Source organism: Centruroides vittatus, unplaced genomic scaffold (genome assembly GCF_030686945.1).
Source record: "Centruroides vittatus isolate TY-2023 unplaced genomic scaffold, ASM3068694v2 scaffold_386, whole genome shotgun sequence".
Taxonomy (NCBI): Eukaryota; Metazoa; Arthropoda; class Arachnida; order Scorpiones; family Buthidae; genus Centruroides; species Centruroides vittatus.
The window spans coordinates 123,435-244,858 of NW_027122706.1; the positions used below are offsets into that span (position 1 = coordinate 123,435).

General features: G+C 28.8%; 3 protein-coding genes across 9 annotated transcripts; 1 reads left to right on the forward strand and 2 right to left on the reverse strand.

Annotated features, from left to right (window-relative positions):
• Positions 1-4,266: 4,266 nt before the first annotated feature.
• On the reverse strand, positions 4,267-41,864 carry LOC136988925 (N-acetyl-D-glucosamine kinase-like). Of its 6 annotated transcripts, none has more exons than XM_067286945.1 (11): positions 41,777-41,864; positions 37,161-37,289; positions 30,403-30,487; positions 28,678-28,776; positions 27,050-27,191; positions 17,509-17,619; positions 10,838-10,950; positions 9,590-9,677; positions 9,410-9,510; positions 4,895-4,973; positions 4,267-4,826 (listed from the first exon to the last, which is right to left on the reverse strand). In XM_067286945.1, exons 2-11 carry the CDS (start codon positions 37,190-37,192, stop codon positions 4,663-4,665), a joined length of 1,014 nt encoding a protein of 337 aa, XP_067143046.1. In that variant the 5' UTR covers positions 37,193-37,289; positions 41,777-41,864; the 3' UTR covers positions 4,267-4,662. The 6 variants fall into 6 exon arrangements, with proteins under 6 accessions (XP_067143046.1, XP_067143047.1, XP_067143044.1 ...); XM_067286946.1 differs by lacking the exon at positions 41,777-41,864 and adding an exon at positions 39,349-39,418 and having other exon boundaries at positions 28,678-28,769; XM_067286943.1 differs by lacking the exon at positions 41,777-41,864 and adding an exon at positions 39,349-39,416.
• Positions 41,865-41,960: 96 nt separating this feature from the next.
• Zip99C (Zinc transporter Zip99C) lies at positions 41,961-92,812 on the forward strand. Of its 2 annotated transcripts, none has more exons than XM_067286941.1 (9): positions 41,961-42,207; positions 77,191-77,292; positions 77,556-77,674; positions 77,749-77,937; positions 78,013-78,102; positions 81,505-81,618; positions 85,581-85,650; positions 92,330-92,429; positions 92,509-92,812. In XM_067286941.1, exons 1-9 carry the CDS (start codon positions 41,961-41,963, stop codon positions 92,582-92,584), a joined length of 1,107 nt encoding a protein of 368 aa, XP_067143042.1. In that variant the 3' UTR covers positions 92,585-92,812. The 2 variants fall into 2 exon arrangements, with proteins under 2 accessions (XP_067143042.1, XP_067143043.1); XM_067286942.1 differs by having other exon boundaries at positions 77,559-77,674.
• Positions 92,813-95,874: 3,062 nt separating this feature from the next.
• Positions 95,875-114,294, reverse strand: LOC136988923 (heme A synthase COX15). The gene is made up of 10 exons (XM_067286940.1): positions 114,114-114,294; positions 112,187-112,273; positions 111,957-112,105; positions 111,746-111,865; positions 109,145-109,331; positions 106,631-106,798; positions 104,765-104,846; positions 99,491-99,645; positions 99,290-99,403; positions 95,875-96,293 (listed from the first exon to the last, which is right to left on the reverse strand). Exons 1-10 carry the CDS (start codon positions 114,168-114,170, stop codon positions 96,153-96,155), a joined length of 1,260 nt encoding a protein of 419 aa, XP_067143041.1. The 5' UTR covers positions 114,171-114,294; the 3' UTR covers positions 95,875-96,152.
• Positions 114,295-121,424: the final 7,130 nt, after the last annotated feature.

Consider the following 121,424-nt stretch of genomic DNA (forward strand, 5'->3'; position numbering starts at 1 on the left):
TTTATTCTAACATTTTTCCTATAAGATATTTTTGTTTCAAATGAACATTTCTTACACAATGGAAGTAATATGCTTCATTCACATAATTATATTCTTTTCTGCCTTTTGGAAACTTGTTTTATCCCTATCTTCAATTGATAAATAATTTCACAACTTTTAAACAAATAACAGACTTCTAAGTAGCACTACATCTTGTCATGTACAAATTATAAGAAAATTATGTTTCAATGGAATTAATTTTCTTCAATAATTAAAATTCAAGCATTTCTGACTTTTATTAATTCATCATCATCTGACAAATTATTTCTAAAATTAAAAATAAAATCCATTTTCTAATATTTATTTAAATAATTCATTCCAACAAAGAATAATTTTCTTATAATTTGAATTTCAATTGGAGTTTTGTCATAAATATTCCAAACACATTTTTATAAATTTATAAAAATAACAATTTTTGTTTTTTTTTACAGAGTTTAAAGAATTAATTTTAGTAAACATTTATTTAAAAAAAATTTAATTAACAAAATATATTAATCAGTTAATATTATATATAGATCAACAAGTGTATTCAATCAGGATAATTCAGGTATAGTAAATAATTAATAAAAAAAAATATATCTAATTGAACTATAAATAAAAAATAAAATGAAATTAATACTGTACTACATAATTTTCAAATACGTAAAAGGATGGCATATCAAAGTTCTACAAAGTAGAAAAATTATTACTTTGTCTTCAGATTTTTTGATAAAATTCCTCATTCTTCTTTAGAGATTTATTTAATAACTATATATAAAGCTTTTTGGAGTATAATTAGTATTCTTCCTAATTTTATTAAATCTTTGCTTTATAAAGATTATTGCACTTAATTTTATCCTGAAATTTTTTTTTTGTTATTTTTCAATTTAATAATTTAGTATATAAACTCTTTAATATACTTAAGAGTAAAGTGAATCATTTGTATGATTATGAGATTTTTTTTAGAAAATTCTATATTATTAATGGCAAAAAATTTAATTATGAGGGTAGAGATGAGTTTTATATAGTTTGGTTATTACAATACTTCATTTTTTATATCTTAATAATTTAATAAACCACATTTTACAGCACATAAGATGCAATTAAAAACTAAAAAAGAATGACCTCCATCTTATATGTGAAATTGCAATCTCCTTATAGGCTTATGAATTTTCCAAACAGCCTTCAATAGGCAACAAATAACCTCTACCTAACCCAAGTGTTGAATAGAAATGTTATTGTTTAATTAAACATATAATAGTAATAATTATTTATTATTATTATTATATTTTGGTAAGTAACATCTTTTAAACTCCTGTTTTTCCCTGATAAATAAAAGTGTGCATTCTAATTTTATATTTTTAAACCAGAATACAGTAAAAACAAAACAGAAAAAAAAATTTGGTGCCAAATGCCAAAAGCACAGAATAGCATAAATAGATTAAATAAATTTTGTGTTAAAATGGAGGTGTCGTAAAATAGTAATTTAATCTTAATAATTTAAATCAAGTAACTAAATATTGAATTTGTTTTGGATTATATATTATTTGAAGAATTCTGCTTGTTTATCCACATCAATTCATGATGATTTGGTGTCTGTTCTGAATTCATTAAATTATATATAGTATTTAATGTATTCAATGATTACTTTAATAGTTTGTTATCAATAGTATAACTAGTATCAATATTAGGGAGGGCCAAAATTAAAATACAATATAAATAACTATATATGTTGATATTTTTTTTATTATGTGTGTAATAAATTATAGAAAAATATATATATTTGCAATAAAGTATTTAACTCCTCATTAAGAAAAATTTAAACAAAACATAATAAATAAAAATAATTAAAATTTGACAAACTAAAAGAAAAGAAAAAAAAAGAAAGAATCATATAGGAACATTTTTACAATTTATTGTTTAAAAGTAAGTCTATTCATCTTGTTCTTCTTACTGATAAATATATTAATCACTTCATTTCCATCTACTGGTGTAAGTACTAATCTGTGAATATGTACAGTACAACAGCCAAACTATTGTATATATTGTGTAATAACCAAACTATTTAATCTCATCTCTGATGTATATCTAACCAGGTTTTAAGTCTATGTAGGCTTGAGAAGTTCCATTCTGTTTCAGCTGGTATTATAGATAGTACACACAAAAGCTGAAAAATTATTTTTTAATTTAACATAAGTTGGTAAAAATACCATTGCCATTCTATTTGGTTTTAATATTTTTGCATGCCAATTTTTCTTTATTTATAAAGGAAAAGAGGTTCTGGTCTCATCTCTGGTTACACTACTTTTGTTAAAGTCTAAATTTGAAATTAAGTAAGGAGAAATATTAGCATTTATTTCTACTCCAAATTCAGCATAACATTCATTAAACAATAAAACTGAAAAATAAAAATATAACCAACAAGATAGAGCCTAAATTGCATTTGGTAGAAAGAATAAGTTGAAAAGTAAGTTTTAAAGTAACTTTTAAAGTAAGTTAATAGTACTGAAAACAGTGTTAGTAGAGACATTAAAAAGGGTAAAAATCTTTTTTTACTATTAATGTTTGAAGTTTCTCAAAACAAAAAAGAAAGTAATATTAATACATAAAGTACTTACATATTGAATTTTATTAATATGTGAATAAATAATAATAATAATAATAATAATTGTTCAATATGGAAATAAAATTCAGAGTATGCTTCTGATCACATCTTTATCTGATATTAAATTCTCATTTTTGGAATATGTAGAGTTCAAGAGTGAAAGATGTTTCATATTTATAACATTGATTATTTTATGATATTAGCTACTAGACATCAAAGGATGTTGTCATCACATCAACTTTTTACAATAAGAATAACTTGATTTTATCAGATATGTTAATGATATATTTTTATAACTTTATAAACTTTGTATTATTTTTAATTGTTGTTTATTGCTTACAGATCAACTACTTTATATAATTCATCATATTCTATAACTTATGATTGCAATTATAAATTATTACCTACTTATAATTGCAATATCTAAAACAAAATTTTTTTTATAGGTGGAAGGTCAAAAATATTTCTGTTTTTGGCTTTAAAAATTTAAAATTTATATGATAATTCTCTGAAACCTGTAGAAACTGCAAGACATATTGTTTCAAGATTAACTGTAGTTCAAAGATTTCATTACAGAGAATGATGTCTATGATGTATTTATTAATGTTTTCTTACAGAATAATTCATTGAAAATAGAGTTGTCAACATTATGAATGATGTATAACAATGCAAAATTAATAAAAATACAATACATAGTATACAAAAATCAGAATCCTTGTTAAATGTATAAACTTGATCTATTGTCCCATATATAAAATTTATCTAAATGAATCCTGTTTACTTATGAATGATAACAGAATTCGATTTGAAAACTGTATTGACTCCTAATTATAAATTTTATACTGTTTCCTGGATATATTTCTATTTAAATACATTTAATTTAACATAAATTTGATATACTGTTTCCAAATAATAAACATTGAACTTACAATATAATCTAGTTCATCTTATTTTGCAATATTTTGTTTTATAACATGTTAATGTTTAAAGGTATTTCAAATTGTCTTTATGAAAATGTGAAAAAATGTTACAAGAATGTAATATGTAGTCTATGGAAAAATTGCAGACTATGCTAGAATTACTTTTATAGTAATGAAAATAATCAATCACTTTTTTCAACAGTTCCTATTTGTAAGTCCAAGGCTATTCATGTTTGAGACAATTGTTGTTTCAGACTGTGCTTTGAAAGGAAAAATTTTAATAACAACAATTAATAAAATAATTACTTGAATTATGAAAATTAGATCTATGTTATTTATATGATTATTATTAGACTCAGCTTTATCAATTCAATACATTAAAAAAACTAAATAAAATGACACACTTCAACAGTTTCATTAAACATGAAAATAATGTAGGACAAACTTTTAAAATTTTTTTAGGTTCTTTTATCATGACTTTTATTTTAAGGTTCTATTCAATTAAATTTTTGTAATCTAGTATTATTTAGATTTTTTGTAATTTAAACTTAAATGATATTTTAAAAATAGGATCATGGTGATCAAGAGATATCTTACATATTTATTACTTTGGTATTTTATTATGCATAATACTTTTATTATATATTAGTTTTCTATAATGCAAGAACATTGTTTTTTATATCAATTTAGTAAACCTTTAGAATAAATTTAATAACAATCAAAAGAATTTATTGATTATTTATTTTTTAAAAATTTGGTTATGAAACATGGTAATCAACAACAGTTTTATATAAATATGAAAGTTTTAATCAATTTTTTTCAGAAAATGTGATTATAAATTGTATAACATTAAACAGTGACATTTTGAATTCACATTAATAATATAAATATCAAAGCATAAATATTTGAGTGCATCATGACTTAAAGAAAGACGCAATAAAACAGTGGATTATATTTTTATAGATTTAACAGTTATTAAAAATTTAAAACTTGATCCTTTTTTTTTGCTTTACAATTTATTTGTACTTTATATATAAATATAAATTTATGTAAAATCTTTAATTTTTTAAAATGCAGATTTCATTTTTTGGCACTTAGTATATTATGTCATTTCAAATTTTATGCTTTAAAATGATGCATAATTTCTGCATTTTTAGTAAAATTAATAGGCAATTTAAAACCTGCTTTTTTAGCACCAATATAGGCGGAACCTACAGCTGTAGACTGAACTGATCTCAAAAGTGTATACTCTTGTAATTTACAATTTACTTTTGAAAAAAATCCTATAAATAAATAAAATTAAATTAATCTTAAAAGATAGTGTTTATATATCAAAGTTTGATATACTAACCATCTTTCAAAAGGTTCCAACTTTTAAAGACAGAACCTACACAAATAATTGGCAGTCCTCCTTCCTGATGCAATAATTTCTTAAAAATAAAAAACAAAAATTATACAATTGCACAAACACAATAGTAAACATTTAATATAATTTAATTTAACTTTATATAAAAATATGATTAAGTTATATGTTAAAATTAATATCATTTGTAAATAATTAATTCTTTTAGAATTCCTAGGATTCATTTTTCATTTTGCCAAAATGAAAAATGAACAAAAGTTATTAAGGTTTTTTTTAAAACATGACCAAATTTATTGTTATGGTCTAAATTTACTATCTGTTGTTTTATTAAAAATGTTTTATCAAAAAAATGGTAATTATCTAATATCAAATCAAGAAATAACTCTACATATGTAATGTTACTGGAAAATTTTAACTGGAATATAGTCATAAAATTTATAATGTTTTTTTTTAAAGATGTTAATAAAATCAATCAATTTATATAATAAATTTGAATAATTTCAATTCTTCTAAAGAAAAATGAATTTTAAATTAAACTACACATTTCAGGTATATCATATTGAATTTTATAGCATTGATTTTTATGGAAATTTGATTCAAATTAAGTGGATGTGAAATATTCTTGTAAAGTATTGGCTTACTCATATTGCTATAATTAGTAAAACAGGCAAGCTGTAAATAAATAGGCTAACATGGGCCTCCATTTGTGATCTCTAGGTTTTGGGTCTTAAGGTAAAAAAAAAACAAAAAAAGTTCAACTTTACATTTAATTTTGACCCCCATATTTTTCTCAACCAGCTTACTTTTTACCTGAGCAGATACTGCTAAATTGCTTGACCTCAGAAATGTCTTAGTGCAATCAAAATGTATATCACAATTTTATTTTTTAAGCTAGGTTAAAAGTGTCAATAGTGAAGTTGTCCATTAGGTTTCTTCTATCAATCCTTGAAATTTTAATTTCAAATATGTTATTTTATAAATTTTTATAAAAACAAGAAATTATTGTGAACCAAAATCAAACTTTTAAATTGTTTATTACTTCATACATATTAAATCTATGAAATTTTTGTTTGTTAATTATAAACTTTACATCTGTTGTGATAATTTTTTAAAATCTTATCATCATCTTTTATCTTTATTGACATATTAATAATTGATGAACAAAATGTCTAAATTGGAGACAGAAATTTTGACAAACTTTTGGCGCATACTCCAAAGTTTTCAATAGGTAAAGCAAAGCTGAATAAAGTAAAGTTACAGATTTATCTATCCTTTTAAATGGTGCCCATCATTCCAAACTAGTGTGAGATTTAAGGGAGAGACAAATTCAAAAATTAATGATAATAAGCTGAATCTACTTTCCCAAACATTGACATAGTCTTGTGAATTTATCTAGGCATGATGGTCACCAATTACACCGGTAAGTTATCCTTTTCTAGGATGATGTTAATAAAAAGTGAATTGAGAAGACAATATAATGCAACAGTCTACAGTGAATGCCTTATTGCTGATTTCCTCAAAGCTATAGATTTCACAAATATTATTAGAGAGTTTGTCATACTTAAAAGCAAAAAGTGTAACATTAATCAACACAGTAGAATCTTGTTTTAATGGACCACTTTGGCTGCTGAAAATCATCCATTGTTCGGAGAATCTATTATATCACAAACAACAGATTTCCTGCACATATGGGAAAATATCCGTTATTCGAAAAATTTCTGTTTTTTAACCCCCTACATATAAGAAATACCTGTATTTGAAATTATTTAGTCTCTTGAGATCTCTATCCTTTATTCTATGGAAACACATACATTACAAGATCATACATTATGTAATAGCCTATTTGTATATGATAAAACTGATGGAAGCTGTATAGCACAAAAAGAGGCAAAGTACAGTAAGTACACTCATTAGCACTTCACTTGACTTGGCAATTTGTTAAAAAATGCATCCATTTTGGTTTATTTTCATCCACTTTTCTGCCCATTGAGTACAACCACCAAAAGTAGCTTCCTACTATTAATGAATGTGCACAGGAGGATGCTGCAAAGTTAGCTATGTAAACCATACAATGTATTTTTTTAAAATTCAGTACCTGAAAACCCCAAATATTAATTAAATGTTAAAAAAAGTGATGTTTACAGTTGTTATAATAATAGATTTTTTTCTAGTTCTAAGTTACAGATCTGCGAAAAGGAAGTAAAATTATATTGATTTGGCAGGACCTGAGGAAAAATCTATTATTCCACAATCCATTAAAACAAGATTCTATTGTATTATATTTTGACTGGAATCTCAGTTAGTATCAATCAAACTCAAATAATTACAATATATCAAATAAATATTATGATGTAATATGACATTTAAATTAGAGTTTTAAGTTTTAATTGTAATTAAATTATTGTAACAAATGTAAACTGAGGCCTCATTATTTTACTAGGCCTCTAGGGCCATATGATTCTTTAGATGGGACTACTATAACCAAAAACAAATTTTTAATATGTTTTATCAGCATGAACTATTCTGAACATGAGGAATAGACATTGTTCACTATCTACTGACCAAACTAGCCATAAAACAATTAGAAAAGTCTATTGAATCTGATTGCCATTGTCAGAAATCATTGTACAATCATCCGACAATTTATCAGCTATAAATAATAAGCTGGATAGAATGATGCATTTTAAATAAAGTATCATTAATGTATATCTTGAATACTGCTATAAACAATTTAAAAGGTTGATCAAAACCTGCTTAAAATACTTAAGTGGTTAGTTTAATTAATAAGAAAATTATTTTGAAAAGTATATTTTTTGATAGCTTATTATTAAACCATATATTCAAGAATATCCCTAATCAAAAATTAATTTAGTTACAGCAGTATAATATCATGTAGATAATTCCAGTTGCACATATCTTGTAGAAAATTATTAGAATGGAAATAAAATTTTTGCATAATTTGCACCATCTTATATCACCAGATCAAATGCTTACTAGTATGAAGTTTTGAATGAAGCATCTCAAATATTAAATCATCATTTTTTCCTGTTTCATTCCATTAGAAGTTTATTGATTCAATTATAGAATAAATGAAATGGAAAAACAGAATACTGAGACCAAACCTTATAATTTCATAATAATATAAAATGCAAATGGCTATGGAATGAGAAAAATTTTAATTCTAAGGTTTCATTTTTGTTTTATCAAATTATATCAATAAAATTGCTTAGCTCTTAATCATTGTAGAAAAACTGTACCTCATTCAATAAAATATGAGCGTTCTTAAATGGTAGAGAGCTGGTAGATTATAATGGTCAGGCTATCCAATAAGATGCTAAAGTTCTCTTTCACTCGTCTAATTATTGTTTAGAAAACATTATAAAAAACTTTATTTTGACTACATCCAATTATGTTTTACATATAACTTTGATTAAATCAAAGTACACACACACACACACACACACACATATATATATATATGTGTGTGTGTTGTGTGTGTGTGTGTGTGTGTGTGTGTGTGTGTGTATTTTAATAATTATAATTATTAAAAATATTTTAATTAGTGACGAAAACTTTTTATGCAATAATATAAAAGGTTAGCATGTGATATAAGAATTAAAGAATTTTTAAATTATAATATAAATATTTAAAATTACTGCCTTTCATAAACTAAATAAATATAAAATAGCAACCATTGTCTAATAATTGATCATTTTTTGTATTTTTCTTGTGCTTAAGTCTGAATAAAATATCTTTATTATTTTTGTTTTAATTTTTAAGAATAAAAAATGAAACAAATTGTTTAACAAAAATTTTATTTTTCAATTTTATTCAATGTTAAACACTGTATACCTTAATGTTCAATTTGTATAATATTAACTATTACAATGTCTGAATTTGAAGTTTTGTAAAATTCAATATTTTAAATTTGAAAGCTGCATTCCTTCAAAAATAATGCATTGCCTTCTTAAAATTTGAAAACAGAATGTTTGTAAAGAATGTGGAAGATATCATCAAAATTTTTCTACTATTAAATAATAGTTTAACTTCTATAAAGCCAGAACATGTCTTGTTTACATAGTGTTACAGAGTTTATGTAATAATATATTACATTAATTAATTATTGAAAAAATCATAAAATATATTCGTAATTCAATAATTTCTGACTGGAAATATAATATTTAAAAAAATAGTTAGTTTTTATATTTTCGAAAAATGTATTATATTCCATTTCAAAATTTTCAAAAACTATTCATTTGTATTTAATAAATATATAAAAATATAAATACGACTATACAAAGATAAAACTTTGCTTTTGTCTTTCCTTCTTGCCATTCACTCCATCGGCAGTCCTTAGACAATTCACATAATCTCGGAGATGACCTTATATTTTTATATATTTATTAAATGTAAATAATGCCAGCCATATACTTTTTATTAATTTTTTACTTTATTCATTTGTAGTTTATGTAAAATTGCCATAAGATTTTAAACAAAACTTACCTGTTGAATCTTTGGAATTAAAGCTACTACATGATTACCTAGCATTACACCAGCTTCATAAAATATATGTTTACATAAAGGATCATCATTATTTACTGCAGCTAAAAAAATATCTTATTTAATATTATTTTTAAAATTTAATTTATAAATTTATGATAAAATATTAAAGTCTTGTTATACCATCAGCTAATTTTTTACATAATCCAGCAAACTGACTTTTATTGAAATTAATATAACAATGTTCTAAAATTCCAAATTTATTCTTGGCCTGAAAATAATAAAAAATTAGAACAATGAATGAATAGTAAGTACAGTACAATTAAATATTTATTTTTAAAAACTAATAAAAACCACGTAGAAAATAATCAAATAAAAATAATAAAATAAAATACAGTTTAGAGAAGTTATTAAGATTATATTTAAAAATATAAGTTAATTATTAATGAAGTAAAACTAATTTATTAAAAAAATAATCTTAAAAAATTTTAATTAATTTATTTACAAATCAATCAGAATAATTATATCCTATTATTGATTTTTTTTCCTTACAAAATTCAATACAGACAAAAGAAAAACTGATATAAAAATTTTCACATTGCATCCATTTAAAAAAAATGTTTGATTTTCTATCATATAATTCTCTTTTTCAAACTTGAAAGTAGAGAAATGTGTATTAAAAAATAGGAATTCTTTGGTTTATTTTTATCCTTTTACTAAATTGAAATATTTACAGTGTTTGTTTTTATAATCAACTTTGCAGTAAATTTTCAAAATAATTAATAAATAATTAAATAATTAATAATTTTCAATATATTTTTGCAAAATTAATTTTAAAAAGTTTATTTATTAAACATCCTATTATTAGTTACAGAAGAAAATATTTTCATCAGTCATTCATTAACTGTATTCACAATTCGATACTAGTATAATATTAATTCTACAATAATTTAAAATTATGCTATTAAAAATTTCTGATACAAATTAAAATGTGTATGTTTCTGGCACTTTTAAAATACATAATGCATATTTCAGGCATGTTAACATGCACTTAGCAGTGCATATATCTGGTATTTTTAAATGCATATGTGAATATATTGTGATTTTAAACACACATAAATCCATCCATTAACTTACATAAGTATCAAAGACTTGTTTATTAACAAATTCATTTATTATTGTTTGTAATTTATATATTTTTTTATAAATGTATGTAATAGATTTTATCAATATTTGAAAAAAACCATCTTTCAAAAATCTGAGATGAATATTTTTTCTCATTACAAAACCAGAAAATTCAAAATTTTGTTAATAAATATCTAACTGTTGCTATTATTATGCAAACTTCAAATTTTACTCTGCTTTAGATATTTTTCCAAAATTGTAAATATTTATTTAATGTTTAATATGTTATAATAAAGCGATACTTACATTAAAATGTTCTAAAATCAACCTATTAACACACTGGGTATCATGTAGTGGAGAAATAAAATTATCTTCAGTATCAAGGACCATCTTAACTGCTTTTAGAGAGATCCATATAGCTAATATAAAATATTTTGAATTAATTCTTCCCATAAATTTTAACATTTATTTTCTTTTAAGTAAGGAAATTATAAATCATGTAAAAAGTTTTTAAATGTCTTCAATATGTATTTGTAAAGCAAATATATTTCTAATTTTAACTTGTTTGATATATGAGAAAATATTTGTAAATGAGTGATATGTGATATGTTTTACACAGTGGTGATATTCAAAATAGTTAACAAAGGGTTTGCTAGCAGAAAACTTTTCCCTGACAATCACTGACAAAACGAAATGGAAGTTTTGGCTAAAAATAAATACAATATCTTTTCTTGCAATATATCTAATAATCAGTGGCATATTTGGAACGTAACGAGCCCTGGGCGAAGACCGGGTAACAATAGTATATTAGTGGTGTCGACCTTTTTTGTCTTTTTAGGAAGAGAAAGTTTTCACCCCAAATGACTGCTGATAATAGACAGATGTTATTATCTCTCGAAATACAATATCCTTTTTACTTCGCTGTCCATAGCCCAACACGTGTTCCACAGCCATCTTGTATTATCTCGCACATGTGAGATTGTGGGATCTCTCTTATGACTGGATCTAGTTTCAAGAACTCTCTTGAATCGATCGCAATTAAACCTCGTTTCAGTCGAGAGAGATCGCACCAAGACATAGTCTCCGACCTTGCTCACAATCTAGATTGAAATGCTCGGTGCGAACGGGTATAAGGCTCTAGTTTAGTAGTATTACAGAGTATAATACATATATTTTAATATATTTAAAAAAAAAAAAAAAAACAAAACCACTGAGAAATGTTCCGTGTGTTTTGTGGCTAAATACCATTATTGTACTGTATAGTTAAATTTTATATTATATTAGAATATATATTTTCCCTCCTTCTTCCTAGTACTATTATCTTCCCTTCCTGGTATTTTCTCCCGACCAGTGCTTAACGGCGCAACAGCAGATGGTCTCTTGTGGACAATGGGATGGTATGCAGCCCTCAGGGCAGAACGGGGACGGTATGGTCATTCTTTGACGAAGACTCGAGAAGAAAAGACGCTCCAGAGGTAGCTCTCCACCACGTTTTTGAGACCACGTGGAGACGACAAAGAACTACAAGGGAACGTAGAAAAATTCGGATCGAAAGAAGAGAAGTTCAAGAGTATTTTTGTCCCCGTCCATCAAGGAATTTACGTTTTAGTGACGAAATTACATCGTTCGTGATTACGAGAAGATTCACCAACCATTGTATATAACACCGTAATATTTGGGTACCCCTTTCTCTTTCATTCTATACTATACTTTATTCGTCCTCATTTTCCCATTATCTTAATTTAGTTATAATTAGTTATAAGTTTAGTTATAAGGTGTATATATATATATATATATATATTTACTTGTCGGGGAGAGATATTTTTTTGTATTGCTGGCATCCTACAAGTTCCTGTATCATATCACGCGAATTAAAGATTCTGTTTTTTGAAAATCCCAGTTTCTTTGTACTCGGTATTCGCGTAACTCACAGTTTAACAAGGTTCGGAAAACTGAAAATTTTAAGAACAGGTTTGGCCGAACCTGTACGAACTCGCTGAATATCACCACTGGTTTCACACATATATATATATATATGTATGTATACTATGTACAAATATAAATATATACATTAAAACCCCTTAACGCCCATTACGTCTATAGACGTAAGATCCGACATAATCAGGAATGGGCAAGCAAGAGTTCAGTGGGAGCCGAAATGTAGGTTTTACAAAATGCATGGGAGCTGCAGTTCTGTACTGTGTGGTGGATAGTATGGTAAGGTGCGCGATTTTATTATATAATATAAATATAATATAAAACAAACATTAAATTTTTTTAATAAACATATTTTCACAAAATTACAAAAATAAAATTGTAAAAACAATAATAAAAAACAGAAATGAACACTTTCAGCAAGAGCCGCATGCGGCTCTTGGAGCTGCATTTGTCCATGCCTGATATATATATATATATATATATATATGTTTTTAGTAAAACATCATCAGTTAACTAAACATTACAAAGTACTAGACTAAATCAGTCATGAGCAATCTGTGGCCTGCAGGCTGCATATGGCCCTGAAAGCTTTGGCAATAAAATTTTATTTTTCTACTTTCTACCTCATGCCATTATGAAACACCAAGTAAGCTGATATTCATGATGAAGAACATTTAAACTAAATTTGATTAGTAAAAGATGAGAATAAAGTCTGTGTTACTAATTTTCATATTATTAGCATATATTATTTCAGTAAATTTGGAGGTTTGCAATATGTTGGTATTCAGCAAGCTTTAAGCCTGCAACTCTAAGAAAAAAAAAAAAAAGCAAGTGACCAACCAAAAGCCTATAAAGTTCATTTGCAGCCTGAATCCAGAAAAGATTGCTCGTCACTATTTTAAATTAATACTGTAAAACAAACATATATTCACATTACTGACTTGTAAACATTGTTAGTTTGTAAATTATGAAAAATTTGAAATTGTTTAAAATTTGTTTTAAAGAAAAGCTGTTTTCATATATTTTTATATTATAAATAATAAAATAGTTCAATTTGATTCCACATCATATCTGCATGAAAACTTGTATTATAACTGTCAGTTCATCTTTGCACTGATTCTCATTTATCTAACTTTTCATAATTTAGAAAACATAACTAAAAATATTAAATCATTTGAAATGCTTTTTATTTCTGAATTTTGAAATATTATAAATAAATTCATTACAAAGTAAAAATAAAATCATGATTAAGATAAATTTCAATAGTTGATTTCATTTAGATTAAAGTACAGTAGAGCATCAATTATCCAACCCCCGATCAATCGTCACATCGGTTAACAAACCGTGTTCTAGTCGGCAAATTCAAATGTCCGCTAGTGATGTGGTGCTACAATATTTGGTTGTCTTGGCTACTTTAATATTATTTTTGTTAAATTTTTGCGTGTTTTAGCTGGAAACACTGGCTTGACCATGACAGGGAGGCCAGAATTTAAACCAGGCTTAATTTTCTATTTTTTCTTTATTTCTGTATTTATTTTTTGCAAAATAAAGAAATAATTTAATGATGATTATTATTTTAAAAAAAAATTTGTTAGGATTAACATCGATGCAAATTCCACGCGAAGTAGGTTAAAAGTGATATACTAATATGCTTATTACATGGAATATACTAATATACTAATACACTGTATTAATATTGTATTTTTTCATACTTTTCGATTATCCGTTTTTTCAGTTATCCGACCAACCTCAGTCCCCAATTGAGTCAGATAATCAATGCTCTACTGTAGTGTAAATTAGATTATGTAAAAATTTTGAACTTAAATTCATCTTGATATAAAAATTTATTAAAATATCTTTATAGAAACACTATAAAAATAAGTAATTTCTAGATTTATTTACATAATTTAATACTGTAAATTAATTTATGTAAATGCAATATTAATTTTATTTATTAAAAAATAAATCGCTGTTATATAAAATTTTGACTTGTACCGTATTTTACGGACTATAAGACGCACTTTTTTCTTCGAAAAATTGCCTCCAAAATTCAGGTGCGTCTTATAGTCCGTAAAATACGGTATATCCAAATTTATAGCTGGCTTTTTATTTCAAGTAAAATTTACTACTCTTAATAAGGAAGAATTAAAAATGGAAGATAAATATTTGATATGGTAATACACTATACCTAACATACAATGTTTGTTAAAGATTTTTAATTGACTTTCTGTAGGTTAAAAGCTATTATATTATCAATTGTAGTCTGAAAAACTCAAATTAAATTATTAAACAAAAAGCAGGTATTAGATTAGATAAGAAAATTTTAACAATAATTAACCAAGTTTAAATTAATGAGATTCAATTCAACTGCATACTAATTCTGTATACTCTTATGATTTGTATTTTTAAAGATATTTATTTTAATAAAATGTACATAATCAATTTTTTCCTTTTTTAATCTCAATAAAAAAGGGAAAAAATTGATTACGTACATTTTATTAAAATAAATATCTTTAAAAATACAAATCATAAGAGTATACAGAATTAGTATGCAGTTGAATCTCATTAATTTAAACTTGGTTAATTTGAATTATTAAATAAATTAAATTTAATATCATTTTCCTCAAAATCTGTATTTAAATTATATAAACATTTGCATTAACTAATATATTTTTAAAATATAAATTTAGATAATTTATAAAGTTAGGATATCTAATATTTCAAAAATGAAATTTGAAAAGAGAAAGTAGCATAAGACTGACTGGTTTATAAATATATGTACACATTTCAGGAAATCCCCAAAATACATTTGTTCTTTAAATCCTGAGCATGAAAGAAATTGTCACATTTTACATTTTAAATGACATTTGAGTTAGAGAGCAGAGTTGCTTAGTTATGTTTTTATGATATCTACATATGGAATGTACACATTACGGTTTCTCATCTCCTGGTCTTTTGCTTGTCCTGGGATTCCGAGATAAAAGTGAACTGTTTCCCGGGATCCCGGGCTAGAATTAATTATTTTTAAGATATACAAAATATCTTGAAATCAAATGATATAACTACAAGTAGGCCTCCTACACGTGGTAGATACGTTCCTTGAAAATACCGCGTTGTGGGAAATCACGTTATAGGAGACACCAACTTAATACAAAAACTGGGATTCGGTTCTAAAAAGAGAAAAACTGCCTTTTATGGTGTAACATTTTCATTATTTTTTAAATTTATGTACATAAAAAACTTAAATAAAATTCAACATCATATAAAAACTAAAAAGATTATGATTTCAAGTCAAAATCAAAAAGAAACATAGTGTTATGCTCACAGATCTATTCCTCATCGTCACTTATTATAGTTGTTTGAGAACGTTTGACTGGCCTTATTTCAAAATCTGTGCTTGTTTCATCAACAAGTTCCACTGCACTTCTGGTAAGTTTAGGTTTTAAAAAATCTGTCATTAGAGATTTTTTGCTCTTGCTTTGCAAATCTTTATAAATTTCTTGATAGGCAGATAAGCAATTTTGAAGATTTCTTTTAAATATTTCCGCTCTTTCCAGCAGAGGATCATTCTCTAAAAAGTAAGATTCCATCTGTTTTGCCATGTCCAAACATTTTTTTATACCTTTCTGAGTGAAGATTTTAATTTCTTCATTGAAAAGATCTTCAGAATTATTTTCAATTGGTAATGTTTCGAATATAACTGTCATCAAATCTGCTTCGTTTATTTCATTTTCCGTAACTAATTCTAGAATATCATCAACAGTTACTTCAGTGAATCCATCACCACCTATTGCATGTGCAAAGCTTACTATGTTATTATATTCACACTGAATTGGCTCAACAACCTTTTCCTAACTGACCATTTCCAGTAATAAAGCTTTCCAGAAAGCATTTAGAGCATTATCCAAATGGGGACAAGGGGTAAGCGTCAAACATTTCCTAAATCGCATTGTAAAAGTACCACGTTGTAAGAAAACTTCCACATTTTTCCAATCTTGTTGGAGCGAAAACGCATTGTAAAGGTACCGCGTTGTAGGAGGCCTGCCTGTATTTTTAATTTTTGAAAGTAATTTAATACATTTGCAACCTCCAAAATCATATTAATAATGCTGTGTAAGATATATATTAAAAATTACCTTTGAATTACGTACAAATTTTCACAAATTCGTACTCGTTTGTATCCTTGCCCAATTTGCACAACCTGGCATTACGCAGTTATTGAAGCTACTGGGCATTGTTAAAAATTAAGACAGCATAAGCACAAATATTCCAGATATTACAGGTTTGACAAGTAAAGAATTTTCAGAGTCCTGTCACAAATAGGCTACATAGGTTATTGACAATCTGTGACATGCCATAACAACGAAAAATTTAAAAAAAAAAAACAAATAAGTAGGTTTAAAATTAATAAATACAAATGTATTCTGACAGTTTATGAGTTAATTGTACTTTCTATTTGCAAAATTTCCTCAACCTTAACACAAAATAAGAAAAAAGTGAACTTTTAAGAAATTTGCGGGATTTCCCGGGATGAGAAGTATTTCTCGGGTTAAAAAAACAACCGGGATCCCGTTTGAGAAACTCTAGTACACATCTAAAAATGTTTACTTTCTTTTTCATTCCTGTAATTATTTAAACAGAAAATTGATAGCATAAAGAATATGGAATATTATCTAACACTATAGTAAGAACTTACAGAAAACTAGTTTAAATTTCAAAAAAGAATAATTTAAAATTTTTAGATTACCCACAAAGCTGTTCGAATTAAAAAGATTCAATTGAATTTTATATTATTGTATTACTTAATTATTCATCTGAATCTTTAAGATTAAGTCATTGAGTTTGACAATCTTTGATATCAAACCAATACGTCAAACTTACATAAACTTTTGATAGTATTCATATACCAAATCATTTGTATAAATTAGTTTATGAATACTGTAGTTTTAGTAAAAAATAATTTGAATAATGTCAATAAATAATAATATGAACAAAAGACATATGGTATGATTATTGTACTGTAATGTGTATACGTTTACCTGAACCTTCATCGCCTAACAAATGTCCCCATCCACCACATCTGGCAACTGTTCCATCAGGATTTATTACTAATGAATTTGATCCAGTACCTGCTATTAAAACCAGACCACCTACAAAATTTTTAAATATTTTAAAAATTAAATTCAAATATTATATATAAGAAATAATACATTAATGTTTTAAAATAAAAAATCAATTTACAAATTATGGTATTATGATATTTTTGTAAGTTTAAAAATGGATTGATGAATAAAAAATCATAATTTATTACGAAATTTTTTTTATAAAAAATTGCCAAAAGGAGGATATGATAAAAATTACAGCATTGTTTATTTGACTTCTTACCGTTGTGTTTTGACTAACTGATATTTGATGTACATATAAAGCTAATTAAAAAAATGTATGAGCTTTAAATTATTTATTAATATTTTAAAGTAGTATTTGATAGTTTTATATATTAGGCTATACTGTATACTTGTCACATTTCTGAATGATATTACCCTCAGGGTTAGTTATTTATTTGAAGTTTGAATTGCTATTTAAATATTATTTTATTAATGTTACTTAATAATCAGATAACAAAAATACTAACATTACATCAAAAACAAATAAATTTATTATCTACTATTTCTTAAAATGTTTCTATTTGAATTTCAAGCATCTTTAGACAAAACATAAAAATATATTTTTTATGAATACAGATTCTTGGTGTAATATTTAGAATATGAACAATGTTTCATTTCTATCACTGAATTTTCTTAAACGTACTATATGTAATTATTTTCATAATGTTTGTATTGCTATTTAGTTTGTACAGGTAATTATTATACATTAATTTTCAATTAAATAAACTGTAATAACTTAAAATTTGATTTCTTTTCATGAATATTCATAAAACATGCATTTAAGCAAGATTACATCATTATATATACACTTTAAACAATCACTACTTCCTTTAAAATTGTAAATAAATTAAAATAGTTTAATAACTTATGAATAAAATTTTTTTACATTCCATGTTTATAAAATTAACAATTCTAACAATATACTATTTTTATGTCACTGCAAGCATTTCATTAATTTAAATAGAATTCAGTTAAACAGAATAACTAGTCAAAAATTTGCCTAATAACCATCAAGTTTAATTTTATAGAAATTAATATTAACAAAAAACTTATTTTCATAAAATTCAAGCCATAATAAAATTATTTTGTGAAGTTAATCAAAATTAAATTCATGGTACAAATTAATTTAGTCAGTAAATTTTATTTTTATGCAACACCTTATAAGTATATCATAAAATGTAAATTCCTTTCTTAAATAAAGATTGATTTCAATTGTAACTAGATATATTTAAAACATTATATTTAGATAACTGAACATACATATATGGTGAGAAAAATTATTACAGATTAATATATTTAAAATATTTTTTTAAATCTTCCCACTCTTCAAATGCATAGGAAACGGTGTAATTAAAATAGCAGTATCAACTTTCCCTATTAGGCTATGCTATTAATAAGGAAAATCTTAGTCATTGACAATATTTAGATTTCCATTCTAGCAGTAGGTGTTTCAAATTGCCACCTTGCATTTTAATGATGTTAAATAGTAGATGAATAAATAACCTAATTAAAAGTATTGATACTGTCATTGTATTTATAGTTTATTTTGTGTGTATGAAAAGTGGGAAGACAGATTACTTTTTTCAGGTTTAAGTCTTGATAAATTTTTAGACTTAAAGTACTGGAATTTATTAATCTTACACAACAATAATATTAATGATTTACTTTTTGAGTTCATTTTATTCTATAAATAAAACTTTAATATTTGCCAGAAAGCAAATTTTATATAAATAATTTTTATTTAATAGATAAGTATAACAGATAAAAGCTCCAAAATAAATGAAAATTTAAATTAGTTATCAATAAAATGAATGTCCATGTAGCAGAAGATCAGGATATTATATTCAATTGAGATTTAAATCTTAAATTATTATTTAAATATTAAATTATATAATTTGAATATTATGATATTTGAAAAATATTAATTTGACTCTTTTTGTATACTTTATTCTAAAAAAAAAAATCTGAATGTTTCATATTCTATTTCAGTTTAAATTAGATGTAAAAATTATTTTATTACTATTTACTCTATTTGAACAAAAAACCAAATAATCTGTTTTAGAAATTATTATTATTTTAATATTTGACTTATTCATATATTAAACAACTTTGCGTTTATTATATATGTAATAATAATATTTATTAATATACTCAAACCCCAGGTTTCAAACTTAATTTGTTCTAAAAGTTGTTCAAAAACTGATTTTGTTCTAAAACGAAAAAACAAATTTTTCCATATGAAACAATATAAAATTGGTTCCTGATCCCTAAAACAAAGCCTTTTTTTTCCCTTTTTTTAGCTGTAGCAAAATTTTCCATCACCACAACCAAAACTAACACTTTACAAAGAAGTGTTATGATAAGTCTCAAGCAGATATGTAAATGATTAGAGTTAAAGCGTGATGACTCATTTTGTAATACTAGCAGAGGGCATTAAAGTGCATTCCCCCTTTGCCTATAAAAAAGCAAGCAAAAGCAGTTCCATTCCAAATCCAACAGCTGAATAGCTATACTACTAATAGCCTTGGTTTTTCGAATGCTAACTTCATTCATTGTTGTATTTAAAGCTGGTCTATCTCTATGTGAACAACTTTTCATAGCAATAGCTTGGCTTCCCAAAGCTACAGTCCAGAGTTTAGTCAATTCTACTCTGGGTAATCTGTGGCTACTGTTTCAGCCAATATTATTTGGATCAATTGGTACAGAAATAAAATTTGAAGACTTAAAAAGTGATACTGTTGGATTACCTAGTCCTCAAACAGCACGCACACACACCTGACTGTATCATCATCCTCCATCCAGACACAGGTGGCACCATCATTGCAGTCCCTGTGTCTGTCCATACCATTTTGAGGCATCTGGGTGAGGAAACATTTGATATTGTGGCAGCCATTGCTTGTGCTGCCATTGACAGCCACCTGCCATTGCCTCCGTTTGCAGTGATGTCACTCCTGATGGGATTAGACTGCAACAGAATGGAACTGGGTCATCTACAGCAATGATATTCGGTTTGTGCACTGATGATAGTTTGTGTCTGGACGCCCCATGGAAATGCCTCAATCCTGCCTATGCTTTGGAGTGGCATACCACCCCCATAGCTGATGTGAAGGTGTGGGGTTCCATTACACATGACAGCTAGTCACCTAGTAGTGATCCAAAAGACCATAATGGTCCAGCAGTATGTTAGTGACATCCTGCAGCCACATGCATTGCCTCTCATGGCAGGGCTCCCAAGAGCCATTTTCCAACAGGACAATGCTTGACCAAACACAGCAAGGTTGTCACAGGACTGCCTCTGCCACATTACCACTTTCCTGGCCTACCTGGACCCAATTTGTCACTGATCAAACATGCCTGGGATCACCTGGGACACCAAATGGACAGTCTAAAGCAGGCATGGACAACCCGCAGCCCATCACATTAAATTGTGTGGCCCGCTAAGTGATATTATATATCTATTAAAACTTTTGTTTCCCATTATGTGTATACCAAAACAATTAAACAAATTAAAATTAGCATGTGTCATTGTTATAATGCACAAACGTGAGTATGAACTCTTGGTATAACAATAAAATCTTATTCATTTTGTATTTGTTTTACTTTTTTAAAAGCATGTTTGCCTAAATTGTGGGCCACTGTAATGTTATGTGTGATCAAAGTGGCCCGTGAAACAATTTGGGTTGTCCAGGCCTGGTCTAGAGGTTTGGCTGAACTAGAGGACCACTTGCGGCAACTGTGGACTGAGATGTTACAGGATACCATACGGTACCTGTATGCTTCCATGCCCATCTGTATCACATCATGTATTCGTGCTAGAGGTGGCCCAACAGGATACTAGAACCTCCTTTCATTTGTAGTTTTTCCTGAAATAAATAATCCTTTTACTTTCATTTTGTAATCACTTATATTACCATTACACTCACACATGTTAAATTTCATTCAATTCCAACAATTTCTTGCTGTGCTAATTTTTATGGCAATGAGTGTATAACCAAATCAATCAAGACAGACAACAAGTACTTCATCCACACTTTCTGAAATATGTTCAATTGATTTTATTTCAATTTTAACGTTAATTTAAATTACCATATTTACTCATATATAAGGAAGTTTTTATTCATTTTTCACTGCTTCAAAAACCTAGGTCATCCTATACGCGAGAGTGAAGGATTCTTTGCATTTTTGCAGTAATTTTTGTGAACTGTGTATTTGCATTTTTTACCGGATGCTCACTCTTGGTGTTCAAAAACAAAAGTATTTTATCTGGGTCACTTGAATTGTTCTTGTGTATTGTCAGGAGTAAAGATGAATAGCAATAGAAAAAGCAAAGCTTTTGAATTGAATTCCAAAATTACACAGGAGCCCAATATAAGTTTTAATTCATTCCCATGTGAAAATAGATGATTATTTGGAAATTAGAATTTGGAGAAACTCATAAGTGTAATTGATGAAGAGGGAATCTGACTGTTAAGAGTTGGCAAAAGAAGATTCCCAATTGTCCAGCTTTGCATGAACAAATTATGTTGTTGATTTCACAAGATTTTTCCTTGAAGTTTAAAATGCCAGTAATTTTTGCAGGACAATGTGTGCATTTACATGCATTTGATATTTTATTTGTGATTAAACAAAATAAGATTAGAATTGTATTAATAAATCTAATTTTCTTTATTTTGATCTTTAAAGTCACACCTCGTCCTATATGCAAGATCGTCTTATATGCAAGTAAATATGGTAATTAATTAATTTTGATTTTAATTTTAGTTTACGTGTAAAGGCCAGAGTTTTAATTATTATTTTATTATTTTTAAATTGAATTACTGTTTTTAATTGTAACTAATTGGCTACTTAGTATTAATAGATATTAATATTATAATATATAATATTATATTAATAAATTTTTGTTATTTAATGTAACTTAAGCATATTTATAGACAAATTCTTGGATGCCATTTATATTATGTAAATATTAATTAATGCAATTTTTATTATTTAATTTGATTTTGATTCAACTGCGGCATATACTAAAATACTGAAATAGTATCTTTCCCATATGTGTATTGAAATCTAATTTAAATATGAGCAATTATTTACTGTGACATCATCACAATGCCAAACTGCAATTTTTAATCATATTTTTAATTTAAAATATATGCTCTCCACCTCAAATTATTAGTAGTGATTTGCCCTTGTACATCATTCTTTCCTTTAACAATAGTCATGCTGGTCATCTATTAACTGCTTTCAGGGAAAAAGTTTTGAATTGAAATAACGCGACTTCCAGTTTGCATCAGAAGTTCATATATAGTTAATCGGGACCTTATGACCCTAAGGTTTCCATATCTGGTCTGGATTTCATCTATCTATCCGCATTCTTGAGATTAAGGAAAGACAGATGGATGGACAACAGTGGAAATTTATAGGTCTACAATTTTTTCAAACTGCAGCCTAATCAATGTCATCAATGATTCGTGTCATGAGGTCTACTGACATGAATGCAAATCTTGATGCCACTAACCACTGAATCAATAGTTCTGTCATTGATTGGTTAGGCCATCAACTTTCTTTAACATAGGAAGTGTAGGGAGTTGATCATCTGTGGCTAGTTCTTGTTGAGTAGCTTGTTCAGCAACTGGGTTATAGTAAAGCAACTGAGGCAAATATGGGTTCAAAATTTTGTTTGTGAATTGAATTGTTTGAAAAGCAAGGTTTGACTGTATTAAAATTTGGTCATCTTTGCATAACTTTAAAAAAAAGATTTTAATTAGAAAATATTAGCTAATCTCTCTATTTAACTTTTTCATTAAACAGACTTTATCAATTAAATAGATTTTAATATTGAAATACACAATTATAAGATAATAGTCTCAAAATGTGCATTTCAATAATTAAGAGTATACTTTTTATTTCAAAATTCAATAATGTTTTCTATGTAAGTACAGTAGAACCTCAATTATCCGGATTGTTCAACATAAACAAAAATTGTATGAATTTGCTGATATGCACTTGGCAAATTGCGACACTGTTTATGTACATACGTGATGGAGTGCATGGAACAAAATTTTGAAAAGACCATTAATAAATTCCAGTAACAGTAGAAAGTGGTATAGTAGACATTGCGGAAGCAATAGCACAGATTTCGATGATGAAGAAGATGTAACTGAGTGGTTAAATTGCGATGCGAACGATCCTGGATTCCAAATTTTGAATGATGAGAAAATAATTAAAGAAATATCTGCCTCAGATGAACAAGATCGAGAAGACGAAGAGATTTGCAAAGTAAGAGATATTGGTCCTACACATTCTGAAGCTTTTCAGTGCTTAGATGTTGCCATGAAGTGGTTAGAGAGCTAAGAAGAGTGTAACTCAGGATAACTTATGTCTTAAAAGTATTTGCAATTTAGCAGCTTCAAAAAGAACAGCTAGCTTTAAACAAAAATCGTTAATTGAATTTCTTAATAAAAAATAATTTAATATTGAAGCTATATGTAAATCTAGACAAATAAAAATTATTCATACTATATGCACTGTCAATTATTATTATTTTTCGATTATCCGGATTTTTCCTTATCTGGACTACCTTCATCCCCAATTAGTCCGGATAATAGAGGTTCTACTGTATATACCATATATTTTTTCTGAAAGAAAATGACACTTATCAACAATATCTGTGCAATACATTGGTAATTTTATACAACATAACTATTAGAAATGCTATTGATAATTTATAATAAAATCTCATTTTTCAGTAATACTATCCTTATATTAATAAGGAAATCCAAGATTTAAATTTCAATTCTCAAAAGGAAATCAATTTAAATTTTACCTTTCCTTATAATTAATTACCATTATTGTTACACAATTAGTGTTTAGGCAATTTTTAATTTTTGAAATAACTATATAATATCTTAATATGTATAAAAATATAGACAGACTCTCAGATCTGACATTAAGTCTTGTTTACAATATTTTAAATACAGTAGAACCTGTTGAAGTTGACAACCATGGGAGAAGGTTAAAATAGTCAACATAGGTAGTTGGTAAACTTATGAATTTTCAATATATGTTAAAATTATGCATTGGAAAATAATGAGTTAAAAGTGATATATAGTATATACAAGTATTTAATTTTTGTTGAAGAACATTTCAATGTTTACTTAGTTAAAGTTATTAAGTTTACTTTTTACCGTATAAATGTGAATAAAATGTTGCATTTAAAAAACCTAAAAGATTTCCAGATATGTTATACTTAAATAAAATAAGACAGTTTTATAACAAATATTTCCTATGGATGATAAAACAATTTCTTATTCATCTTTTTCATCATTACTTAACACTGATATTATGTAATAAATTTCTTCTCTAAAATAATTTCATTGATCAATTAATTGTATTAATAATAACTGATATAGACCCATCTGTTTACAAATGAATGAATATATCAGCTGTGACAATTTCAATATTCATTATTTCAATGCTTCAATATGCATTCTAATGAGATGTCACATTAATCATCATAGGAGTCAAATTGATATTGATTAATTTTTTCATTACTTAAATCGGCTTTTTTTTAAATATTTGATGATGCAAAATGATTTTACTTCATTCTGTGCTCATTTGACCCAAAATAAGGTAATAAGCACTTTTTATTATTCTGTTCTGCTTATTAGCAGTAGCAAATTAGTCAGATTTTCTCATATTTTTTGATAAAGTGCTTTAAATTCTTGATCACTCCTTTGATTAAGAAGCTAAGGAAATGCTGTTATTTTTGGGGAAAAAATGTATAGTTATATGGAATACATTGATTTAGTTAATAATGAATAATAGTTTGTTATGTCTTGAATTTAATTAGTCTGTTTACAACTGTCAACCATTTTTCAAACCATTCAAAATAATCTGTTTTACAGTTCCATTTCCAATTTTGGTAGTTTAGGATAAAACATTTTAAAATAATGAGGACTTTTTACTTTTCAAACATAAATTATTTTGAGTTTTCTCTCTCAGACTTGCATAAAAGCTAATAGAAATTGCTATTTAGAAATCTTAATTCCAATTAATCTCTTTCGTGACAAAAGTAAACGTTCCAAATACAATGAAAAAATATGACTCCTCGTTATTAAATACTTCTTATAACATGTGCTTTCCCTTTACACTGAACTGAAGACAAGAATTTATTGAATGTCAATATTATCACTGATGATTTGTGACTAATTATTCCTTGTTCAATAATGTAAGATTTTTTTCCATCTTTACAGCCATCTATTGGAATAACAAAAGTCTGACACATTCAATTCATCTGTAAATATTTTAGGAACTGCCTAAATTCTGAAACTGTAATAGAAAATGCAGTTCTCCCATTTATTGGAATCATATTTACATCAATATGTTGACTTTATTAAATTCAGTCTTCTTAATTTTTATCTCTTCCAAATTTAATTTACAAGACTTCTTTGTATTATTTCAACAATATTTTTTCCAATATCTAGGTAACTTGTCATCTTGGAAACTTTAAGTTTAGTTAAGCTAATAATTCAGATGCATTATAATTAGCAAACAAATTTATCAACTATACCTTTTCTTCATAGTCAACTTCATAAGCTTTTGTTCAGTAACTAAGACAGCAACTTCAAATCTCTTCTAACATGCCTCTCAAATGTACAACAGACCATACTGTATAACTATCATTTAAAATAAATGTAATTAAAATTAAAACAAAAAAAATAACTATATATTAAAACATAATGAAAATAATATATACAGGAGACTAATTTTTATTTCTTCAGAAAGTCCATGAAACAGCTAATAATAAGCATCAGGTCTACGACAGACTTATTTATTATCTAAGGAAATCATTAATTATAATAAATGGCAATGCTTCTGCTGTTTATTGAAAATCAACTAAATAAAGATGGAAATAAAGCCAAGTGTTTAATTAAAACTCAACTTTGGGTTCATAGTCCAACAATCAAAAAACACGGTTTCAAAGAAGGAATACTGAAAATCTGTTTTTTGAACATTCCTGAAATGATAATGTAGGAACTCTTTTTATGAAATATTGGGCTATGAAGAAATAATCATGTGACTTTCCTTTTTATGGAAAAGCCAAGAGCTGCCTATAGCATTTATTCATTTTATCAACAGAGCTTAAATGAATAAATAGTTAAATGCTTTGGAATGAATATTTCTTATTTTTCTTAATGAATCACTATCTTGTCAACTAATACAGGAAAAAAAGCTTTTGACAGTATGGATTGGAATGATCAATATACAAAACAGATAGGGGTCAAATTGTAAAATATAATAATTTGCATTAGGAAAATTTGGTCACAAAAGTAGTTAACCTGTGAAGGATGGTCAACTTTATAGGTTCCACTGTATTTTCAAGTAAAATTAATATAGAAATTTATATTGAAAATACCTTGGGGATTTACAGTAAACACTGCACCTATTGTATCACTTGTAACTGTAAGTGATTGTGTTAACCCAGGAAATCGATTCATAAATGCTTCTTCAAATTTTTTATTTCCTTCTTGTTGTTCACAACCACTCAAGCATAATCCCTAAAATTTATACATCATAAAACATATTAATTTATAATTTAAATTTGTTTTTGGTTGATAATGAAAGTATATATATATATATATATATATATATTTTAATCAGCAAAAATATCTTTTGTTTAATAATAGTAAATTTTTCAATATAACTCAAAACATTTAAAAATTAATTTCAAAAAAGTTTAAATTTTTACTCATTTACAAAAACAAAATAAAAGTATAGATTAGTGATGCCATGAATATTCGGCTACTATTTGGTATTCGACCTATTTGGCTACTTTTTTTAATATTTGGTATTTGGCTGAATGTTGCATACTATTTGGCCGAATACCGAATACCAAATCATGGAAAAAAAACGCACATATTACTCAAAAATGTATTTATTTTAATTACAAATTAATACATTTAATACTTAAAATCTATCAGTGGTAAGTTGTGATGAATGAAAACAATTTTTTCAGCATTTGTTGATAGCAAACGATTGCGCTTTTCCTTATAAACTATACCCGCTTCTGAAAGTAGCCTCTCACTATATACACTACTGCCGGGAAACGATAGATAAATCTTAGCGAATTCTGACAGGCTTGGATACTATTTTGTGTTTGCTAACCACCACTTGTAAAGGTCTGCCATCTGATCTAGGGGAACAGTTTTCATATAAAAATCAATCTCATTTGCAATAGCACTTTTTTCTCCACATCCTCATCATTTTGCATATTTTCTGTAGCAACTTCCTCAAAACAGTTTCAGAAACTGTCGTGTATTTCAATGGTTTTATCATTTTCATTGATATTTCTTTTCTTACGAAGTGGAGAAGAATCATCATCGGTACTAGTACTCATCACAACTAATTTTCAGAGCTTCTAAAAGAACTTTTCGTTTTGCTCTTTGCATTTGAACTAATCCCAGGAAACTGGTTTTGAAACGCGGGTCAAGAAAAGTGGTAACCAGATATTTGTCATTCTCATCAAAGTTGAACCATGTTTCAAGCTCAATTTGGGCTTCAAGCTCAAATTGTGTTACTAATAGTCATAGGGACTATTAGTAACACAATTTGATGTAACAATGAACATAATGCACGTCGTAACACAATCTACTCACAAATAAAACAAATGCGCCTGCGGCGTTGCTACTGCATCCACTGCAATGAGACAGGTCGTAACCTGTCACCCACGAAATGTACACATATTTTGCCGAACATTTGGTGCTTTGGCCGAGAGCGTAGCTGAATATTTGGTATTCAGCAAAATCACTATTCGTGGCATCACTAGTATAGATATATTTAATAAATTAAATAAATTATCACATGTACAAAATATAAAATATCAATTGTTGTAATAGATTTCTACAGGAAAATCCAATAACTAGAACAAAAACTGCTAGAATTAAATAGGTTTAATTTAGCATTAAAATTATTTATAATGATTCTGAAAACCATTCAAACAACATATTAGATATATTTTAGATTTAAAAGAATAAACACATTTACCACAGAAATTAATGTTTTGTCATCCGGAATTCCAACCTTCTTCTTGGCTCTTTCTATCATTGAATGAATTCTATTTTGACATTCTTCCAAACCTAATAACTTTTCATAAGTCATTTATTAGAAAATTAATTTCACAAACAATTAAAGTAAATTCTTTTTTCATACAAAATATTTTTTTAAAATTAGTTCAATTTTGAATACAAACTTGTTAAAGCTTTTAAAATATTTTAAAAACAAACAAATTAAAATATAATCATAAATTCATATCATCTATTTCTGTTTATAAAGATTATAATGATATATTATGAATATATTTTGTAGTAGATGATTATTTATAAATTTATTTTAATATTATATATTTCATAATATGATTAATTAATATTACTATCATAAAAATACAATTAAGTACTGTATCAATCAAATGACAATAAAATTAACAATCTACAATCTAGACATACTACAACAGCTATGTCCTTATAGTAAAAATACATACATACATATATATATATTATTATATTATAGATCTTAGTAAATAAGAAACTGCTTTATTAATGTTTTTTACAGAGGAAGGAACCATTTCCTGTTTATTTGTGTCATGTGATACTCTTTTTGAACACTTAAAACATGCACATGGCATTTCAGTGATAATATAAAATAGTAATTGCATGCTCATTATATCACATTTTAATTTTATTGCGAAAAAATATGGTTCCTTTACTATATATATTCTAGTGAAAAACTCATAATTTAAAATTTTAAAGGTACTTAAATCATGAGTTTTCCATTAGAATTTTATAAAGAATTCATAAGTATAATTGTAATAATTATTTAAAATAAAAAAATGTATTTTCTTTTGTTTGAAAGTATTTTAAAAAATTCACTTCTTGGTTTTAAAGAAATAAATGCTTTTCAGTATGTAAAATATTAATGACAGAGAATATATATTTACTTTGAATCTATTTTATTGGATAAATGTACCATAATGTCATTTGATTAGAGATAAAGATATGATTAAATTAATTAATTTTAAAATACATTTATTTTTAACTAAATTTATTAATGTAACAAAAATCTGTTTTGTTGGAGCTCACTCTAAATATCAGTTTCCACTTAAATTTCTTTATATCTATAAAACAAGTTTTAGGTGACAGCTACAGAGCTGATTCACTTGTATGTCTCTTGACAATGGGCTTAATTATCTGACAGTGCTTGGGAAAACTGATATTTAGAGTGATCACCAACAAAGCAGATTTTTGTTATATTTTAAAAGAATTTGGGGTTATTTTTTATTATTTAAATATATTAATTTCTAATAAATTATAGTACAATGACAAAATATATCATTAACTTCTAATTTCATTTGTTGAAATGTTTAGATTAATTTTAGAAAGCATTCCTTGAAAGTTATTAAAAGTAATGAAGTTGAAAGAGATTCATTTTTTTGTTATATTTTAATAAAACATTAATCATTTCAAATTGAAGTATATACTTCATATGTTTGTAAACATGTAAATGTATAAAGGTTCAATGTTCTAATTCTAACTTTTGTATTAAATGAAATGAAAGATACATCAGATTAGATAAGCATTGCACAATATAAACTTAATGTTAATTCAAATAATACAAAGATTATATATTAAAAGTACATTTAAAATATTTTTTTAATTTGAGTATTCTTTAATTAATTAAGATGTTAAATTAAAATAAATTAAATTTTCTAAATACCAAATGATTTGAAGCTGGACCGTCTTCCCAACATAAAACTGTTCCATTTTCAGTAAGAAGCAAGAGTTTAGAAAATGTAGCACCTCTGAAACAAAAACATTTAGCAAAGTATATTAAAAATTTCAAATAAAAAGTTCTAAATTTAAAACTTTTTATTTGATTCTTATTACTATATAGATTTTTGTTAGTGTTTATGCCCTATAAATTCATAGTAATTACATTCTACAGTACCCATTTTGTTCAATGTTCAAAAACTTAAGAATGCATTAGTCGTTTCATTTGTTAATTGAATTATTTTCAGATAAATTAAAATTTTAAAACTTAACTTGAAACTAAAATATGAAAGACAAATATTTAGTTTCAAAAAATAATTTAAATAATTTCTTTGTTTAAATAGTCAACAAAATTATCTGATTCTGTTAATTTGGCATTTTCTTTCACATTAATGTTAAATTTGTTAAACTGATTTTTCTACAGGCAATATTTGCAGTTAAAACTTCAGTGATAAGAAACAGCATAAAAAAGATCTTGCTAAGTTAATAAATAGTTTCTATTTTATTTAAGAAAAATTAATTTTTGGTATTAATAGGCATTTTCATACAATTTTTAAAACAAATTATAAAACTTGGATTATTAAGACCAAACACGTTTTCTTAGTTAAATATAAAGAAAAGTACACATGAAAAATGAATATAAAAATTTCCATTTGATAAAGAAAATACAGTAATGATTTATTTATTTAGCCAAAAATATGTGCTTGATCTATAATCTATTAATAATGCATCTAATGAAACACAAATTAAAGAGTTGAAAATATTCCTTTAAAAAGATACTTACCTGTAGTTTACAAAATAACTTCTTGAAAAAATTATTACTTTTATTTTGTATACATGAATTTTTTAAACTAATTGATATAAAAAAATTAAAATCGTTAGCATGATGTTCTTAACACTTATAGCACATTATCATTTATTTTGTTCTTTAATAATACAATTTTACCAAAATAAGGATAAACTAGTCGATTTAGTTAATCTGCTGAATTAATCATTGCATGTTTCATAAATCCCATTCAACATTTATCAAAATATTATTTTTAATAAAAATTATGTATGATTTCTGTAATTCTTTTTGCTCCAAAAAATTTTGATTGGGAAATGGCATATTTACTTTCAAATTAGAATTTATTAAATTGCCATTTTTTAGCTTAATTAATAATTCTATTTGTCTTAATAAAATAATTGGGGTAAAATTTGTTCTATTGGGATGCCTTCTTGACCATCTATTAATTATGTATAAAATTTTTGAGCCACTTTTGACCCCTATTGTGTACAATGATGTACTTTTGGCAAACACTTTCCTTTTTAATTATATGTACAACAGTTCAATGACTCCCCTGACATTGAAGAAATGACTTTGAAATGTTCTGTAAATATTTTCTAAGTGATAGGTTATATGCAAGACTAGCCTAGTATCAATAAGTAGACTTATAAGAACAAATTTCTATGCATTAATACCACTAAAAAGTCCACATAGACAATGCCTTCACTCCTCCTTTCCCTGTCATGTAGAAAGATGTTTCATGACTTCCTCCCCCTTAAACTGTACACATAATTAATGCCCCTAATTTTAATCAACAAATAGGTGGACTTATATTTAAAGCTCTATTCCAGAATTATGTAAAAAATGAAATTTAGGACTTAATTACCTTTCTACAATTGTTTTGAGAAATCTTTATAAGTTAATATATGCAAATACAAAAAAATTCAATAAACTACATTAATACACAAGAAAAAGCATTATAATACAAAAGAAAGGAAAAATTACTGTTGCTTTAGAATATATTTAAAATTCAAAAAAAATTTTAAAACTTGTATTTTACTGCTGATATTTTAATAATAAATAGAATAACATATATTAGTAAAAAACTAGTGTTATGTGCATAACTCTCAGCTTTAATATTATAAAGTCTATAAGAGCTTAAAATAAATTTTATTGATGTTATATTTCAGAGAAAATAATAAAGTCATTTATCATTGAATGCCATTAAAGGTATTGGAATTTATAAAATGAAACTTCATAGAATTGTACTTACTCCTTATAACCTATAATTTTATTTTCTACAAAAACAGTGTAGAAACTTATTATATATATTTATTAAACAATGAGAGGTGATTATTTGTTGAATTACAACACTTTTGATTTTAAATATAACATAGCAACCATTTCACTTCCTATACTGATAATATCATAAGACCTTACTTTCATTTTATTACATTAAAAAAAAATATTGATGATATATAATGTTTTTAAATTCATTTATAAAAAATTAATGAGAATAAAACAAAATATTATGTTTTAAAATAAATATAGTTTCTATAAATAATATATGAAATCAATATTATAAAATTTCTTTATTTTGGATATTTCATAAACTTAAATTTTAAAAAGTTTAATTTTGAAGTTTTCATAACATTATAATTACCATTTATTTACAACATTTATTGAATTAGAATAAAAACAATTTATAAAATTTTGTTACCGAATAAAAGTTGTTAAGAATAGAAAGTAATAAGTGATGAACTTTAAAAATGCAAATATAGCTTGGAAACAGAAGAAACTAATAAGTATGTTTTGGACATTATTTTATATTACATTCAACATATTAATATTCTAATGAGAATCCAATGTAATAAACTTCATATTACAATTTTTGGTAAATCTCAATTTCTTTTTGTAAAGAGATAAACATTGTATAGAATTTATACTGCATAAGTTATGTAATGTGTTGTTATCTTTAAGAGAAAACATTTTTATTTATTTGACATTAATTTAAAAAATTTATATATCTCAATGTTCAATATTTGAATTAAACAAAATTTTTCTTTTTGAGCAGGCAATTGAACTTGATTTTTCCATCAATGCTCAAGGATCAATAAAATATTAATTGATATAAATATTCCAATTAATCTGGATAGAAAAATAAAATCATAAAATATGATCATTTTAGAGAGCAACTATCTATATTCAACATTTAAAATAAATGTAAACAATACAATGTTAATTAAAATACTAAGTTTCATAAGGATTTCTTCGAATTGTAATAATTTTCAATTAATATATCATCTTTAATACAAATTCTGATAATTTAAATTCCTTTATAATTACAATTATGAACTACAGCCAATTTCATACATTTGATTAAAACTGATAGATTACTATATTTTACAGCAGGGGTGTCAAACTGGCGACCCACGGGCCGCATGCGGCTCCCGATGTAATTTTTCATGGCCCGGGGCCACGATGCTCTGAAATTAAATAAAACAGCTTACAGATCAAGATTAACTGATAAACATATATCTGCCATAATGAAGATTGTTCTCGGTCTTTGAATCCAGATATTGGAAAACTAGGAGGAGGAAGATAGTGCTGGCATGTTTTTGGTGAAAACAATTAATTTTAGTTTTATAAATATGTACATTAAATAAAATAAATGTTTAAATAAAAGCAATGCTGTAACAATTATATATTGTTGAGTTGAATTCACTCTTAAAAATCGCATTAATGGCCCGTTGTTTAAATGAGTTTGACACATCTATTTTACAGCATAAAAATGAATCCTCATTTAGCACAGAATACTTTTTAAAGTATTTATTATATTTAAGCCATACAATGCTTTTGGCACTTGACCCCAAAATATGTTTACCGTATTCTGGTTAAAAAAAAAAAATAAAATCAGAATGCATGCTTTTATTTATCAGGGAGAAAGACGAGTTTAAAAGAAGTCATTTACAATTAAAATTTACCATTAAAATATTCTACATGAATATATGCAAATGCTGCTTAGTTTAGCAAAAAATAATAATGTGTTTAATTAAACAATAACATTTTTATTCAAGATTTGCGCTAGGTAGAAGTTACCTTTAGCCTACTGAAAGCCATTTGGGAAATTCATTAACCTATGGAAGATTACAACTTCACTTACAAGACACAGTAATCTTTTAGCCTTCTTCTCAGACAAAAGTTGTGTCTTACATGCCATAAAATACAGTAGCTTAAAATGGTTTTATTTTTATATAATCAAGGGGGCGTGTTCCAGACTGCAGGTGTGTTGGTGACTTTTTTGCAGAGTGCTTGGTTTGACTTCGGAATGGATAGATTGAGTTATATTATAAAGTTTCAAGTTACGATAAATTCTCAAGAAAATTTATTATCTGAGAAATTAATCAAGAGATTACTATTAATCGCGGGAATCGAAACAAATCCCGGTCCTCTTCCTCGTTCCCCTCCCCAAACTAATCAAGCAATTATGCAAAAGAGGGGGCGAGGAAGACCTCGCAAGGAAAATACTAACGTTGTTGAGGAGGATAATCAACTGGTGGAATTATCGGGAGAGGAATATCTACTAGAGGAAGAGGAGAAAGGATCCTTTGGCACTGCAAGAAATTCAACTATTAAAGACTTTTTTGAACCGGCAACAAAATCTGACCTACAACGTGGCGATGAGTCTAGATATACATTAAAATCAATCTACGAATTAATCCAGGATAAGTTTTCTCTGTTAAACTTAGAAATCCAATCGATAAAATCTGAAATTAACAAGATGAAAGAAGACAACCTCAATGCTAAAGAAGAGATGAAGATAATTGGCCAAAAAATTCACGAACTGGAAGCAAGGTCAAACTCTACCAATAACTTAAAAGGTATAGTCGAATTTGAATTTGATAGATCATTAAACGAGACCACAAAAAATAATTTAATTATTTTTAATTACCCATTTCAATCTGTGGATGTACTTGATGAAGTTAAATCATTTATCAAAGAAGATCTAGGTCTTAACAACGTAGAAATAGTAGGCTTAGAATATCTAAAAAATAATAAAAATAAGCAAATAATAAAAGTCATGATGGAAACAGTCAAAGCTAGAAATTTAGTACTTAAAAAATTTTGGTTACTAAGACCGAATATCGTGGATGAAACAAAGAAAAGAATAATAGTAACAGCAGACTTATGTCTAAGATCCAGAATCAGAAGAAAACAGATATTATCTAAGGTTAAGTTAGAAAAATTAGCTAACAACAAAATACTAGTTAGAGATGACTACTTTATTAAAGACGATATAATGTATACTTATGATATTAACTCTAAAGAAATAATACAACTAAACCATTTTTTAGAAATAGTCTCAAATTAATTTTAGAAATGATAGAAGATAAAAACAAAGTAAACCTGGTTTCATGTGAGTTTGAACAGGAAATGGATAACATTAAAATTTTGGAGTTGATTTGGTTGTGTCGGATGGATTAGAGAGAGAAATAGGTTTGAGAAAGTCAAACTGTGACACCAAAAATTTATTGATTAACTTCTGGAACATTCAAGATCTTGGGGATAGACTATATAATCCCGCTGTTAGAGAATTTATAAACTCGAATTCAATTATTGGAAGTACAGAAACATGGACGACACACTTGTCTGAAGCAGAAAGTAACTATTTAGAACACGAAAATAGAATAATCATAAGTATAGCCCAGCGGAAAAGTAGGTTTGGTCGGTCTTCTCGTTGAATAAGTTTAAAATGTAATAAACTACTACCTAAATTCTACATTTTTGTGAGTGTTTCAAAGCAAAAGAAATTTCCCAAAATTTAGAAATAAGTATATTATCTAATTTTCCAATGAAAGTGAACTATATGAGATCTTCGATAGAGCGAATAAGAATATTATATTTAAGTTATATAATTACGTGAACCAAAATTCTAAAAGTTGGAACAATTTTAATGTTTAAGTCAATACGATATGTACTAAGTGTATGTTCTAACGATCATTCCTAAAGAAAAAATATATAAACTACTAGGGATAGTAACCCAATAACATATATTAAAGGGTGAAATCATATTTGCTATACTGTACACTTTAACTAAGTTACTGTTTAATTTTATAAATCTCTGATACATAGGCAGCTGAAATAGTGCTATTTAAATTTACTCTTTGTGGACTATTTTGTTAAGCTCCAAACCACGTCCCTTGTAACAGGCGAAAGCCTTTTACGTTAATAAAGGTTAATAATAATAATAATAATAATAATAATAATAAATCAATCATATTACAAATAAAGGGTCATTCATTAATTACACATACAGTTTTTGAGAAACTTTTACTTTTAATAAATTGTCCCTAAATATATAGTTAATATTCAAAAATAAATATCTTATATATCTGTTTATGTAAATGATCATATATAACTTTTGATTTTATTATTTATAAAAAACAATCCATGATATTCCTATTTGTTTACAAAGTTTTATTTAATTTAAATAATAATATAATATATAAATAAAAATTAAAATGTGTACTGTGCATGTATATTTCATGAACGTTTATTAATAATACACACAGAAATCAAGAGTAAATTGGAAAAATAAATGTGGCATAAATCAGTAAATAATCAAATCCTAATCACGTTTTTACCATAGGCGAAGCCGGTTTATCGAAATTATTCTCTTAGACAAAATAAGAATGATTCTTATCGATTTTACTTTAAACAAAGCCATTTTTGTCTTTCCACAAACCATCACACGTGCTATTTAATCATAAACACGTAATACACTATTATTATTATTATTATTATTATTGTTATTATAAATCGATTGACATAAACATTTATTATCGAAATAATTTCAAATTTACCATTATTATTAAACTGTGTATATTTTAAATATATAATATATAAATTACGAACAATATGGGATTATTTATATTTACCCTTCGAATCCACAATATATCTTATCGGACATACTTCCGAATCCATAAAACGTCGTCTGCCACAAATCTGATCCCGCACTTATAGCACGAGACACCTCTCGCTTCTGATTGGTTAATACAATTTTCTTACTATTTAAAATTTTAATTAAAAAATTTTAAAAAATAACATTTAAAAAATTGTTCGAAATAATTTTTAAATTAATTATTTAATATTTTTTATTTGTTTCATAAACAGATTATATAAAATCAATTTTTTTCCTATCATTGAAACTTTAAGTTTTAATATATAATAATAAATGATAATATACATAAATAAAATAATAACTGGGAAATAGAAATAATATTAAAACTACAAAGTAATAAAAAGTTACTAAAAGCTGGGCATTGTAGAAAAAGTAAAGATCAAGAAACTGGAAAAGGGAAAAAGAAAACGTGAAAGAATCAGCCGCCCAGTTTAAGATAAGAGAATATCAATGTAACGCTATCTGTTCATTTCACAACTGTATAAATCTCTGTATACATATGAACTGGATTAGATTAAGTTTTCTTGGTCACGTAATGCGGTTAAGTTATTCACTATACGTGAACACCCTTAAACACTTGTCATATTGTTTATTACTTTCATACTTATGTGAATATTTTCATAAACAGAATTAAATAATTTAACAAAAAGTTTCCTTTTTTAAATTATAGCTCTCGTTATTGATGATAAATATTCCGTAGATAAATATTTATCAACCAGATAATATTGTTTAACTACACGAAAAAATGCAACTATAACGGGTGCAGTTAAATAAAAAACAGAGATAATATAAAAACTATAATTTTTAATTATTTTTTTTATAAATTATAAATAATTTTACTATAGAATTTGAATGGTAAAATAACGCTATGAAAATAATACAGAATACATTATTTTCCGAACTTTTTATTTAGAGATTTTTATTGCAATACTGTACTATTTAAATAGTGATAACGTTTTTATATTTAAAAAAAAACATGAATATTCTTAGAACGTGTATGAAATAGCTAAAGTATTAAAAATTTTAATATTTTTCTTATAAATCAATTAAATAATAATAGTAGTAATATGTGTTTATTAATGAAATATGATAGTTTATTTTTATTTAAAATATATACGTTTATTTATATTAATTTAATATTTAAATTGGAATAAAAATACAATTATTACGAAAGGATTATATTAAATATATAAACATTTTTATATCAAAATTTTAATTGAAAAATGATGAAAAGCATACAGGTATACCTCAAGTTACGTCGTTCCTGATTATACGTCGTTTGTCAAAAAAGTATATGGAAAAATAAAAATCAAGTTTAAGTCATTTTATTCGACTTTAAATCCGTCCGTCACAAACATTGAAGTCGTAATATCACTAGAAAAGCGTTGAAAGCACATCATATCATATTAAATGAAATCATATTAAAATACAGTAGAGCATCGATTATCCGACTCCCGATTAACCGGCTTATCGGTTAACCGACCGCGTTCTAGTCGGCAAATTCAAATGTCCGCTAGTGATGTGGCGCTACAATATTTGGTTATGTCTTGGCTACTTTAATATTATTTTTGTTAAATTTTTGCATGTTTTAGTTGGCAGCACTGGCTCGACCATGAAAGGGAGGCTAGTATTTAAACCAGGCCTAATACACTATACTAATGTATTTTTTCATACTTTTCGGTTATCCGACTTTTCAGTTATCCGACCAACCCCAGTCCCCAATTACGTCGGATAATCGATGCTCTACTGTATGTACTGTACATTTACAGTATATGTTAATATAATCATCATAAATCCTAGAGAACGAAACACGAAAACATCTATGTTTCTGTGTTGTCGTCTTATTTAGCCGTCTTTAAGTGCTCATTATTGGCGTTTAGTTACGACGTAAGTCGAAACTACGACTTACGTCGTAACTACACAAGTAAATTCGACTTACGTCGTCTCTCCTGGAACCAATTACCGACGTAAGACGAGGTATACCTGTACTTCAAAACTTCCGCTTTTCGTCAAAATGATGTCATATTTGAGAGGCAAAAAAAGTATTTTATACAAAAATAATTTAAATTTGATATACCGGTAATAGTTTTACAATATTAAAACTTCGTTAAAAATATTCTGCAATGAGCGATAAAGTATGATATATTAACAAAAAACATAATTACCTCGTATATCAATATGACCAATCTTTTACGATCCAAAGGACAGTCAATTTAATATAATGAATGCTCCGAGCTATTGATAAAAATCTAACATAAATAATTCATATTGTAATATAAAACTTAATTTTATATAAATATAAAATAAAATTATATTTGGAAGAAAGTATAATAGCCTAAAACAAATTCACTTGATTATGAATTGATTACACTAAATATAAATTGCAAAACTTCTTGGAAATTTTTTTTCTGTCATAGAAAAAGTTCCGGTACATATAATTTTTATTTCAAATTAAATTCTTGAATAATTTTCTTTTCTATTAAAAATAATCTGACGTAAGATTCGAAAGAAAAATTATCAAATTTATTTTTCATTTTAGATTTCAGTTTTAAAACAGGAATTATACATGAAGCTTATTTAATATTGTAGAAGTAGATTATAATGTATATAGGCCTAAAGGAATGTAGTTTTTAAGATCTCTGATATATTTAATAATCCCAAAACAATGGATTTACTCAAATATTATAGCCTAACTGTAATATGAAATTAGTAATGTCGCCCCATCTGATTCTATAGTAAAATATATATAGGCTACATAGAAAAGTTAATATCATATATAGCCTAATTCATATTTTGTAAAATTACAGAAAGATTCATAAAGCTGAAATGCAAGATGTGTGCCAATGCCATACTTTAGATTTTCTACATTAAGCCTACTAATAACTTTTAACATCAAAATTAATGATATATTGTCTCAGAAACATATGATGTTTAAAATTTTTCATTGTTTCATCGTCCTAATTTCTTTTTTATTCAGCTGCGAAAATATACTCATTGACCCATCAATTGCAAAATTTACATAAAATTAAATTGAAAATTGCTCACGAGATGGCGATACAATTGACGAAGATGCGTATTAGGAAACTGTTTCAAATGCTATAACAAATAAAACATAAAATGTTAATTTTTATTCATTCCGTAAAATGTAAAAAAAGAAAAATTTTTATATTGAAAATTATTATGGCTTATTAAATGTTATGTATCTGTAATCTAATTGATTTATTGACACAATTGAAATTTGAAAATGAGAAAGTTTAAGTATAGAAATATGGAATAACTTATGTGTCAAGTAGTAAAATTCTATACAATAGAATAATTCTAATTCTGAGTACAATTTTCCAACTGTTTATTCAATACTTTCATTTCAACACTCAAGGCGCAACAAGAACTTTACTATTTGTAATTTAATAGAATCAATTATAAATCTAGCGGGACGTAAATGAACGCATCTATATATAGTACTTACTTTATCGAACTGAAACCAAACCTGATATTTCAATGGAAAATTAATCCTTTAATATTGCTGTATATACTGTATTTTTCAGCTCAGCAGGAGCTGAAAGTAGCATATGCTATACATAGGTAGAGATAGCAGGAGTATAGTCTATGTTCTGTATTGTTCTATATATATAAAAAAGTTATATAATATTACAAAATATAATTAATATCATTTTATAAATATTTTATGCTCAATATTTTTGATAAAATACTCTTTGAATTTAATTTCATTATTTAAATCTGTGTAAAATTTATAGTTTAATATCCCCAGAAAATATTCAAATATTCCAAAATGAAAGATATTTAAATATTTTAGTAATAAAGTAGTAATTAAAGAAATTATATACTTGAAACAAATTGACTTTTATCTTCGGTGATATTCATCTTTAATGATATTCTAGTCACGATCATTTCGTGGAAAACGAACTAATCATTACAGTAGTTTCCCGGAGGACTAGCTTCCTAGCCTGTAGGCTATTTGTAGGTATTACAGCTTTGCATGCTTCTTTTCCTGTAATTTTTATAACCTGGTCAATATTATTACTTTTTCAGTAATTTATTCACGAATAACGGAATCGTTAAAAGGCAAGAGTATTTTCTAAATGAAATGAAGTGAATTGAATAAATATTTTGAAGTCAATGGTTTATAACATTTACTATTTTAATACAGTAATCTTAACAGTAATAAAGTGTGTGTGTGATAGAAACACTGCAAGGTTGAAAATAACACGGAAAAAATAAAATAAAATTTGAGCATTTATTAAGATTTTTAAAATATTAATTTGAATTATATTATTATAAATTTAGTGTGAATATATTTGAAGATTAGTCGCTGTGTAGAGCCTCCACATAAGACACAAGAGACCATTATCAATAATAAGATATCCATTGATTTCGTTTCCCATACTGATCTGATAGATAAGGAGGAATAAACATAAAATTCATATATTTACATTATCTTTTAAGTATGCATTCAATAGATATTCGATTGACATATTTGACACTTCAGCAATAAATTGTAAATAAAAAAAATTTAAAAGAGAGCGAATCGAAATTCGATTGGTTCAGAGCGTACCATTTTTAAATATCTCTTACCGTGACTGGTTGTCTGGTTATGTTTTCGAACGTAGACCGAGTGACGTTAACACATTTCCCGCCGTCTGTGCAGCTGCACGAAAATGCCTCCGACAACTGATGATCATAGCTTTAATAGCTAGCAACGAATAAACCTTGTTGAATCTGGTGATTAAACTCATACGTCCCAATAGAATTTATAAGAATGAATTTCATCCGTGACAGTGTATCGCAGGACACGTGGTACTTAAAAGAAACATTGTCATTGTATCTAAATTCGGTTTGGAACTTATTTGGGATTGAAGATGACAACAGTGAATTTAACTGGATTAATGGAAGATATAACACGTGGATATTTTCATTAATTGCTTCTTGTATTGTCGGACTTAGTGGGATTGTTCCATTATTAGTTGTAACTACAGAATGTGATTCTACTATTGAACATGCCAGAGGTAAGATAATATTTTCCTATTATCCTTTATTATCAAAAATTTGATTCATATCATACATTACATATATATTTTTTCAGTGAACAAATAATGTTTATAATGGAGTTTGGTTCATTATTGGACATCCTTTATTTAGACATGATTCATTGCTAACTATTGAATTGAGCATTTTCCATTTACACTATGGCCTTCAGTTTTTGTTAAATATTACAGACCTTTAAAATACTTGAATTTGAATTTATATTTAACACAACTAAAAGTATTATTTAACTTACATATTATAAGTTTATAATATAATATAATATAATAACACCCTACAAATGTAAAGTGACATAATTTTTTATAACCAAATACAATATTTAAATATATATTTAAACAACAATTAAATAAAAAAAGGCATTATTGTATGAATTTTTTTTATTTAATTCACATGTTTAAATATATATTTAAGAATATAAATAAATGTTTAAAGGTGAAGGTCATACTTAAATCTTATAAAAATAAACATTTCTGTTTAATTATTAAAACAAGTTAATTATAAAACTAAAATATTGAAAAATATAGTAAATAATAATAATAATAATAATTCTAAAAGTTGAACTGTTTTAACATTCATATTTTAGAATAGTATCTACTGTTATCTTTTATATTATTGTAATTTAAATAGTGTAAGAATGTTTAATAATGATAATGATAATGAATGAATGAAAATCATAATTGACTGTTCAGTTTTTAACATGTAACTGTTGTTTATATATTGTAAGGAGAAAAAATTCATCTTAGATATAATTTATATATCAATATATAATTATCATATTTGCATAGGACAGTGGTTCTCAACCTTTCTGAGGCATGTAACACCATTTGTATACTTTTTATTACATAGAGCATTAGCATCAAGGTGTTCAAAAATTGATATGCAATTCTCAGGAAACATTAAAGCAATTAATTAATAAACTTTAATATATTGAATAAAATAGAAACACATTATTACACAAATATAGCAATGGAAATAAATTTGAATAAAAACTTTAAAATCTTTTCTTTCCTGACACACTTGAGGTAGGTTTGCGGAACACTGGTTAAGAACCACTGGCATAGGGAATAAAGTAGGATAAAAGAAAATATGGGTGAAAGTCCATCCTTCATACATGGCACACACCATGTACAAAGGATGGACTTTTACCAACATTTATATTTATTTTACAATATTTAATAAAACTATCAAAATCTTGATTTTATTTTGTAAATAATATACTTAACATTCAGATGTCTACAAAATTAAAAATTTTAATAGAAAGTTTTAACTTAGAATATTTTGAATATTGTTTATTTCTTAATTATCTGTTTTTCTTTTGAAAACTTTAAATTAAGTTTTTGAAACAATAGATATTTGAATTATTTGTTTCTATAAATTTCTTATATTTATTTATAACTTTTATTTTATTTTAGACAGAATTTGTATTTAGTTAATATAGATTATACAAAAATTTATTGTAAATATTAAAAAATTACTTATTTTATATTAATAACCTCATTGTGTAAATTTAGCTTATTTAATAAAATAAAATAAAAATAAAAGATTTATTTTTATTTGTTTTATCCATTTACATGAAGCTTAGATTTTCTGTTATATATCTTTTTAGTTTTATAAGAACTAAATTTCTAATTTTATTTCTCATCAATTTATTATTATTTTTTAATATAATATCCAAATGATATATTCTAGATATATCTAATGTATGTTACATTTTTGAACTCTATTAAAAATTTAAAATTTCAAGGATAGATATATCTTACTGTATATACTACTGTATTTTATACAAACACATAAGTAAATGAGTGGCATAACAGCAATGTATATATTTAAAACTTTACATACATTTGTAAAATACTAAATAAAGAAAAAATTTCAATACTTATTACAAAATATATTGTAAAATTAGCAAATGATATAACTTTATGCAAATTGCATAAAATGCTTCTAACTAATCCTACACAAAATCACTTAGTTTAAAATGTTGTTGTGAAAAAATCAGTTCAATTTCATGATGACTACTTTCAGTATATTAAAGGACTAATTCATTTTATGTAAGTGACTGTAAGAACCATAGAGGAAGTTATCCAATTCATCAAAACATAAGTGAATTTTATTGATAATCACTTGTTACAAATCAAGAAAATTTTAGTTTTGTAATAGATATGCCATCATTAATAATTTAATATTGTGATGAAATTTATAATAGTAAAAAGTAAAAAGATTTAGTAAAATTTAGTTATGCTAATATTTATGCCAATGAAGATAGAAAAATTGTTTAGTAGGAATCTTTGTTAAAATCATAAAAATAAAAATATGAATATGGAAAAATTAAAGACAGTATTACAAATGCTGAAAAAATATAAATTTAATCAATACAAAATGATAATCTATAAAGAATCATAAATGTGAAAAAAGAGATTATGATGATTAATTTTTTCTGTAAATGATTAAGATTCTAACTGAAACAATAAGTTGATTTATTTGCAAAGATGATCTTTCTTTTTTATTTTATCTTCTTGATTGCATCAACACACATGATTTAATCAAAATACTTTTTCTGAAGCAAAAATAAAATGTTTTTTTTGATTGCAAGGATCTTTGCTATACAATGCTGATAGTTATAGCCCATAGCTACAACTGTCAGCATTTATACATTTTTAGGAAGATTAGTTGAGTAGCCAAACACATGTCATTTTTTATTATTGATTGCTACCTCAGTAAAATAACATTCCAGGGTATATATTTTAATTTTTGCATTTCAAATCTGGTCTTCAACACTGGTTATTCATAAAAGAAATAAAAGAGATTTTGAATGTTATGTATTTTAATATTTAAAATTTTAGAGTATTTTGTGCATAGCTGTATGTTGATGTTATATATGAGGAACTTTTAACAGCAGGCATAATTACATCGTTTGGATTATCTGAAATTCTAACTCTGAAAGATAATGTACCAAATTCTGATTTCAAGTCAGAGTAAGACATTTATGGAATAAAAATCATAAGCTTGGTTTTTCCTAAACATAATAGCTGAGAAATGTTGTTTAGAAGTACTGAATAGTATTGTATTTTTATTGAATTTGTTATTTGAATGTTTTGTTATCAGTAGCATAGCTAGGGTAGAGCAAAGATAGTAATCTATTCTGGGCAGTGTTTATGGTCTACTGCAATATAAAGGAAAGTTTGTTAGAATAAGACAAGATACTAGACACAGTTTTATTTTTCCATGAAAACACTACTTATTGTCTGAAATTATTAATAATGATGAGGATTCTGTTTCCTCATTGATCATCATACCTATTTAAGCACTTAGTTTTGCTTTAATAATAAAATTGGTAATAGTGTCCTAATTTTTTCAAAGGTTTTCCTTATGGCTAAATGTTGCTTTCACTTTCTTTCTACATATGTTTCATGTGTATTATGTTGTTTTTGTTCTTTGTAGAAGGTTGCAAACTCAAGGACTGCCCCATGTAGCACAAACCCTAGTCATGCCACTAGTTGTTATTCATTTTATTGAAATTCACAGTATTTATTTTCAACTGGATCTTGTTCATTTTTATAAAAGATAATCATGATTGAGTTTGAATATCCTAAAGAAATTAAATCTTCTTCAATAATTTTTTTAATTAAAAATGCTAGAAAATGTATGTAATGCTTTTTAAGCTTAATTTTATTTTACATTTAAAATTTTTTTACTAGTAACTTAATTTTAAGTAAAAATATAATTGAACTTAAAAGATATCTCTGACAACTTAAAAGACTAATATTGTTTCAGTGCAACAAGGATATTGAATTAGATTATCTTATTTAATTTTGTATTTAAATTTAAATGTTTGTATATTAAAAGATTATACTGTAGATGAACTAACGTAGACTTTGTCCTTTGCTCTCATTGTCCATTTTAAATGTTATTGTTACAGACAAGTAATGGTCGTTGAAAGAAATAGATCTGATGTTAAATTCTATAAGTGTCTTAAATAAAAAGATATATACAAAATTGTTTAAAGGTTAAATGAAAATTATAGGGCATTGAACTGAAATGATCATAATTTTTTTTCAATTTACATTATTGTTCTAAAATATTTTATAATAATTGAAAGATATTTATAATTTTTGTTTAAAAAAATTATAAATAAACCTGAATCTAGCCATATTATTATGCAATGAGTCACATGATTATATTTATAAATTATAAAATTTAAATTTTTTAGTAAATATATCATATTGATATCAGTTTGCTTTTGGTGTTTCCTTTATTGTCTCAAAAAGTATTCTTGAGAAATTTTAATCTTTTTTTAACTCATAAAAATTATGGCAAAATAAAATTTGACATAAAGAATTTCTTAAAACATATTTAAAATGTTCTTATTGATAATATATTAAATTTCAGCTTTCTCAGATGTTTATATTTATATACTTTTATACTTTTATTTTTATTTTGATATGAAAACTAATATTTAAGTTAGTTGTATTTATTTTATTTTTTCCTAAATTGTGCTTTAAATATTTTTGACATAGGCCCTAGCTTGCACTGTTTCCCTAAAAATTTAGATTTATTTTTGTTCCATTTTTCCAGCAATATTCATTTAGATTCATTTTAATTCATAATTTCATCTTTTCAGACAAAATTTGCAATGATATCATATATCTTTAATTGGATGACTTTAATCTGATGTTGGAAATTGGCATCAAAGTAATAATTTATATTTATTATGAAACAATTAAAACTGTGATTTTATTGTATATGAATGTCTAGTTTATTCAGTATACATTCAAAACTAAATTTTATCTAATTTTCTTGCTTTAAAAATATCTGCATTTAAAATTATTTGCATTATTTCTTCTTTTGGAAAATAACCTAAATTCTGTACTCAATGTGCTACTTAGGATATTAGGATATTTTCCAAAATTTATGAGTATTCTAAATACTTTTTCAAAAAAAGATGCAGTGAAGGAAACTTTGGTATATTCTATAATAGGGAAGAATGCTTCAATTGTTAAAGATGGCATATAAAACTATTAGCCTAATTCAAATACTGTTATAGTAACCTAAATACAATATCCCAATAAAAATTTTCGACAGTTTATAAATTGCATTTCAAGTTCATATATTTAGGAAGATGGTCATTTTTTAATTTCATCTATTGACACTAATAAATTGTTAGTAAGTAGCAATATTTTGATAAAATGAAAACTCTGAAGATATTGAAATATTTAATTTATTTTTCAAATCAATCCATATAAATTTAAATTAATATGGGGCTGTCCATAAATACATCCACACTAGAAGGGAAAGAGGGGTTATGACAAGTTGAACAAGGGGGGGCTGAACTTTAGTGGATATCCATTTTATTTCATTAAATTTTATACAGTTTATGCATTTTATATTTATTTCAAAATTTCTTATATATTTTGTTTCTACTTATTATATCTATCATTCATAAAGTGATAGGGTTTTAAGAGGGGTTGAGTTTTTTGGACGTCCAAAGAGGGGAGGGGTTACGAAAACTTAGACAAACTGGGAGAGGGGAGGAAAAATTTCAAGAAAAATGTGGACGAAATTTATGGACAACCCCTATTAAGAGATAATAAATTTAGAAATGTCCTTGCAATAATCTTTATGGATTTTTTTATAAGCAATAATATAAGTTTATTTACTATTAAGATGTAAATATGATGATGAAGGCAATGTATACATTAGATATTGATACAGTTATCACTACTGTCTAGCTGCTTTTGTTTCTCATCATACTCATATGATTAGAGATCACCTCTCTGGATTTTTGTACTTTATCAATAGTCTCTGGATCTTATGATAATTTCTCTGGGTTGCATTGAGTTTAAATTTTACTAAATAAAATAATAATAAAATTTTTAAGTATGTTATTCACTTCATAATAGTTGTCTCTGTCTCTCTTTTTTCCCCCTGCATGTACACACACAATATTCTTCAGGATATAACATGAATATGTAAACAATTTAGATTTAATGTGTTGAAATTTGTTATATTATTACTATTGCCTATCCAAAGTGCACCTGGATTCTTTAATACATTTGCACAGCTCTGTTCCTATATCCAGATTTATCCACCGTATTGAGTAAAATCCAGGATAAAGCTGCTTGTACGTGACCAATAGAGTATATGTGGTGATCATGTGACTAAAGTAGTCTTTGGGTTTACAGTATTTCAAGATTCCTTATTACAAGTATTTGAAAAAAGAGTAGTGACCTATAAAACTAGGAAAGAAAATATATTGAAAAAAAGAAAAAAAACTGATACTCTAAGTGAAATATAAATAAAAAGTGCAGTATTACAAAGTAATGAACAAGATATGATTCAAATAAAAAATTATTTATATGATTATATGTATTATTTAATTTTAATTTTAAAAAATTAGTTATAAATTGAATACTTTAATATATTTTTTGTATAAATTTTTTATCTTTGAATTTGCTGTACATTGCTAAATGAGGAAAAATAATAAAGTAAAGCAAGCTTTGCAAATGCAGCTCCATTGTACTGTACTGTACATGAAATTAACAATGAGAATAAAAACTTATACTGTTGTACTTTACAATTTTCAAATGCTTGCATCTTTGCAGCTACACATGTTTTTGTTTTGTGATAGACAAGGTTCCATAATTTTTGTTAAAGAGAAATATTTAATTTTTGTTATGTCAGGTTCCACCACCAGGGTTTGTTATGTAGTTTACACACCGTAAACACTGCCACATGTTCCTCACCCCCTTTTGTTCCCACTTTCACCATATACAGTCTTAAAATAAAGTCTCTGTCTTCTAATTTCGAGTCTCTTTATCAATTTTGGAACAGCAATCTTGGAATTTACCCTAATTATGGATTTTAAAAAATGTAGGACATCCAGGACACTTATGACTTTAGAAAAGAATAAAATTAAATCATATACTGTGGGTGATCGGTTAATGAACAAATTGGATAACGAACACTTTTGCGAAATATTTTTATGTTGGACAATGAACACATGTTCGGTTAACGAACACCTCATAGAACAAACACAAGAAGTGATGTAAAATAATGAATACTGATTGGTCTTCCCTTGTCTTCAGGCAACAATTTGAAACTTTTCAGAATGTGGGATACGTCAACATCGATGCTCAATTGACGCTCAACGCGGGAGACCAGACATCAATGGTATATACCAGGCATGGGCAAATGTGGCTCTTTTTGAGTTACATGTGGCTCTTGCTGAAAGTGTGAATTTCTGTTTTTTATTATTATTTTTACAATTTTATTTTTATAATTTTGTGAAAATATGTTTATTAAAAAATTCAATATTTGTTTTATATTATATTTATATTATATAATAAAATCACGCGCCTTACCATACTATCTGCCGTGACAGTACAGAACTGCGGCTCCCATGCATTTTGCAAAACCTACATTTTAGCTCCCACTGAACTCTTGCTTGCCCACCCCTGGTATGTACTGATCAGATAGTATTCCTCCGAACTTTGAAATTCTCCCTTGTAATTCCAGCCTTTTATTTTTATGACAGAAACAATTCTTTTATAGTATTCATGAGACTGTCGAACGGGAACTCGTTAAGTTTTGCATCAGTTTTTATTTTCGAAAGGTCAGGGTATAATAGCAAAGTTAGAGAGTGGACAGATGTCTGATGTTGCTGGGCAGTATGGCTTGAACAGGTCTACATAGGCCACAGTTCAATCTTATCTAAGAAAGATATTGTATAATCAAGAAAACTCAAGTAGCCAAAAGAGTAACAAAAATCACATCTGAGAAATAAAGAACATTGAAGAGCTCATAACGGAATCTGAAACTGATCTGACAACAGAAGAATGCCAAGAACTCTTGAATGAAGAACACCAAGAAACTCAGTGAGATATGTTTTCTTCTGAAAAAGAGTATTAATGCCAATATCTGCTATTAAAGATGTTTTGAAGAAGTGGGAGGATGTCAGAACAACAGTCTTAGAATGACATCCAAAACAGGTTGAGGTTAATAGGCTTAGGGATCTCTACAATTATAATGCTATTAATTACTTCTGAAAAATCCTGAAAAAGAGAGGATAGCAATCAACATTGGACAGATTCTTTAACCCCCACAAACAGAAAAAACATGACTAATAAAAATGCAAGACTGTGTATATATGTATTTTTATTATTACATATAAATAAAATGTAGTAAGAAAGTATATATATTTTTTTATTTTTTGAAGTTTCCAGAACAAATTAATCAAATTCCCATAAAAACCTATGGTAAATCGGTAATCGGTTAACGAACAATTCAGATAGCGAACAGAGTCTTGGAACAGATTATGTTTGTTAATCCACTGTATCTTAATAACACTAAATCTTTTCTTAAAAATACAAGGTTTCTTATAAAAGTGTAAATTGAAAATCTCCAAATGTAGTAGTAGTAGTAGTTCCTCCAATGCTAGGTAGCATACTGGTCAGCAATCATTTTCCATTGATTTCGATCATGGGCAAGGGCTTCAGCTTCCTCTCAAGTCATCTTCAAATTTTGAAGAAAAATTTTACGCCAAATATTCCTTGGGTGTCCTTGTGGTCGTTTAGCACCTGGGTAACCCGTTTGATGGCTATCTTAGGGATCCTATTGTTTTTCATACAAAAAAATGTGGTTGACCAGTTGAATTCTTCTACAAGCAACAATGTTACTGAAGTTTGCACATTCCACTCCTTCAGAGAACGTCTTCATTGGTGATATGATCTAAATATTGGATCTTTAGGATTCGTTGTAGGCATCTCTGTTGGAAGACATTGAGCCTTCTATTGATGTTTCCCGATGTCTTCCAGGACTCACTAGCATAAATAGCTAGCAGAATCACGATGCTATGAGTGCTATGGAGACAGCAAGAATAATCAGAAATTTTGATTGAATGAGTGGAACTTCGGCTCCAAGTAATATGATGGCATTGGAGGAAACTGACAACAGTGTCTGATGGCAGAAATGATCTTTTCCGCCAGAAATATTACAAAAATTGGAACTTGGAATGTCCTTACTCTATATTGGAGTGGAAGACTCTCACTCAGCTATTACATGTCCAAATGAAATGACAAAATATAGATCACAGACAGAAACACATTTAATCTACACATTAAAGAAAAATGATTATTCCTCTTGTTTTAGACCTATCGTATTACATTTTTTACTAGATAATACTTTCCTTAAAAACTACTTATTAGATTTTATATCATCATAAAAGTCATTATAATAATAATTAAAATTTGTTTTCACATTTAATAGGCATTTTACTAGTATCGTGGCAGAACTACAATGATTCAGCTGAATTGGGGCCTGGAGCCAACAAAACCCAAACATGTTTGGGTTCCTGTTGGCAAAAGCAAAATATTTACTGTATTATAACTGTACTGAATTGTAGATTTTTTGCTTGGGTTAGGTGACACTTTTTTCAGTCAAGGGCTAAAGGCTATTTTGGAGGTTGTGAGTCCCATTCTTTGCAATGGGGGTGGGACTGGCAGAGAAGGGATCCATATTAGAATGTCAAACCACTGCCTGGAGTGAAGTTGTTCTGCCTCTGTCTTGGCACTTGTAGCCAACACCTGGTGAAAAAATCTAAAAATTAATGGAGAACATCCTTTCTAATAGAACTGATGTTCCTGTAAATACACATCAAATTCAACTGTTTTTTACACCACTATTACAAACTAAGAGCAGTGTCACCAGACTGAAAAATATTATATTAAATTTTTCTAAACTTGTGCTAAACTTCTTAAAATCATTTTTTAATTTTATAAGTATTATATTTGTAGTAAGTCTGCCCAATTAATTTGTCTTATGGTTGGATGATTATAAAATTCTATTTAAAAAAAAAATATATAAGTTAGTTTGATTACTTATATTGAATCCTTGAACATTGAATAATTTTATTATTCAATGTTTGTTACAAGGATTCAAGATGAGCAATAAATAAAATTATTATTACAACCGTAAATACTGGTAGTTTATTTTTTGTTTTTTTACCACAAAAAAAAATCCCGGACAATTTTCATTTCTAGATACCATCCTGGATGTTGCCACAATTCCAGGAGTGTTTGGGCCATCTCAAGCCCTATGGTTCTATATTTAGAGTTAGTATTATGATTAATATTTTAATAATGATTTTTTCTATTGTTTTAAAATTTCTATTGTTTCAACGTAACTAAAAAAATTTATAGTTCAAAATATGAAAAATATAATACATAGCAAGAAGCAAATTACTTTTTTTGTTCATTATAATATTTTATGTTACAACAGAATAATACTATCAATAAACTAAAGTTTTTAGGGCAATTGATTATGAAAGCTATAAAAATTTATTGATCTATATATGATAGAGATTTTCTGTATTATTGTATTTTCTGTCGTCATAAACATTTGACAAGATTGTTAAATAATTGATATGTTTTAAATTTATAGATCAGTAAATATGAAATTTTTTCTGAATTTGAATGAAGTTTTTTGTTTCTCAATTAAGTCTCTCTCACTTCTCTCCTTATTTTTCCAAAGGGATAGCAATCTCTTTAACTCAATAAATGACATGTGCTGAAAGCATCTTATTCTCCCTTAATTCTCGTCTAGTAGAGTCCAATTGTTATATTAGTTGCCCCTAAACCTTTTAAAGTTACCTGAACATTTTAAAAGGATTTAGTCTTGGGATTTGTAAAAGTTGTGAAGAATAAAGCTTATTTTAAGCAGTTTCAATATTCTGAATATTTTTTTGGAGTAGAATGAATTGTGGCTTGTAAAATAATACTGTTATATTAATATTTGTTGTTGTTTTGACATTAATAACTTAAAATATCAAGAATTTTCATCTTTTTGAATGTAAAGTTCTTCAAGTAATTACTATAAATTAAAAATTCAGTTTGCCATCTAACAATTAAGACATTCAGATGTGCAATTTGTTTGACAAATTATTATAATATTTCCTAATTCTTTTACCGGTATTAATATAAATATAATTTTTTTCCTGAGCTGAAGAAAGATTTAAAACACAAAAATTTTAGTGGTTTTATTCAATCAATCATGCACAATCTATAAAACAAGCATTTTAAATTTATTACCAGTCATTCCTTGTAAAATCCATATTTTACAGATGTCAAATGTTTTTTACATAGCTTTTCAAAATACTTAAAATTATGATATTTCAAACTTTCATACTTTCCTTTAATTATTCTTAGTTAAGATGCTATTATTTCATGCTGATTTTAGTATTTTCTTTTTTCTTTTTTTGGTTTTTTTATTTCAGAAGATTTTTGTATTCTTATGATCTCACTCATTTTGTACATATTTCAGAATATTGATTGAAAATGAAATACACACATTTTAATCGAACAAATTATTTATTTCACTTATTACTGTGCAGGCGTATGCAAAGGATTCTTAAAGAGAAATTTTAAGAAACACTATTTTTCGAATCATAGTTTATTAACTTTTATAATATAAATTAATATATTTTTTTAATTTAATTTTTTAAATTTTTTCCAAATGATAAAGTTAAACCCTCAAAACCCCACTGTGTGCACAACTTTGTAACACAAAATCTAAAAAGTTTAAATAGAAACATATAAACACTTCCTATGTGCATTCTTAATTAAAATTTAAAAAGGTTTTTACTTGTGACTATTAACTAGAATCAGTGCCATAACTAGATTTTCGTGGTGAAAGGTCGAGAGGGTATGAGATAATGTGGGTCGTGTATATTTTCTAGTAGGGTCAGACTTACTGACGATTTTACTCGTTATTAACATTTACAATTTTTTTTTTTTTTTTTTTTTTTTTTTTTTTTTTTTTTTTTTTATAAAACTCATCTCTACCCTCAAAATTAAGCTTTTTGTCGTTTTATAATAGTTAAAAATGTAAAAAGTTTTTTTTTTTTAAATATAACAGATGGCCCCACCAAAATTTTAAATGTTGCCGGGGAAGTTGAGCAACTCTTTGCTGGTTTATTATTTTTAACTTTAACCAAAAACGTTACAGAATCGGCCTTCATGGCGGCTAAATTTGAAAATGAAATATACCGACAATTTTTTTTTATATCCTATTTTAGGGCCTCTTTTGCCCTGTGCATGTGCACCCTTGCACCTGTCTAGTTACGCCACTGACTAGAATATTTTTATGGAAGGTAATTCAATTAACTTAAGTCAAAACAATTGAATACACTTTGAATGTAAAATGATTCTTCAATCTATTTTAAAGATGAATACGTGATATTAGTTACATGCTTTATTTTCAACTGTTTAGTAATGAATTTATCATTTAATTAAATTAATTGTAATTAAAACTTAAACGAAGATTATTAACGTTTTCTATTCATCCTTTTGAAACAATGCAGAACGAACCAGTATAATAATTAAAATTCAATTAGATGCAATTCAAATTAATTCTCTCACTTTCGTATTAAGAGCGCTTTTCAAAATCATTTGTAATTAAAATTAATTGCTCTTCAATAAGAATTGAAAAATCGATTAATTTATAAAGAGGAACAGGATTATCTCTTGGTTTGCTTTTTAATTTAAGAATTACAATAATATTAAAATAGCTCCATTACGTTCTTGTATCTAAATATCAGTAATTTAATGAATTTCAGAGCAAGAATACCACTGAAAAGAACAGTTTTAGTATAATATTTTCATACTTAAAAGTGTGCTTTTAAAATTATAAAAACGTTACAAAATTATTTAGCTACTGTATATAAAATAAACCATAAATTTTATTACGAAAATTGTATTCCGAATTATTTACATGAATAAACAAAAGTAAATGTTTAAAATATAATCTTTGTAAATATAAGTAATTTTCTCCATTTTTTAAAAATTGTCGTCCAAGTCCAGCAACGAGTTGCATAATTTATCCGGTAAAAAATTGACAATTGTGTGTGGTGCTATCTGTTATGAGATTTTATTAAATAACTTTCTATATTATTAATTAATAAAAAATGGCAAAAAGCTTAATTTTGAGGGTAGAGATGAGTTTTATAAAAAAAAATAAAATAAAAATTCTAAATGCTAATAACGAATAAAATATTTATTTAGTCAGACCCCACTCCATATGACACATGGGCCCCTATGTCTCTCCACACTCGGACCTTTAATAACCAAAATTTAGTAGCATCAATACCCCTAATACCCAAACATTCTTGCAATATTTCAGAAATTTTCGACAAAACGCACAGGTGTTTTAAGCTTCAAAGAATGTGAACAAAATCGTGCCACACATCCATCCACCTGTACAGAAAAAACCCCGAATTTGTTTTGCATTTCTCGGCGTTTCAAGGTCTACTTAGTCCAAAAATGTAAAAATCATGATGAGATCATTTCTTTGACAGATCTCCAAACTTTCTCTCTGTCATATATAATAGCCTGTAATTATAAAAGTAAATTAAAAGTAATAAAAAAAATAAAATTTGATTTTCCACGTTATTTAATATTTTATATTTGCTAAATAAATCCTAATTTGTACATATAAAAATAGTTTTTAAATTTGTTACTTAATAAAATTAGAAAATTATGTTTATATAGGGAAAAAATACCTTTGAAATGATCACAATCTAAAAACATTTTTAAAAAATTTAAAATTTTTGTACGTTGACTTTTAATTTATGGATGAAAAGAGGATGAAAATTCTTTTCATCCATAATACATAGATTGGCAAAGAATTTTCATCTGTAAAATATAGCGAAAATTTTTGAATTGTAAACAGATACTTCCTTCTATTTGCAAAACTTCACTATTTATAGCTTAACAATTCAGCTGAAATAACAGTTTAGCTCAAAATATGATTTAATCAGGGTAATTTGATTTTTACCACGGTTCATTCTTGGAAAAAGTTTTAAAATAGATTCTGAAAATAAATTTTTATTTAATTATTTTTGTAAAAATGAATTATTTTAAAATAAATATAATTCGTATTAAAAGGAATTTTTCTCTTACATATAAATATAAAATTAAATATTTATTAATATTATTTTTATATTATTTATTTATTTTATATATATTATATTTATTAATTATATTTTATATAAATTTATAATACAGGGTGACAATAATTAACCCGTACAAGTTTTTTGTATCGTAAATTTATTAAAGAAATGAAAATTAGCAAAACAACAGCATATAACAGTGACAATACTTTACGTATTAATCAGATATTCAGCCAGTTTCAAAGTGGACTCCTTTTGCTTTGATGCAGAGCCCCAAACGCGTTTTGAAATTCTCAGCGATGGGCCGCACTCTTCTGGAGACAGTTTGTCTCACTCCCAGCGCAAGGATTGCTTCAGCGACTCCAAACTTTCATGACGCTTAGAACAGGCCCTGGCCTCCAAAATGGACCACACACTGTAGTCCATTGGGTTCAGATTCGGCGAGTACGGTGGCCATTCCGCAGACGAGATGAAATCGGGAAAATGAGCCTTGCACACTCCTGAGTCTTCTTCGCCCTGTGTGTCGGCGCCGAGTCCTGCTGAAACGTCCATTTCGCACTGACAAAATGCTGCTGAGCCCACAGAAGTACCACAGCCTCGAGAATGTCATGGTGGTACACATCTTGATTGATTTTGGCCCCTTGATCGACGAAAACAAGGGGTGTCTTGCCGCTCGCACAAATTCCGCCCCAAACCATGACTGACATTGGAATTTGTGATGTTCGATGACGGCTGAGCTTCCAGGAGCCCCCGCGGACCAGTTCCTGTCGTTTTGATGGTTGTACGGAGAAAAGCTTGTCGTCTGTGAAGAGAATGCACTCCCATTGTCGACCTGCGGCCCGACGCTTGAGTTAACGGGATCTTTGGAGTCTCACGCACTTGTTTTCATCGGTGAGGAGCTGAACCTTTTGGAACTTGTAGGGCTTGAGTACGAGTTCCTTTTTCGCCATTAACCGCACCGATTCGCGATTGATTCTGATCTCACGAGCAATTTTTCTCATGGAGACCTTCGCATGTCAGTCAACTCGCTTTGTGATGATCTTGCGGTTCCTAGTGCGCTTTCTTCCACGTCCGGGACGGTCACCATTGTGGCCAAGCTCCTTGAATCGCCGAACTGCATCTGAGACTGTCATTTTTGGAACACCGAGCAGACGAAGAATTTCACATTGATTCTTTCCTTGCCGGAATAGCTCCAAAATTGCACAACATTTGTTCGACACCATTAAAAAAATAAAGAACTAACCCTTATTACATCGAAAGTACATCTACACGGGCAGGAAATCATGGAGAATTAAACAATAGTATGTAAATTGGTGACAGTAAAAAAGTTCAGGTGCAGCATTGCTACAAACTTTGTACGGGTTAATTATTGTCACCCTGTATATACAATGTATATATAAGAATCCGTTATATTTTGTTGTTGTTTATATAGTTCAAATTATTTACATTTGAATAAATAACTTTAATATTTAAATGAATACAATTTTCTCATATTACAAAGAATATACTGTACTGTTTCTATTGGTAGGTTAACGATTATAGAATCGTCAAGAGTTTTTTCTATTGTAAGAGGATATATTTTACATAAACTTGTATGGTTAATAAATATATAATATAAATATTCAGTTTTTAAACTGATGATATTAATATTATATTATTAATTTATTTTCATAAACGATCGTTATTTTTTTTCCATGCGTTCAGTGAAACTAAAATTATCCATTTACGATGCATGCGTTTAATTTTCCATTCATATAAATATTTAATTATTTCTCAATATGATATTTGTTCCCATGTAATCCAAACTGATTTTGCCTCTACAAATCATATGATAATGTGGACGATGACATTTTAGATAAAGATGTTGATTTAGACTCTTAATGGCTTTTGATGCTCCATTTAGCCATTTGATCCTATATTCATTTCACGCACAACGTTAAAAAAATACAGATTTTAAGAAACACTTTCATTAAATACATCAAGTATAGTATTTTATGTAGTATAAAATAGTCGTTTACATTTTTAAGTATATTAATCCGATATTGCTAATGGAATAAATGGAAATTAGTCTAAGTGATTTTAAGTGTTTAGCCTATCCTTCTACTTGATATAAAAAAGAATAATAAACAGCTTATGCCACTAAGTTCTTATCGCTGTAGTATTGCGAAAACTCGAGAATTAATTTATTTGATTGAAATCACAGTCAATTTCGCCACAGACTCTATCATTTTTTTTTCTTTTTTAAGTAATCTAGTAACATGTCTGTAACAGATTGCTTACTTAGCTTACTATTGCAGATTTATCTTGTATAATAAGATAAAGCGTAGTAAATTTAATTTTATCTTATGCTCGGGCGATGATTGATATTTTTGAATCTTTTACATATTTTTAAAATGTAGACTTAAATTCGATATTTAAATTGAATATCGCATTCGTACATAATTTGATTTATGTGTGTTTTAAAAATAGTAAATTACAAGTACAGTATATTATTGAAAAATATTTTCGTAGAGTTATATTTGAAACATGTAAGCATAATTATATTTATATCCTTCCAAAATTTATTTTTATCCCGAAAAAAATCCAGGAAAATTTTTCGAAACTTTTCTGTAGTTTATTGGAAAATGTATATTGATTTTAATAAAATTCAGTAATCCAAAAACTTATTATGATATCCTGTACATTACATTACCTGTTAATAATGTACAGAATTTTTCTGCAATATTAACAGGTTTGTGATTGTAGGAAAAAGGAAGGTAGTAATAGGATTTTAAAGCTATGCTTTTTTCACTTTTATTAAATGCATCCAAAACAAGAAATAGATCTATATCTATTTATATACAGTATATAAAATACTTAGCTTAAAATCTCGTATGTTTCCTTCACGAAAAAATAAATAGAACGGCAGCACCGGGAATCGATGAATCGTCACGAAAATTTCGAACAAGTGAGAGAAGCGAGCGAGATGGCCCGAGGGAGAAGGAACGAAGCGAGTGGGGTCGGTCCGAGGAATTGGCCCCTTGCGGGGGGTTGAATCGTCACGAAATATTCTTAGGAGCGAGCGAGCGAAACGAATCATTTAACCGTGGAATTGGAATGTTCAAAAATATCGTGATGTCCGATTCGAAAAAGAAATATATAGTATATATATATTTGTTCTAGAATCTAAAGTTTGTGTTCTATGTCAATAAAGTCTGAAAGGAAAGTTTTTTTTTTTATTTGATTTGAATAAAAACTTTTTTCCAATCAATTAATTTGAGTGTGGAGGTGCATTTCGAAATGGATCCAAACTTAGTTTACGGTACAGAATTAGACAGATGAAGATATATACAGTATATACACATACCTATCTGTAGGTCTACATAATATGTTTAACTTTGATACAGAGAATTATTTGATAAGTTTTTCTTCTTTTACTAATATTTATATATATATTCATCAGAACGTTCAAATGTTTTTAGCATACCATTCGATTTAATAGACAATAAATTCCAGTTTTCTCCGTAATTTGTAAAAATAAAGAAATTTAAATTTTCCAGAATTATATATAGACCTAATCATTTTCTTCCTTTGAATACTAAAGTGAGCGTTTAAATTTCTCCTGTTATGAGTTTGGTTACATTACTAATAGAATGACTGATAATGGAGGAAAAAAAGAAAAAGTTTAAATGATTTTCTTTAATAGAAAAAAAAAAGTATTATTTATAATCAATAATTTTCAAAAAGTGAGCGAATCATTCAAATGTAATTTAAATGCATTCCTATTTCTGTAATCTCTTTGAAATATAATTAATTTCAATTATTATGCCTTTGTGTCCTTTATCATAGCTTAAATTTATCTTTGTATACTAGTACATTTATCAATTAACAGGACTTATCTGCATCCATAATTTTCCAGTGTAATAAGTCCTGTTAATTGATAAATGTACTAGTATACAAAGATAAATTTAATCTTTGAAATATAATTCATTCTTTGAGCTACGTTGGATCTCTGTAGTACGCACAATATAATTTATCATGTGATCTAAGTTATGAGTTCTGGGAATACGATATTTGTATTGTTCCGCGCTATTGTGTACACAAATCTATAATCACAACAATATTGATGTTATCTGGGCAGGAAAATATTCCAAGAGATCGATTATATTGATATTATCTAAAATAGAGCTTAAGACGAGCAAGGAGAGATTATAGGAATTGTTTAAAATTTTTGTATTCGCCAAACTTGGACATTTATATCTGAACAGATAAAGCTCATCATCTAGGATTAGAGGATTCTTTTTCGTCTAGATATTGCACATTTGAATACTCCAGCTTAAGTATATCTTTCCGTTCTAATAATACTAGTAGCCTTTTTTTCCATAAAAATGACCAAATTAAATTGTCGGTCCATTCTTCACATGCATTCCCTCTGCAAAAAGTAACAAAAAATGTGTCAAAACAGTCTGTCAAATATTACTAATAAATATTTTTTTAGGCAATTTATATCGCTGTATTTTCATATTGTTGTTATGTTTTTGGTTTCTACGTTAATGATTTCTTTCAACAGTGTTTTGTATTGTTGTTTTGCTTGATTTGAAAGGATATTCATATATTTCGAAATAATCCATGAATATTTGTTGCTAGTTCCTTAGGCCGACCTTCAGGGGCGGATGGTCAAATTATTGTCAGCTTACAGATTTTCCATAATCACCTGAGAACAGATGATGATTCTTGTCGTCATCAAAAGGATATTGATGAAATCGACGATGACTATTTTTCCTAAGTTGTTATTTTATTGCTGTTCTTTAGAAGAGTGGAATTTCGTCTTTTCTTATCTCAGTTATCTCGCTACATGAGTCTTTCATAGTGGGCAAAAACTATCTTTTGCCATTTATTTTTATTTTTTTTCCTTTTGTTCGCCCTTTGGGCACTAAGAGTAAGAGGGTCTTTTTTCCATATGAATAGTGGTTTTGGCTAGACTCACAATGGGGGCTATACAGTGGTGATAGACGGGTCCAACTAATCCGGGACTTATCGCCGCCAATGAAAAATATCCGTAGTTGCACAGCCCAGATTCGACCCTTGATCCCAAGAGCGGTAGACTGACGTTTTAACCGCTTCGGCCATCCAACCGTCTCAATTTAGTTTCAAAAAAATAATCCTTATTACATTTTATGTTTCTCAAATTTGCGTTTTTAATCTACGCAATGCGGGCACTCAACAGCATGGCATAGTTAAAAATGACAAGAAGGTTAAAAGCATCAACTTCCTGTTGTGAGACGAGAGACCCAGATTCGAAATTCGTTTAGATCCTCAGAAATTTTCATGATTGGACACGTCATGTTCTTTTCTTTATCATCCTGCGGAAATTATAATGGATACAGGAAAAAACCATCTTAATGTTACACAGTTTAAAAAATATTCTGTATACGAGATTGAGATTAAATATACTGTAGTATTTTTCTTAGGTTGTAGAGCTTTATAGATTGTGATTATTTCGACCAGTTTCTTTCATTTGGACAATCCTTCCTGTCTTTTCACGTTTAGTGTAAAATACTTCATCTTTTTGAGTGAATCAGTTAACACTATGCTAGCGAAAATATCTGAGTTTTGCATTTTTTCTTATTTACTTTTCCGCATCAATCGATGTATCGTTTCCTATCAACTTGTGTGCTGTTTACTTTCAAAAGAAAGAAAAAAGCGCATTGCTCCTGAAGATAGATTACTCACTCGCTGAAAATAGAAGAAAACAAGCCATTGATCGCCTCAATTTAAACAGTTCTTACTCTCGCAAAGATTTGCATTCATTTTCTGATAAGTTTCTAACAAATTCCATTTTGAAAATATAGATAGGAGAGAGCCCAACAACGATTTTAACATTTTGGATCTTATTTATTTCTCCTGATCATATATATATCAGGCTCGTGCACAGGATTTTTAAAGGAATGTGGTTTTTAAAAAATTATTTTTTTATAACATAGTTTATTAATTCTTTTACAATATAAGTATATATATGTTACAGTCAAAACCTGTTTTTAGTTAGAACGCGTTTTAACTAGTTGAAACTAGTTTATACTGGATGTCTTTGTTAAAACCCGTTTTGTCTAGTTAAAACTAGTTTTAACTCAAATTCATTTTTGACTAGCAGTAAATTCTAGTTTTAACTAGACAAAACGGGTTTTAACAAAGACATCCAGTATAAACTAGTTTCTACTAGTTAAAACGCGTTCTAACTAAAGACGGGTGTTGACTGTAACATATACAATAACCCAATACAATAGACTAAGGAGGAACTGAACGGATATAAAATAAATATAATTATTTTTTAATTTAAGTTTTTAATTCTTTCAAATGGCCAAACGGAGGTTAAACTCCCAAAACACCTCATGTAAACAGTCTTGATACATGTAGATCAGATATTTTTTTATATTAAATACGAGTAAACCACTGTTTTCTTATCGTAAAATTATTATAACATTATTTTAAATATTATATGGACAATATCATTTAAAATTTTTCCAATATCATGTAATAGTACTTTGTAATTACAACGTTGCTCATAGTCAACAGATATCATTTAATGTAAAATACCCGAAAAGGACAAAAAAAAAAAAAAAAAAATCCAGCAACGAGTTGCTTAAGTTTCCCGGTAACATTTGGTGGCGTCATCTGTTACGATATTTTATTAATTAAAAATATAAAAACTGTTTCTTTTTATTATAAAATGGCAAAAAATTTAATTTTGAGGATATGGATGTGTTTAATAATAAAAAAAAAAAAAATTGTAAATGCTAATAACGAGTAAAATCGTCATGAAGTCCGATCATTCTCGGGATATGACACGACCCCCTTTATATCACCACCCCGTCGACCTTTAATCATCAAATTTCATAGCATCAATCCCCCTAATAGACAAACCACCCTGCGAAATTTCAGAAATTTTCGACAAAAAGCACGGGAGTTATTAAACTTCAAAGAGAGCGAACGAAATCGTGCTACCTCCCCCCACACACAACTAGCATCCAAACGTATAGAAATTACCCCCGAATTTTTTTTTTTTTTTTTTTTTTACATTTCTTGACGTTTCAAGGTGTCCTAAGACCAAAAATGTAAATATCTTTGGGGAAAAGGTCATTTTTTGACCGATTGCCATACTTTCCCTTTGTTATATATAACAGATCCGGAAAAGTAATAACGTTAGTGTACTGTACAACAGCTGAGGCGGTTAAGGGATCAGCCTAACATTCTGATGGACCCGGATTCGAATCCGGGCAGTCGAAAAACTCCAGGAATTTTTCGATGATGATTTATCCCTATATGTCGGATTCCCTATGCTACTCCATTGTGGGTCTGGCCGAGCCCATACTTAACTTTTAAAAAGGCCCTCTTAAGTGTCTACATGATTGATACAGTAAATATATATATCAAGAAACTACACTTTCACTTATCTGGAATGTAGAATGTAAAAAACAAGTTACTAAAACTTGTGTTTTATAAAGATTTGCTCAACTCATATTTTTGTTAATTACAATTTTTTTAAAAAAAACTTTTTGTATGACGATCTGTTTAAAAGATATTTATTACATTGTCATCGCTCAGCAATTAAAAAATTATATTACTAATTTAATTACCATCAAGAATATTGAGCGACAGGTTAAGAAAGTGATAAATGAGATTGTAAATTTTAATATAATTTAATAATTACCGAAATAACGTCATACATATTTGGAAAAGCATTAAGCTATTAATAATTATTTCCTACTTACGTTATTTATTAATAATTTAATTTCCGTTGCGCTTCGGTTTAGTCTTAAACTATTCAAATGTAAACTGAACGTTTAATATTTTATATGATGCTTACGCATTATATAAATAATTTTTCTTACAAAATGTCGTGTTACAATATTATCAAATTAACTAATTTTCTCATTTATTCGTAACTGAAAAATTTCAAATTAGTAGTTATTTTTAAATGTTAAATAATGACCATTGCATGTAATTACTGTATTTTACTCAGCCGGAGAATTGAATTTCGAATTGTAAATTAAGTTGGCATTTTCGAAAGTTTTGGGTGTATATAAATTCTGTTAGGAAGACTTCAGCAGGTCAAGGTTATTTTTAATGGCATTCTAAGATGCATCAACAACAAAAATTGATGATTAATGCAGAATTAAACTTTCCAGACTGACCGCCCGAATTATGGCCCCGTTTAAATATATCTACATTTAAACCATTTAAAATTTAAAACTGTTGATCTTTGAACAAAATATATCAATGAGAACGGATAAAATATAAGAAAAGACGTACTTTATCCGCATTTATTAAGAACAAAATAACAGATCAGGATTTGAGTAAGATCAGATGTGGCAGTTGGCACTCTGCCAACTGTGAATGCTGCTAGAAAATTCATGTGACACGAAAGTTTAAATATCAAACTTAATTTATTTAAGCAATAAAATTTACAAATTTTAATTAATTAATAAACGTCGTAATTAATAAACGTTTATGCTAATTAATAAATTAATTAGCATAAACGTCGACTAAAATAAGATGTAAAAAATATAAAATATTTTAAAAAGTCATCTTTACACTTTTTTTTTCTTCCATATACTGTATGTAAATTACTGTATATATGATAGGTCAGTCTATGAAATTTTAAAAAATTACCGTTTCCTTGATAACTGAAGTAAGGAAGTTTATAAATAATTTAACCAAAATGCATTTTTAGCCCCCTTTTTTTCTTTAAAGAAATTCTGAACATTTTTATTACTTCCTGCTTGAACTGGAATTCGTGACATCTTCCGAAAGTAGTTCCGGGATGGATTTAGAGGAATCATCTCACTAACATTTTTATTATTAATGGGAGAGTTTCATCAAAATATTTTAATATTTTTCATCATTACATTTTTATGTCAAGTTTACTTAACTTATTCTTAATAATTACGAAAGCAATAAAACTTTAATATATTTCATTATACGAATTAAAAATAGCTTCTCCCGAAGATTTGCGCCTTTGGATAGTCTAAACATTTTATTATTAGTATTTACTTATCATTTCATATAATTACTAGCACGTTTTTCGTTACTATACACAGCACATAAGCCTAGATCAATTTCCGATGAACATATGATTAAAAAAAAAAGCGATATAAATTCCATTTCAGTTATACAGTATCGAAATATGTTTCATTTAAGGAAATAAAATAGTGTTTTACATGTTTCTCTCTTTGTTGTAATACAATTGGTACAAATATACTTGTTAAATTAAATTCTGAATTTTTTTGTCGATGCAATTCATGAAAATTAACAGATTGTTGCAATCCACAGAAATACTGGTATCGTTTAATGAATATGTTCTGGATATTCTATTAGTCTTAATGTCTTGCAATACATATAATTTTGTGAATAAATGTAAGAAAATAATTTTAGTAAATTAAATTAACTAAGTAATTGCTTAAATAAACCATAAAAAATTACTACCAGATTGGATTAAATAATAAAATTGTAAACAGTTAGTCTACACTGATATTTGTTCATTGTGTTTGGTCATCATTATGATCATATAAAATACTTCTGAAAAAGAGAAACTAAGTAAACTATGTGCAGATTGATAAAATATGTTAATTCTTAGCTTAATCAATTTGTAATTCATGATTAAGATCTGTAATGCAAAATGAGAAATTTATCCAGTTATAGAGACACGATGGCAAACACTCTAGGACAGGGGTGGCAAACCTGTGGCATGCGTTCCCAAAGTGGCATGTAAGAGAAATCATCTGGCACGTAATGTATCATATGATTTCTGTGTTTTTCGATCATCTTTTTTTCAGTCAGATTTTTTACATTTATTCGAATTAAAGCGTATTCGTTTAATTTCTTTAAATATCATTATTCGAAGTCTAAGACTTTGGCACGCATTAACATCTTTAAAGCTAAGTATGCTTACAATATGGCACGCGGACTCAAAAAGGCTTGCCATCCCTGCTCTAGGACATTGAATAATAATCCACTATAAATATTCAACAGCAGATTTTCTTGCCTTGTAAGATCGTTAAAATGTGCAACCAATGCATAATAAATAGTACCCGTATACGTAGGATACTATTGATTTTTTTTGCCGATAAGAAAATATGTTATGAACTTTATTACTTATGTAGTAATTATAGTATCTAAATGTAGTAACCGAGCAGTGATTTGTATTAAAAAAAATATGCAGTATTAGCAATTTAATCAAAAGCCTCAAATCCTACAAAAACAATGCATGATTCTGTCTGTCATAGGGATCTGATAAACTTTTACCACTAGCAAATAATTTTTATTTTATGTCATCTTTGATAATCTTTCTATAAGTTCTTAAAATATTGAAATGGACTTTGCCTCTGTGGCATAGACCAATCAGGTGAGATCATAGCATAACTTTAAAAACTGTCCAGATACATGGAACACAAACCATTGCTCCAGAACTTTGGAGAAGAGTGTTCTCCATATAGTTTTCCTGTTCAATATTTACTCAGCCAATTTTCTTTGTTAATAAATCTGTTATTATCCACAGGTCTGAGAGTAACAAATGATGATAATTAAATAAATAAATTTTTCTGTTCCTGAGAAGATCATCAATTATTTTATCAGTAACAATGTATGTAAGTTGTATTCAAGTAGAAATTTGAGTTATCTGCACCCTAATTAACTACTGTGTTCCTCATGATCTGAGGTAAGCCCGTATGTGAATACACTACTTCTACTGTAATTCATAAAATAAAGTTTAAAACAATAGCATGTATTACAAAATGATTTGTTTCTGTTACCTTTTATCATTTAACTTCAATGTGAGACAAATCACTCATATTAAAATTTTAATACCCATAGAACACGTTTTTATTCTTAAAACTATTGTACATGTTAGCTCTGTAATAAATAATGTAAAAAATGTTCTTACATATGATTAAATATTTATATTTAAAGATTTACAGTCATAACCACAACCATTTCAAATTAAAAATTATTTGTTTTATCAGAGTTTTAAGCATGAGTTATTTGGTAGTATTGGTTGATATTTGTTCATATACCTCAGATAATTGAGTATTTCTGTATTAAAAAAATTATTTGTTATGATGATTTGTTAATTTATATTTTGGAGAAGTAAACTTTGTTCTATTTTTATTAGAACAGATATCTGGATATATCATTTATGTTCTTGCACTTAACAAAAATATCTACAGCAATACTTTTTTAAAATCTTTTTCGTACCTTGTGGGCACTAAGAATGACTTTTTTCATGTTCTATTTATTTATTTTTCAATTTTTGAATAAATATGAAAATGAAATCTAATCTAATGTTATATGGGATTCATTTTGATCATGTATTGTTTCTCTATGACAACTTTTTGTTTTCTTCAGTAATATATTATGTTAATAATTATTTTTTACAATTTACCTTTTCAAATATATTAATTTACTATTATATGCATATTCATTCTTCTTTTTGTTCCTGCTATTAAGAAATTATCCATATATATTTAAGATGGCCTGATGTATAAAGGTTAAAAACGGAGAACAATGGTTTATAAACAAAACGACAAAGAGGAAACAGGAAAACAGAGTTGAAAAAGTCATTTCACTGATTATTTTTATTCCAAATGAAACTAAAGTTGCTTGAAACAACATTTGAGATGCTATTTATACTTAAAAGAAAATCAAATCTGATAAGTTTTTGGTTTGTTTAGTATTACATTTATAAAAATAAAACATCTTGAAATTGTATTGGGCCATTGTTAAACTCTTCACCAAACTTGTTTTAAATACAGTCGTCCGCATAGTCAACATCCCAAGGGAAAATGTGTCGAGTTATCTGATATTATGACTAAAACAAAGTTGAAAAAAACCACAAAACTACAATCAGGAAAATACAGTAGTCCTTTATACAGTACCAGTACATGCAATATATCTCTCGACCATCCATCACTGGCACTAAAGTTGGTTTCTACTCCAAGTACCTCAGTGATTTCCATCACTTTTTGTTTCAGTATTGGCCCCAAAACAGGAAGATTCGATGAACGAATTTGCTTCAGCCAACATACTAGAACATCTTTGACATCTTTTTACGGCAACTTTCTCTGGTGTTTTCGAGACAGTGGTGATGAAGACTCAGGAAAAAGTTTTAATTTCCTCTTTTTTTCTTCAGAATTCCAACCAATTCTTAGGTTTTCTTGTTTTGCAAATTTGGCTTGCAAAGTTCTATTACATTCAAATACAATTTTTTGGTACTATCGAAACCGTGTTGTTATTTGTATTTGGTATACTGGCACAATGAAGTGACGCTTAATCAACACTGGGCTCAACACTTTCCATCTTTATTTAGTTATCTAACTAAATAAAGATGGAAAACTCGCCCAGTGTTGATTAAGCATCACTTCGTTGTGCCAATATACCAAATTCAAATACAAGTTCGTATCTTTCTTTCAGTGTAAGCATTGTTAGGTTTCGGATACTTATTTCTAACAGAAATGTAAAACGCTGCAAATAACACAAGTGAAAGATGAGAAAATGCAAAATCAGATTCTGCTGTGAAGTTAAACTGTGTGGTGTGAACTCATTTTTTTTCAGAATGGGAATCAACTTATCAGACATCTAAATGAGTGTGGGACAGAAAAAGTATGTCAATTTATTCAAGAGTGACGAATTAAAGGTGTCGAGTAAACCAGAGTTTTTTAACATTAATGCCTATGTAAGTCGGCTGGGACTGCAGAAAACTGACTACTTAACTGACGGTGTCTAGTTATACCTATGATGACTTATGTGGACTTGACTGTAAGTTCCTTTCATGTGTCCACTAAGTTGCAATTAGTAAAAAGATTCTTTTCAATATTTACATTATGAGCTGGTTTATAAAAGAAACACACTGTATTTTTTTAACAGTTCTGAATGACATTCAGCAGATCTATGTGCAAACTAAATTATTAAATTGGAAATACTTGTTTTACTCAAATGATAAATTGCTTAACTCTAAACTTAAAAGAAGGAAGACATTTTCTTGATGGTAAGGCAAAAATCCATGATTCAGTGTTGTATTGTCTTGTAGCCAGGAATAAAGCATTGAGGGCTAGAGGAGTAAGCTGAAAATATTGTGATTAGTATTTTTTTTCTTTTTCAGCTAGCACTAGGCCAATTAGTTACAGTTCAACTGTAACAATAGTAGCCTAATTTTATGTGATGAAAACAAAAGAATATTATATTGCATACAAAGCACTGCTAAGGGAACTTAGCCAATTCTTAGCCCCATAGGTATGGGTCTGGTTGTACCATGGATTTTCACTAAACCATGGAGAAATTTTAGCGAGTTCATGTTATTGGAAATGTTCAGAAAAATCATTATTTATATAGAATAATATTGCAGATTAATTTCTCTAAATTAATATTTTCCAATCATCAGTCTGCAAAAAAATTTCACTTGTCTACAGAAAAATATTTGACTCTATCATGCTGGTACAGTTGATTACAGGTGACATCTAATAGTAATCTAGAGTTACTGTACATACTTTGTTACATACAGTAGTAACTCTAGATAAGCACATACCCCTGTAATCAAAAAGTATTGGGAATGGTTCAATAAAATGCAAGATTTGAATTTATTAATCAAAATTTATTTTATCCCATTCAAAGTAATCCCCTTCCAGTGCAATACACTTATGCTGTTTTTTTTTTTTTTTTTTCAATTCTTCAAATATGCTTTAAAGTTTTTTCGTGAAACCCCTTCAGGACTTGCAGTGAGTTTGTTTGATGGCATCAATCAACTCAAAACAGTGACCACAAAGTGGAAATTTAGTCAAAGAAACAGGAAAAAGTCACACATTGCCACATCAGATGAATACAGAGTTTGCAGAATCATATTTGTTGAATTTTTGGCCAAAAATTCATGAACAACAAGAGCATTGTGAGCAGATGCATTATTGTGATGGAAAATCCAGTTTTCTTGCCACAAATCAGGTTGTTGGGCTGCAAATTTGAAAAAATTGTAGACCTATAAATTTCTACTGTTGTCCAACCTTCTTTCCTTAATCTCAAGAACAGAGTTAGATAGACGTGAACGACACATGGAAGGCTAGGTGGCCGTGTGTAAAATTCCCGTGAATCTTACAATATTAGTGCCTGAGAAGTGAATAGATACGATACTTAGTGCATTCCACATTTATTTTACATAAATCTCACATATATACAGAACAGGGTCTAACAAAGAAAGAGGTCACTGCCCTCGGTTACAGAGTTTATATATCGGGCGTCTCGCCCTCGGGCGCAGCGCTCGACGCGCCCTTTACATGTCGTAGTAAGACACGACATGACATCCCTTCCCTCCTAGAAAGATACATAATCTTTCCAATATTTCGGAGGTTCTCTCATGCGTGGCTGACGGTCCTCTCTGGGGTTGCTGGTAGGTGCACATAAACTCTGTTCCATTTCGTCTGGAACTTGCTCTTCCACGTCCGACTTGTCATTGGGAGAAGACTCTTCGTTTGTCGGTTTGAGTGTAGCTTCCTCTGGGAAACGTGGTCGAATTTGGTCTGTATGTCGCTTAATCATCTGACCATCCTCTGTACGGGCTGCATAAGTGACATTTCCTCTCACCTCCGTGATGTCAGCTGGGGTCCAGTTCTCGGCGGAATTGAAGCTTCGAACATAAACTGGATCACCCACTCGGAAGGCTCGATTTGGAGATATCATTTCCCCTTTCTCCCTGTTGCCTTCTTTCGTTGAGGGATAGCAATTATCTATGCAAGTCCGCAACTTCCGCCCCATCAGCAGTTCAGCTGGACTCACTCCCGTTGCCAACGACGGTGTCACATGCTGTGATATTAGCATTCTCGCTAACTTCAATCTTATGTCAGCTCCTTTCATTTTCTTCAGAGTCTGCTTTGTAAATTGCACCATCCTCTCTGCTTGTCCGTTAGACGATGGATGAAAGGGTGCCGTAGTGATATGTTGAATACCGTTGTTATTAAGAAAATTGCGAAACTCGCAAGATGTAAAGGCAGTGCCGTTATCTGATACGATCACTGTTGGTATTCCGTGCGTGGCGAACAGTTTCCGCAACACTTTAATCACTCCATTTGCAGATGTCGACGGCACTATATCCACTTCCAACCACTTGGACCTGGCATCCACCACTATGAAAAATATTTTGCCCTGAAAGGGGCCGGCAAAATCTATGTGGAGCCTATTCCACGGAGCTTCCTCCGGTTCCCAAGCGGACATTGTCTTGGGAGGGTTACGTTGGACTGCTTGACAGCTCGCACATGACCTAACTAATTTCTCAATGTCGCTGTCCAGGCCTGGCCACCAGATGTAACTCCTAGCCAGTGCCTTCATCTTAACAATACCCGGGTGTGCGACGTGCAACATATTGAGACATATTTTCCGTTGATGGGGAGGAATTACGATACGACTTCCCCATAGCAAACATCCTTTATGGATTGACAGTTCTACACTTCTGTTTTCGAATGGTTGAAAAAGGCCTGAAGTTTTCTGCTTGGGCCAGCCATTTACAACCCAAGTCTTCACCCTAGATAAGATTGGGTCTTTATCTGTTGCTAGAGCTATTTTTCTAGCTGACAGAGATGGACACTCCATGACGTCTATAAGGAAGATGTCTCTCTCGTTCTGTTGCTGCTCTAGGACTTCGGCCACCGGAAGACGACTCAACGCGTCCGCGTTTTGTATAGATTTTCCTTGTCTGTAGACGAGTGTGTAGTCATATGCTGACAGGAGGTTATTCCATCGGAGCATCCGGGGTGAAATGATGCTTGGAGTCGGTCTGGATGACGATAGTAAGGCAAGAAGAGGTTTGTGATCGGTCTGTATTTCCACTTGCCGTCCGTAGATATAGTCGTGAAATTTCTTAACTCCCGCCACGATTGCCAAGGCCTCTCTGTCTATCTGTGCGTAGTTACGTTCCGTTGCTGATAGCGTGCGTGAATAGTATGCAATGGGTGCCTCACTTCTGTCTGGCATGCGGTGGTTAAGGACAGCTCCAATACCGTAAGGTGACGCATCACATGTTAGCACTAACGGTTTTTTTGAGTCGAAGTGCGTTAGTACGGCGTCTGATGTCAACAATGATTTGACGGCCTTGAACGCTTTTTCATGTCTGGGCCCCCACTCCCACGGTGTGTTCGCATCCAGAAGACGATGCAAAGGTTCCGCAACCGTGGCTTTGTTTTTTAGAAAAACATGATAAAAATTAACTAGTCCCAGGAACCCTTGAAGCTCTCTTTTGTTAGATGGTACAGGACTGTGCCAAACTGCCCGGACATTCTTCTCCGAGGGATGAATTCCGTTTGCATCTATCTTAAACCCCAAAAATGTTACACTTGGAACGCCTATAACACATTTCTGTGTTTTAATGCGCAAGCCCGATGATTGGAATCTTTCTAGAACCTGCCTAACCTTATGTAGCAGATTTTCCTCGGATTTAGCCGCAATGAGAATATCATCGAAGTATGGAATTACCCCTTCTATTCCCCCTACAAGTTGTTCGATAAATGCTTGGAAAATCCCCGGCGCCGCGTTGATACCAAATTGTAATCTATTGACTTTAAAAGCCCCCTTGTGTGTAATAATCGTTTGAGCTCTGGCTGTATCATCATCTACCGCGAGCTGCTGATATGCCTGGGCCAGATCAAGTTTGGCAAATACTTTCGCATGTCCCAAATCTGCCAACAAGTGATTGATTGCTGGAATGGGATAAGCGGTGGGCCGCAGTGCTTTATTAAGTGTAATTTTATAATCCCCACAGATGCGTACCGATCCATCTTGCTTCAAAATCGGCACAATGGGTGTAGCCCACTCAGGATCTGTTATCGGCTCTAAAATTCCCTGCTTGACCCATTTCTCAAGTTCGTCGTCAACCTTTTGACGAATCCCCAATGGAACGCGCCTTGCCTTTAATCTGATAGGCGTTACGTTCGGGTCTAATTTAATTGAAATCGGTTGGCCCTTATATGTTCCTAACCCCTCTTTGAATACACTTGGAAACTCTTCCATCAACTCCTGGATTCGATCTCGGGAAATGCGATATACGCCTGAGACACATATCCCTAACTCTTTGAACCAGTTTCTCCCTAGCAAACTTATGTTGTTTCCCCTGGCCACGATTAGTGGAAGTTCTCGGGTGAAGTTGTTGTATGTGACCTTCACTTGGCATTGGCCGGCAATTCGAACTTGTTTCTTTGAGTACCCACGCAAAATGGTGCGGAAAGGGTATAACTTTGGGGAATTGTTACCAAAAATCTTGTTAAACGTGTCTTCTGACACGATAGTATACGGAGATCCCGAATCTACTTGGAACCGACTACTTTTCCCGTTAATTTTGACTAACGCGGTGATAGCTTCGGTCAACAAAGGATCAGCTACTTGATTCACGTGGACCCCTGATTTGACTACTTTTTCCGTTTGAGACGAAATGGAAAAAGAACGTTTCTCTGAACGGCATACCTTCTGAATATGACCCGATTTTTTACAAAGGAAACATTTGCTCTTTCGGTACGGGCATTCTTTGCGATTATGCTTCCCACCGCAGCCTTTACAGACTTTTATTGACTCGGGGTAGCTTGGTTGTCCCTTGCTCTTAAAATTGACCCTATTATATTCTTGATGCGTTCGCGAGCGTTCAATGCCCGGTTCCCCTTTGTTCCGGATTAGACCTACTTCAGTTTCAGTGCACGTGTTAGGCCTAACTTCTTTTGTGTAACGAACAGCGGCTTCAGCCGCTAAGGCCTCTTCCTGTGCCTCTAAAAACGATAGGTTTTTTCGAGCGAAAAGGCGACGTTGGAGCGTCTCGTCCAACAGACCACAAACGAATCTATCACATAACATTTCCTCTAAGTGAGGACCGAATTCGCAAAATTCTGCGAGTCTACGCAACTCCGCAATATAGATAGACAGAGATTCTCCCACCTTTTGATCACGTCTATAAAATTGATTCCTACGAACAATTCGTGAGGGTTGAGGGGCGAAATGTGACCTCAAGACGTCTTTCAGTTCTTGAAAGGATTTCGTGGCTGGCAAGTTGGGAGACAAAAGAGACCTCAATAGGTTGTACGTTTCTCGTCCACATGCCGTCAGCAGAATAGCTTTCTTCCTCTCTTCGTCTTCTATATTGTTAGCAGTTAGATATGCGTCGAGCCTCTCAGCATAAGGAATCCACTCACTTGGGTGTGTAGGGTCGAACTCTTCCAGACAGCCGAAGGTAGCCATTGATCTCGCTCCACGTGGTCCCGGTGAAGATCGTGCTTATTCTGTTTCCTCAGGACTTATTCTCAATCCAATCCCATCCTCGTCGCCAGATGTAAAATTCCCGTGAATCTTACAATATTAGTGCCTGAGAAGTGAATAGATACGATACTTAGTGCATTCCACATTTATTTTACATAAATCTCACATATATACAGAACAGGGTCTAACAAAGAAAGAGGTCACTGCCCTCGGTTACAGAGTTTATATATCGGGCGTCTCGCCCTCGGGCGCAGCGCTCGACGCGCCCTTTACATGTCGTAGTAAGACACGACATGACAATATGGAAACCTTAGGAGCAAAATTTACTATGTAAGAACTTCTGATGCAAACAAGAAGTTACGTTATTTCAATTCAAAAATTCCCTTGAAAGGAGTTAGAATAGTCATGCCAGACATCTATCTAACAGGAAAAATATGATGTACAGGGGCAAGAAACTACTAATTTGAGGTAGAGAGCATATATTTTAAATTAAATAAATAAAACATAGGATTAAAAATTACAGCTTGGCATTGTGACAATGTCACAATAAATAATTGCTCGTTTTCTATGAATATCTTCAAGCAAATGATGCAAAATGCTAAAATAATATTCTTTATTGACAGTTTGGCCAGTTGGAAGGAATCTGTGATGCACAACACAACAATTGAAGAAAACATTTAACGTGACCTTCATTTTTGACTGACTGACACGGCTTTTTCGATCTTGCGTTACCTTTCAAATGTTACTCACTTGATTGTCGAGCTATTTTGTTGTCAAAACCATAAATCCATCACCTGTAATAATGCATTTTAAGAACAATTAGCTTTTAGAAAGCATTTCCTCAGCCATTTGAGCACATTGTTGTTTTTGGAAAAAAATTCAAATTTTTTGGGATGACTGGAGAAGTGATGTACCACAAGCCCAAATGATCTTTTAAAATTGCTTGACAAGATCCAAATGATATTGGAACATATTCAGTAATGTCCCTAATTGTTAAATGACACTCATTGAGCACCAAATCACTGACTCAAGTACCATATTGTTCATCAGTTGAAGTGGATGGTCTACCAGAGCATGATTCATCTTCCACAAGTTCTCTGCCTTCCTTGAACATCTCGTACCACTCAAAAACCTCTAGTTTTTGATAGACTGTTGTCACCAAAGACTTTTGCAACATTTTCCAATGTTTGTGTAGCAATAATATTTCAAAAACAAAATTTAATGTACATTCTTTGCTCATTTACACTCAACATTTTGAAAAATTGTTGGCACAAAAATTTATTACATACAAAACAAGCATTTATTTGCAATTGAAAACAGATGATGACATATGGATTGCTGCTAGATGTGATAAAAGTTATTACCAAACAATGAAAAAATGACAACAGTGCCCTGTACAACATGTGCAGTTTAAATGAACCATTCTCAACACTTCTTCATCACAGTGGTATAAACATAATAAATAAGCATAATTCATAGTTGCATATAATTACTGGTCCATGTAAAATCATCCATTATTTTACTGGACCGTGATGAGAGAAAGATAGAAATACTGTTCTAAATACCGAATATTTTACAAAAGAACATCAGATTAGATCCAAATAATTACTGTATTTTCTTGTATAAAACATGTAGGTTATGCAATGAGACAGGTTACAAGCTGAATTTTTAAATTGCAATTATGAACTTGCCTGCTGCATAGGTGTGACTATATAGGTTGTTCATCTCATAGGCATTAGGTATACAGTGGGCATGTTATGTGACGGTTTTATTTTTGTTTTAATAATTTTCTGCAAGGTATACATATTAAATTAATTAACAATTTACTATATTTTTTAATTAACACAAAACTGTTATGGAGATTTTTAGTAAAACTATTAATATTTGAGATCACCATTTACAAATGGTTTGTAGAAAATGGAATAGAATGGCATGACCAAAATAAATTTTCATGAATAAGGATGAATACATTAACAAATGTTTTGAAATTGCAATTTAAAAACTGAACAATGGCATTTAAAGTAAGGCAACAAAATGGTTTTGGTATTTATCATCAGCAACAAAGGTAAGCTCAACAAAAAGCAGTAAAAATTTAAAATATAAGCTATAATTGCAGTCACTTTTTAGAGATATACATATTGTTCTTTTACAGACAATAAGTCATTATTAAGAGAATGCAGTAAATAAATTCTCAATGAAACTACATACAGTTTCTGTAGATGTTTAAAATATATGCAAGATTAAGAATAGACAATAAGAGTAATTTATAATGCTTTCCTGTTATATTGAATCTAAAATATAAAGCTATAAGCCAGTGGCGTAGCATGGATGTCAGCCGCCAGGGGCAGAGGAAAATTTGCCGCCCCCTTATTTAGGTATCTCAATTTAAAAAACTAAAATATATAGTAATTCTAAAGAACTTTTCGGCAAGAACAATCATTATTATTGTGTATTGTACAGGTGTATTGTATTATTATTATTTATTGTAAAATTTTGTTGCCCCCTAAAAGTGCCGCCCCTGCTGCCTCCACTACGCTACACCACTGCTATAAGCTAATTCCAAGGTTTTAATTTTAACTTTTTATATCAAAGTCCAGCAGTTACAGAAACCTTAAATGCATATGATGATTCTATATATTTGATGAGTTACTTCTGAAAATATTAAATAGCATATAATGAATATTTGTATAAATTTAGATTTCTTTACCTATTTTAATAGATTTTTCATAAAATGACTTAATGGTTTCATTTTTTATAGGAACAAAAACTCTCCGGTTACTTTTAAGTTTTGCTGTTGGTGGTCTATTGGGTGATGTTTTTCTCCATCTCCTTCCAGAAGCTTGGAATCACTTACAAAAGTGTATGAAATTTTATATTTGTAATTATATTTAGTTAAAAAAAATGAAGAATTAATATACATTATAATATACAAGCTGAATAAATATATAATTTACAGGATGTCTGCAAATAAACTGCCCTAATAAATTTTATATTATTGCCATGATGAAGTAGAATTTATCATCAGAATTAGGATATCCTGTTATGATTTCATTTATAACAGATAAAGATATCTTACTTAAATTTTATGGTTTTATTAAAACAAATGTTTGTTTCATATTTTAGCAGGGTCAAATCATCGGACGGCATATCTAACATTAGGGATCTGGATTCTTCTTGGTATCTTCACTTTTGTTATTGTAGAAATAATGTTTTCATTATCTCAGGAAACATCACAAGAAAATGTAAGAATTTTATTTAAAATTTTCTTTTTATTAGGAGATTTTAGAATTTAATCTAATTTTTAATTTTTTCAAAGAAAGAAGATTCTGAAGAGAAAAAATCTAATAAAGAATTATCTGTTTCTCATTCGTTAACAAATGGAAATATTAAACATTGTAAATCAACAAATGGAGTTATTTCTAATGGATGTGCAACTAAACAATCCAAGTCAACCACTCATTCTCAAGATAAATCATCTTTATCATCTAAACCCGAAACAATACAAGTACATACATTTATCTTATTGTTTTTGCAGTTTCAAAAACTTGGTATTTTTTTATATAATAATTTTGTTTTGCAGGTTACTGGATATTTAAATTTAATGGCTAACAGTATAGATAATTTTACTCATGGCTTAGCTGTTTCTGCTAGTTTTGTAGTTGGAACAAAAGTAAGTATATTTGAAAGCAAAAGCAAAACTTAAAAAATAATTCTTTTAATTGAAAAAAAAAAATATATATATAAATTTTTATTTAGTTTTAATAAATATGTAGACTTACAGCAGAATTTCACTTCGTTTTTTACATCATATCACATCAAAAGTCACATGCCACCAAACAAAAGTCTGGAATGAAATAGTGACAGATAACACTTTCATTGTATCACATCACTACCTAGTGGAAGCAAAATAAAGTCTTTGATTTAATTGTACATATATAACACTATTTTATAAATGAACAAAAATTGATTCTTGTTTTTGATTAATTCTAAATTCATGATTTTTCAAATTAAATATTTGTTCATATAATCAGAGTTAGGTAAAAATTTCATTCATTACAATAATTAATAATTAATGAAGCTTGATTGTAAATGTTTGAAACTAGAATTAATAATAATAAAAATGTATAATTTCAGAATCTTAAAATTTCATTTAACAAACTTCAAACATTTTAGTACTTTGATTAATTTACATTTATGTTTCACAGAATCCATATGGAAATCCAAATCTGATTAAAATTTCTTTCATAGAAAATTTTTGAAAAACTTTTTAACAAAAAAGTTATTTTTATTTGATTTAGTTAATAAATATAAAATTACAGTGAGTCCTCAACTTATGCAGATTTATAATATATGGTTGCAATGCTTTGACAACTGTCAATGTCATCTGTCAACTGCCACTTTGAACATATAAAATAGATGACATTAGTGTCTAGATAATGTTAGCTGGTAGAATCATTGCCAGTTTATATCTTATTTGAGTGCTAGTTGTGTTATGTTAGTGACTCTGTACAGTGCTTAATTTAATGAAAGTAATTAAAGAGGATTTTTGTGTGATGAGAAGTTTTACAAAGGAATTCTTGCAAATATACATTAGAATCATCAAAATATTTAAATCTTGTCATTATGATGAAAACTATTCTTTATTCTGGTAATCTGAAGAAGCAAAAATTGTTTTTGTCAAAAACATTTCTGATGAGTTTGTTTCCCCAGCTCAGTTAGCAAAATAAAGAATTAAAGGTATACATCAGAATATCACTTTATTTGGCTTATTACATTAAAACAAAGTCACCTCATTACCATTATCTATTAATGATATCATTGTACATGAAAAACTCTAAAGATTAAATTGTTTATTTATTTAAAGGAATTTGTATAATAATGCTCTGCAATATCTTTAGATAACATCAGAGCCAGTGCAAGAGTATCTGATACCCCTAGGCAAAGTAAAATTTACACACCCCTATACATTGTCTATATATATATTTATATATTTACACTGTATTATCATCATACTCAAATATGCACTTATACCCACATGTGGATATTTATAAAAAATATAAAATTAATTAATAGTAATTAATGATCTAAATTTTCTTTGTTTACAAGTAATGCTAGCACCCCTAGACAATTGCCTAGTTTTGTCTAGTTTTGCCTAATGGTAAATCAGCCCTGGATTCCATAATAATTAGAATTATTATTATTGCATTCTTAGGGCTTGTTTGGAAATGCTAAGTGGTGAGACCAGTGAGACTGGACATCATTCAAAAAGAATGATGTCACCAGTTAGCATTTCCAAACAAGCCCTAAAAAATTTTTTTTTTCTTTCTTTCTTTCCTGAGACATATTTTAAGAATATAACATTAAATTTTAATTTATTAATTAATTCTGCATAATATTAAATTATTATGTAAAACAGTGATTCTTAAATTGTATGAAAAAAAGACCAATAATTTTTTCCACTATGCCAGAATCAATTCCATATTTGAACTGTATTATCATTATATTTGTATAGATACAGAGCCTATATGAATAAGGTAATAGTAATGTGCAAAGAAAGGATGCATGTCATATAAAAAATTTTTTCTAGGTACTGTTGATGATTAGATTATCATTCAATAGTACTGATATTTGTCCTGTATATTTGTTATTTTTTGTGCGTATTTTATCAATTTTAATTAGAATTAATACATCGATAATAAGATGATAAATTTTTTCACAAATACAAATTTTTAATCCTATTTAAAAAATTTATTGCCAGTGTTTCTATTTAAAAAATTTATTGCCAGTGTTTTCGTTTTTTCCTATAATATTATTTATTATTATTGCAAATAGGATTGATTATTATTGACATTAAAATTGGCCTAATTTTAAAATAATATATTAATATTATACATAATTTATTTGATGATAAGAAAGTAACAATTGGTCAAAATATTTATTGATGAAAGTTAACAATTCAACAAATCATTATAATGAACAAAGTTAATACAATCAATATAAATAAAACTGTAACAGTCTGTTTGGATGTTTGTTGCCACATCATAGGAAAAAGTCTAAATATATTGTAACAAAACTTAATATATTGAATCTGTTGATTCAGTAGAAGGTTTAAACATACATATGATCTCAAAATCTTGTTATGATATCACAATAAATATGATCCAAATCAGAATCAAATATCGTCACAATGCCAGGCTGCAATTTTTAATTTATTTAATTTAAAATATATACTCTCTACCTCAAATTAGTAGTTTCTTGCCTCTGTACATCATATTTTCCCTGTTAGATAGATGTCCAGCATGCCTCTATTCCTTTCAGGGGGAATTCTTGAATTGAAATAATGTAACGTCCAGTTTGCATTGGAAGTTCTTATATAGTTAATTGGGGCTTCTTGCCCCTAAGCTTTCCATATATAGTCTCAGCTTTCATCTATGTAACTCTGTTCTTGAGATTAAGGAAAGACAGATGGACAGACAACAGTGGGAATTTATAGGTCTACAATATAGGAACACATTACATAGGAATTTTTAAACAAATGCCAGATGCACAGAGTTACACAGAATAAAATAACACACCTTAAGTTTTATTATATCTATATATACAAAAGTTAAAAATATGTATGTTAAGTAAAGATTTCTATACTATTCAATGTATCTGCACCAAATTTGGCATGAATATTCTTTAACATCCTAAAAAAATAGTATGGGAGAACCTACCTCAACTATCCCTAAAGCCCACCAATCTCTTATCTTAAGCCCAAGCAATCTTTTGTGTTTTGCAGATTCATTATTGTAAATACTCAGGTCAATAAATGTACATTTTAATTACTAAGACAATTGTTTTTATCCCAACAAGCTCACCAATCCTCTACCCCTTAAAAGCCTGAGCAACCAGGCACATATAGTTAGTATTTAATATTGTTACACAATTATTAAAATTTTAAGATACAGACCTACATTTCAATGCTGAATTCCATTCATTCTGGGGAATATAGATTTGAAATTAGTTTTAAAAATTTTTATATTAATTCAATTTATCAATAGATTAATAAATTATTTATTTTAAATTGCAGATGGGAATACTCACAACCATAGCTATTTTAATGCATGAAATCCCACATGAAGTAGGTGATTTTGCAATCCTATTAAGATCTGGATTTAATAGATGGGATGCAGCTAAAGCTCAGGTATTGTTAAAAATATATTCATTACATGTTTTCTGGCTTTTAATCTACTCCTTTTTTTTTAATTTCAAATTCAGAAAAGATAAACTTACTTTTTCTGAAATTAAATTTATCTGATAAACAGATAACTTTGATATTAACTTAAAATTGAATGAACATATAATCTTAAGCAAAGATAGTTTTTGAACAATTATTAATTAATTTCTGGAGTAGACTGTGATTGAATAAAAGCTATTACACTCCTCAAAAGTGAAATCACATAACCATGAAGGAATGCATATAGCCACATGATACATGCATTCTTGCAGAACAAATTGCAGCACTAGTAGAGGTGACAGAGCTATGCAAATGATTAAATTTGCATACTTATCAGATCATGTGGTATCTAGTTCTGGACTATAAAGACCAGCAGCCAGCTCAGGCCATAAATGCTATCAGAAACCATTTATGGTAGTTGAACTTTTGAAGTGTAGAAAATTCTTCAGAGACAATCTCAAGCTGAATACCACCAGTTAATGGCTGGGGAACAAGACTATATCCTGGAGCTGCACAACCTCAGCTTGTCAATACATGCAGTTGTCATACATGTTGGGAACAATGTGAGTACCATCCAGCAATGTATGACATGATGGACACAGGAACATTTGCGAACACATCAGAAGAGGCAGATTACACCAGCGCACAGACTGACAGATTTGCTGAACAGCCCATTCAGCAAATCAACCCAAAATGGGACTTATTCACCATGGCACATGACATCCAAAGCTGATTGTCGCTGTCAGCAGGTGCATCTGTAGATTCGGAAAGAGAGATAGTGATAGATGTGATACAGATATGGACTGTGAGGATACTGCCTACCATCTATTATATGAATGCACCAAACACCGAGACATCAGGAAACCACTCCAAAGAACTTGCGTCCAGGAGGGGAAGACTTGGCCACCAAATGAAAAAGACTTCATCACAAACGTAAAACTTCTAAAAGCATTGGAGAAGTTTCTTCAAGACAGTGGTGTTCTAACCATACAGAACAGTAACACAATAAATACTTGCAACAGTCAAGCGATAGACATTAGTGAAAATGAAAGTGACAGTGACTGGACTACTTCCTCGAGTGAAGACTGAAGAGACCAGGAAAAATTGTCTTGTGCTTCAAAGAGACACGTAATGATGTAAATTTGTAAATATGTTATCGGTTTTAGCAGTTGACATTGCTTATTTATTAATCTCTATGTTGATGTAAACTGTAAGCAACTCATTTGAAGTACACTGTAAATACGTTTTTGACAACATTGTTAATTTTGATAGTTGTAATAAGTTTTACATCGATGTCATCTTGTAAACGAATTGAATAATATAATATTGTTATTTTGTTACAGCCATTACTACCTGGCTATGAATCTTTATGCTTTCATTTTATCTTAAATTCGATACAAATTTTGTCATTATTGAAATCACATAAATTGTCATGTTTACACTTTGTAAACAGATTATAGATATAATCGTGTTTATTGTCTCATCGAAATATTTAATTTTGTATTGTAATTATTTGCCTTTTTAAACCAATTCTAGGACCATTGTCGGGTAATAATGTAATTCAACCAAGAAACGCACATTTACCTCACACCTGGGGAAATTATGTCCGGCGTACTTCAATTATTGTATACATATAGTGTTAATGTACCTGAAACATTTGTTAATATTGTAAACTAACAATTATTGTCTATATAGCCATAAGTCTGGCGTTGTATATAATGTATGATATCGATTAATTAATTGTTTACTGTTATTTTTACTACGCAGCCAAGTCTGGCTGTATCTTTTATGTAACCATTTTAATGTTATGTATTCCAATGTAAATATGTTTTTATTTTAAATGAATGGTGATGCAGACGCCCATGGGGTTCCGTGGGTCCCCCTGGTTGCTCCTTTTCCCACTTTCCTATTTCTCTTTATTTCCTCTTCCCTCTAGCTTCTTATCTTACTTAACTCTTCTTTCAGTTTCTAATAGGGCCTAAGTCCGTCGCTAAATATGGATAGCCCTCTAATCACCTTTTCATCATAGTGTCATCATAGTGTCCACCCAAACCATATGAAACATGTTGCATGAAGTCAGGATTGCATGCATGGTAACCAGCAACCAAGGTATCATTAACCACAGACACAGAGCTGCACATGTGCATGGTATCATCATCATTGCAAATAGCATCGGGTATTATTTATGGATGAATCCCACTTCTGTCTGTGGAGGAATGACAGCCGTGTACAGGTGTGGTGGTATCCCAGGGAATGCTACATACCAGCTCTTTTTGCCGAGCATCACACCAGCCCCACACTGGGCATCATGTTTGATTAGCAGACAGCACTAGTGCACATTTCCAGTACTCTGACAGCAGACCATTATATCACATGAATTGTGGGCCCTGGTTCTGCCACTGATGCAGGCTGCACCTGACAGCGTACGAAGATAATTCCCAACTGCAATTTGCATGAACTCTTACCAGCCTGAATGGAATTCACATCCTTCCCTGGCCAGCAGCCTTGCTGGATCTCTCTCCCATCAAACACCTGTGGGACTTCATCTGACATCAGGTGCACTGGTGACCACCATCACATACCATAGACATGTGCACTGTAGTGGATGCAGTTTGGCAAGTGATACCTCAGGCAACCATTAATCGCCTGATTAATAGTATGCCTCACCATACACTGGCCTGTATAGCTGCCTTTGAGGGCCATATTTGTTACTGAATAAACAAGTGACTGTTGCATACCTTTGTTTGTTCTTTTAATCATTTGCATATCTCTGTCACATCTACTGGTCCTGCAATGTGTATGTGGCTACATGCATTCCTTTGAGGTATTGCAATTTCAATTTTGAGGAGTGTATTATGAATAAACTGAAAAATTAACTATAATATGCATGTATGTGTACTTTAGCATACCAAGAGTTAAAATAACAAAAAGATTCTTACTAAGCTATTTCACCCTGTAGTAGTGTGTGCTGGCAGTTAGCCTTGGAGCTGCTAGTAGTAGCATTTTTTTGCATTTCTTAGTGTTTAAAGGTCCTTTGAGTCATTTTTGGACTCAGAAATCTTGGGTCTTTTTTTTTTGACAGATTGCCTTAATTACCCTCTGTTATGTGTAACAGCTGGGAAAGTAAAGATGGAAAGGAATGTAGTACAATACAGTTCATTTCACGAGTCTTGCCCAGTGGTTTGCAGTATTTGAAAGTGGTTCTAGAAATTTTACAAAGAATTTACTCTGATTTATCTTTTTCTTAAAATTTGTAAATAAATTTTAATTGTAATTATATGTTTACATTTGCTTTAATAAATTTACCCGTAAATAAAATTAAATGCTTTATTGTATAATTTAAATTCATTAAATAGATCTCACCTAAAGATAGAATATATATTATACAGATTAATGCTTCAGTCTAATAAGGTTCGAGTCCCGCTTAGGGCCGATTTCTTTTCCTCCAGTTCCAAATTATTAAAATTATTAATTTAATTTAATTATAATTATTAAGTTTAGTAAGAGATGGCGCCTAACGCCAAGCTCTAGTGCCAAATTGTCTTATTAATTATTTATTTATTATAGCCAACTCTAGCCCAATAATTCGGCTCTTGTGGATGTATAGCTTTGTAACGGGTTAGTTGTTATTTATTTATATTCAGTCTAATAATTTACCAAGTATTCCATTTTATCCAAATTTTTGACTGTCCAAGATATCTTCAGTATCTTTGTATTATCAAGATACCTTGGATAATACAAGACTACACACAAACATACATACACAAATTTGTATTTGTATTATCTACAATTTATTATTATTATGGAGGTGTTTACTAATAAATATATTTTCCTAATGTTGTATTTAATTCTTAATATCAAAAATAAGATAAATTTGTATGTTAAAATATTACATTAATGTTGTGTGTTTCAATTTCTTTTATGTGTAGTTGTCCACTGCAGGAGTTGGAATATTTGGAGCTGTATTTGCTTTGACTGTTGATTCTGCAGATACACTGGGTAAATAAAGTTGAATTTCTATTTAAGCAATTTTATCCCTTTTTAAATAATTCTAATTTCTACTTTTATGAATGGAATAGTCAATAACATATAAATAAAGTTTATAAAAATATGAATGTATATAAATTATAACAAATAGCGAATGTGAGGACTGACACCTGTGTAGGGTCTGTAGGCCCGACGCCACTCGTCTAGGGTCTGTCGTAGGTGAAAGGTGGTGACCCTCACTTTGCCCGCGATTTGTCAGGATGATGCGAGATTACACAATCATCTGATCGAAAGGTGTCCAATACTGAAGAAGAGCACGCCAGATAATTTGTTTTCTGAGGATATAGGTCGACACACAAATAAAAAAAAAAAGGAAAGAGAAAGTTTGTTTCCAAAAGTCATGGATAAAGACTTGGAGATTGGAGGGATGGAGAAGTTGGCACTGGGAAGTCGAGTCCCTAGTCCCTTTCGTCCTCTTTTCAGAGATTCAGGTTCTCTGGGTTAATCCAGGTCCTGTCTCTGGAATGGTCGTTCTTGGTTTCCAGCTCGCAACCTCCCTGTGTCCTTGGATTTCAGGCTTTAGTTAATCTGAATGGTGGTCCCCTGAAACTCTATTGGTCTCTGGTCTATACCAGACTAGAGACCAGAGGCAATTCAAGCCGCAGGGTTGTCGAACATCCCCAAACACCCCCGTCCGGGCTGTTTTCCTTCTGGAGTCAGGTCAAGCCCTTCCCTGGATGACGGCCCCATAAATTTTACTCTTAATGTGTATTTTTCTGTCCCAGAGAAGACGCAGCTGTCCCAGCCACTGCCCCCTCCACAGGAGTGTCAGCAGGTCCTGCTTTGAACTCTCTGTACGGTGAATGTCCAAAGTTACCCTGGCAGATGATCCCTCTCTCGTTCTCACGATGTATGATCAGGAATCTGTCAATTAGGTCTGGAATGTGACAATTAAATTGTCTCATACCCCGTTCCTTGGCCACACCGGTCCTGTTTACAAAATAAGTCACAGATTTATTAGCTTTAACTCAACAGCCAGTTTCCCATTGGAGGGTGATGTCCCAGCCTCACACTAACAACTGAATTTTTAGTGACTTAAATTTTTGCTGAATTTATTAAAAACTGAATTTAGTAGTACACTGGCATGCAAAACTTAAGCAACGATGTAATTTTTAAGCAGACAGCCATGAAATTGTAGAAAAGGGCTTGTTGCAATTAGTACAATGAACACCTATTTTGGTAGAAAGATGATTTGTATGCAGGAAAAAGACATTACAGGTAATGTGAGGACACACAAAATGTGTGTGCAGTGCAAGTCTACAATAAAAAGAAGGCTTTTATTCCATACTGTATGCATTCTATTCATTTTTGTGCTAGTATGCTAAATACTGTCTCTGTATTCTGAATTTCATGTCTCCCAGGTGATTTCTTGTAGAGTTACAGCAAAAAAACAACCATTGCATATTCATATCATAAGGTGTTACATACAAAAATTATTTTTTAAGTTTTCTGATTTAACTTGTCATTTAGGAGCATTTTTATTGATTGTTTTTGATTATTTTTTAATAACATTGCATTTGATGAATGAAGTCAGCAATTTTTTTAGTAATATATGAATTCCTAAAACTTTTCGAAATTGTCACCTTGTTCTAAATAAGGTGACAATTTTACCAGTAAAATAATTTTTTGAAAACTTTTTATTTTTTATTATTTGAATTTTACACCAAAATTTTTTAATATACGCATACCATTTTTTCCAGTAATGACATGTTTTCTGTTTTCAATTTGATAATGAATCAATGATATTTTGAAAATTCAAAAGTCATATTTTATACATACATCAAAATTTGTGAAAATTTAACTCAATATAACAGTACACTGAGTGGCCAAAAAATTAGAGACCCCCTTTATTTGAAAGTAAATCAGTCTGACAGTGATGTAGAGTGACGTAACAATGCAGAATTGCTTATATAAGGTATGCTCAGCTTCAGGCAATGTAGTTATCATGAAAATTAATGTCAAAATGGGTAAGATGAAAGATTTAAGTGACTTTGAACAAGGGATTGGTACAAGAAAATTTGGTGTCAGCATCTCTGAAATGACTATTCTTTTAGAATTTTCTTGCCCAACAGTATCTCGAGTGTTTAGAAAGTGGCATTTGAGAAAAAAAATCTTCAAGCAATAAGGACAATTCTGATCAAAAAGGCTGGTGAAAGAGAGAGGTGAAAGCGATTAGCATGCAGAGTCCGCAGCAACAGAAGGGCAACAACATGACAAATTACAGCTGAATTCAATGCAGGTGCATCACAAAGCATATCCCAATGCATAACAAAAAACACTTTTCAAAGGATGAGCTTTAGCAGCAGGAGACTGTCAAGAGTGCCTTTGGTATCACAGAAAAATAGAAAAAGGTGCCTGTTGTGGGCCCAGGAATGACGAAATTGGTCACTTGAGGACAAGAAAAAAGTAGCCTGGACCAATGAATCTCATTTCCTGCTCCATCATGCAGATTGCAGGATCAGAATACGGTGCAAATAGCACAAATTCATGGACTCCTCCTGCCAAATGACAACTCTTCAGACTGGTGGCAGTGGAATTATGGTGTGGGGACTATTTTCCTGGAGTACACTGGGTTCCTTGATATTTGTGGACACATCTCTGAATAAAACAGATTACCTCAACATCATTGCCGATCACTTACACTCATTTATGGCTGTAATGTTCCCAATGGAGATGGTCACTTTCAGCAGGATAATGCACCTTGCCACCGTGCTCGATTGGTCTCAAATTGGTTTGAGAAACATCAATCATAGTTTAATCATCAGTCATGGCCAGCTCAGTCCCCTGATCTCAATTCTACAGAGCATTTGTGGGACAAAGTCAAAAGATCACTTCAAAGCTTGGAAACACCACCATCCAATCTGACCCAACTTAGAGCTGCCATTATGTTAGCATGGCCAACATTCCTCAGCAATGGTATCAGCAACAGTATCAGCAACTTGTTGAGTCCATACCAAGAAGAATATTGGCTGTGATCGGAGCTAAAGGTGGACCAACTCATTAGAGGGTGTGTGTAATTTTTTGGCCACTCAGTCTATATACAATAATTAATCATTCACTGATAGCTACTTTTGGATCAATTTCATCCCATTGTCTAACTGGGACTTATTTGCCATGCTTATCCTGCTTATGGCCATATGAATAAAAGAAAAAAAAAGCAAATGATATAAAATCATTTATAAAACTTGCCAGTTGAATTTTTTTCAATGCCTAAATCTAATATCTAGTAGAAATGGAGAGTATTAATGAATTGAAAAGATTCATGTTATTAGTCATTTTAGTCAGATAAAGTAGTAGTTAATGATAACATTCCATAAATTAATTGACATGAACTATCTAAATCTTGGAAATTTATGTTGTAATTCATATAATTTACATGTTCTATAAATCAATTAAAAATAAGTTATTTTTCAGCTATTATAAGTTTAAACATTCTAACAAATCCTAATCCTGATGATCTCTACTATCAAATTCATTTTATTATTAAATACAGTAGAAACTCAATTATCTGAAATGGTTTTAAAAAAGAAATCACAAACACACACACCAGAACATTAGCATTGTACACAGAGACTAAACTCTCCACATAACTGGAAATCATTACATCAACAGATGAGTGATTTCCAGTTATGTGGGGAGTTTGTGTGTCTACTAATATGATGTTAGATTTTGAGTAAATACAGTAGTTGCATTACAATATTTATAGTTCATGAAGCTTAAATGTATAGTGCTTGATATACCATCCAAAACAAAAAAAATGAGTTTTTGGATTATCCGAAAGACCCATGGTCCCATCATGATCAGGTAATTAAGTTTCCACTGTATATGCTATTACAATATAATTGTACTGTAATAATAAAGTGTTTTTATTGCATTATAAAATATTTATTAACAGAAAATTGAGAATAATTATAACATTTACAAAAATAGTCGACCAACAAACTTTAACTTACATAAAATTTATCAATGATAGAATTAATCTAGTTTTCTAGAATGAATGCATCTGTTAATTATTAATTTTTAAAATTTTATAACCTGGAAAGGTGCTGTTTGGATTGATGAAAAATAATTTAACTAAAAAGCAAGATTTTGATTTATCTGTGATATAAATTTTTTTTCTGTAAAATATAAACTTCTTAAACCTGATAGTTATAATCCAGCAGTCATTTGACTTTAATATATATCAGGCTATATTACTAGTAGTACTACTATTAATTAAATGCTAAGTAATTTGGCAATATGGCCCTATAATAGCTACCTGTAGTGGCTTTGGCAATCATTTGCTTTTTTTCAGTAAAAATTGTTAACACACAAAATGAAAACTAAGGATCATATACAGTTAAGTGTCTTTATTACCAGTAGCTGATATTGTGATATTTTTTGTTTATAACACCTAGTATACTAAGCATCCAGAAATTTTATATCCTGTATAATTAATATATGTTATTTATAATTGATGTACAGGTACATTGTTGATTCTAATTATAGAGCATTTTGACTGTATATAATTAATACAAGATATCACTTCTGGAAAATATAAAGATTTTATGTAGAAAATGCAGTATACTATAATTATTATAATGATACGTTTTATTCTTCAATACACTTTTCTTATACATACAGATATTTTCATTTGTGCATTTTACATGAAACAATTAGGGGGGAAAACTAAATCTTCTGTTTATTTCCAGAAAAATACTATGATTTTGAAAAGAATTTGGAAAAATACTAAAATTTACACCTTCCTCTCACTTTCCAGCATTCATTGACTAAAAACATTCCTTTTTAATCAATGAATGCTGGAAAGTGAGAGGAAGGTGTGAATTTCAGTATTTAGAAGCTGGTTCCAGCTTTAGAATTAACAATTTGGCAAAAGATAGAATTGTTACTTAAATAAAGTTTCAAGTGATTTTACTTTAAAGTATTTATAAATTTCATATAGAACATTTTCTTACAGTTTTGAATATATTAGAAAGGTTATTCAAAATTTGGATATAGATATTTGTACTGTATTGTATTCATAATGAATGCAAGTGGCCATCCAGCTAGAGACAGTTGTAAAAATGAATCAGCATTTTAATCAATTTTAACATGAAAAATAAGATAAACTTTTGAAAGCCAGATGAGTAAATTTGTTACATAGAAATAAATTTTTGAATAAATTTAATGAGATTTAATCTTCTCAAATTTTTAAATGGTAATTTTAACAAAGAAATTTTTAACAGGAAAGTTTGTGTGTGTGCAAGTAAACTAAATTTTGATAAGAGTGATCATAATTGTTCATTAATCAATATAATTTTCTAATGTTAAATGATCTAGTTTACTTTTATAGTTGTATCTTTGCAGCTATGTAATATAAATCATCTTTACTGAAAGAAAAGAAAATGTAACAATTTTATTTTCAATAAGAATTTCTTACTTTTGTAATGTAAACTTTGAGCATTTTAGTTTTCATTTTTAAAATAATAATTATTTTTTTATGATAAAAGTGATCATTTTATATGATCGACATCTGTAATGTATTAATAGTTATAATATTTAAAATTTACTGTCAAAAGGCTCAATAGAGACAAGCTGTGAAGTAAGCAAGCAAACAAATGAACAGCTTAACAAAGCAAACCATACTATACTGGAATTAGAAAACTTTTCTATCCATCTGAATTCACATTTTATTAAAAAACTAAAGATATACACATCATCTGGACAAAATATGAATATCATCATCATCATCTAATTTTCCCGACCTACCTACCAAATTTTGTAGAGTTCCATTCATTTTTAATAAAACAAAAATGACGTTGGCACCAATACCGAAACTGTATATAATGAAAATTCTTGACACCACTATTACAGCTTTTGATATCCTCAATATCACAAATTTCCATAGTGAAATAAATTATGAATGTAAAATATAGTCATTGAATAAAGGTTTCATACTTTATTGTGTTTTGTGTACATCTAAAATAAAATGGTAATAATTTGAAAACGATTGATCTCCATATGTTTGACAGCAGTTTCTGTACCCATAAGATTTATAGGTATAGTTTTTGGAGATATGTTATGAATATCTCCATTTAAATAAATTTGATTATTTCAATGTATTCATATTTCTCAAACATTTAATGATCAAGAAGAAATATTTCAATTTGCATTTGTTATCTGACACTGTATATAATTTCAGAAAAAAAAAAATCATAAATATAACAATAGTACAAATCATATGTATAGGTATGTAACAATTGTATTAGTATTCAGCAAACATTTTAATAGATTATCATTTGATTATAGTAGACAAAGCTTCAATTTTGCTGGTTTCATTATTGGGTTATAGGCCCAATAAAAAACTCTACATATCATTAATCCAAACTAAACTTTAATTAAATTCGTATAGTTGTGTTTGAATTTTCCTACTTCAGATGCACTATGTTGCAAAATTAAATGAATAATTCATCTCACTATGTACATGAATAATTAATAAAGCATTTTGTAATAAAACACTTTCTGTGATTCACATAAAAACTGTTTAATTTTTCTATGTTTAAAAAAATCTGATTTTATATTATATGTTAGAATAAATATAAATGAAAGAATTGAATATACTTTTAAAAATGTGATTTTTATTTGAATATAGGAGAATGTACTTCTTGGATTTTACCATTTACTTCAGGTGGTTTTCTAAATATCGCTTTAGTCAATGTTTTACCAGAAATTGTAAAAGATAATGACCCATGGTGAGAAATAATATTGCAAATTATTTAAAAAGAAAATTACATTATGTTTGTATTAATTTTAAATTTTCTTTTCATTTAGGGAATCCTTAAAGCAAATTGGATGTTTATGCAGTGGCATAGTCATTATGGCTTTAGTCACACTCATAACAGAGTGATAAAATTAGTCATTGACTTTAGTTTTAATACTCTTACTCATCTATCGATCTCAATATATAAATATTCTGATAAATCAGAATTGTTTTAAAAATACAAAATTTTATTTTAATTCTAGACTTAAGTTCTAAATATTATAAGAATTAACAAGAAAATTTAATTTTATTGCTTACAGCAAATTTAAAATTTTAAAAATTTTGTATAACAACTTTATATAAATTTCATATATATATATACATATATATATGTATATGAAGAATATTTCTAAGTAATTTAAAAGAGAAAAAAGTTAATCATTTAGGTTATATTTGTTCTATTATGAAAAAAATGTAAGTTTTCAAAAATTGAAGAGTATACAATATTAAAATTTCTGGATTTTTGAAATTATTTACATTGTTATATAAACAAATTTTAAAAGTTCATTTATTTATTTTAGTATATTACAACTGTTTAGACTTTATCTATTCTATCACTTTTAAGGTATATATTATAAATGTTTTAAAAATACATTAAATAATTTTAGACAAAAAAAAAAATTATTTGTAGTACTGAAAAAGGTCACAAAACTTTTTAAATATATTTATATTACTTTAATGTAAATTAGAGACAAAAATGACTTAGTTATGTCTCTAATTTACATCAGGAGTTCCCAACCTCCTTCTAGACTTAAATTAATTCCTCAATCTCTTTCTATACCAATACAAAATGAGAACAAATATTATTCTTTTATTAAACATAAAATCAGTTAAATATTTAAATTTTAGTAAAAATAAAATTCAAAGTAAAACATTTATGGAACATCCTGTATCTTAAAATGGTTGTTGTTTGTTTATTTTTTTAAGGTAAAGCATGGTACTGAATAAGAAGGAACAAATTTGTTATTTTGAGGGTGGGGATTTAAACAAGCTGCATCCAGACTTCCCATCAGTCAATCACAGTGGTCTGGATGCAGCCTGTTTAACTCTTCAGTGACTTCTCATTGACTGCTGATCCCACCCTCAAAATAACAAATTTGTTCCTCCTTATTCAGTACCATGCTTTATCTGTAAAAGAATAAACAAAGAACAATATAACTCCTCTGGTTCAGACATAATAAAAATAAAGTTGTCTACTAAAAGGTTATCCCATGACTCACAAATGTTCCAGATAAATTGATTTTTTTTTCTTTTGGTAGTTACTACTTGACAAGGTTGGGAACTTGATTTAAAATATTGAAAATTTTATAGTTATTTAATGATATCTCATTTAGTTCAGCTATGTATTTTTATATATCATATTTGTAAATTAATTACAATAGACAGATAACTTCTTGGCTGCTAATTTAACTAAAATGTTAACACAATGTTTGTTCTATAAATCTATAGCTGTTTTAATAAGTATTTGTTGTTAATATTTTTAATTTAAAAATGAACTAGTCAATATGTAAAATTATCCAAAAGTGAATAAATTTTATTATAACAAGCTTTTATTTATTTTTACCTATTAATTTTTTGATATAAATAATATATCATATTACTTTGAATTCAAGATGTTCTTTTTCACATTCCTAAACTTAAAATTGAGGTGCATGTTAAACTCAAATGTGCCTTAAATTTGGAATATTCTTTACCTATAGAATTTTAAAGAATGGCAATAAAAATATTATTATTAACAGAAACTATTATAAAATTAACATTTTTACTTTCAAATTATATTTACTTTTCAGGAAAAATTGGATGACAATTAAATCCCTTTTTAAAATAATCTTACATCTTAGAAAGTAAAATTTCAAGCAATATGATATTTGTGCTAAATAAATTTTTGCTTTAGGGTTAATTTTAAAAATATTAAAATATTTTAAGTAAATCTTCATAATGGTCACAGCTTATTCATAATGAATAATAATAAAAAATATTTGATAATTTAATTCAGTTTTCATGCAGAAAGTAAATTGTGATGTGATGAAAAATATCACTGTTATTGACATGGCAAAAAACAATTTTTAACTGTTTAAAAATAAAGGATGCAAAATTTACAGCATGAATAAAATTTAAATTGGAGTTTTTTCCATTTATTTTAACTAATTGCTTCTACTTGAATTTCATAATCTAAAAGTAAATTTCTTTTGTTAATTTTATGAATCTTTCAATGAAAAAGGAGGAAAAAAAATCATATCTAATGCAAATATCTATATATCCATTATGTGTCACTTAATCTACATAAATATCTACAGTAATTGATGTATATAAAATAAATTATCTATTCACTAGTTTATTTTGTTTGTTTGTATTTATTTAAAATAAACAATAAATACTTAATAGATAATTGAGACAAAGAATTTGTGCCTGCTTGGTGTGATATTGATTATTGCTATTTCTTCTCATACAATTGCTGAAAAAATGACTACAATAAATACAACTTAGCACCAAACTGATGTAAAATTACAATATCTATCCCTTCACTCTTGGAAAATAGTTTAAAAACTGATCTTTCATTGTACACAAAATGACAAAAAAACTTTATTGCTTTGGATTAGCTAATTTATTATTATTATTTATTTTCTATATCATGTATACATGAATAAATGAAAGTCTACAATGATATTAACATTTTTTGTAACATTCATTTCCTATCTTAAATAATCAAAATTAATGAAAAAAATAAAGGCATTTTGGATGATTTAAATAAATTATCTGCAATTCAGTTTACTGTTTTACATTTTATATTTAATAAGTTTTTTCTTCAGCTTTTTAGCATCTTTCTGATCCTACTGAGAAAATCTCTTATCTAAAATATGTTATGAGTAGTTTAACACATTATTATTATTATTATTTGTTTTAACACACTCCATCCTGTGGATATTGAGAGCCTTTTCATGCCAATCACAAGTTTGATAAAGCCTACAATATGGTAGCTGGATGAAGGACAGGACTTGATCTTACGGAAGATCAAGTCCTGAATTTCAGGATCTCATACTGCTCTGTATCTAAGCTTTATTAGCCATCCAACTCTAATACCATGTATTATCAGATATTACAATAGATCTGACACTTGACCCTACAAGGGACTAATCTTGATTTCACTTTTTTGAAGTTGGTCATTTTACTGACTTGCAGGCTTTAACTTTTTATTTTCAAATCAATCAATCAAAGTATTGTAGATGAACATATAAATAATAATTCACTGAGATGATGAAATTACTGCACATAATTTTTACTGAAAGATTTGTTTTGCTTTATAAAAGTATTATCAAAACATTATGTAAATATTTCAAATATTTACATAAAGTTTGCTACATTAAATTTGAAAATTATAATACTGAAGAAAAGTTTCTGGATATGGAAATCTAGTTTTATTCAAATATCATTAATTACAAACAGTTTTCAGAGAATAATATTACATTACACTCCATATTTAACATGACAAAAGAAATCTTTAAAATAATATATTAACTGCTATAAAATGATTTGTAGAAAACAATATATGAACAGTTAGTTTATTTATTTTAGATAATTCCAAAATTATCAAATTTGAAGGCTTCATTTACAATATTCTAGATAAGTTAGAAAATTTTATTCAGATAACTTATCTTTATTTTGGAATATGTCTAAGGAATTTCAGTTCATGAGTAAGCCAGACAGCTATTGAAAGCAGTGTTAATGCTCCAGCTTGATGTGTTGCTGCAAGTGGTTTTGGAACATACAACAAAAGGGTGGCAATACCTAAACTTACCTAAATTAAAAAAATACAGAAAATTTGTGTATATAATAAGTTCATAAATAATACACCATTTTGAATATTGAGTATTTTAAAAATATAACTTCAAATGTAACGACTTTATATATTTAAATAAATTACTATTTCTCCTCAATTTTCTTTCTGTACGTAATTACTTAAAAAATAAAAAATATTTTTATACAATAAGATGAATGCTTTTTACTTGTCTGAAGTAGAGGTGCCTGTTAGAATCAATGACATTAACATTTTCCATCACAAATCGACCACATGATGCATTATGATCTTTATAATATGTGACCATTGAGCATAGATTTCAGCTACAAAGTTCAAATAAGCTTTGCCAGTAATGAGTGTTTAATTTAAACTATTTTTTAATGTTTAAAATGTCTTTGAGACAACATTATGATGCATATTAAAATGAATAATAATTGTACACACACAGAAGAGCGTGGAAATAGTGTTTGTCTGCTTGCTCTGTTATAAGACATTTTCATAATGCCATATTGACATTAAGTCTTATGTAGAGTTTTGTGTTATGGGAATGGCACATATTGATTTTGTTTTCATAAATAGTGAGTGGTTAGAATAACTGTTGGATGCATAGTAATAATTCTGACTATTTTTATTCTGAAATTCAGTATATTTAGTATAAAAACTTAGAAAACACATTTTAAGGTTTTTATAAGTTTTATTTCTTAATTGTAAATGGTTGCCTAAATATCTAGACAATCATCTTAAACTATAATTTTATATAAAATTTCATTTTATTCAGTGCCTGCTGACATGTAGTGTGATCTTGTTTTAAACAAGATTTGCATTTGAAAATATATAAAATAATTTTAAATCAGTATAAAGATTTCACACTAACTTAGATAATTTTTTTTTTTTAAATTTAAAGAAAAGCTGACTGATCTAATTAAATAACTTTATAAACAACGTACAGCGTGCTCAGCCGAAAATAATACAAAAACTAAACCAGCACCTGATCATTCGCTGAGAGATATTTATTCTTAACACAAACGTTTTCAATCCAATCAATGGATCATCTTCAGGTAAATTAGAACATTACAAAAAATAGAACAACAAGTTCAAAATACAAAAAATATAACGGTTAACCAATATGTAACTAACAGTACAATAACGTTTCTAAATATCAACAAATTAATAAAAATGCTGCTAAAATTATAAATAAAATATTAATATATAACAAACAAATAGTGTATACAAAATATTAATACCTCCGCCTTAATAAACAAATTAATAACACTAAATATTAACCCTGCTTAATAAGCTGTACAGAGTTTTTCATTTAACTATACATATTAATAAAGCTACTGCTCTTATTTGAAGTTTTTAACTGCAAACTTCCGTGCGGAAGGAAGTCCCTCGGCATCTCTTGCGTTGATGCAATTCCCTTTAAGCTTGCTTTTATAGATTTCTAATTTTTCGGCCGTTCTTGCCAAGGTCGGGGAGTGTATTTGTTTCAGTATATCTGCTTCATTCCATTTTACTATTGAGCCTTCCGCTTGTGCCATTTGTGATCAATATTGGCATAGGCCGTTTATAGGATTCCATACGAGAATCAGATGTTAGGAATAAGTAAAGATTATGTTGGGGTTACTACTAGAAATCTAGGGGTAAGGATAAAAGAGCACAGATATGATGTTAGAAAAGGTTCTAATGCCACAGTATTGTCACAAATGGCACAAGCGGAAGGCTCAATAGTAAGATGGAATGAAGCAGATATACTGAAACAAATACACTCCCCGACCTTGGCAAGAACGGCCGAAAAATTAGAAATCTATAAAAGCAAGCTTAAAGGGAATTGCATCAACGCAAGAGATGCCGAGGGACTTCCTTCCGCACGGAAGTTTGCAGTTAAAAACTTCAAATAAGAGCAGTAGCTTTATTAATATGTATAGTTAAATGAAAAACTCTGTACAGCTTATTAAGCAGGGTTAATATTTAGTGTTATTAATTTGTTTATTAAGGCGGAGGTATTAATATTTTGTATACACTATTTGTTTGTTATATATTAATATTTTATTTATAATTTTAGCAGCATTTTTATTAATTTGTTGATATTTAGAAACGTTATTGTACTGTTAGTTACATATTGGTTAACCGTTATATTTTTTGTATTTTGAACTTGTTGTTCTATTTTTTGTAATGTTCTAATTTACCTGAAGATGATCCATTGATTGGATTGAAAACGTTTGTGTTAAGAATAAATATCTCTCAGCGAATGATCAGGTGCTGGTTTAGTTTTTAAATAACTTTATTAATATATTTGAATTATTCTTTAATTGATAATCTGATGAATTTAGAAATTATGATTAATTTTTATTTTTGTTAGTTTAATCATGAACTCATTAACACAAAAACAAATCTATTAGTTTAAATATGTTTCCTGCAAATTTGTTAAAAGTATTATGAGACAATACAATTAATTATTGTTATTTGCTTTTTTTATGTTGACATCTTAGATGTCAACATAAAAAAAAGACAAATTATGGTTATTCTATCCACTTTTATCTAGATTTGTCATAATGATTGACTCAATGGACAATTCAGACTTCTTATAAATAAGGAGTTTAAATAAAATCTTTCACTTAAACTCCTTGTTATGATGTTATTATTATTAACTTCATTACAAGGAAACATATTAAAAGTGTTAATTAATTATAAGGTAAGATAATTACATAGTAATCATATGGTAAATGTTGATGATTATTATTAAAATAATAAATGTAATTATTTATATAAATAAACAAATGTTGGAAAACAATTGTAAAAATTTACTGAAGAGAGACAAAAAGTCCAAAATGCCTTTCGATTTTAAATAAATGATATTATAAGAAGTCTAAATTATCCATTAAGTCAACTGTTCTGACAAATCTAGGTAAAAGTAGATCAAGTAACCCATAAAGATGGCCACACTATTAAAACTAAAAAAACTATAATTATATAAAGGTGTTTAAACTAATTACCTGTAATAATCCAATAGCAAAAAGACAATTTACAGCAAGTCTGGCACGAGATGGAAGAACGACTTTTCTTGAAAATATCCACATTCCAGTCACTGCACAAAATACAGTCTCTCCCTAAATAAATATTTACTTAGATTTAATTATTATTATTTATTTACAAAAATAAATACATTAGATTATGAAACTATCTATTATAGTTACCAATATCCTGTGATCAAACTGAACAGTTGTAGGATTTTCTGTAAAATTTTTTAAACGAGGTGAAAATGCTAAAAGATCACTTGGTATCCACTTATCTGCCATTTTGGGAAAAGAATTATAGACAAGTCCTGCTTCCAAACCAGCAACAAAAGCACCTGGTAATTGCAAATATAAAATATTAATTATTCTTTAGATTAAATTAAAATATTAAAATATATTTTAATGGCTATGGAACTTACAAGATTAAAAAAAGCTTATTTCTGAAATAAACTAATGTTATAAATTAGTAAAAATCATTAAGACTGAGTAGCCAAATAACTGAAGCAATTAAGATGTTAGCTGCCACCACTATTCATTATTACTTACTCCTATAATTGCTGCACAAAGTGTTTATATTCAATTTTCTAGCTGATAATTTATATTGAAAACATTCAATGATTTGTACTATGATACCTCTAGATTCAATTTTCTAGCTGATAATTAATCATTGAATGTTTTCAATATAAATTAATATAATTGAGAGAAGCCTATCAAAGTTATGGCACATCATTCATTTATATTGAAAACATTCAATGATTTGTACTATGATACCTCTAGTTTAATTATCAGCTAGAAAATTGAATCTAGAGGTATCATAGTACAAATCATTGAATGTCTTCAATATAAATGAATGATGTGCCATAACTTTGATAGGCTTCTCTCAATTATATTAATTTATATTGAAAACATTCAATGATTTGTATTATGATACCTCTTAGTTTAATTAATATAATTGAGAGAAGCCTATCAAAGTTATGGCACATCATTCATTTATATTGAAAACATTCAATGATTTGTACTATGATACCTCTAGATTCAATTTTCTAGCTGATAATTAAACTAAGGGTATCATATACAATTTGAGTATTATAGGAGTAAGTAGTAATGAATTAATTTCTCAATGTAAATGAGAAATTAATATACATTCATGCATCATTCTGTTAAATTTAAACAAAAATAATATGATTATTTTAAAATGTATATTTATTTTTGACAAAAAAAATATTTAATACATCAAAATTAACATACACCTTGTTCACTTTCAGCAAAATATTTTAATTTACAAATATTTTCAATCTAATTTATAAGTTTTCACGGGCCATAGATTAAAAATTTTATGTTAGGGAATTTGATTTACAATGATTTCTATTTGAACATTCCACTACTGAAAATTTTTAAACTATTGCCTGAAGAAGACCAATCAATTAGGTTGAAAACATTCATAAATTAAAATACAGTAGAACCTGTTTAAGAAGTTCCTGCCAAAGAGGTTTTCCCACATAACAACACTGAAAATACATAAGGGCTTTTCTCATTTCTTTCAACTTTACAGGAGAGCAATTTAAAGAAAAAGGACTTTCTTCTCTCTTCGTAAATAAGAAACTATTAAGTATAAAGGACTGCTTTTTTCAAGTTTTCATTTACAGTACTTGGTAAATTACTATAAACACAAAATAATGAAACTAGTGATAAACTTATCATTATTTTGAAGCCTTATTTTGAGATACACCTTTATGTTTTGCTAATAATAAAAAGCTCTCTGCTGATTTAACAAGGCATGCCTTTTAGAATTAAGACATAACTATGATTTAATATTAAAATTTGGCTCAAAGTAACTAAATCAATTGAACTGATTGCTATTAAAATAAAATGCTTTGTACCCAATAAAAACAAAATGAAGGGAGACATTATTGTACGAAGAGTTTTTAATGAAAAACATAAAATCAACAATAAATTCAAAAATATGAGTAAATTGACATAAGGATAAACAGATAAACTATTTAAGAAGAAAACATGTGAGGTACAAAAGTGAGTTAAAATAATACTTTAGAAAAACAAAACTGCAATTCAAAAATTTTGTTTAAACCCATTCAGAAACTGAAATATGCTAAGTGGTGAAGTTGGCTACCTGCTTATTGGTAGCCTACTTCACCACTTTAAGTGCAATATTATAATATTTCTTGAATGAAGATGAAAATAAAAATAAACAAAACCTTTTTGACAAGAAAAGAAACTACACTGTATGTAACAAAACTTTTGTTGTTTTTTTTCTTTTATTCTACCAAACGAGGCAAAGATTTATAAAACTGGACATATTCAGGCAAATTTATTACTGGTATTGGTCCAAAGCAGACAGCAATTAGATCGCTGTACTTTTCCAATGATAATGGACAAGCTGTCTTATTTAAGTTATTAAGATGTTTTGTCAACAGTAGTACATTTTGCAGTTTTAACATCAACAATTGGTAACTGTGATCAATGTAGCTTGTTTTTAAAAATATTTTACCTAATTCGTTCTTCCTTACATTGAATTCAACAATGCTTTTCAACAACTTTTTTGTCCATTTAAAAGCTTTTCCCTCTGTCAATTTGTATAGAGTGAACTCTAAGGTTCTCACTAAATTTGTTAAAGTCTAAAAAAATCATTACAACCTAAAGAGTGCACTATAAAAGGTTTTGCCTTTCTTGCAAGACAAAAGACTGGTATAAGCTGAGAAGGCACAAATAATTCACCAGTCTTTTTAATCTCATATGAAATTGCACTGTGAGCAGAGTCTCCTTCATATTGTCTATGATTAGTGGTAAAGAAATGAAGACTCGCTTCATCTAAGTGTTTTAACTGTGAAACAATGTATACAAGAGCTCCTGACATGATGGAATTTGTCTGATTTTGTCCACCACAAATCATTGCCAAATAAATTGGCAGTACAGATCTTCCTTTCAGTAATGTTCTAAATAGTGTTGTTGATACTGCAGAAGCACCTTGACCACATTTTCACTCATTCCAGGAAAAGCAATAACAGTCCTGAGAGGCTATGTCATAAAAAGTTAAGTTATAAACAGCAAACCTTCTTTTGTAAAATACTGCACTGTCATTTGATACAGGCAAATAAATGACCTGTAAGTTCAAAATATAAATAAAGCAAACTGGGATCATTTTTAGTGGCAAGCTGGCAAGAGATTTTTGGTCTCACACACAGTGTTTTTGGAAGCAATATGCTTGCCATAAACATCTTGTGTATTTAGTTTTGTTTCTTTGGATCCCTGGAGATGCACTTTGCATAAACCACACTGGTCCTTTTTGGGCCTGTGAAATGAAATATTCATGGATTTAAAAACTGTGCAGTATGATGTGAAATGTGATTTTTCAATGTTGGGATCCAGCTCTTCTAAACACACAGTATACATTTTATCCAAAGTAAAGTTGCTGTAAAGATATTCCCAAGTGCTATCTTTACAGCAATAATGTGACTCCATCCTTTGGAATCGATTAATGTGATCTTCAATCAGCTTTTGATTAGCCTGATCCCTGAATAGAGCCGCAACACAATAGACCACGATGATGATCTCTTTGGATCATTCGGGTAGTTTCAAGTTTTTCAAGTACTGTTCGGGTTATTTTCAAACTGATACTTAATGTGTTCATGAATAATTTACAACACACTGACTGTTCCAATGAAAGGAAAAAGTTCATATTTTGACAATGTAATTCCGTTTTACCCATGGTACATGCTTTCTTCAGCATCTGCTTAATGTGTCATACAATAAATTCTCTTTGAAGCTACAAGTCACCTAATCAGTAGAGTGCTTTGAATATGGCCTGCCTGTATTCCTCATTAAACTTAGCACACTGCTTTCTGCCTTTTTTTGCACTATTCAGTATTGTACATAGGACCTAATACTTGGCCATTCAGTTTTCTTTGTATTTACTGAAAAATATTCTGCACCACTGCACCATAATTCCCAAGAAAGTTTCTTTTTATTTACTCTTGTAATTTTCTCTTGGTCATATTCCCTTGGAGCATTTTCTACTTTATATTCTTTTTGTTTATGGGTTTCTTCTTATGCTGTCGATTTTCATGCAAGTTTGTCTTTGGGTTATCACTATAATCATGAGTGTCGCACGTAGGCAAATCCTCCATAAAATGTTTCCAGCACAAAAGAACTAAGCACTGAAAACTTCTTTTTTGCAGCAAGGAACTTCGCACGCCTGGATATACATAGGATTTTTTTGGTCACTGAGTTCAATATTGAAAAATGAATATTGTTCATTTAAATCATCATCTGGAGAAGATAATGCTGCTAGCTCTGGTATCTCCTGTCTGGTGTGACTTTGAGACATGGCAATACCATTGTTATTATAAAGATTCATGATACTTGTAATTTCTGTTAATATGGGTATTAATTTTTCAATAAGACAAATATATTAAATGCAGTGGTCAATTGAGTGGAAAAACATGGCAGTATTTGACCTTAAAACATTTTCCTCTGGTCAAGTCTCATTTCACCAAATCAGAGTATGCAGAAAGACAATTCCACAATCTCCAGGTAATTTTGTAACAAAGCGGTGTAAGTCTAGATATGCCTTTAAAATCATTAAAAAACAGTGTTTATGGCATCTCTTGAGAAATGTCCATAAGTTATAATGTTTTCATCAGATATTTGAGAAACACCCAATATTTATCATTCTGTAGGATGCAAACAATGTTGTATAGAGATATGCTGTTCCTTCACAGCAAGAAGGACCCAAGCTTATATTTAAAGGCATATCTAACTCATTTTGGCCAAATTTTGAGATACATCTTTACATATTTTTACTGACGATAAGAAGTTCATCTTCAATCCTGGCATTTATACCATAAGATGTATGTTAAAATTTCACACATAACAAGTTTTCCCATGTAAGAAATTCCAAAATATTGGTTCCATTGATGATATTTTACCCACTTAGGAAGTTTTTGTTGGAAACAAATCATAATCTTTTTCCTTATCATAACACTTATAAAAATAGTAAAGTAACTCCAGATGTTCACCATATTGTATATCAAACATTTCCACACCTAAGGTGGTCACTAAATTAACTGGGGTCTTATTGTTTTGTGCTGCTATCTGATGCAGTCCATTAACTATTGACACCAGTCACTTCATCATCTGCTGTAGTCAGTGCTTCTTACTATTCTACTATGTTACACTATTCTATGTTATATTATCTTGATATTGAAATAAAATTGATTATACAGAAAAAAAATTTTTTTGACAATTCCTACATAAGAGGTTTTCCCACTTAATAAGTGTGTTAGAATGGTCCCTTCCAAAACCTCTTAACAGGGTTTTACTGTACTTTGCTGGAAGTGAACAAAAGATATTGGTGTTTGTTAATTTTGACTATTGTGGTTCAGTTTGGTTTTATCAATTTAATATATCATAATTTTATTTTGTAACAATAATAAATACCTGAAAGTGCAGTTAAAAATATCACAGATTTTGTGGCATGAGCACATTTCCAGAAAGTCCTCAATTTAGCAGATACTGGTACCTAAGAAAATTAAACATTTTTAATATTTCATTATTGTTCATAAAAATAAACTTTCTCAAAACTTATCTGCTAAAATAATTACTTCTAAAACTTTAAACTGAGAATGACTTTAAGTTAAAAATTATAATAAAAGTTAAAATTAAACTATAAGTTAAAAATATTATAACTAAGGAGCAGATTTTAAAGTAACTTTATACACACAAATTTAAATAATAATATTTAAAATAAAAAAATAACTCAAATATGTATTTTTTCAGTGTTATTCCCGGAACCTTTTTAATGGACATGCTGCCTAGCTAATTTTACTGACCAACTGGCTAACTTATGAATAGGAATGGAAATATTCAAATTGTAAAGCACCATTCATATTTGCAGAAAAGCACTACAAAAAACAATGGGAAAACAGAAAAGTTTTCCATTACTATACTACAGAAAAAAATTGAGAAAATCAAATTAAAAAATAGTCCAACATATTCAAAGCTAAAACAAAAACCTTTAAAATGCAGCCTTTTTATTCAACTTTTTGAATGTTTTCTGCTATTTTGAATGGCTTTCGTCAGGAACAGAAGAATTGAATGAAATCTATGTATTTTGTGTCGCGGTTTGAGTATTAGTTAAGTGCAGTTAGAGAAGAATATTCCAACATTTCTGTTGTCATATATAGAAACATAAATTTAACAGCCAACAAAAAATAAGAATAGTTGTTGGCAACACAACAAACAACAAAACCACATGAAATGTCAATTACTTACAACGGAATACAGGGTGTCCAAAAAGTTACTATGTGGTGGAAAAAGTTTAAGTAAAGTTTTGATATTGCAATTTCTCCTTTAGCAAATGCTGAAAATGCTCCCAGAAGTCCCAAAATTTAGGGAGTGAGGTCTGGAAACCTAGCAAGCCAGATTTCTTAGGAGATTATGTAATCAGCACAGAAGTCTTTCAAAAACTAGAACATCTGTGAGTAAGCAGTAATACCATCTATTTCAAAGTGGAAATCAGGACACACAATTTACAGTCTTGTATGCAATACCATATGTATAACTTTAATGTAATTACAAATTTTTCACTCACAGTAACTTTTCAGACAAACTGTATAAATGTGCCACTGTATTAGAAAGCTTTTAGATATTCTTTGATATTTGACTGATCCATCAAAAAGTACAAAAAGGAGATAAAAAAAGGGGTCAGGAATGAGATATTATTATGAGCTGTAAAAAAATTTGCTGTCAACTATCCATTTTGAAATTCTGACAGAATTATGGATACTAACAGAAAAAAAGGTGCCAGAGTTAAAAAAAGACTCAAAAAAATAATGATTATTTTCACTAAATAGTTACTCAATAATTATTTAAATACATATTAACTTTACATATTTGTTACATATTGTGCATTAAAATTGTGCATTAGAAACATAAGATTGACATATATACTATGTTTTATGTTCACTTTTAACTTGAAAACTGATTCCATTTTATAGAATTTTGTTTTCCATCACAGACAAAGTTAACTGTAGATGCTGAAAATCTGTTCAAGCCAGAATGATATTTTGGATCCTCCTGATTCTGGTTTAGACAGTTTTGACTGTAAATCATTATTATAGAAAATGTATAGTATATTTCAAGTAAAGACTTTTTATAGATGATGTATCAATATATGTATATATAAATAACTTGAAAAGACTTAAATGAACAACATTTAAAAAAATATTTAATTTCCTTATCTAATATTTTTTAAATATTAGCATAATTAACTATAACTATAGATCAATTTTCTAAAAATTTTACCTGCTGAGGAGGTAAAATATGGTTCAATCCAGACCATAACATAAGTGTATACAAGACAAAAGCTGTACCAAGATGTGCTGCTAATCTATATTGGCTAACTCTAGGAACTGCATCAGATTCTGGCTTTTCTTCAAGTCCACTTTTAACCATATACCAACCTAATAATCCCTATATCATCAAATTAAAAAATATACATTGAATAGTTTCATATTAAAATATTGTAAAATTTAAGATAAAAGAAATAATTATGTAAATAAATCTTACAATCCTCTTAAAACTTATAAAAATTTATCTTTAAATTAATAAATTTTAAATTGTTTAATATATATTTATTTACATTTATTTTACATTTTATAAAATTGGAAACAAAATAAAAAATAATTTTTTAAAAATATACAAAAATTATCATAATAAATAAATTAAATTCAACAGATGGATAATCAAAGCAGTAACAGTGTGGTCTGTTGTGAAGGGACTAGAGTTTGAGTTTATACTGAAAACTCAGGAATCCTCACTACCTGGATTTTACTGTTATGGACCTGATCAAATACAAAACTGGTACAGATAAAAGATCTTAGTGTCCAAAGGACAGAAAGAGTGAAAAAAACAAGTATATTAAATTCGGTTAATGTTACCTATGGTTCCAAAATGGTGGCTTGTCTCCGATTCCAGCAAATAGAAGAAAGGAAACAGTGGGAATGCACATTCTAACCTAACCTAACCTATTCTAATAATTTTGTTGGTAATAATTATGGTAATTTATTAGAATAGGTTAGGTTAGGTTAGAATGTGCATTCCCACTGTTTCCTTTCTTCTATTTGCTGGAATCAGAGATGAGCCACCATTCTGGAACCATAGGTAACATTAACCTTAAATTCTGTTTTTTTAAAAGCTTTTTGCCTGATATCAATAATTCAAGTAATATTAATATCAGTATCAAATCAGAATTTAAAACAGTATCACAAATTAGAATCAAACAGTTTAATTTTAGAACAAATTACATTATTTTATTTTATTATTTATAACATTCTGAGTTGACTGTAGGGCTTTTCTCCACTCTTTTTTCTCTGTGGGTACTAAGAGGGCTTTTTCCTAGGTCCACAATGGGGACAGGCAGGTGGTGAGAGGAACTGGGCTTGACATATCTAGGAAAAATCATCCATGAAAAATTTCTGAGGTTCCTGACCCAGAGTTGAACCTGGACCATCAGAATGGCAAGCTGACATCTTCACTGCCTTGGTCATCTGGCAATCAAGTACAAAACTAAAGTTGAAATTAAAATTACACTATGATAAAAGTATCATAAAAAGATTATCAATTCAAAATTCATGGATTTATGTCAATACATAAAACTAGAAGTAACTGGAATTTCATGGAACGTAATGAGTTAAAATTTCATTCAAGTTTATTCGAGCTCTCTAGTTATCTTTAATATTTTGTTAATATAAAATATTAAAATAGTCATTCCTGTGAAAAAAAAATGTTGTACAGTTAAATTTAATATATAATTCAACTTTTCATTAAGAAGTTGTACAGCAATTTAAGTTCATTTAATGTAATTTTGAGAGTTCTTAGCCCCATCTTCATAATTAACATTCAAATCTGTAAAAACAAAAATAAACAATTCAGATAAAAATTACAATTAGACTTTATGTAAAACAGGTACTATCATATTTTACACTATGATAGTTAAAAAAAAACTTTCCGGAAAATTTCAAATATGGGTCATTAAGTAACTCTTAAATTCATATGCATCATATTTTCAAAAAATTATTCTAATTTCAAAGTAAATTTATATATACAGTGGTACCTCGTACTTCAAACAACTGTAACTTTGAACACTAAATTCAACAAAAATTCCCTTTCAAGTTTGAATGATGTTTCAAAGTTTGAACTGCACACATAGTGAAAAGTGCAGTGGAAGTGTAAAATAAGCTTCTGAACAAAGAATATAATCTCAAATTAGCAATGATGCGTCAAATTTTACAACCATTATAATAAATCACACATTTATGTTAAGTAGCCACAATTGTTATATACAAAAACTTTCTGTTCAACCTAATATAATCTTTACTTATTAACTATGGCATCTGAGAAGTGTGTGGAAGCAATGAAGCCTAAGAGGAAGGTTGGAATATCAATGATTGAGATGATAAAGGAACTACATGTGAAGAATGGAAGTGAATCTGGTAGCCATCATGTTGACTAGTAAATGCAATTTTCATCTTATTATACAGTATTTATGTATTTTATTTGTTTTTGTGGTTTAATTTATTATTAGAGCAATTAATTGAGTTATTTTTACTATTTTTAATTATGTGTATTTGCTGTTTTAAGTTTATCAATATGGATATTGTTTAGGGTCTGGAAGTGGATTAATTCGCTTTCCATTATTTCTAATAAAAAAATTGCTTCAGACTTTGAATGATTCAGAGTTCAAATGACCTCCTGGAATGAATTAAATTCAAAGTGTGAGGCACCACTGTAAATGTATATACAGTATAAATGTGATACCTGAAACAAGAGAAGAGAACCAAAAGCAACTGCTCGAATTTTCATTCCTTTATTGAACCATCCTTTATACCAGAAAAATGCTGCAGGCAAAAAATAAATACCTCCCACTGTTCTGCCAATCATTCGATGAACATATTCCATATACCAGATCCATTTAAATTCTTCTAAAGTCATATCCTTATTTGTTCTGTAAAATATGAATTTAAATTATGGTAAAAACAAATTATTAAAATTAAAATATATAAATGTAATATGCAATTTGTTGTAATTTTTTAAAATCCCAAACACCGTAGCCAAACTAAATAGATATAAATAATACAGAATAAAAAACTATCTAAATAATTGTAATTCAAAATACAAAATAATAAACCAGTATTAAAGAAATGTATTTGTAGAAGTGTAAGCATATTTCTATTGAATTTTACATTTCAATTATATAAAGTGAAGTTTAATAACAATATAAAAAAATTCATTGAATAATTAAAATTTTTTGAAAATAGATATTAATCAATTAAAAAAATAAAAACAATGTCCTGTATTATTTTTCTCTAAGAAAATAATAAAATGCAATAGTTTTACTTAGTAATAAATAAGCTCAAAACAAAAAATGAAGTGATAATATCCATCTAATAATTTCTATTGAAAGGATACCATTATCTCATCATTATCTAAAAAGAATGTGCTGCATTATTCATATCCTGAATCTTAATGTACAATTTTTGTACATGATTACATTTGTAGTACAATAGATTCTTGCTAATCCAGTCATTCCTTGCACAGAGGGGTATCAGATTACTGAAAGTGTACAGACCTAAAGATAACAAATGATTTGATCTGTCACCTTTCAATATTGCTTCTTTTCGGAGGCAGGTGAGCAACAATGTACTGACATGCAATTACTGTGCAAAAAAATAGAATCAAGCAGTGGTGTGCCATCCATGGAAGCTGTGGAAGTGTTGCTTCCCTTGTATTTTTTAAAATATAAATACATATTGTGTGATTATTTTCATATTTTAACATACTTTGAATTAATTAAAATTAATATTTTATTATAACCTCATTATGTATTTTATTACAAATTTCTATACATGTTAAAAACAATGACAAGATTGCTATTGTATATTAGAATATAAATTCATATATACACATTCCCAATGGAAATACTGTATTGTCGAATATGGGACAGCTTCCATGGCAAAAATATTTGAATTGTGTAAAACAGGCATTTGCACATGTGTCTTATAGAGCACCAACCCCTCGCAGTTTAGCTGGTGGATGCTACACACCAAAATATTGTATAACGCTTCCAATGATTCTATCCATTAGATACTCATAGCGAGCTATTTGACTAAGTGGATTGTTTTAAGATTTAAAAAGTAAAGAATATTCAATGTTATTTTTATGTACATTTCTTTACAAAGCTATATTTAATTATAATTTTCTTTTAATTACAATTATATTGATAGATTTTCAGACATAAAATATTTAGAATTTTTATCACTTTTAGATGTTGATAATTTTAATTATTATGAAAAACAATTTTCCAAAGCAAGTTTTAATTCTTTAAGTAAATTTTATGGAGAGTTTAAATTAGTAGTGAATTGCAATATTTACATTCATGTCCAGATTATATAGGCAAGTCACTCTTAGACATAAAAAATATTATAATTAATGATGATTTGAACAAAGATGTACTAAAAGAATTATATGATTTAATATCATTAATTTTTATGGTACCATCTACCAGTGTTGAGTGCAGTTTTTTAACTATGAAGCAAATTCATACATTGGCAAGGAACACTCAGTCGGGGAAAAATTGTTGTCACTAGCATTGTTTTCAATAGAAAAAGAGCTTTTAAATACTTTGATGGAATCAATGATGAGTGATTTTTATGATAAAGTAATTAACGAATTTGCAGAAAAAAATTGATGAATAAAGTTAGTTAATGAAAAATAATAAAAACAAGTTCTTACATCTTTGTTTTGTGTAAATGTATCTATTCTAGAATTAAAATAAATAAATTATTTATTTTTGCCATTTCCAGTATTTGTTTACAGTTTTTATAGAAACACAGCTTCCCTATCATCAAATGTCACAGCATGCCACTGCATTTTAATAATCTTATAAATTGTGGAAAACTGAAAGAAAATTTGGCTGTTGTGTATATTACAGATACAGCAGAATATATGTATTGTAATCATGGATATTGTTATCAGTCATTTAATGTTTCCAGAATTAGCATGCCCACAAAACAAAAAGGTAAAATACACTATAATAACTTTTTTAAGCCCTAAGAAGACAAGGACCTGCCCAAGCCTATACATTAATTAATGCAGCTCATCTTATACATTTATCTTACTTATTGTTTTTAGTTGGTTATTGTTATCAACAAAGACAAGTCTAAAGTGATTACAATAAGTGGATTCAATTGTATTTTATTTAGATTGTCATCTAAAAAAATTGAAATTGCCATAACAGCCTCACAATAGTTTACATACTTGAAAGGTAACACTTCTATGATTTTTATTGTTTACTGTTTCCTCATTCTTTAACAGAATTATCCAAAAAATATGTTTTTAATTTACTTCCATTAAACATACATTTTATACTCAGGATACTGTTGATATTTTTTGAATTCTTCTTCCCATTGTACTTTAGTTAATGGAGGAAATTCTTTAAAAAGATGCCAGTCCACTATAGACAGACCAGATTTTGTCAACCTTTAAAAATATTACATATTAATTACAGTTTGACACATTATTTACAATTCATTTTAAAAACATTTTACTAAAATTTAAAACTTAATATTACCTTGTAACTCCACCAATTATCACAGTAGTAAATACCATTCCACTACAAGTAAGAAGCCAAACTCCAATCAATTTTGAAGATTTTGAAGGAATTTTTGTAATTGGTTGAGCAGAAATAAATGTTGTACTACCCCTAAATAATCCAATGCCCTTAAAATATTTTTTAAAATTATAGAATTATTCTAATATTTGCATATAATCTATCATCTAAGTACATAATATTGTTCTTACCTTACTAAATACCTTACATTTTTCTTTTAAAAAAAGATGTTTAGAAACATATGATCTAATCAAATTATGATGAGTATAACTAGATCCCTAGAAGTTAAATAAAATAAAATATTTAATTATTTTAATGAAAATTTTTTAATGAACTGTTTAATGAATTTTTTAATGACTGTTTTAATGAAAATTTTTCATTAAAACAGTCATAAAAAAATTATGTTAAACGTAGTAAATGATATACAGGAGTTGTTCAAATGAAACATAAACAGGGTCATGTAAAATGTATGGTGTCACTGGTTATCTTAACAGGATTATGATGTACACAGAATAATGACAAAGTTCCATTAACTGCTATAGGAAATTACCTCTTGCATTCAGACAAGTATCCCAATCCAGTGCAAGTTTGCATAAATCTTCCAGATAGAAAGAAGGCTCCCATTCAGTTACAGCTGTTCAGCTGCTCGGACTTCGCTGACAGACTGGAATCTGCAACCTTTGAGAAACTTTTTTAAATTAAAGGTCCAAAAAAACATGGAAGCTGTAAGATGACATGAAGGCTTTCAGGCAAATGAACCGCCTATCTGAAGCAATGCAGCATTTGCCTAACAGCTCCAATATGTCAACTGCACTTTCTATGTTTTGGGCCTTTAAAAAGTTTTTCAAGGGTTGCAGATTCCAGCTGCTGTACTGTTGTAACTGAATGGTTCATCCAGCAGCCTTCTCTTTCCTCATAGCAGGTATACACAAACTTGTTCTGCACTGAGACATGTGTGTAAAGGCAGGAGGTGACTTCCCTTAGCAGCTAATGCAACTTTGTCATTATGTTGTGTATACTGTAATCCTGCTGTAGTGATCAATGACAGCATACATTTTACACAGTCCACTCTATGTTTTATTGAAACAAAATCCTTATAATTCAAATCAAGATAATTAAGCATAATAATAAAATATAGAATGTAATTATTCTGTGATTGAAGTAGAACTTTATAAGCCCAAAAAAATATGCCAATCTATTAAAAATAAATGGATCATTAGTAAGTATGAATATTAAGTTCTTACATTTCTTTTTTCTGCTCAGTTTATTCACTTTTCTTATTACAATAATTTATGTTATATATACAAAATTATAATCTTGCCGAATCAATAGAAGATATGAGCAAATCAGCTTGAAGCAGAAATTTGTCCTAAGTGCAATTTATAAGAAATCAAAATGTCTATATTATTATTGAATTATTTGGGGCCATCTATTAATTATGTGTATAACTTAAGGGGGTTGCTAAAAACACATCATTTGTCACATTAGAGACAGAAAGGATTGAGGCATTATCTATATGGACTTTTTTAATGGTATTAGTGGCATATGAATTTCTTATATTTACTAGGCTTATAATGACACGTGAATAAACTATCAATTAGAAAATATTTGCAAAAGTTTTAGTAAATGTCAAGAGGCCATGAACTATTGTATTATACATATACTTAAAAAGGAAGAAGTTTGCCAAAAGTACATCATTGTAAACAACGGGAGTCAAAAGTGACTGAAAAACTGTACACTTAATAAATGAACGACTCCTTTTTGTGCTAGTTACAAAGGTAATAACTGAATGAAAGTAATGCAATGGAATATTGAAAAATGAGATTTACTTTGAATTGGTATAGAACTTTGAAACTGATATCCCATTCAAAGAATGTCAAAATGATTATATTTTTACGTTATAATGCAATTCATAAATTTATAAAATACTTAAATTCAAAATTTATTATAATACATTATAAACAAAATGAATCTAACGTTTTAGAGTCTTAAATGAGTTTATTTTAGATTTAATTTGAAAAAAAACAATATTTCATTCAATTACGTCACATTATAAAAGTAATTATAAAAAAAACAAAACTTAAATTTAAAATGATGTAAATTTATAAAAATACAAACCAATAAAAAAGACGACCTCGCAGTTATGTTGCAGAATCTTAACAATTGCAAAGCCATTATATGTAAAACTGAATATTTCAGAGTTTATATTCAAATTAAAAGTATTTATTAGTTTCACATTAATTTCCAAGAATCAACTTTCCCAAAACATGTGTCAATTTTGTTTACGTTGATAGACACCTATCGGTCAAACTTAGCATTAATTACTGTAAAACATACTTGTACTGTATATGTTATGGATAAAGTGATTAATACGGGCATTATGAATAATGACCAACAAAATCGGGCATTGAAATAAATTTCAATAATTTATCAAATTGACCGTCATTATGAATACTGCTATCATCTAGTCGGGCAAAGTGATAATACGTTGAGGAGTGATCATCCGACATACGCTAGCAATGTTGCCACGGTAGATCTACCGATTGAAGCACCAAATCTACCGAAAAGTTGACGGTAATTCAAGAAAGAAATTTTTATTTTCAATATATCTAAAAATTCTCAATAATGCATTTCTTTGTACCTTCATTTCTTATATATTGTAAAAGACTTTATTGCAATACAGTTATTTCTGCTTGTCTGTTTAGCGCCCTCTGTTACGTAGTAGCATAACCACTGGTTACATTATAACAGAAATCGCTAGAAATGTACAGTACTCTTTTAATTATTCACACTGTGAATAATTAAAAATATATTAGAAATTCAAAAATGAGTGACCAAAAGTACGATAGTGGTGGTGAAGGTTCTAGTACCGATGTTACTAAAAAAAGAAATATGAACAATTCTACAAACACGAGTGGAAAGCCCTGCCAAAGTTCAAAGGGAGGTTAACCCAAAGTAAAAAAGGGCGACAATTTGCACTTTGCAAGCCTTTGGCAAAGACATAAACATTTCAAGTGGAAAAGACGCTTTACTTAAACATGGTGTCGGGAAATTTCATATAAAAATAGTGGAGACAATCTCAAGTAAACAAGTCTCAATGATGAAAACTTGGTTAATGTTACCCTAGGTATCGAAAATGGCGGCTCGTCTCCGATCCCAGCAATCAGAAGACAGGAAACAGTGGGGACGCACGTTCTAACTTAACCTAACCTGTTCTAATAATTATGGTAATTTATTAGAATAGGTTAGGTTAGGTTAGAACGTGCGTCCCCACTGTTTCCTGTCTTCTGATTGCTGGGATCGGAGACGAGCCGCCATCTTCGATACCTAGAGTAACATTAACCGAAAACTTTTGCTATATCCGTATGAAAGCAAAAGCAATTGGAGGCATCAATTAAAGAAGGTACGTTTTTGTGACAGTTAAAAAATAAAAAATTAAACTAATTGATTCGTTACTGTTACAGTAGAGAACCGAAAATCGGAATCAATTGGGGACTGGGGTTGTTCAGATTAGGGATTTGTTCCGATTACGGTCTATGTACGAAAAAATATATTAACCTGTCCCATGTTCAAATTTTTCTCCGTTGCGTGTCGCTTCGTGTTGAATTTTCGTCAATTTTAAGCTTAACGAAAATTTTTATAATAATAATCGAGGCTATCGTATCGTTAAAAATTATTTCTTTATTTTGTACAAACAAAATAAATATATTGAAGAAAATAAAAACATGAAAATTATACTTTAGAAGTAAATTTAGTATCAAAAACGTTCGATTTTTTTTTAAAACTCTTTCCGCCCTGTGGGCACTAAGAGTGCCTCTTTTAGTAGGCCCATTATGGGTTCGGCCAGGCCCACAATGGGGCGACCGGGTGGTGAGGGACGGGGCCCGACATATCCGAACGGACCACCCCCCGAAAAATTCCTGGGAATTTTTCGACCCGTTCGGATTCGATCCCGGGTCCCCCAGAGCGGTAGGCTGCCACCTTGACCGCTCGGCCATCCGGCCGCTAAAAAACGTTCGATTCAGCACGACACAGTCTGACTGAAAATCGTGCCGATTACCGGCGATTCCGATTACCAGGGTGCCGATTTACGACTCTCTACTGTATATTTAGTATTATTAATGTTATTTGTTATTCAGAGGAAATACGCCTTTCAGCATTCGCAGCAGAGCACAACCTGCCTTTCTTGGCCATGGAGCATCTGCCGAAATTAATTATGAACATTTGTCCCGACTCAAAAATTACTCAAGGATTGGCATGCAGCGGAACCAAAACAACAGCCATTGTGAAGTACGTTACTGATAACGAGGGTTTACTTCAATTTTGTGAAGATTTATGAAATAAGAAATTTTCCCTTATCGTGGATGAATCAACGGATCGGAACACAATAAAACACTTATGCTTAGTTGTAAGATATTTAAGGCTTGCTCGACTGAAGAGGCCGACTGGAGATGGAGAAGGCTTTCTGTGTCCCGCTTTATTATTATTATTTTTGGTTAATGAGGTTTCGTATGAGATTGAACTAAATTTTATGGCCCTAACGTGCATTTTATTACGACCAGGTGTATTTATAGATTTCCGTCTTTCTTTATTACTAGTTGTTGTAATATTGCATTTCTTAGTTTAGGTAATAATAATACGGTGAGTTTCGAATAGCTAAATTCAGAGGTGATTATAAATATTTTCATTGTACGAGTTAGGAAGAACTCGACTCGACAGGTGATGTTGGTCATTTGTGGAGTAGGATTCTTTTCAACTCTTGGTGGAACTCTGAAGCAGCCACCTCCAGTGGTGAGTTCTGGGTTGTCGATCGTCTGGAAATGACAAACGGCAGTTCCATTTTATCCATTCAGCTTGTTCCATTTTATCCATTCAGCCGCTGCTGCGCAGCTTTCTTGTGCCGTTTGATGTTGAAAACCCAAAGTGTTTTGGTGTTTCGTTGAAAAAGTCGAGTACAAAATAAAATATAAATTTATTATGAACTGCTGATAAGTAATTTACAATTGTCCCTTTTGTGATTTATTAATTCTAAAATTGAAATATTTTGTTAAATAGATTCTATTATGTTAACGCCGGGTTTCTTGACGGGGTCGGTATAGACCAGCGGTTCCCAACCGTTTTTTGACCAGGGACCACTTTTATTTCATTGTTGCTAACAGGGACCACAAGGTTTAAGAAAAATAAACTGTGTCAATCTAAAAATAAACTTCAATCAAAACTTTTAACATAAGTAATCGTTAAACTCAAAAGTAACATGCTTTAACAGTACTATTATAATAGAAAACATAACATTTTTAGTAAAAATTAAATTCAGTTTGTATCAACGTGGGATAATAATTTAAAATGAATAAAAGTTTTAAATCTTTCGCGGACCATATTTTAGCTCTTGCGGACCACTGGTTGGGAACCGCTGGTATAGACCTTTAGGGGTGGATGAAAATTTGCAGGAATGGCTAAAACTTTGCAAATATTTAAAATTGTACACATTTTTCCTGCTTTTAAATAAATGTTTTTTAAAAATTATATAAGAGGTTATATTATATATATATTTTTAACTTTTTTCCGCCCTGTGGGCACTAAGAGGGCCTCTTTTAGTAGGCCCATTATGGGTTTGGCCAGGCCCACAATGGGGCGACCGGGTGGTGAGGGACGGGGCCCGACATATCCGAACGGACCACCCCCGAAAAATTCCTGGGGATAAGAGGTTATATTATACAGTCAAACCTGTTTTTATGCGGTGGATAGGGACCGCATTAAAAAAAACGCATAAAAAAAATCGCACGAAACTTCACGAATGGCTGTAAAAAAATAGTTTTCGCAACACAATTAAAAAATATTTTTTTTATGCGGTCAACAGGGACCGCATAAAAAAAGTCTCACATAGAAAATAACTCAAAACCGTACGAAATAGAATTTATTAACAACAGATGTCAGCACTTGACTGCATCGTCTGGTCTATCGTCTGTTTTACATATTTTTGTCCAGGTGGTGTTTTGTTGACTTAAAAAGTAAATTATTTCATTTTTCGCATATTCATGCAATAATATTACTATAATAAGTGCATTTATGCTATAATAAGTTTATTTAGCTATAATAAGTCAACGTGAGACATAACGAATCGCACGAGACTAGTCGCCAACTATACCGCACAAATAAAAAATCGCACAAAAAAACCGCACAAATTAAAAATTCGCATTAAAAAAATCGCACAAATAAAAGTCGCACATAAAAAGAGCGCATAAAAACAGGTTTGACTGTATATATAATACTGTATAATATATATAAGTATAAATGGAAGTTTATTCCATTTATACTTGTACAATACTTATACTATACAGTCAAACCTGTTTTTATGCAGGGGATAGGGACCGCATTAAAAAAGACGAATTAAAAAAAAAATCGCACGAAACTTCACGAATGGCTGTAAAAAATAGTTTTCGCAACACAATTAAAAAATATTTTTTTATGCGGTCAACAGGGACCGCATAAAAAAAGTCTCACATAGAAAATAACTCAAAACCGTACGAAATAGAATTTATTAACAACAGATGTCAGCACTTGACTGCATCGTCTGGTCTATCGTCTGTTTTACATATTTTTGTCCAGGTGGTGTTTTGTTGACTTAAAAAGTAAATTATTTCATTTTTCGCATATTCATGCAATAATATTACTATAATAAGTGCATTTATGCTATAATAAGTTTATTTAGCTATAATAAGTCAACGTGAGACATAACGAATCGCACGAGACTAGTCGCCAACTATACCGCACAAATAAAAAATCGCACAAAAAAACCGCACAAATTAAAAATTCGCATTAAAAAAATCGCACAAATAAAAGTCGCACATAAAAAGAGCGCATAAAAACAGGTTTGACTGTATTTATAGTGAAAATTTCGCAACTTTTTCTCAGTAATTTATTCCATAAACATAGATTTTATATGTATATTTTTCTAATTTATCTGAAAAGTTTTATTGCAGACGAGTGAGATTCGTTTAGACTCAACATTCTACCCAATTCCTTGTCCTAATATTTATTCGAGTACCCAAAACAATAGATTTTTAAACATGTAATAACAGGTATGCAGTACCGGTCAAAACACAATGTTTTTATTTTGTGTTACTTAATCAAAATGATTTATATTATATTATACTAGCTGTATCCGGCCACGCGTTGCTGTGGCTCAAAATGTACCTATTATAAATGTATAACACCCCGCGGGGAAAATTTCGAAAAATCCCTTCTTAGTGTACAGTACATTCTTTTGATGTACCCTATTAAAACGCAAAAAATCCTCATCTAAAATAGTATAATAGAAGCCGAGTTACTGTAAACCTTAATTTTGTCCCTCTCTCAAGCGGGGGAATTTAGACATCTATATAATATAAAAATGCGCGTATTCGAATGCAACGCTGTGTCAAAATTTCAAAGCAATCGGTTAAGAACTTTTCGAGATTTAAGATTTTGAACAAACGAACATTTACATTTTTATTTATATAGATTATATTACACAGGGTACAACTTATAAATATTTTCGTCGTAGCGGTACGCTATCAAAAAAGTTTGGAGATCAAATTGCACTAACCTATACAGCAATGTTTTTCAACCGCAGTATCGCTTAAAGAATTTTAAAATCATTTTATATATACAGTCAAACCTGTTTTTATGCGCTCTTTTTATGTGCGATTTTTATTTGTGCGATTTTTTTAATGCGAATTTTTAATTTGTGCGGTATAGTTGGCGACTAGTCTCGTGCGATTCGTCATGTCTTACGTTGACTTATTATAGCTAAATAAACTTATTATAGCATAAATGCACTTATTATAGTAATATTATTGCATGAATATGCGAAAAATGAAATAATTTACTTTTTAAGTCAACAAAACACCACCTGGACAAAAATATGTAAAACAGACGATAGACCAGACGATGCAGTCAAGTGCTGACATCTGTTGTCAATAAATTCTATTTCGTACGGTTTTGAGTTATTTTCTATGTGAGATTTTTTTTATGCGGTCCCTGTTGACCGCATAAAAAAATATTTTTTAATTGTGTTGCGAAAATTATTTTTTACAGCCATTCGTGAAGTTTCGTGCGATTTTTTTTTTTAATTCGTCTTTTTTAATGCGGTCCCTATCCCCTGCATAAAAACAGGTTTGACTGTACATAATTCCTGCTAAATTTCCCGCTACCCACAATTTGAATTTTTTTCGTGTATGATCGCGAGTGATCGTGAGCCTACTTCTTCGGGAGGATGATGTAAGTTTAGACAGACTGCGAACAGAACACACAAACATATTTTAAAGGGAAACTTGGCTTAACCCAAGTATCACTTTGAGTACCCCTGGGGTATGCGAACCCCACTTTGGAGACCATTGGGTTAGTGCAGTGGTTCCCAACCGGTGTTCCGCAAAACACTGGTGTTCCGTAAGCATCTCCCGAGTGTTCCGCAGATTTAGTCGCAAATCGGAAAGTGTACAATCGTATTCGAGCCGCCGAATATCAAAAAATTAAAATCATAAAATTTTCATAAACTTAAATATATATGTACTGACTCGTACTTATGAAGTGTACTACTGTTTCGAATAAGATAAAGGCAATGATAAAAACTGAATGAAATATGTAAAAAACATCAGGCACAAGTTTCCCATTAAAGTTATTTAGGTACTGTATATTTTTTCCTGTCTTAGAATTGGCGTTAATAATATGAGTAGAGATTTTGAATTATAACTGCTCAATTCTAATAAAATAACTTATGACAAGCTTATGTATTGCATATTAACTTAAGTAAGTGTTCCGCTAAAGAAAATTACTCACAAAAGTGTTCCGCATCCTAGAAAAGGTTGGGAACTACTGGGTTAGAGTATACAAAATTAGATGTTAATATTTAAGATTTACAAGAAAATTCCAGAAAAACTGTTTTTAGAATTTTATTGTAAAATTTTGATGTAATTATCGTCCTGGCTATTTACTACTGGTTTTATTAATGGTAATTAAAAGAATTTCGTCCTTTTGTCGAAGTTGAATATAAGCAAATTCTTAGTCATCCAAGACCCGTTGGTTATCCTTATATCAAGTAATCGCACGAGTAGTAGAAATGTATGAGCCATTAAAAAGTTATTTCTTATCTATTGAGAAGCCTCCAGCTGTGCTTAAATCATTCTTTGAAAACCCATTAAATAAAGCATATCTAACGTTTGTAAATTCATTAGCCTACAGTTTTCACCAAAATTTTTTTTAAATGGAAAAATAATCTAATTGTGTTTATCTATTTCAACAATGTCAGAATGTCAGAATGTCTATTTCAACAATATTTCAGAAACAATGTCTATTTTGGAAGACGTTTCTGATATTTTAAAAGTTAGGTTAGAAACAAATTTTCTCCCATTGACAGTGAATAAAATTCTGAAGAAAAATGCAGAATTGGAA

Excerpts from the sequence above, each read along its gene's own strand:
- LOC136988925 (XM_067286945.1), bottom strand. The coding sequence starts at position 37,192 with ATGTCCGATAAGATATATTGTGGATTCGAAGG. Across the intron at positions 27,192-28,677 it reads ACAAAACATTAATTTCTGTG|GGATTATGCTTGAGTGGTTG; the intron begins GTAAATGTGTTT and ends TATAAATTTTAG. Across the intron at positions 9,511-9,589 it reads ATGTAAAAAATTAGCTGATG|CTGCAGTAAATAATGATGAT; the intron begins GTATAACAAGAC and ends ATATTTTTTTAG.
- Zip99C (XM_067286941.1), top strand. The coding sequence starts at position 41,961 with ATGAATTTCATCCGTGACAGTGTATCGCAGGACACGTGGTACTTAAAA. Across the intron at positions 77,293-77,555 it reads TTGGAATCACTTACAAAAGT|CAGGGTCAAATCATCGGACG; the intron begins GTATGAAATTTT and ends TTCATATTTTAG. Across the intron at positions 92,430-92,508 it reads GTAAAAGATAATGACCCATG|GGAATCCTTAAAGCAAATTG; the intron begins GTGAGAAATAAT and ends CTTTTCATTTAG.
- LOC136988923 (XM_067286940.1), bottom strand. The coding sequence starts at position 114,170 with ATGGCTTTGCAATTGTTAAGATTCTGCAACATAACTGCGAGGTCGTCT. Across the intron at positions 111,866-111,956 it reads ATAATTGGTGGAGTTACAAG|GTTGACAAAATCTGGTCTGT; the intron begins GTAATATTAAGT and ends ATATTTTTAAAG. Across the intron at positions 106,799-109,144 it reads GTTCTCTTCTCTTGTTTCAG|GGATTATTAGGTTGGTATAT; the intron begins GTATCACATTTA and ends TTGATGATATAG.